The following is a 142,711-nucleotide window of genomic DNA, read 5'->3' as shown; positions in this document are numbered from 1 at the left end:
ACTGTTGCTGGTAGCTGCTCTTTGCTTTCATGGTGATTTGGTTAACACAGTAACTAGCCTTGATGATGGAGACACTTCAGCCACAGCTGTTGTTGCACAAAGGATGAGAAGACGGGCTTACATGCTCCAGTTTTCAGCAGGGTCCATAGCTGATGGTCTACATCACCTCTAACACATCTATGTTAGGAGTGAAATAAAAATCAGAGAGAGAAAAGGGAAGGGGAAAACCCTCCAGAGGCCAGCCAGGAAAAGCTGCAGTGGGATCCCAGATACTCAAAGAAGGTGCAAGGCCACAAGAGAAACAGTACAAGTATAACAGCATGAGAACAACGAGGGGAAAAAGTACGACAATAACAGCGTGGGAATGGTATGGAAAAATACTGCCTCTGATGCTCTGGGAAAGCACAGCCTCGATGGCTTAAGTGAAGGGTTATGGAGCTGTAGATAGCAGGCCTTTGGCATTACTAAGGCTAAAGCAATAATGCATCTCAGACCCTCTGTAGCACTGTAGGTGCTCTGCTTTGTTTCCCCTTCCTCTTGCCACCTAGTCTATAATCCATTTATTTTGATTTCTTGGTTGGGAATCACCAGATAAGAAGAGCGAGGTGCAGCATTCCTGTAAATCTGATGTCTGGGCAGCTTCAGTCTTCTGGTAAGGGCTTCAGTTTAGCTGTATCAAAATAATTGGTTGCCTTGGTTTTAAGATGGTGCATCCCAGATTTATCCAAGTCAGGTAGCTATCTGCATTTCTAAAGTACCAAGTGTGTCATGCTGCATCGTTAATAATCACTGCTGGGTAATGGAACCTGGTCAGCTATTCATTTCCTTTATTACGTTTCAATGGGTTAGTCCTTCTGCTGGCATTCACAGTGAAAATGTCCCTATTATACATTACATGCAGATGTGGGGGAGTGAAGATTTGTAGCCAGAATTTTCAAAGGGAACTAAGGGGATTAGGTACTCAAATACCCTTGAATTTCAGTGGCTTAGGCACTTTTTAAAACTCCAGACAAAGCTATTGAGGAACAACTGGTGGATTCATGAGATAATCATATTTAACATGACTCATTGTCGTTATGTTCTTGTCTCTGAGTCTACCAGTCCCCAGAACTGGTTTCTCTGTTTGTATCTCCTTCCATATAGCTTACTGCAGCAGCCTTGTGTCTGGTCACATTTGTCTCCCTGTACCTGATGTAGTCTCTCCAGAGACTGATTTTCTCTCCCAGGCTCTCCCCCTGCACCCTCACCTTTATGTAGGAAGGCCAGAAATGTTTATCTGCACATGGCATCCACAGTGCATGCACTGGGTTTGTCCTTTGCATTGTGGTATCTTTGTTTCCCCATCAAGAGGCATAATATACTTCTTGCGTTCAGTTGAGGAAGAAAAGCAAAACCAGTAAACAGGCACGGTAATTAGATCTGATGCCTGGGCTCTGGAGAGGAAATTGGTAGATAAATTAAAATTTGGTCCCATTGGAAGATTCCCCAATGGATATTGATCAGGCTCAGGTGAACTAGAAACAGTCCACTGAGAATTTATTAATTAGAAGCTGGCAACCAATTGCCTCTTCCTCTTTCTGTTTTGAGGTTGTAGTTTTTGTTTGCCTGCTTCCCTGACAGAGGCAGCAGGTAAATTCCTTTAACCGTGCTCCTTTGTCTATGTCCAAGGGGCAGCGGAGTGGAAGCACAAAGGCTGGCAAAGCTCGTTAAAGTCCAGAGATCAGAAATGGAATGCAGGTCTTGCCATCGCTTTCCCCAGAGATGCTGAGGATTGCTCTGTGTTCCTTTCTGAGACAGCGACCTCTTGTCCTTCAGATTACACAGCTGGTTAGCTAAAACCTCTCTGGCAGAGGCAGCATTCCTAAGGAATACACACATATCTTTGCTGGGGAAAAGAGGGAGGCAAAGAGGCACAGATAGCCCTTTGGAGGCTTTTATCTGCCTCGTCAGCAGATCTGACTAGGAATCCAGAAGGAGCAGGTATTTTTCCCTGGTTGCAGAAGCAAACTGTGATTGTTTAATAGGTTGTTTCTGTTAGTAGGTTCCAATATAGCAGAAATCTAAAGGAATTCTGGACCCAGTTCTGACTATAATCCTGCTCAGGGTAACAAAGAAACTCTCCTGCACATAGCCACATGCTCTTCTATGGATCTTTTAAAAACTGCAAAGGAAGCTTCAAAACTTAGGAAATGTCAAATGCAAAGTTAGGAAACCCAAGCTTGAGTCTTCTCTTGGGTGAACAGTGAAATCTTTAAATTCGTCTCCTCGTACTGCTTTTTACTCAGCAGCTCTGTCTCGGGACAGTGCACAGAATAGACAGAGCTTTATGAATAAACAGCTAGTCAATATTTTATTTCCTTCTCATTGTTCGGCATATGGCTGCAGGCTTTATTTGCTGGACACAATTCAAACCCTACTCTGGAGAGAAAATTACTAATTTTCTCACGGACTTTTTTGTGGCACACATCATTATAACAGCTAGCTGCTGTTCAAACAGTAACTAACTCAGTCCCACGGCATCTCTGGATGGTGAAGACATACAATTGCTTGGGGTTTCTGTTTGGGAAGCTTTTACTGGGTTTGTGGTACTCATGTCTAATTTTTAGCTATAATTTAATGCTGCCTTAGCATTATGAAGCATTGCCCACGTTTAAATGACAGCCCCCATTATCTTCAGTAGTGGGCAGGTATCCTCAGGATGTCTGTGAGTAAGCAGTCCAGGCCTCCAGTCAGGAATCAAGACAACAGGGCATACTCACTTGGTGAGTGACCTCCCATGGTACTTGGTTTAAGTGTTTTCCTTAGCACTGGGACATTTGTTTTAGCAGGCAGGAGAAAGTCCATCCCTCTAGACATCTGACTACATTAATCTTGAGACCCTCTTCTTCTTTCCTGCCAGTTCTTGCCTCATTTACTGTACACCTTCCATCTCTGCAATAAATGTGTGGAGATCCTATATACACCCTCTTTCAGTCTAACCTCGGGTTCTTCTGAAGAACAGGGCTGCCTTGTGCAACGTGTGAATCAGGCTTCTATGGACAAATAGTATGTGATAGGATAAGAAAGGTCCAGAGAACTAGAAATATGTTCAAAGGAGCTGGATTTGCTAGGTCTTCATGTTAAATTTGCACCTGCTATTTTCCATCTTCTAAATACATGACATTTCAGTATCAGCATTTTTTTCAATGCCTTTCTTCTCATATATGTTTCTGCATGTGCATGTGTATAAATTCATAGCTTAAAAAAAAAAAAAAAAAAAGGCAAACTGAAACTTCAGTAATTCCATCATGTGAGTTCAGATTCATCCCTAGGTGATTCATCAGTAACGAGGGAACATTTATGTGTGCTGTATAGAGCTCTACTGCCCGGGCTGCAGGAGTACCAGAGAGCAGAAGTGCAGTTATCTTCCTTGTAAGTCAGCATACAGGTGAGAAGGGGGCAGACATTTTGCATCTGGATTTTACAAATGCTCGCTACCAACAAGAGATGGTGAGAGTCTTGAATCCTGGATTATGCCCTGGGTTCTGAAAGGGAATTTAAGCTCCTGGGCACAGACTTTGTCTGCCTTTTCTCCCCAGAGTGGTCCTGGGTGCCCTCATCTCTACAGCTTATCTGCATACTCTAGCTTCTCTGACTTTGCTAAGCTCAAACCCTAAGGATGTGTGAATGCAAACCCAGACAATATGAGGTTGCTATTGAAATGTCAAAATTCTGAAACAGCTTTACAGTTTAATGTAAGGGATATGATAATTTATTTGTGTTTTATTGATGTAGGGGAAGGTGTATTGTATAGATAGCAAAATACTGATTATGATGTTTGCTGCAGAATTCGAAAAAACACCCTGCACATAAGCGGCTTTCCCCTCTTTCTTCTCTCTTAAAATAAAATCTGCAAAACTCCAGGAAAGTTTTTCCTAGATTTATCTCCAATGGGTTAGTAGCCGCCAGGCCAAGATGTTTCCCTATGTGATTTATATGTCTTTTCACTGGGACTGGGATTTAATGTTCCCCCCTAGGTGTTGGCCATTTGTAGCACAGCTTGGAAGAATGAAATAGCCTTTTAAACTCTCGTTTCCATCTCAAAGTTGGGTTTTCAACTTTAAAAATGGATTGACTTTTGGTGAAAGGTCCTGGCTTGAAGGGTTCTGGGGAATGAGGTTCTTTATTTAGAGACAGAGCTGGTGCATCACGAACAGAAACAGCAGACATCTCCGATCGGCATCCCTCCTCCCATTGTGACTTGCTCCTGAGCTAAGGGTATCTGCTGTGGGGGTGAACGGAGCGGTATGAAGGTTTTAAAGGTCTGGCCAGCCTCCCTGACTGCCAGTTGGTAAGAGTTCTGATGGGGCTTTCTGTGGAATTGGTCCTTGTCTAGGAAGAGCTAGGTGGGGATTGCTGCCTCATTGTCCGTCAACCATTCTGCCTCTGTGACATGTGATGAAGTTGAGCTGAGGTCACAGGGATGAACAGACCCAGGATGAAATGGGCTTGTACCCCATCACCAGCTCTTTGGCAGACGACTTCTCTTAGGAATTTGTTTTGCAGCATGACAAAACATAAAGCTTGATGAAATGCAATTTTGAAATATATGTATTTGGTAAATTAATGAACTAACACTGACTAAATGAAATTATCAAGAGCAATCAAAACTCAGAAGAGAATTTTTTCAGGTGATTATAATGAGCTTCTCTCTTCACACCGACCGAAATTTCTATGTGAAATCAGTGTTTCATGGTAGAAAGGCTCACTTTTAGCATCTGCAATAAGAGAACAAAACATATATATAAACGTAAATAAGAAACTCCTAAGTGTTCACTTCCATTTCACTTGTTTCAAGCTTGTTGTCTTCAGGTTAATATTAGAAGAACAGGATCAGAACAGAATAGCTTTATTGATGTTCCCACACTCCTTTTGCAGAAAGAAAGGACTGCTCCTATGGGTTCAACTTATCTGCAGCAACTTTCTATTCCGTAAAAAGCTTCCCACCCCATGCACCTTGACAGCAAGAAACAGTGGGGAACAGAAATCATGTGGGATGCATGAAATCCTGGCATAATTGCAACCAGTAACAAAGCTTCCACCGGCTTCAGTAGAGAGAAAGTTTCTCTCTGGGAGTTTAGCATAAGCCAGTGTGTATTGGCAAGAATCACTATGATAAAGGAGTTCATCCCACTGGTGACTGCCCTGGGTGGGTGTTGAGCATGTGCTGAGTTTCAGTAAGCTGGGCTCTGACTTGTGGAAACCAGGCCTCTGCTCATGGGAAACGGTGAGCTGGGGTGTCTTCGGCTTGTAGGCTGTTAATCTTGTGTTTCTCAAATTTCTGGTGCAAGCTTAGATGCCCTGCCTTACAGCGAGGAAGGTGTCTTCATCCTTTACTGCAGACGATTCTTCATGTTCTGTTTTCTCTTGAATTGGGCATAGTAAGGGCATATCAGACAGACAGGCTGACCCAAAATACATGGTCATGAAAGGGTGGCAGGTGTTTGACTTCACTCTGCTCATGGCCTTATGTTCTCACCATGAAAACACACCTGAGAGTGTGTCTGAGTTCCTGCTGTAAAGCTCAGTAAAATGAGAGTGCCAAATTCATCTCTGATATAAGCCCTGTTTGACTTCAGCAAACTTACTCTGGGGAGAGATTTGGTCCTGTGTACTTGATGTGTACTAAATGGCAAAGTGAGGTTTGCTGTTAATGTGGTCGTGCTCTGCTGTGGTTAGGCTTGGAAAGATGCTGTAGCACTGCTTATCCAATGCAACAAGAATACATGCTTATGCATCTATATCTCTACAGCTGTCCCTATCTCTATTTATTTGTAAAATTAAATTATTACATATTGAAAGTGGTGCTAGATCCTCAGGCAATTAGTACGCTGGGTTTTTACTTCTGTTGTTTACGTTCAGTGTGAAGGCAGAAGGCTCGCAGAAGCAGGGCGGGGGTCTGCAGCCTGGGAGCAGAGGAGCAGCCGTGGGCTGCTGGGGGTCTGGGCTGGCCCAGGGCGCGATGCTGCAGCCCAGGTCTGAGGAGCATGGGCGGGAGTTGCAGGTGCCTGCCTGTGTGGAGCTGTTCTGGGCAAAGTCATCAGGTCCTTCTTTTCAGAGGCAGCAAAGCTAACCTAAGGGAGCAATTTCAATGCTGAAGGGGAAACTATTCATGATTTTAAAAAGAGCTGGAGGAATTGAAATGGAAGCTGACACCCAGCTTCGTTTTCTTTCTCTGTGACTTCTCTCCTCAGGAAGACCTCAGGAGCAGAGGGAGGGCTGCCAGCCTCACCCAGCGCAGTTTGCCCCATGGGACATGAATTATGAGGGTGGCCCCCAGCACCATCCTGCATATGTTCAGCTCTCAGAGCCTGCAGAGCAGTGAGACAGCCCAAGCCATCCCCTCCCCAGGGAAGACGAGAGCAAAGATGGATATCTTTGCTTGTATCTCTCTCGTTTGAGTTAGTGTGTCCCTACCCCAGTGGAACAGCAGTAGACCAACAAGGGCTTTAATCACTCACACCAGGGTTCACAAGGAGTGACAGCATTATGGCTCTCCTGGGCTGCTTCTCCGCAAAGCCAGCCACCAAGAAAAAGGGAAGAAAGGAAGGAACATGGACAAGTTCACTCTCCTCTGTGTAGCATCCTGCTAGTCTGTATAATGATGTTTACTAATGCTTCCCACATATTTATGTCTCAAAGGAGTCTGGAATAGAGGTTAGACTATGTAGGTCACCATTAAAGAAAAAAAAAAGAAAGTCCTGTTCCAGAGCTTTCCACTGACTGTTTGTGATGGTGGGCAGAAAACTTTCTACCCCTCTGGGTCTCATTCTGCCCTGGTGATGCCAGCTCCTCTCCAGGAGGGTTTGGAGGGCTGAGAGCCATTACGTTCCTGTGGGATAAGGGCATCTTGGGTTTGCTGAGTGGCTGCTCTGAGTCAGTCCAGAATATCATGGATGAAACTAGGCTGAGCTCTTACTCTAAAATCCTCTATGCCCATCACTAACGATCTCCCTCGTGCTTGTGTGCTTCCTGGTAAAAACACAAGGTGGCACTGAGTCAGCAGGACCTTGGCTGACTGTTGCCTCTGCATTTCTTTCTATTTATACACAATCATGGCAATTTGCAAGACCTCCTCTGCGTAGGCTGAGATCTCCCAGTTCTCCCATCTTCTTGTGAGGACAGTGCCGGTGACCATCCTGACTCATTTCCTACGGGAGTTATTGTATAGTCCCTTCAAGTAATGTACTGACCATTTTACTAGGAAATACAGTGCCAAAGTAACCCAGCAAATTGACAAGTCTCAAGGACTAAATTCTTACATCACAGTCTCTGTGAGAAAAAAATAACGGTATGAGAAAACCAAAGGAAACAGGAAGCTGGCTCAAGGAACCCAGGGAAACTTGAATGGTGATCTAACCTCAGGCTCCTCATCCCTGAAGATATTTCTGCTGGAGAGGGAGCCCTAAATTGCAAGGCTCCATCTCAGCTCCCTGCAGGATGTATGTGCCTTATAAGTTCTACTCTTTCCTAGGAGCAAGCAGCAAGTAATTATCAAATGAGAAATAGCAGTTGCATGATTATGGGCTATATGAAAATACAGCCTTGCCCAGTCCTGTACAACAGGAGTGTCAAAGAGCCTGCTACGCGGTGCCCTGTTCATCTTTACTGCCCAGCTGAAGGTACCTGGTTGATAACATGGTTAAAACTGGGTTTTGCTTTCCTATAGGATCTGGGCCTGTTGAGCAGAGATAAGTGTAGTGTTTACAATGGAAGAACATCTCTGATGCTTAGAGGTGGGAACTGGGCAGCAAACCCTAAGGTCCGTTCCCAGATTCTTTATAGCAGGCCACAGCAACACGCTTACTCCCTCAGGAGTTTCCTTATGTGAGGACGATAAGCGCTCCTTGCTGCGGACAGTGCGGAGGTGACACAGTACTGGATGATAAAAAGTTCTAGTAGATGTGGCATGCAAATAGGTAAAATATGTAATTCCATTTTTATTTGGACTGTGTGATTGAAAGGGTTTGTTTGCCTGCCTGCAGGGTGAATGTCATTTTGTGTGACAGAGCTTGTGCAATATGTTACAGAGAAGACATCCCCTCATACTGAAATTTCACTCTTTTTCTTTTCTTGGCATCTCCCATAATTTACAGGGAGATCACTGAGATGACAGAACTAAAGCACAAAAAAAGTTTTCTGACTGGAAGATGCTATAAAAGTGTAAAAATATTTTTTATCATCGGCATTATTTAATTTACATTTCACTTATTTTAATACTGCCCAGCCAGCAATCTTTTTCTGTTTTCCCGTATACAGAGAACAACAGCAAGCACGAAAATAGTATGGTATTTGTTCGCAGTGGCCTCAAAAAAATCTTGGTGGGTTCAGGGAGGTGTTTGTATAGAGCCCCTTCCCCACTGCCTGCACTTCTCCACCTCACCCCTTGGCTCTCCACAGATCCTTTCCCAAGCCTCTGCCCACAGAGTGGTTTGTTTAACCTTGAAGTCCTCTTATCAGCTGCATCACCCTGCTGTAGCTTCGTGACCTAAATTGTTTTCCATTGTCCGTGAGCTGAATGGGGCCAGGCCTTCAGAGAGCACAGGCTTGGAAGCATTTAAATTAGGCAATCTGAGATGGAAATGCTGCAGGTAAGGGAAAAGAAGACAAGCCCTATCCTTATCCCAAGGTCTTCTGCTCCTTAATTGCCCAGTGGCCATCCAGGAGCCCTGGCCCAGCTCTCAGGGGAGCTGTATGCTGCGCACCACTCTTAATTAAATCCACATCTGTGTGCAATTTGTAGTGGGAGGAGGAGGCCGTGACCAGTGCAGACCAGCAAGTGTCTCATCTGTGACATGGAGTGCCCATGTTCTCTCCCCACTGGCAGGCCATTACTCTGAAGCATCCCTTCCTCTTAAACTCCTGTGTCCCAGGCGTGGAACCGCATGTGTGACATGGGCAGAGTCCCACAGCACCCCCAGGTCTTGCAGGTTTCCCCTGGTCAGGGCTTGCTGGGGATCAGCCCTTCCCAGCTCCTGCTGGGACCACGCGTGCTGCCAGCAATGGGCTGCGGTGGGAGGGCAGGGGATGGGCTGAAGGAGGAGCGCACTGACTCCTCGAAAGAGCACAAAACGGAAGGGGTTGCCACGGGTCCTGGCAATTTCCCTGAACTTTCTGGGCTCTGCTCCCACAGGAGCATGTACCTGCACCTTCAAGAGGAGCTGCATGCCTTTACTCACACGTTGTGTTGTATTTGACTGGCTGGGATCCCCTGGGATTGCAGATTGACTGCAAAGAGAGATTATGTCCTTGATTATCTTTCTGGCATTTGCATTTCAAGTTTGTGTTCATTTGCAAGTGGCTTTTGTGCACAAGTGTGCTCACGGTGTCATTTAGCACTGAGTTCGGTGTGTTCACTAAGAAACCAGGATGAATTAGGTGAGAAAGTATTAATTTACCTGGCTGCACAATTATTGTGGGACACCAGGAGCTGCCCTCCATCTTCACACCTGCCCCAACAGGTTCATTCAATGTGTGAGTTGCAAATGAAAATTGGTTGCTTAACATTGGAAAATATTAATTTTCCTGTCCTTACAGCACAGGAGGCCCAAGAAAAAGCTGGTGGCAGAACTGTGCACCTGGAGAATGGTCCAAGTGCAGCGGTGTCACTTGGGATACAGCATACGACAAGATGCAGAGCTGATAACGCCGGTCTCTGATGGAGAGCACGTGGCTTAAAATGGTCAGGAGAGCCAGGAAAAAGATGAATTTGTCGGTTCTGTGGCTCAAATGAAAAACCCTGAAATTGAGATTTTGGATTTGTGGGAGCCAAATAATATTTTTCTTTAGTTTCCAGGTTACTTGTCAATCCCTTCTGTTTTTCTTTTTCTCTTTCTTTTCTACTTTAAGTCAATTTCTTAAGCAAAAAAAAATATATTTTAAAGCAATGAGGAAACGTTTTGTAGAAAAAGATATAAAAATGAACTGTTTTGACATTTTCAACTCTCCCCTGATTTTCTGCAAATACTGCTCAACAAATTCAGTGCAGTCTCATCAACAGCTTTATTCTCTTAATCTGCTGCTAAAATGTTATTATGTGCAAATTTACTGCCTGACTGGAAGAATAGTGACATATTTCTTTTGGGAAAGCAGAAATGGGGTGTATTAAGGAGGACTTTGGACCCCTTGGCCCCTTCCTCTGTCTGGCATGCTGTGTGGCCCTACAAGATCACTGCACTACTCGGCTTCTTTCCTCTTTCTCTGGATGGCAAGCTCTTAGTCAAGTAATGTTGCTCAGCATGCATCTATCCCATCAGATTAGGGAGGGGAACTGGTGCTGTTTGTGACTCTGGGTGTTATTTTGATAACAATTCCTATTACAACTTCTGTTCATGCAGTGTACAGGTTGTGGCGTGTGGTTCCGGGTCGAGGAAATGGATTTCACTTTACAAAATGTAATGGGAACTTCATCTGCATGAAATCCTAATTGCATCCTTTGGCTTTAAGCAAGCGAAGCAAATTGCAAGCAAAGCAAATGCTGTATATATTTAGAAATTGCAAATACCTTTCCATTTTAAGCCAAACACTGGGAAGTGTTTATTAATCTTTTATTACTGTGTCTCATAAGACATAAAGATACTGTATTTGACCTCGCACCTTCAGACCAACCCAGCTTTCCTCTTCAGACTGGTTGAGGGTAGGTGGGCAGTTTGAGCTCCAGGTTTGGCACAAGTGCAGCAGTCTTTTCTGAGGATCTGTAAGCACTGGATAATGAAGGGCAATACCATCAGCCCTATTGCACACACAGTGTCTTGACTCCAGAGGTGAGTGGTTTGTGGAAGGTCACGCTGTGATTCAGAGGCAAAACGAGACTCCTGGACTCAGTCCGCTGTAGCACAGCTGCCCTTCATTGACAGCACCATGAGTCAGAAAGTGCCTGTGCATATGGTTCCTAAAATAACCAGTAATCAGCAAAATTCACAGCCCTTTTACTCAGTCACTTCTCTTGAAAGACTCTCATTAGGCCAAATTCCCTTTTTTCCCTCCACTATACAAGTGCTGCTCCATTGAAGCTAATGGCTTTGTTTGGGTGTAAGAGAGAACAAGACAAGCATTTTTGTGTTCAGGTGGTATTTTATCAGTGTAAGAATTTGTCCAATTACTATTATTTATTTACAGGAATGTCGGTGTTTTGCAAACCATAAAGTAAATCTTTTTCATTCAACTTAGACCTAATCAATGCAACAAATTAGTTTAAAAGACCTACAAGAAGAGAACCAGTTTCAAGCTGAAAGTGCAGTGTGGGAACCTTTGGATATTTATTCCTGGAGCTACAGCATGCCAAGGAACGAGCTCTGAGCTGGCTTGGAGCAAGCCATCTTACAGAGCACAAACAGGGCACCTATGATAACTCTGCAGAGACTCACGGCCCTGCTGAGATGCTGTGTTTGGCACAAGGAGCCCATAAGCTTCCAGTATTAACAGAGATTTCTGTTCTTTGTAACACCTCAACAAAACCAAATACAATTCTGTTATTTTCATCTTTTTCCTCCTACTGCTCACTATTTGTAACAAGTTACAGGTTTTGTTGATGCAGTTTGAAAAGAATGGTCAAATAGGCAAACTGAATTTGTGAAGGAAGTAGTAAAATTTGATGGTTTTAAAACATTTTTTTTTAAGGTTCATAAAAACTTTCTTCATTATGGAAGGAAACCAAATCAAGAACACAAGTTGTACCACAAGGTTCAAAAACCTGAAGCCTCCTGGCATCAGCCAAGGCTGTCTTGGGCCATTCCTTTACCCTGTACAGAATGTTGATTTGTGAAGTCGCTGCTTTGGTCTTTGTCACGCTGTGTTGACCTCTTGATTTCACGTGGGAGTTGTGTAGGGAGCTTTCTACCTAGCGTCCTCAAAACATGGCAAGGGAAGTCCACCTTCTATCTAGCATTTGTGCAGCTCTGAGCAAGCTGCTCCTGCTCCAGCACTTCTCCTGGGTTACCAGTTTGCTCTGAGTATTGTGTGCATCATCTATTACCTTGACTTGCTGCATCGTGACTGACTGCTGCTGTGGCGGCACAGGAGATTTACAGCTCCGTGCTGACACAGAGGTACCAGACACCCCAGGAGCACAAATTGTGGCACCCTAGTTCAGTTTCTGACCTCAGCAAAGATGCTGCTTCCCTGAGGTCGACTTATTGACAGGCCTCCATCTTCCGTTTCTGGAGACATCACTATATGCCCTTCATAGCCTTTGCTTTTGATTTATTAGTAAAATACTATTTGTTTGCCTTTTTTTTTTATTATTTGTTATTATATATCAGTCTTTAGCCACTCTACCTTTAGTAAAAGTGTCAGAGAAAATGCTGAAGAAAAGATCCTCTGTGAAGTTTACTGTTAAAAAGGAGGTATTTCTTACTTTAATTTCATTAAGATGCTGTTCTATGCTAGGCATGACAGACATTCTTTTAATCTATTTTTTCCATCTGGTGGTCAGCCAGAACGCAGAGCCACTTGATGCATATGGCTAGCCCCGTGGCCAGGAAGTGGTGGTGTTTGTCATGGCAGGAACTAAAACCCAGAAGTGTCTCGCCTGTGCCCTCCATGTAACAGACAGAACTTGTGTGGGGAGATTTGCCCGCAGTGGAGGGATCCTGGTGCTGTTGGAAGTGCCATTTCCCCAGAGATCGCCAGGCTCACGAGCATGGCATGGTTGAGAGAGGCAGTCGGCAATGACAGCTTCTGCCAGAGCACCCGCCAGTATCTGCAGGAGACCAGCCTCCTTTCTCTCTAGTTACACTTTCAGACTGCCATCTCCCTGTTTTCTCCTCTGCTGCTCATCACATCCATCAAGCCTTCCTGTAAGCTCCCAGAAAGCCCCATTATTATCATCCTCCATTCCCCACCTTACAATTCTCTTTCATCTCTTGCAAGAAATGCTGGTGATACCACGGGTGATGCAGCTGACACTTTTGCCTGCCTTGCTGACCAGTGTTTTATCCCATCACTGTATGTCATTGGCCAGCTTTTGTCTTTCACCTTTAGACTAAAAGTTCTTTGGGGCAGGGAATGGTGTCTTGCTTGGTAGGGGATAGTGGGATCTATGGTTAAAGTTCCTATATAGTGTATATGATATTACAGTAAACAATGCTAAATGTTTTTAGCACCTATTGGTCTGCTCCACCTGAGTAATAAAAGCTATGAGCTGCCTTACAAAACAAGCAGAATACCTAATGTTTGAGTAATGCAAACCACATGCTCATCACCCAGGGAGCATGGGCATTGTTAGCAGGGAAGGGGTTAATCCAGTCCTTTTTCTTCCTGCAGTCCCTGCCGGGTGGATGAAAATGAATCACATTTCATTCTGCTCTCAGTCAGCCGAGATTGCTCTATAATTTTGTTTTTAGTCATTCGTGACTGAGACCTTCTCTGGCAAATTTAGTCACCGAATGTTTTTGCTGTTTAGCCCCAGTCGTTTGAAATCTCAGGGGAGAGTGGGTTTCATATTGCGACAGCTGAGAGATGAGCAAGGGGAAAGCTGATGGATGTTGATAGTTCAGGCTGATGATATTCAGTATCGTTTCCATATCCCACATGGCCGGGCAGTGATACTCAATTCATTTATTCATGATCATATACAAAGGATTTTAGTCTTCAACATCATAATAGCTTGTGACCTTAAAGGGACACAGTCAAGTACTTTTTGGGACAGGATTTAACCTACTCTAGAAATCGCTATCTGCTGAGAGTGATATATAATAATACCTGTGCCCATTACAATTCATCCTGCCGCCTCCACATACTACACACACATTACTAGTGAAATGAATTTCATGACCATTAAGAGGGATGAAGCATCACTTTCCCTGTTTGCAAAAGGAGAAACTGAGGCACAAAGGGGTTAAGCCACACACCATATACAGAGTAAGGGACAATTATGTGTAGGATCAAGGTCTTCTGTTCCTGTAATGAATACGCAAGCAATGTTTTACACCTGCTAAACAGTTCATTAATTTCATTAATCCAGACTTAGCTCTTGAAGGAAAGTTTCAGAAGGAACTCTGAAGAAAGAATAAAAAAGAATTTCCTAAAATGCAAAAGCTCCCTTTGTTGGCTGTGCTTTAGCAACAGTTAGCAAAGAACTATTTCCACTGCTTCCTGTGTTTTCTCAATGGCATTGACAATGCTTCTGGTGCAGGAACAGGAAACCAAATAAAGCTGAGACATACTAATATTTCTACTTCACTCAAGGAAAGATGGATGGGACAAGATTCAGCTGGGATGAACCTGGAAGGCAGGGGGCAGGCAGAGGCATGTGCTGCTGCCCTTGGGCTGGTGAGTGCAGGACACAATGGCAATCAGTCTGATGAGAGATATTTTTTTCTCCATTCTCCAAGGGGAAGGTACGAGCACCGGAGAGCCATGCAGCCTCTCTAAATGGGGTCCCAGTTCCCTCGTTGTGATCAGGAAATAAGCCTGTAGCAGGACTGCAAAGGGCTGGGGCACAGCTGAGACATCCAGTAGTGTTAGTGTGGTGAGACCCTATGGTTTCTGTGGAATGGTGCTGACTGTTGACAATAGGGGCTGATGGAGAAGGCATTTCCATGAAGTTAATGGCTGGCTGGTGGAGCCTAGGGCCTGAGGCCATTATTACCATTGTAAGTTCTGGAAATATAAAAATGCAGAGAGAAAAAAAATAAAGAAAATTGCCTTTTTATATATCAGAGAGTTTAAAGTTGAGCTGCCTGTTGCCATGGCTACAATATTCAGTTTGCAGTCTTTAGTTATTTAAGACCAAGGACCTGATCTTGCTGAATCAGGGAACTCAACGGAAACACGTGCCCCGGCCTCAGCGGGGGAAGACCAACACCGGAGCCAAGCAGGAGGAGAGGCGAGCCCATCACTGTCCCTTGGAAGCCCAGGAGACTCTCCCAGGAGCTGCCAGGATGGGCAGCGAGTGCTGGTGGCTGCTGCCGAGGGGTGTCACAGGCCAGGACGCTCGGTGCCCGTTGTGCTCCCCGCAGCTCAGCACCTTGCCTCAGTAACACAGGCGGCTGGGAGCGAGACTGATTGTCCACAGCACCTCGTGTTGGGGAGCCCTGTCTTACAAAAGAGTGGGCCCTGGCTGCATGCCTTGAAGCCTTTGTTCCACCTCTCCATTTGCCAAAGAAGAACCAGAAAGATTTCACAGCCTCTGGAGAAGGATGCTACAAAAGAAAGCATAAAATCAGGTTCTGCAGGCCGGAGGCAGCGGTGTGTACATCCTCCGTATACGACTGCCCCACCTCTGCCTCACAAAAAAAGCTGCCTTTCTCTATAGACAGCAGCATGCTATAGGTTTAGAAGCAACATTGAGAAGCACAAATACCTTATAGTTGCAGAACTGACTTCAGCACATCAGAATCTGAGGTGAAAATGTTTGGATATGATTTTCCGAGTTGTGCCTGTCTCCTGAAGTATATCTATCTCTCCGTCTGTCTGTCTCTGTCAACACATTATCTTTTAAATGAACACAGTAACATAGTATTTCCTATAATGCTGGCATGTCCCCAAGCTGCACTGCATTGCCCAGGATTTGTCTGTGGATCTCTGTCCCGAGAATTCATCTTGCAGGCTGATCCTAGGGATATTCAAACAGTTCCCTACAGCTGTATGTTGGCTGGTTCCCTGGCTTTCTGATATATTATGTGCATTCCTTATTGCCTCAAGAATAATGATGGTCGTATGTACCCTTTGAGAAATCTCCTTTTTATGTGCTGTGGTCGCTGGCTTTTCCTCCTCAGCAGAGGGGAGCAGAGCCCTCCCCAGCTTGGCCTCAGAGCTTCTGCTGCCCCCGAGTGAGACTAGATAAGGGTGCCCCATATTGAGACACAGACAGGAGGGTTTTATCAGGGAGGAACATGAACCAAATGAAAGCTTTGGGATTTCACTTCAAAAGCAAGATGCCATTAGCAGCCCTCTTTGTGTTTGGTTGCATGGGTGGCCAGGCATTTTATCAATGTCCTGAGCAAGCAACGGGGAATGGCTGCCTGCATGTGGTTAGTAAACGGCACAGGGAGACTACATCAGTGTGAGGTTAAAGGATGCAGGAGGGAAAATGGAGGTTTCCAGGAAAGCTAAACACAGCCAGATGACCAGGAGAGAGGTCTTGTCTCCTTAGGAAAAGCTACTCTGGTGCCCTCAAAAACTCTGGAAGATGAAGATGAAGAGGCCTCTCCGAGGGCTGGCCCCGTCCTGTTCATCACCAGCATCACCCCATGCTTCCCCCACTCCTCGCCCAGCCACCGAGCCCTCACACACCTCGAGGTCCAGCTCTGACCCAATTCAAACCGTGTGGAGTCTCCCCTTGGGTGATAACATGAAACATCACCAAACATCAGTTCAGAACTGAAAGGCAGGCTCAGACTGCAAGCAGAGGGCCCCACACCCTGTGCAATGACAAGGGGCTCCTCCCAATTCCTCTCTGTTGCCCCGACTCTGCCTTGCCAGCTGCATTAGCAGCAATTCCCAGCATTTCTGATAATGCTTCTCTGCTTTTCAGTGGCTCAAGATCCATTTGAACAAATAAGTTTGCTAGGAAGTAGGGAAGGGATGATTTCCCCATTCATTAAATCAGAACAACTTCTATTGAGAAATATTGAATTTTTACTGAAGATGGATGATGCAATTGAATTTCCTTTTATAAATGAGTTATTTTTTGTTGACTGCTGCTGCCATTGTGTATGAATCTTAAGACTCACAAACTGCAAAATAATATTGTTTAGACCCACATCTAGTGCTGACAGAGGTTGTCCAGGGTCTCTGTGAGAGGTCTTTTTCCTAATTCAGCTCTGTCCCTCTCCTAGAGGCTGAGAGGGAAGCCAAGCATCAGTACAGATCACTGTGCTGTGTGCTGTGTGGACTGATGTTTGCTGGAGGCCTCTCAACTGTTTTCTGAGTCACAAGCACAGGCACAGCCATCCTTTCATCACCACTGTCTGCACTGTGTAAAATTGGATCTGCTATACCAAGGTCACCTCCAAAGTCACCACTGAGCAGAGCGAGGCCCAGGGCGTCGGCTGAAGCCGACGATTTTCAGCCACAGGGAATATAGAAGCAGACTGTGCTCCCCATGGACACCCACCTGTGTGGTTCCTTCTGGTGGATACAGAGGGGTAAGCCCTCACACTTGTCAAGAGTGTGGTACATGTCAGCAAGAGGATGGCTAGCCCATTCAAGAGCTCAAAAGCTTCTGGTGAACCAGCTCTGCACAAACAACTGTCAGATGCATTAGGACATGAGCGAGGTTCTCCAAAGGCTGATGGAGCAGCAGCAGCCAAGGTTCCTGCAGGAGGTCCTGAAGCAGGACAGTTGAAGGGAGATGGAAAAGTGCAGCACAGGGTGATCAAAGGAGATGTTCTGGGGGACATGCCCAGTGGATCCTAAGGAAATAAGATGCTCCCTGCAAACTTACCTCTGCTTCCCTTAAATTAGCCTACTGTCACAGGCCAGCTGCATGGCCTTGGCCAGGCATTTATTGCCCCAGGACTGTGTTCCTTTGCACTCCTTGTTTGTACTGTAAGTCTTTTTGAAAGAAAGCTGCCCATTCCTAGCTAGAGAACACCTAAGACACAGAGACATTATGTCATTTGAGCTTCTAAGATCCACTATAACACAATGAATAATTAAATAATGATAGTCAGTGATAGTTCAGGAGGTTTAGGGGACTTCCTGTCAATCTTTGGAGCGTAATATTTTGGCCTCTCCCTCCTGATGCAGGCAACAAATATGTTATTACCCCAAACAAACATTATTCCCTGTCCCTAATGTGTAACTTAATACACTGCATTAGTATAGCTCATCTCATCTGTACAGGAATTTTATACAATTTACATATTGATAGGTAATCTCTTTTCTCCTCATGTCCCAATCCCAAATTTCCTTTTCCTCCCTCTCTCCCTTCTTCCCTCCTTTCTTCTTTTTCCCTGAGCTGTCAGTACTGATGAACACAGAAACATCTTTATCTAACCTCTCATGACATCTTCTGCATCTGAACTCCCTGCTAATGGCTTATGGGAACCTTCCATTGATTGGGTTAATAGAGAATAAAATTGCCTCGTAACTGTGTCTCACTTTGATTTTTAAATTATGCCCCCTGTCCCCATCTCTGGGGAGGAGTTGTTAACTCTTGCATTGTTCCAGTCCTGATGTGGCTACTATTGTCTTGTCTAGTTGCTACCCAGTTTGGAGATGGGGAGAGAGGAGTAGAAATTAATCAAATCCCCAAAGAAATTATGTGGTATTTTTGTGAAGATAGTGAAAATCAAGTGAATAGAAGAAATATCATGAAGGGAATTATGCATACATTGTAAATGTTACTGAGAGTGAGAGCATGCATTACTGGGTTGCTGTATTCAACTGCTCATATTAAGAACTCATCCATTTTTCCATCAGACACATATTCTTCATGTCTTAAAGCAAATGAAGACCATCATCTTCATATGACTTCTCTATTATCTCATTTTTGTCAAAATGTTCGAGAAATGTAAAATGTTGCCTGGCTCTGCTGCCACCCATTGGAGTTATGCTTTTCTGTCTGCATGGTTTAGGCAGCATTTGTGTGGATATATATCTTGGTCTGAACTTTTTTCAAGGTCTTTTTAATGTCCACAGGGAGCATTTCCTTCCTTATCTGTACTGCCAGTGGCCATTGCAACAGTGGCTGAATATGGACTTATTCTTATCACCAAAACAAACTGTCGGAGAGCGTCCAGCTGGCAAAAATAGTCTTTAGCACATGTGTAAGGTTTTAGATATCTTTGAAGTCTGTTTGCTCTACCTGACTTCATTGCTGCCCTCACATCTGGTCTTTAGTAGCTTTTCATGATGGTGGATGATAACAATACCATCATTTCTTTTAGTAAACATTTGTTCTTTCACTCCAAAGGGTCCAAGGATGCTTTGCCAATGTGTGTGCCAACGACCAGTACTCCTTGGCTGTGGGACACCTATTTGGAAGGATGGGGAGGGAAAGGTGCAAGTATGAAGACAGGAACAGCAATGTGTTGTATAGATGAGGCAAAGGAGGGATATTTTGTAGTGGTGGGAAGTAATTCTCAAATGCAAATTTGATCAGGCAAACAGGAAAAATACCCCATCATGGCACCAGGGTCTTCAGTGGCAGCAGTAATTAAGGATATCGGCATTTTAATTTCTCTTGAAGCATTGCTAGAAGCACAGCTCCCTTTAATTTTGTTGAGGCACTGGTTCAGCACCAATGCGGGGGGAAGAGATCTCCCCTGGAATAATAAAAACTATTTTCTGAGGCTTTGCCTCTTCTGCTGTTCCCTCTTCCACAGACCAGCAAGGCCTGCTTCTAATTAGGAGATGAGATTTGACAAGATCTCAACACAGAGGGATATGGCTGCAGGTTTCAATTATTATTTATCTGAGCAAAACAGCTCCTCTGCTACATTGTAGCTGTTCACAGGATAATTTTTCAAACGGGCATCTTAGCTAATATGCCATAATGGTCCAGATATGCAGACTGAACCTCCCAAAAGATTTAGATGTTTATGGTAGTTACCTGTAGCAGCTCCAGCTCTTGGACGCATTCCACAGCAATGCCTCTTTCCAGGCTGGTTCGGGGCGGACTGTGACAACCACCACAACACCCACTCTTTCTTTCTCAGGAGCGGGTTCCCACAGTCAATACAGATGCTTCGCCTGTGCTATTGACTTGCTGCAGGTGGAGACCCTTCCTAGACAGCAGAGAGCCTGCCCTACTGACAGCATTCATACCCTGAGCAGCACAGTGCCATTGTGAAAACAAGCTGTGACATCTTTTGTCATTATTGATTGTACCCAGACTCTCCCAAAAGCACATCTCAAAAGCATCTCAAGCCTTTTCCCTGCAGGTGAGCATCCTGCAGCCTGGGACATCCACACCTCCTGCTGTGAGGGAGAACAGAGGCTGGGATCAGATGACTGCTTTCCCGTGTAAGCTTGGCATAGATGTCAATACAAACACTAAAGAATATACCATTACAGTCCCGATTTGGGCTATACCGCTCCTGATTTTCTCACACATGTCATTTACACTCTTTGTATCCGTTGCTGGCGCTGATGGGGGTATGAATCACGTTACTGCAGCAAGTAATTTTAGAAACTCTGCCTTGGAATGGCGCTAAATATAGAGGGGTGTGTAAAAGGCCTTCTTATCAGGCATCAGTATAGGTTCTCGGCATCTCACAGATACGGGTTGCATCATTCCTGATTTCAGGCACTGGAGAACCTTTGATGAAGACATGTCTGTCCATCAGGGAGCAGAAAGCTGCCCAGAGCCAGCAACAGGTTAAACAGAATGAGAGGTTTCCCATGGCCAGGCAGCACACTGGCAGTTTGTCAGGTAGGACTCTGCCGATGAGCACCACCACTGAAGATTTGAGACCTGCTCCAAGTTATTTACAGGGGGTCTTGAGGCTAAGCAGGGAGGAAGAAATACTTGTGTATTGTATCCACATGCTGAGGGGTAAAAAACACAAGCTGCAGTGGGTGGAGAGGGGGAGAAGAAGTAGAGACAGTGCAGACCTCTAGGCAGAAAGCAGGAGTACAAGCCTCCCTGGAAGGAAGAATTAAAAAAGCCATTCAAGGCCATGCAAATAAGATGACCCTGTAGTTTATGCATGACAGCTCACCTATGAGGCCTTTGGTCGCCATATAAGAGATGCTGGTGCAAAGATCCTTTAGGATGTCAGCAGTGAGTGAAGACACCGGGACTCTCTCCTTTACTGAGATGGCCCATGTGAAGAGTTTCCTGCCTGGTTAGCAAACTGAGATGCCTTGCTGAGCAGCCAGCTGTGCACCAACGCCAGCATGAAGGTAAAGGCAGGAGCTTGCAGTTAGTAGGGCTGAACTGAGTAGGAGTGGGAGTACGAATAAATTTCCAAGCATTCCTGCAGTGCCGAAGTAATGCAGCTTTACTGGTGTGAAGCCACAGCCCACTCTTGCTGGCAATGGGAGAGATTATGAAGTTTCCCTGTTTACAAGATTTGGGTTCTTCCAGGATCAAGAACTCACCCTGGAGTATGTTCCTGCAAGTGTTTCATCTGTCTAGAAGTGAAGCTGGTTGGGGAATTATTGTATCCCCACAATCTGTGGTTTTCCCTAGACTTTTTATTTTCATTTTTCCCCTTTTTTCTCACTAATACCCAAAATACATTACTTTGCCAAGAACAACTAAGCAAGTGCCAGCGTTTTACATTAAAAGTACAAAGAAATTTTACAAAACATCAATTTTCCTAAAAGATGGCCATTCCCAAAATGGCTTTCTGCCCCCAGAGTGTCAGTGGGAATATTTCAACCAGTTCCATTCATGCTGGCAGAAAAAAACCACACACAAACCCCAAGATTCCAATATACACCTCCATGCAAATGACATCTTGAAGCCCTGTGATAACCAAGGCTTGGAACCTTCTTGTACATGGAAAAGGAAAAGAAATGGTGTGTGTTTTTGTATATGGTGGGTGACAGAAAGGAGAGCCGGTACAGAAAAGACCTTGCAAGCCAGAGCAGAAGAGAGCTTTCATTATCTTCCAAATTGAAAAGAGTTTGCATATCAACTGTAGAACAGAGGTTCAATTTCCATGCCAATACCATAGGAATCCTTCATGCCAATGCATGAGGAAATTTACAGGTCAATACAAGAGAGCTTTTCTATGAATCACACTACAAAAAAAAAGGTGCTCGTACTGACCTAAAAGCAAGCTCTTTTTTTTTTGCCCAAATTAACCTAGAAGAGATCTTGCCTGCCAATGGAAAAGCACCTGCTCAAAAATTCTTTGTAGCTGCCCTAGGAGAAAAAGAATGACAGAACCAGTCTTTTCAATCCTAGACCAATTAGTAAAGTAAAAAAAAAATCCTATGATAATTAAAAATTAAAACCAACAGGACAACAGTGTAAAAAATGAAAGAAATGAATGAAAACAATTAGCAGAGATGAAAAAAACAGGGATGGGAATGATACAAATTGAACCTATTATAAGGCAGTAATGACATTCAAAAAACTAATTTTTACATTGTCAAACCATTTTGATTAAGTGTTAAATGCTGCTCTTATGAACTTGGCATATACTGTGCAAGAGCAGTAATTTCTGCCTTTATCTTTTTCGCTTTCTCTGAAAAGGTGCTTGTGTGCTGAAAGAAACAGCAAGCACTCATGAGTTATCAGTACTCTCTTCCCTCCCCCTGTATGTGCCAGGAACCCCAGCCCTGCCTAATAATGGCAATTTTCATGTTCACAGGGAGTGGGACCTGAGTAGGGTTGGGGCAATGAGCAGAGATGAGAAATGATGAGGACATTGGGTGCTGATGAGAAAAACAGACGTCTTTATAACTAGGAAACTTTTCTCCTTTTTTTCTTTTTTTTTTTTTCCCCACTTTTTTTTTTCGAAAATGGAATAAGCAAAATAATTGAAAGAGAGAAAATTGACTTTTTATTGCTTTTTAAGTGCTTAACATGAAGTTTCATCTAGTAAAATTATTGTTATTTTTATCTTTAGCTGCGTCGTTCATGCTTCTCCTTAAAGAAGATATTTCTCCAGTTCAGGATGCCAGCTGCAAGGAGTCGCGCAGAGAATGACAATGGCCTATGCAAACACAATGCATCAGCTATAAAGCCTGTTCCAGAGCACCCGCCCCTGCTGAAGCAGAGCCTTGTGGCACAGACTGCGGCAGGCAGGGAGGTGCACCAAGGCTCTGAGTCTCCATTTGCTGCATCTGCGAGGTGCGAGTGCGCGGAGCCTGTCTGGAGGTGGTCAGAGTCAGCAGCACCACGCAGCGGGGGAAGAGAGGGCTGGAGCCACTTATGCAGTGTCAGGAATACTCATGGTGGCCAGTTGTCATTATCAATAAGGGAATTTGTGCCTCCAAATCACCGTGATCGTGGTTTTCTGTACTTTGAAAGAGTCACCCCACTACCCTAATCTCCCATCTCTTCAGCCGTCGGGAAGCTGAATGTCTGTATAGCTGCCAGCTGCATTATTTCAGAGCACGGGGTTGTCTTTTCTGCCCAAGTCTCCTCTGCAAACTATCACTGATCGAGATTCAGCAAGATAACATACCAGGCCAAGGTAGGCCGGTGCAAGGGCTTGCCACTCTGTAACTGTTCAGAAAGTTGAGAATGAAGGAAGGCCATGGGCAGTAGGACTCTTGAGCAAGAATAGTAGTGAAAAAGAATTATTTTTCTTGAAAACTGAGAAATGGACTACTTTGTAGGCAGGAATAAGTATATGGCAATTTGAACTCTTCCTGGGTCCCGTGCACTCAGCTCCATCCACAAGATATTGACAGAGTTTTAAATGCTAGGTCTGGGCTACGTGGCCAACCACAAGAACCCTGATCCAGCATGATGGTCCACATGCAGCAGCAGGTAACAGCATGCACCTGTAGATCAGCAAGACACCATAACTAAGGTCAGGGACATATAGGTATTGAGACCAAGGGCAACAAACATGAAAGGTGATAACACAAAAACTAAGTTGGGCTCAAGAGGGTGGCACATCTGGAAATTATAGTGCAGAGAGAATCCCTCTGCTTTGGCAGGGCGCAAAGTCTTTTTACAGAAGCATTACATCCCTCAGGATAAAAGATTTGATCGCATCTCAGTTGGTGCCAACCTGACATAGAAGAGAAATTATACATTACAAAATGCTAAAAGACAGCTAAAGGGAAGGAATCAGAAGAGGGGACAGAGAAACAAAAATAAATCAGAATCACTGTACAGAAAAGAGATTGAAGGTGAAGTGAAAATATAGTAGAACTTTTGGAAGTTAAAGATTTTAGAAAGAAACAAATATTGAAGGAAAAAAAGTGGGGGAAATAAAAAGCCAGGACATAAAGCCAGGCAACATGGTCAGTGTCCTTTACATCAGTTTTTTACTGCCCCTTTTCAGCTGCCCTAGGAATACTTCATAAACCACAGCATTTATTATAGGGGTGGTGTGACACACTGCAAACCTATTTTGTGAATGCTACCACTGGGGGATCACATGTTGAATTGGCCTCCATTGCAGCTGACAGGTTCAATAAATTCAGAAAGATCAAGAAGAACGCAGGCGACAGAATGTATTTGGAATGTGCGTGTTCTTCTCTCACCCATCCACAAAGAAAGCAATGTGAATCCCCCATGCTACCAGCCACCACATTTTTACTGTAAGCCTTGTAAAGTTTGGTGCTAAAGCCCAAGCTCTTGGGTCATGCAATTACGAAAGTCTCTGCTTTCATTTTTTAAAATGTCAGTTTCAAGCCTGTCTAGCTGTGGAGAAAAAACTTGGGAGCACATATTTATGTGCTTATTTATCTGTACATATTTATGTACATAGTCAAAGCCAACCAATTATTGATTTTTTTAAATATGTTTTGAGCTGGGATTCCTAATTTTGAATTGCCAGAATACACACAATGGGCACAATGGCCTTCTTGCAGCCAGCACCAAGATAGATATAAAGTTCTTACCATAGAATCACAGAAACTTCTAGGTTGGAAAAGACCTTCAAGATCAAGTCCAACTGTCAACCTGACCAGCCGAGTCCCGTCACTAAACCAGGTCCCTTAGTGCCGCGTCCACACATCTCTTCAATACCTCCAGGGATGGGGATGCCACCACTGCCCTGGTCAGTCCATTCCAGTGCTTGACCACCCACTCCACAAACAAATTCTTCCTCATGTCTAATCTAAACCTCCCTAAACTTGAGACCCATTCCTTGTGTCCTATCACTTGTCACCTGATAAAAGAGACCAAAACCCGCCTTGCTACAACCTTCTTTCAGGTAGTTAGCGCGAGTGATGAGGTCTCCTCCAAGCCTCCCCTTCTGCAGACTAAACAGCCCCAGTTCCCTTAGCTGCTCCTCATATATTGTGTTTTCTAGTCCCTTCACCAGCTTTGTTGCTCTTCTCTGCACATTTTCGAGGAACTCAATATCCTCCTTGTGAGGGGCCCAAAACTGAACACAGTATTCGAGGTGCATTCTCACCAGTGCCGAGTACAGGGGCACAGTCACTTCCCTTGTCCTAGCCACACTCTTTCTGTCCAGGATACCATTGGCCTTCTGGGCCACCTGGGCACACTGACAGCTCATGTTCAGAGCCTTACTAGCCCCATTAGAAATCTGGTATCTCAGTGAACTACACTTTAAAAAATTTGTACATCTTGATGTGAGTTGTGTGGTCTTGACCAACCTTTAATTTGTAGTAAGTGCTCACAGAAGTGAGCTAATACAATTGAATTCTACAAAGCTTAGCCAGCTTTTATTTACATGTAAATATATTCTTCATGTTTAATATTTATCACATTTATCTGCTCCTGTTTTTTAATGTGGCAGATTGCTGGGAGAGAGCATCCATTAAATCCCTTCAAAACTGGATACAACTCCGCAGTGCTAAGAAGGACCATGATATCCAGGATTCTGGATTTAAAAACCAGGCTGGGGTTCCATTTGATAACTCATTTCATAACGCAAGTGAAAGAAGGAGCAGCAATTTAGTAAGTCAGAAGGAAGGAAGGCAGTCAGCTGGATCACATATTGTGGGAAAAATAGTAGCAAGATATTGTTAGTAGTGAAAGCAAAACCTTTGTGATATGTTTCCAGGTGCTGTAGCCACCCTTGATGGCAGTGTAGACATAGTAAAATGCACGATTTGAAACAAGAGGAGAACTTATATCAGGAGGAGTTGATGCTTTTGAACAAGGCTACTAAAGCATAGCTGGGCATGGCTCTGTTAGCCATCCTCTCTGCAGGTACCAGGTAGCCCTGTGGGTTCGTGGCAAAGAACGGTGGAAGCGGATTCACTGAGAGTTAGGAGGACTTCACCTCCCTTCTCTGGTTATCTCCTTCTCCTGTATTTCTGCCTTGCTTCAGAAGGTTGCTGTTTGTTTCTCCAGTGCTGTGCTACAGTTTGTCTCCAGCTATGCACTAGGAATACAAATCAAACCAGTGCTGCAGCAGGGCAGAAGACATGGGAGCATTTGGTGTGCTGAGGTTTTCCGGGTGCTGGTGCAGATTCTCCACTCCGGTGCTAGGAGAGGCTTTGCTCTTCCACCACAGCCGCTGACGCAGTGGTGCTGCTCCCTTCAGGGTTGTGCTAGGGACGGGGCTGGGACGCAGAGCTGTGGCAGCACAACCACTGCTCAGCCTGGTCTCCATGGAGCATGTGGCATTTAATCCATCTTTGGTTTCTGTTCACAAAGAAACCGGGAATAGAGCTTGCAGCTTCTTCTGCCAATGTGCCCTTTCACATTGAGAGTGTAAGTACTGTGGAAAATTTAGAAGGACAGACAAGCAGAGGCCGAAAGGCTGAGTTATTTACAGTGCCAAGCTTTGGGAAGAAGATTTCAGATAGTTATTCAGGTCTGTGTCAGCCACATAAGGTCTTAATTTGTTGCAGGATCTGGTAGCCAAAAAGCCCATAGTGAGGAGGGATGTAGAGTTAGCCATACAAACTGACAGAAGTGCAGATGCCCAGATTCAGCATGCTGGAGGACTGTGCGTACATTACGTGTGCACATGTGCCTCTGTGTGTGTGCTTGCAGCAGAGAGAGCAAGCCAACTGACCAGATGTTCCATCTTCTACCACTCTCCTGGCTCCTGTTAACTTAGTTTAAATTTTTCTGCTTCCCTCTTCAGCCTCCCAGTTGTGTGATTACGACCCTCCCCACTGTACTGCAGGATATCTAACTCCATTCAGTGCTTTAGCAATGGAGATCACTGGCCTGAGGCCAGAGAGCGTGAAGTGGCTGCTGGCTGCTATTCTCATCCTCCGTCCCTCCATGGCAGCTACCTGTGGACCCTGATAGTGCCAGTCACTGATGCCCCTCAGCTCCCAGATCTCCCATTACCTCCTCTTCAGAGTGCAGAGCATGGGCCTTGTGGCCTGGTACAGCTGAGGAACGACATTTGTCAGAAATGTGTTGGACTAAAATGATTTGTCATCAACTGAAGAGACAATGCAAGTTTTGGATGTGGGTTGTAAAAGGAAGAGGGAACAAGACTTAGGAAAGAGAAAAAGAAAACTAAATGAATATCATGATCAGATTCCACCTTGTAGGACAAACTTTTGCTAGACATTCTGAGACTCAGCAGCTTCATGCTTTTCATGGCAAGAGAAAAATCGAAGATGGTAGAAAAAAATTACTTCTAATATGCTGGCCTTAAGGTGTGCAGCAGTCAGGTGTAGGACTTCCCAGTCTGGTTGCCTATTGCCTAGTCATCCCTAGTGCTGGATTTAATGTTCTTGGCTCCTCTGCCTAAGCAAAAACTGGAAGATTAGCTCTTTGTAGCTTTACTTTTCAAAGTCTGTCAAGTGCCAGCTGAAGGGATCAGAAGAAAGGCGGTGTGGTCTACCTAATAAGAAGAAAAAGGCAGCAAGGAGTCTGGGTTTCTTCTCATTTCTGCCACTGACTCATTGCACGGTTTGGTATGGTTTTGTCTTTTGCTTCTTCACAGCACTCTTGTAAATACGGTGGGTGTATGTAAATAGCCTTGATTTGCTTGGATGGAAGCCATGCAAGAAAGGAATTTATAGGAGCATAGCATGATACTACAGTGCCTTAGCCAAAGAACTGGGGAGACATGGTTTCCCTAGAGTCACTGTGAGGTATATTCATTTGTCCTTTGGCACAGCAGCTTCAAGTCCTGACATTTAGATGTCCCTCCCATGGCTGGCTCCTGTAGTGCTGTAAGAGGAATGTGAGAAGCACACCCCTAGGGTAGGGGCAGAGTCCTGCAGAGCAGGCAGCTGCAGGGCTGGAAACAGGGAGGGAGATGTTTTCACCGTACCCAACTAAGGGAGGCATACTGCATGACCACTTTTTTGAAAGGGACTTGGATGGCATGAACGTCACACAGCCTCACACCTTTGTGTTGCTGCCTTTCAAACTTTCTCTGGGTTATAGTGTTCTTAAGACTCCCTCTCCCAAAGTCAGGTGACAATTGTGAAGTTCATCTTTCCTTTAAATATGGAATTATATTTGTAGTATCTCTGTTGCAGACAAAAATAAATAAATAAAAAATAAATAAATAAATAAATAAATAAATCCCAGATTCTCTTTCTAAAAAATGGAAAAATAAGAATAATCTGATTTTTTGAAAGAAAAGTCTCTCAGGATTTTGGTACTATATCAATGACACTTGAAGTCCTGAGCCTAGCATTACTAAGTGGGCTAGTACTACCAGTATCTCAGATTAATAAAGATAGAAACTGAAAACTAATTAGGAGTTCATGTTGATTTTTTTCCCTAATGTTCCACTCAGCTGGTCAGAGCGATACCAGCCTGTTTAATTTCCTTTCCTACTGCCTGTCAGTTCCACTGTCTGTTCTTCATATTGGTAGCAGAAAGCTCCTGGGTTCATGACATACTTCAGGGAGGGAGGTCCTCTGCCAACAGCCAATGGTTCTCCACCTTAGTTTAAATAAAATGAAAAGGATATTACAAATGTATTTTTTTGCTGATGGCTCCAACTTTATAAAACTTACATTTATGCAGGTATAAAAACATTTATATGGGACCCATTATAGTTGAGATCCAGGTAGCCAGTTGGGGTTATTCTCTACAGTTGCTGTATTTATTATCCCACTCTTTCTAGTCTTTTTTTTTCTCTCTGTCTTGCTCTTACCATCCCTTAGATATGCTCTCTTTTCCCTGCAGTGCTGTCTTTCTCATGCTGCCTATGCTTGCCATGTCCTTCCTCCCCTGAGTGTGTCCTCCCCCTCAGCTGTGGCTCTACACAATGTTGTGCATACCGCTTTCTGCCTGCTGTGTATCCATCTTTGCTCCTCTGCTCTTCTCCTTCTCTCCTGTACCTCCCATTTTTTTTCTCTGCCTTTGTCTCTTTCTGTCTTATTCTTTTATCTCCCAAGGGCTGCTTTCCCAGGAGAAGTTAAGTCGAATTGATCTGCCATTTAATTACCTGATGTGTTCATTGCCTGTGCTTGCTGTTTGCAAATAGGCCTGCCTGCAAATCCCTGGGGGAGGTGAGGTTGTGTGGCGATGGGGGAGGCGGGTAGATGGGCTGGCAGCAGCTCAGCCAGAAGGCAGCTTCCTCAGGAACAAAACACCTGCCAGTAACACCTGTGCTCGTAAATGTTTGCTGCCGTCCTTGGTCAGGCCCCAGCACTCAGAGAATGAACGTGTCTATTCCATGGCATCAAACCAAGGCAGCTTTCTGGCACTTGCGAAAGCCTCTAACTAGCACTTATACCCAGTACACCATGCTCAGTGGAGAAATGGAAGCCAGGAGGCACACACCTCTGTAATTAAGGACGGGGATGTGCTGTGAGCCTTCCTTTGGCCCTGTAGTTTCTGCTCCCATGGGCCATGTCATTGCACCACCCCACGGGATGGGTTGGTTGCACAGTGGTGTGGATGAAGGAGGATTGTGACTTTGTTTGTTCTGAAACCTTTCACTCCCAAATTTCAAAGCACTCGATCAGAAGCGGACCTGGCTCCAACCTGTATGGTCTCCCACGCAGGCAAGTAAGGTTTACTCTTCCCCATCTAACAGGCACCGAGAGGTCACCGACTCATCCAAGGTTACTGCTACAACTTCTAGGTGCATTCAAGATGAAGTTCATATCTTCTGCTTCTAGACTGCAAACTCAGTCTTCATTTCGCAAAGGGATTTAAAGAGGGACTACGACAGGAATAGATCCACTTAAGACCACTTAAGGGGTGGATGTCTTTGCAGAACTGCTCCTATAAATTCTGCTGATTTGGATTTGACAGCACTGAGTTGACAAAACAATATGAAAAGATCAAATATAAAGACAGTTGGTCTTGCCAAGGTGGCATAACTAAGGATTTTTGCACTGAGCACTGAAAAGATGTCCTTCTCTTTCCCCATATTTGTGTATGCTTACCTAACTTGTTTGTCACAGAAGGAAAATCGTGGGCTCCATCCCCCTACAAACACCCTGGAGGCTTTGCTTCACCTCAGTGTAACAGCTGGATGCAAGCTCTAGGCTCCAAAAGCTTTGCCAATTAATAGGCATTTTCTTCACGCTTTAAACACCCCATGTGACTTAAGCTTTGGGCAGCAAAGCATTTATGGAAAGAGCAGCCATTCACTAGCACCAGTCACACCGATTTTTGCTGCTTTCCTAACCACTGTCCACACTGACCCTTGCTGCTAGCAGACCGACACAAATTGTTGTTCAGGGAATAGAAACAGATTATAGCATGTGTATAAAAGAGAATATTATGTTGGCTTCATCTGATCAGACATAAGAAATAAAATAAATAATTTAAAACTGAATAATAATACATTAAAAACAACACAGAGGCAATCTGAATTAGCCATAGCAAGAGCTGGCCAGTTGTCTTCATTGCTTTTGTGAAGCAATTTCATTATTTTCTGTGCAGCATCTAGCTAATGGCATTGCAGACATACTCAATTAATATGGGTTTGGGCCCTTCTGGTGAGCAGGGCTGCACACACAAAATCGTATCTGTATTGTTTCTGCTGGGTTTTAGGTGTGTGTATCCAACAAAAGAAATACTATCTGTCTGTTTTTTACTATCTCCCTTTCTCAGACTCCATTTCTGTCCTTAAAGGCCTTGAGCTCTCTGCTTTATTCCTCTGTTCTCTTTCTCTCAGCATTCATTAAGTCAGCAAGCTCTTTGAGAAAGAAGCTAGTTTTTCATTCTGCATGTGAAATGTGGCCCTGGTTCTATTTGGATCCTAGAACTACTACTAATCCCCTCCAACTGTGCATGTGCTGCGCAGCAGGGAGCACACTGGGGCCGTGTGCTGATGTGTCTGCGAGCTGTGCCCATGCATGAAACAAGTCAGGGAGTGTTCGTGGTCCTTGGAAGCTCTGAGGATGCCTTTCCATTTTCCTCCGTGTGCTGAGGAGAAAAAAGGGCAGTGTGTGGCACAGACAAGTAGACAAAGGCTAACTTAGTAGATGCGTCTTAGGATTCTCAGGCCACAGATGAAACACAGAGACATGACTCCCTCTCCCTAGTGTCTGGGATAGTATGGTGATGGCATGTGCAGGGCTGGCCAGCCCTGTCCTCCCAGCCCTTCTTGCTTCTGACTTGGAGCTTTATGCACAGAACAATCTTCAGTTCAGTAAAGCACCTTTATTCAAAAGCGCATTGAAGCTTGTACCTCAGTCTCACTGAAATCAATGGGATTTAAACATACTCTTAACCTTAGTTCTCGAGTATTCTTCTGAACTGAGTCTTTTATAAGGATACCAGTCCCTTGGAACTTGCATGAGTTTTGCCTTCTTGCATGCTGCTCCTCATATACTATTGATGGAGCAATCTGCTACCCATTAATGCTGCAGATTAAGCCATTTTGCCTGAATCTGTGTTTTCAGTAGACATTTCAACTGCTCGTCTTATATGATCTATTTATTTGATTTCCAGTGCCTAGTTACAACATGACAGCAAATCTAGAGCAAATCTATTTATTCTGTCTCCTCAGGCACACATTTTCTGCAGGAGGTAGCATGACCTCAGTGTTGGCATTAAAGTACAGCAGTGATGGCCACCCTACAACACAAAACACAGAGACAGAGAATAAGAAATCTTAGGTCACATGGATGTGAAAGACATGGATCACCTCCACTGAAGTTTCAAGGATGGGACCACAGAAATCTGTCAGCCTTCAGCTAGTAAGTGGACTGTTCTTTATGTCTTTCTAGAGGAGAATGAGTACCACCTTGTGATTAAGGTAATTAGTTTATCACTGAGAACCACTGAATAGGGGCCCCAGCTGTAGAAGAGATTTACTCCAAGCAACTCGGGTGATGTCTGTATGCACACCATTACCCCAGAGTTACCAGCCTGCCAGCCCGGGCTGTGGCTGTGCATTGGACTGGCGGAAAGGATATTGAATCCTTTGTGGGCGATGTCTTAGGTGGAGGCTGTTTGTCCTTCCTCCCCGCTGCAGAGGATAGGGGTTTTCTGAGCATTACCACCAGATCAGTTCCTGTGGTGAGGCACTCCACATTTGTCACTCCACACCTGTCACTCCTTGTTTGTCACTCTGTCTGTCATGTTGTCATTCCTTTTCACCCCCTGGCAGGAAGCTGGGAGGTTTTCCTTTGGCAGCTGCTTTTCATACTGGCTCCCTGGAGAGCAGTGATCCTTTTGTGCATCTGCACACAGCTCAGCTCCTGTTGTCCAGAGCAGTCCTGTCCTCACAAAGGTTGGACTTCCATGTGCAACCAAGGACATCAATTGTACACTGGCGTACATGTCAAGTGCACTATGGAAAGTGCATATATTAGACCAAGGCCTGCAAAAGCAAGGGGTCAGAGAAAGATGTCTGATTAACAGAGAAAGATGTCTGTACAGGTGGTTCAGAGAAGCTCTAGTGCTGGACAAAGAGTAGTGGGACACTGGAAGGTTTTCAGAGGAAGTTAGCTGGGAGGTCACAAGGAAAACCAAACAGCATAAACAAATTCACCATCAGAGTACAGCTTTTACTCGGAGTGTCGTTTAGCAAATCAGTGTGAAAGTACATTCCCAGGTCCTTCCCACTGTTCTAGTGCATTCAGACCTTGGTGCCTGAGAGCTAGGGAGCTCTGACAGTCCCATGGCAATGCCTGCCCTTTCCAGAACATCTCTTGCAAGGTATTTAAAAGCAGCCATGCAACTATTAACCCACCTGTAAATCCCCTGTTGCACTGCATGCCAAGTGAGCCTCTTCCGAGGCAGTTGTCTTCCTGATTCTAATCAGCCAAGAGGAAACAGGTTTGGCTGAAAGTTAAAAGGAGATAACCTTTCCATCCAATCACAGATGGCAAGGACTGTCTTTCACCATTGTGGCTTAGGCAAAACCATCCCTCTGGATGCTCAGGAACAGTTATGGGAACAGCTATGGGAACAGCTGCCCTGGGCACTGGAATGAGATGAAGGCCCAGAGCTATTTCAAGTGTTTTATCATGCTCTTACCATGCCTGACTCCTCATGGAGTCAGAGCCCTGACAGTTTTGTATTTATTTTCTTGCAGAAAGAGGTTAACAACAGGAAGGTGGATGTTTGAAAAGGCTCAAGAATCAATTAGTGGCTTTTTTAGCACTGTTTAGATGCTGAAAGGAAATAAGTTTAGGGCAAGAGCTGCCTTGTGAAAGGACTGCCAGCTATTTCGTTAAGCAGTGACACTATATATTCTCAGTATTCTTTCTGTGTTGGTGAGCATTGGTAAGGTACAGGAGGGAATGAAGAATTCAAACAACATCAGCAATTTCTTGACTGTGCAGTAAGACACAAAACAGAGATGTAAAACTGCTCCATGGCAAGCTCATCTTCACTTTGCTTTAGTCATGGTGTTGATTTTGCTTCACCTAGCTCTGAGGCTAACTGGGAGACTGTTTCAGCACCAGGTGCTCCTGTCCTGGTGTATATGGTATGGAAAGTTTTAGGAGACAGGCACCATCAAACCTCATATTATTCTTCATCTGGATTGAAATTCTCGTAGCCACACATGCACACACACAAATCCAGTCACTTCTGATCCTGAATAAAGATGAGAAGAATTTAATCTGCCACTTTGCTCTGTGTCTTAAGATATCCACAATTCCAATGTTGTGAGCTCTCATTTGGATTTCTGGCAGCACAACACATGAATTAGATAACTTGTTCTTCTTCCTAATACAATTAGATAATTTTGTGCTGTTTCACCAACCTCTTCTTGTGTGACTTAGGTGACGAGTCTGTGTGTCTGGGACAGGTTTAATGCCTGCCCGCCCACAGGTTCCTCTTAAGCTGTCATTCTACACTGTCATTTTATCAGAGTTCCCACCTGAGACTGTGACTGCAGTGGTGTGCACTTAGTCTGACTTTCAGCTTGAACTGCTTCCAGCATTGCTGCTTTCCCTTGTTTTTTTTTTTTTTTTTTTTCTGATAACTTACAGGTGATCTCACAAAAGTTAAGGTAGACTAAAAAGAGGTTCAAAGAGCAGTTGGCCCTGACTGACTATGTTTAACCTTAAAGGAATCTGTCCATGATAAATGTGCTTGTACAGTGTGGGAGGGATGTTTTACCAAAGACAAGAGCTGTTCCTGTGCTGTCAGCTCCCGAACAACTCAAAATCTATGCTTAACACCACAGAGGGAAGAGGGAGGAAATTTCCTTTGGCCTAGTTGTGTCATTGTTTCAAAACACCCAAAAGTCATGTCCGCCAGTGACCCACCAAATTCTCAATATATACATTTTAGAAGCAGTAATTTGCTAAGCTCTGTTTTCCTGAAGGTCATGCGGTTATCAAAGCAGAAATATCACTGGGAGATACAGTTCTACTTGGACATGAAGGCGGTTTGATTAATTGAACTAAAAGGAGTTTTCCAGTCTAAAAAGTAATGGTAGTCACTCTTAAATGGACTGCATAATTTTGCATGTCCTGTAATGATTCTGTTGGATAATTGACACTTTCTCTGAGGATTAGCCTAGATGATTTGCAGGGCTTTACACTTGGGGCAGGAGGGGAATTACCTTAGCTTCAGAATGGAGCTGTGCCATAGTGCTCTTAGTTAGCTGTTTTTTCCATAAAGCACCAGTTTTGGAAGAGCATTTGCTACGATGCGATCTCTCACATTTTGCCACAGTGCTGAGCAGGCCTCCTCGTTTTATGAGGATGTCATGTTGTCTGGGAAGATGGGTTGTGCTGCACTTAATTTTGTGTCTGAGGCCGAAGTCCTAGGGAAAATTTTTCAAATGGGCTTAAAGTGATGTAGCCACATAAGCTCTGCTGCTGCACTGTGTTGTTTGCTGAGCAGCCACCTCTGTTCTCCCGGCAGGAGCTCTGGGGGTGTAAGTGGGCTGTAGCTCAGAGACAAGACAGCTAATGCTAGTTTCTTTGAGAAGTAACTGGAACATGTAGCATTGTTTCCATCCTTATTAACAAGGATAAAAATCTATTATTTCTTTTTGATCTTTTCCTGCACACATAGCTTGAAATGCTCTTTTCTGAGTACTTGCCAAGGAACTCAATCGTTTTCTCTCTGAAGAAGCTCTTACTCCTATTATCTGTTGTAATGGAGGCTCTGTATGGGACTGCCTTAAAAGACCACTCAACAGTGTCAGGTACTACAATTCTCCATAGATAGTATTAGCTGCTGGTTTCCTTTTGAGTGCAGTTCAAAGCAGCATATTTGGTGTAAACAGCAGCACCTGACCTGAGACCATGTTCTGTCGGAGACTGTCTTTCATGCCATGTATTTCCCTGATGCTTAGAGCTGACTGTGCAGCTCTGCTTCAGGCTGTTAGCAAAGCACCTTACTGGTGCCCTTATGATTCTGCTCCTCACTTTTACCATGAAATTTTGAGTTTTAACAATTACCCAGCTGTAGGCTTTATCTTAGAGGGGAGTCTGAACAAGATACGGTACAGTGGGATTGGCTATTGGAAGTTTGGGCTAGAAAGAAGCTGACTGTAGTCAAAGAGTAATGGTTTATAACCTTAGAAGTAATCCTCCATTTTTTCCTGTATCCAGGGAATTGATGATCTGACAAGAGAGTCCGATTTCTGTCCCAGTTTCCAGATCTAAGAGGTTCTGGACAAGTATCCAGGCCTACTCTGGGTATTCATGCAAGTAGCTCACATGAGGCTTATTAAAATTCCTTGTTTTATTCCAAACTGGAAGGGTTGATCACCAGTAATATTGCTGGAAACTTCCTATCTTGCAGCTCTCCTCACACATGAACTTACTTTTATTTGGATTTACTTTGAGTACAACCATTTGGTGATCTCTTTCATTTCTATCACCCATTTCAAGGGGGAAGGTGCAGTCCTACACAACTGCTTAAGTTGCAGTCACAGCCATACGTTGTTGTCCAAGTTAACAATGCTGTCCCAAGTTAACAACCCCTTCAATGCTAACCTTGTGCTAGTACAACCAGTAAATCCACCTGACTTCCCTCTGTTGCTGAAGTTGTTATCTAGGATATGACCTGCTGTGTCTGTTCCCCCAGTGACCTTTTGCTAACCTGGCTATTTAAAGAAACTGTTCCAGAGTTCTAACTTTTACAAATTTTTTTACAAAATTTTAGTACCTCGAAAATATGCCAGACTGACACATAGAACTGTGAGTCCTTTTTTTTTTATTTGGACAGGCACAACATAAACAACCTACCAAAAGCCCCTTTTCCTCTCTATACATTGCCAGTTTGCCTCAGTCTTGAACCAAAGAGGTCTGGGCAAGACACTTCAGCCCTCCATGTCAATTTAAAGTACTAGCCTGAATGCCCACAGGTTTGGAAAAATGAGCTGTTTCTTTAGTGGTGTAGGTGGCTATCCGGTAGGAGGTGGACTGAGACCATCAGCCAGTTTCCAGTAATAAACATCCATCAGAGCCATAGTCCACCACTCTGTCAGCTTAAAATCAGGAACAGACATGCAAGACTTTATATCACAGTCCTCTGAGACTTCAGTCACAGCCAGCCTTGGGGCTTTTACAGAGCTCCCTAATCGTCTTTTGCTGTCTTGGAAATCTGTATTTCTACTAATTAGCCAGTTATTGGAAAACATGGCTGGACACTGCTTTTGGCAGAATTAGGCTGGCTTTCACCAATTTGTCTCTGTCCTGCGTGGCTCTAGAGATGGCAATTTGCTCTTGCCTGCTTAAGTGGTAGCAAAATGCTGAGGAACTTACAGCTCATCTTTTATACACTTAGAAAGGACTGTCAAGATGATGCAGTGTTGTCTTTCACTCTCCCTTTTCTTGTTTTATGTAGAATTAGAGCCCACAAATGTGAGGAAAAACAGCCATGGCTGCAGTCAAGGCATTGTGCAAGTTTTCCTCCCACAACTCTGCTGGTGTTACTCAGTCAATTTTTTTTGGTGTGTGTGTATGTGTGTGTGGTTTTTCTTTTCTTTTTTTTTTTTTTTTTTCCTTTCCAAAAGTGGGCTCCCACACTGTGCTACAGCCCCTTTATCAAACCAGTTTTCAAACAGCTCCTTCTAGGTACTGACCTGTAACAGCACCACCTGAGATGTGTTCTCGCAGGCTCCCGCTGTGGCAGCCCTCTCACAGCAGCAATCCAGGTTAGTACCCATCCTTGTGAGTGCACCTCCATACCTTGTCGTCCCTAGACCTGGATCTTTCCTAAAAGACAGTTATAACCCTAACAAGGTGTGTAACAGCAACAGTGTGTAACAGCTTGGTTTATTGAACCAGAATGGCAGATTGAAGAAACCAGCCTAGTTTATAGCTGTACTGAAGGCTTAGCATAGAAAGGGCAGCCTTTGTTCTCCAACTATCTTACTAATGACTAACCTGCTATTGTCCTTTGGTGTTTTCTCCTGCCTGCTTGGGAAGTCATCCTGCAGACACATTACCTGCAGAGAGACCACAGAGAGGTAATCTTACTAAAGGCATATGGTGTGCTTCTGGAAGTGAGTCAGAAAGCAGCAACAGCAACAAGCATTTCAGAGCTCCTTATTAGAGTGACCTTGCTGCATGTTAAAATGTACATGTAAAATGGAGATGGACTAAAGAGATACCACAGTTATGGGTATCTCATCTGTCTTCGTCTAGCCAAGCCTTGTCAATCTTCTTTGTTAACTAGCTATAACCAGATAAAATACAAGGACCTCTGCGAAAAACAGTTACTGTAGCAGACAAGATGACTTATGGAGGGCCAGTTTCAGCTGTATAATTAAAGACATACTTTTTTGCATTGTTCTGATGTGAAAACACGGACACTACAACATAAATCCTTTGGTTTGCTGAAACTGCAGGCGTGGTGACATCTGTATGTAATAATGGTCATTTAACACCTTGTTAGTCCTAAGAGACCCAGGCAGGACTAAAGTTGTGTTTTAGGGGATACGTACAGAGTCAGTGGTGTTAACAACTTACAAGATAATGTTTGTACCACTAGTTCTGTCTTTAAATGCTAAGGGAATTGTGTATCTCTATTTAGGTGTATATTGAGTATCTATCACAGTGGCATTTCTGGAATTACAGTCTGTGTTAATCAGGAGGCCATTATTAAACTACAAATCACAGCACAAGTAAGCAACCTTTCACTCAGCTTTGCTTCCAGCTTAGTTTCCTGTATTTACCAAGGCTTATACTCTGTCTGAATGTGCATGAACAGAAGCATCTAGTGCAGAATCACAAGCAGAAGCTCAACATGTCATTTCAATATCTAAGGACTACCGCTTCCTAAACAGCAAGCTGAGAGATTGAGAGAACAAGCAGTAAAAGAGAGAGAGAGAGAGAGAGATGAAAGGATGGAAAAGAGAAAAAACTAAAGAGAGGTACCAGTTAAAAGAGAATAGATAATCACATAGAGGAAGAACCAAAACAGAAGCATGAATGTTTAAATAAGGCAGGGAGAGAAGGATGGATGAAGAAAGATTAGAAGGTGAAAAATGAGAATGAAAAATTTCCAGATGTAAAATTGAAATAGAAAAGCATACAACAAAAGGAGATTTTTATTAAAAAGAGACGAAGAAATTATTGCAAGGCAGGTATAGAAATGATTGTCTGCTGTAAAGAAAGCCCATGACTGGAATACTGCAAAAAGAACAATGACGTGACCCATGGCTAGCAATTTGCACTGTTTCTCATTAATGCTGAGATGCTAATGGCTACCTTCCCCAAATCCTCTCTTTCCTGGGGTACCCTTTCTTTTTGAAATGTTCAACATCGAATACAAAAGTCGACCAGTTTCACCAAGAGGGACTACATCCCTGCTGTGTTGAGCTTTCATGTTGAGTTGGCTGTTCCAGTCAAGTCTGAGTCTTTATCAGTCAACACCAGGCTTTGCCTTTAACGTATGCTACCTGCTTTCTTGTTATTGTTATTACTACCACCACTTTGTTCTATAAGTTCATTTAGACCTTGATCATGGTCAAATTCAACTGTGACAGTTAATCGTTGTCAGAAAAACCGTGAAGTAATAATAAGCAAATGAATGAATGTTATTCCTCATTCCACACCCATACACACACCAAAAAAAAAAAAAAAAAAAAGTTTGAAAAATGTAATTTTCATCAGGAAACTTCCATTTACTGAAACTTTTCCTGGAACTTTTAAAATCAGCCAAGAAGCAGAGATGGGCACATAGCAATTCCCTAAATCTGAGCATTATCTGGAAGACTGTTGTTGACATCGCCACAGTGTAAGCACGCAGTCTAATGGCTACAGGCAAAAAGTAATTTGTGTTTTTATCCATTTAGAAGGATCACCTCGGGTAGCACAGCGCTTTCTAATATATTGTTGAGCTGTTAAAGGAAGAGTGCCTCCTACGGACTTGCCACCTCCACAGCTGCAGGGGTTTTTTGAGCAACCATACTCAGAACCCATCTTGCAAAGGCTGATCTGCCCTGGCCCTACACTCATAAAATCACAGTTGGCATTACGTGGCTGCAGCCCAGGACCAGAACAGACAGCTGTTTGCATGCTAGCAGATGGAAAGCCCTGAACCCACAAAAATACGTGTGTACATATTTTAGAAGGGATGTGCTCTCTGGGAGTATGTGTTGTCTGCCTCTGACGTGAACTTTCTATTTCTGCTGTATTTTCTATTAGTCTTCATGATTGTTAGGCCTCTGCTCTCTTCTGTTTTTATTGTTGCGACTCTGACATAGCCAAACAAGGCCTCGGGTTCAGTACTTCCAAATCAGCCTCCACAAACATGACTAGCTAGATCTCCACAGGGAACAAAGTCACATAGATTTCTGTGACAATACCCATTGGTCTGACAGGGACTGAGATAAATGTGCCTCCAAAAGTTAAAGCAATAGAAATCCGGATTCGCAATGCAAGATTTCAGTGACAAAAACAGGGAGCTGACAGGGACTCAGACAAATCCATCCATGCCGAGTGACTGTGCATCCCTTCCACACACAACTGCCTGCTTAAAGAGATAGCGGTGAGAGATCCCCACACAGCATCTAGCACAGCATTGGCATTTGTTAGGAGATTAGTGTCGGGCGAGAGAAATACCCAATTAAAGAGGTATTACACAGCCATTGGGGGATTGAGAGTAAGTAGCAATAATCATGCCAGCCACTGCCACAATAGCAGTGCTGTGAAGGAAAAAAAAAATAAAAAATGCAAAAGAGGTTGAAAAAGAAAAAGAAAGAAAAAGCAGAGCATATTCTTGGGTTTGGGTTGGTGGCAATGAAATAGCTCAAAAGAAGATAACGAGCTCAGATGCCAATTAAAAAAATGCATAGGATCAGGACAGAAAGCAGCCTACACAACAAAAGAGCAACTGTACCATTTAAGGTCCACGAGTTCTCGTCCAGCTGGGATAGGAGCAGGAGAAGCAGTGACTGCAAAAAGTGATAGAAGCTGGAGCTTAAAGGAGGCTGTCGGTGCATTTACACTGCCACGTAGCACAGACTGCTTAAGACAAAAAAAACATCAGGGCATGAGGGATGCCTTTCTGGAGCAGACCAGTGGTCCATTTGGCCCAGTGTCCCGTCTCCCACAGCAACCAAAGAACACAGGGAACCTGTGAGCACTTCCTGCTGTTGTCACCCCACATTCACAAATGTTGGATCGGGGGTGCCAGAGGACACACCACTGCCTGGGTTTCAGTATCCATTTGTGAATCTCTTCGTGAGTTTGTCCAGTGCCTTTTGAACCTGGTGGCACCATCTACCTCCCTTGAAGACTGGCTAGAGAGGAAGGTGATTCCTATTAAAAAAAGGCAAGGATTAAGAAGGTGTCTGTGGCTCAAGTGGTAGCCTTATGCTCGGGAAACTCAGGCTCCATTCCCTGCTCTGTTGTAGACAAGGTGCTGAGAGTGAGGCTTTTAGGTACTTAAAGATGACAATTTTCAGAAACAGTGTCTAATTCCCATTGAAATCAATCAAAAGCAAATAGACTCCTCAGGGCTTTTCAATTCAATGATTTCAATTGCAGTTATGCGTTTCATGTTTTTGAAAAGTGTACCAGTCAACTCTGCATCCATAGGCTACCTAAGGACCTTTAAAAACTTGCCCTTGGTCTCTGTGCCCCAACTTCCAGTTGTAAGGGGAGGATTACAGCACTGCTTCCCTCATGGGGGCCGTGCAATGACAAGGAGAAACACGTTAGACTGTGAAGCGTTCACCTGCTAAGGCGAAGGAAGGACATGTAAGGGCCTGAACCATCTAACAAAGACAGAAAAGGGCTGTCAGAGGCTCACATTTGCCAGAGGCACCACTGAATACAAACCGGCAAAGTGGGCAACTGACCTTCCCACATGCACAGAGCAGCCCTGCACACGTGGCAGTGTAACCATGGTAGAGCTGGAGGAGAAAGGAGGTTTGGACGCGAACAGTAAAGAGCAGACCCAAGGATGCTGCAAACAGCGCTCTCTCTGTTTCTATGTCTTTGAGCCTGAAATGTACCAGCCATGCTGAATCCAATGAATGACAACCCCCTGAAGTGCGGTCATCTGTTTTGCCCCAAAATGCTCCCTAGCTAAACAGAGGGCCTGACTCCTCTGTGGTCCTGGCAAACTTCTGTATGACCTACATCAGCTTCTTTGCTCATGCTGGCTGATGTGGGATTGCTGGGGTTGAGCGGAGGCACCAGGCTGCCATGTTAGTCCAGGTGCTGACACCACATCCTCCAATGGTAAAGCACTGGCAGCTCTCCCAAGGTTGCAGGTGGCATTCCAGTTTCTAATGTCAGTCGTCACAAAACCTGTCAATGGCTAAAAAATCATTGCACGTGCTTGCTGTGGAGCATGTGAGGGCGATGCTGCCTGTGTGGCAGCAGGAGAATCTACTGCTGCATTTCCCTGTCCTTACCAGAGGCACAGGGATTTATCTTGCTTGCTTCCCCACTTTCTGCACTACCTGCTAACCATTCCAACCGCATGTCTGGTTTCAGGTTGCTTATCAGTTTTCTTTCCTAGGAACATGAAATAACAAAAGCCCTTCATGCACCGAGGTCAGTTTTCTGGAAGGGATAAAACACTGCTGCTGCCAGCCACTCTATTTACAGCTTAGAGCTCAGCGTCCTGTTGTTGTTACTGTGAGCACCAGTCTTCTCAGATGCACTGCACACGATGGCAAAATAGGAACTCTTCAATGTAGTGATTTGCCTTTTAGGGAGCATACGGTATTGGTTAAAGCAGCATAACCCACAGACCAGAATGCTCTTGTGGGATGAGCATTAACCTTTTGGCTTGCCAGATGCTGGCTGAGTCTGGGCCAACTTGCTGAATGAGCTGTAGTTTTTCACTTTTGTCTTCCTGACTGGTTTCAGTGCTAACTGCTTTAAGCAACTTGTTGACCTTAGATCTAATGACTGTACAGAAATACAATGGATGCACATGTAACTGAGAGGTAGTGCCATCACGTGCCAGGAAAGGACGTCCTGCTAATGCCAGCTACAGGTGATTCCCCCTTTGGCTTAGAGGGCCAGGGTCTGTCTTTTAATATGTACAGGAAGTGTGTGTGATTTACCTGTTAATAGCATCCATCTCTAGTACATTTCCTTGCAGTGCCATTTAATGCTTTAAAAAGAGCAGTCTCATCATGGAGTCATTCTGCTGCTCCAGCCCATCAACTAAAATGACTGTGGGTTCAGGCTGTTCGTGTACTGGGTGAGCAGCACTCAGGGAAGCTCCTGTGCTGCAAACAAGCTGTAAGACTTAGGGTGTGCTGCAGCTTGGTGATGCACTTCTTGGACACCACACTCAGGTGAGCAGTGCCTTCCCTAGGAAGACTGCCTTCCCTCTGCAGAGCCCTCCCGAGGACAGGCATGCTGCGTTACCCTGTACACCCCTCTGGGGCTGCCCCTTGGCATTTGGCTGAGCAAGGGAGCTGGAGGCCTGGGGTAGCCATCTAGCCACTGGATCCTGCATGCCGTGTGGCCTCTGCACTGCCAGTAAGTGATTTCAGCTGCATTGACACTCTCCTCAACATGCTCTGGTGCTTTTTGTTTTGTATGAGGGTTTGGGCTTGCATCAGAAATAGAACAGAACAAAAATAGGTTGCAGAGTGGAGCTTTGAATTTCCCCAGCCTAGAGGTTCCTGCCTTGTGGTGATGAGCAGGACAAAAGTGACAAGGGGGGAAAAGGGTGTGTGTGCTTTAACCCAATGTGTCTCCTGGGGTTATAGGGGTCTAATTAATGTTACAAGTGTTATTATGGCAATGTATCTTCCCCTTATGCAGTTTAAAGTGAAAAAACTCCCTAAAACCCTAGTACTTGCAACATTTATAATGCCCTTTATTAATGATGTTCTTCACAGTTGCATCACATTTGTCTTGTATCACCCAGTTTCTTAATCAGTGATAACAGCACCTCTATAATGAAAAGAAAACAAAAATGTTTCACAGATTTGGGCGCCCCAGCAGACAGAAGCTCTAAACTGGAGTCTTAGCTCTGCCACAAATGAGGCGTTTCATCTTCTGCTCCCTCTCTCTACAGTGGAAATGCCAGTACTACTTCAGCTATGAGACAGAGGTGTTAAGTGTCTTGAAAGGGCTGTGAGGTTCCAGAGGTGTGTAAAGCATCATTATTATTGCTATTTTTATAGATAAGAAAAAGCATGTTTGTGGCAAACAACAAAAAAGTGTTTCCCAGCTTTGAATGTGATGTACAGAAAGAGCTATATTGTTCAGCTATTATGGTACCTCGTAACAATGAAATATAGGGTGTTCCTCAAGTTGTGTTAGAGCTGCAAAATGTATCTCCTGAAATATTAGGTATGCCAGACAGCTGGGTTGTAAATAATAAGCATGTGCATAGTTAGCATTTTAGAGGCACAGCGAAGCCATTCATTCAAAGGCCATCTTGAGCCTTTGCTTCCTAGGAGTACTGTTGTCTCTCCAAATGCTCTGGAAACACTCATTATTTAATATACCTGTGAACAGGTTTCCTTCACCTGACTCAGGACTATTTTCTCAAGAGAGGTTAAGCTGTACTTCAGGTAGCAATGTGCCCTCAAACCAGAAAACAATTTAGTGAGGGTTTCATAGCAATATTAATCTGGAGTAGGTGTTTGCATCAAAACACTTTAAACTAGGTCTCTGACTTTAAAAATCTCTGATATTTATAAGTATACACATTTATAGAAACCACAGATGTATGTATATTAGGGGTTTGAGCATAATGGTCATACACATTCCATTTTTGTTTTTCATGATTTCCTGTTTAAGTGTTCTAGAAAATTTATTTTAAAATGAAATTCCCTTTTAATTATGTAATTCAGACAGTGGAGCTTTAGCTCCACTTTCATTTAGTGAAAGCCTTAGATATGGTTAGGTCCCTGATAAAATAGGTGAGAATTGACAGTGCCATTTTAGGAAATCTGCTTGGATTATTTTTGTATGCTCCTTTCCTCCCCACTGAACTTCTTGTAATTAAGAACCAATGCAATGGGTGCACAGCCTGTTAGACTGATGCCACTAGTTTAGCTGTACCCTAAAAATAAGCCCATGCAGAAGTGTATTATTCCGACTGGCAGGCTGTTTGGTCTGAGGGAGGGAGCAGACTTTGGGGGACAGCAGATGAGCTGTGTTATTTTAATGGGGCTGTGTTTTTGCTAAGGATCTGTAAGAGTCTGGAGGCCACTGTCATATGCAGTATCCTCTCCACTCCATTGTAAAGGGAGGGGTTTTTTTTACGCAGGAAACAGTGCCTTTTTCAGCAAGCAAAGGAGACACTTTTTCATTCCACACATGTGAGACCTGCAGCACTCAGGAACACGAGTTAATTGCACAGTGGTCAAGAAATAAGGCAAATATTGAAATGTATAGTACTGTGCAATCTGTAGTCTTCTCACTTCATCTACTCCCTTTCCTCAAGTCTGAGCACTGATCACAGCAAAGCACTGTTTTCTTTTCCTTTCTTTTTTTTTTTTTCCTCCTTTGTTTATCCTGTCAAACCTTCTGTATCCCAAATGCTGGGTGTGTAAAGCAACACCCTGCTGGAATCAGTGAAAAGCATCAGTGCACACAGCCACAAGAGACACTCAGCAACATCTCCTTTGTATGCTCCATTATGCGAGATGAAGAGACAAAAGTAAAAACTCAAGGGAGCAAAAAGCCTTGGATTCGTTTCTGTATCATGATGCTGGTGTGGCTGTCAGTGTTTCTTGGAATTTGTACACATTAGAAAATGTGATCTCTGTAAGCTTTTATTGATCTTGTCTCAGAGGCAGTGATTAATAGTACTTTCATCCCCAAAATGTCAGATCTGCTCACAAACCTGAATTTTCCCTCCCATGCTAGCATTCCTCCAATCACTGGAAGGATATGAGGGGAAACTGAAGCCGAGGGGCAATGGTCGCAAGGACCACACCACCACCATATGTGAATCCATTAACCCCCTCTTGTTCATTTATTACTTCTTATTACAGTGGCATTTTGCATCAGCTAAGTGATGGGCATTTGTAATAGATTTTGTACTGATGATATAAAGGGGTTTCTCATTTCAAAGAATTTAGTGCCTAATGAGCTGTACATGGCGATAGTATCAAACTATATACAAACACTATTAGGACTACACTGCCTGGAGACAAGAATATATGTAAATGGTGTGTTTATTTCAGTAGGACTCCACTGGATTTCGTTTCTTGGGCAGGGAGGCTATTACTTTCTAATCACTAATCAGACAAAAGGTGATGCGGCAGGAATCCATCAGCTGCACACCTAGTGCTGGTCCCTGCTAATTTGTGTGTTGAGGTTTTAGGTTTTAATCTTTGTAAGACTGTTCCTTAGTGCTGAAGCTGAGGGCAGCTACAGTTCATCGGTACTTTTTAACTCAAAGCCAGATGCTCATCAGAACTGGAAGAGTTGTTGTTTGCCAAAACTAGAAAAAAATATATCTTTTTTCTAAAGTTCAGGCTCAGAGATGTGTGATATTAAACTGACTACCTGATTTTGGGGCTCAAGGTATGCTGAAGTACCTAAATACCTGTGGAGCTGTCTTAAACACCCACTAGAGGGGAAAAACAAAGATAATGTGCATTGCTGCTCTGCTTGTGAGTCTGTGAGCAGTCAGAAGTGTTGCAGCTAAATTGCTGTTAAAGGTGAAGACTGCTAAGGGTCGAGCTGGTTTTGGAGTGAGTGATTTTTCCAAACACCAGGTGGGATGACAAGAAATTGAAACCAACTGTTACCAAAAGAAATTATTTCCCTCCAATTTTTTCTGTAAGGAAAAAAAATCCAGGAGCTTCTGAAGTTGAGAGACCTTCTGGGATAGAGGTTGAGGGAACCAATCAATAACTAAAAGGATTAAAAATGAAATTGAATGCTTTTCTCTGTTGTTCATCAGAAAATGGGAGTGGGCTATGGCTCAGTTTGCTTGCCACTGACACAGTTATTGCTGCCTACCAGCAGGTCAGTAGCATTGGATTATATATATGTATATATAATATGTTGACAGCGTTGACAGCGTCACAGCCAAGTCCCTCTCCCCACAGTCACACTCAGATGCACTCCTCTCGAGCACAGCCTGCTGCTTTATCACTGTGTTCTGCATATGGGTGTTAGCAAGTGATCCTGAGGTGCTGAGGCTGGAGCTAACAGCCTGCATCTAGGGCTATGTCTCTAGCAGAGATGTTAGCTTATTAACTGGTGATAAACTTATCTTTCCTAGTAGTTTTGCTAGTGTGCTTTCTCTGTAGATCCATTATGTGTGGATCCACAAAGGATGTACATGTGCTGCTGCAAAAACTATGCTTCCAATTTCCTACAAAATCATTCAGTTCGGATACATTTTGTGAGACTGAAGACACAATGCAGGAAATATTTGTGTAATAATTACTTGTGGAAGGCCAGTATCTGAACGAGTCAGAAATTAATTTGGAGGAATGTGTATGTGATTAGTCTGAGTGCTGATGCTATCTTGATGAGTACTTTCCTTCACTTGTACTGGTTCTTCCTCATACAGAATATAGAAAAGCAACTGTAAAGCTGAGTTAATGAAGACTTTTTTCTTCTTTTTTTTTTTTTTTTTGTGGAAGGCATATATATAATTGCAGGGAAATAAAACATCTGTGCAATGTATATTACATATCTGTATCTGTCCTTAATTGTTACATTTTTTCCCCTTGGATTCTAGAACTGCAGACTGTGGAGGGTTATTGAATCTTTATTGCTTCTAAGTTCCTGGATTGATATTTGGAAATAGCAGCTATGTAACATCACTGATCTGATTTTGCTTTCTGCGCACTACAGCTTTAAATTTCTAAAAAGTTGAAGCAGCATGTTAAAATAAGAAGCGGGTGCAGTCTCCACTTCCTGGAGATTTTGCTTTTGTTCTTTCTTGGTTTTAGTCTAAAATAAGTCATTCAGAATAAAGCCTATTTTTGTTCTTTGTGGGTGGAAAAAACTTACCTCCCTCAGTTCTCATACTGTGCACATCACCGTGATATATGTACACCGAGTGTTAGTATCTGGGAGATAGCAGATAAACCCTTCATGTACTTTGATCTACTAGGCAAGTGTTAGAAGTAGGAATAAAGTTTCCTCTTTAAAAATGGAGATGCTGAGGTATTTACAGCCCTGTGCTTTCCACCCCCCAGCATGTTGTAAACGTAGGAAACGTGTGACATGAAAACTTGCACCGCTGCATGAAGAAAGCCACCCTTAGTGTGGAATGGAGCTTTTGGAAGGCATGGACATGAAACACAAGGGCTTAGGAGAAGGTGTACTGTGGTCAGCCGAGAGGGCAAGCATTATTGCTAGAGCCCACATAGGAGGTCCTTAAATCGCAGAAGTAGAAAATAGAGTTTAAGAGGTCATTTATTCCTTTCCCTCTGCTCCCCAAGGCAGGATCTTTAATACCCAAACCATTTTTGACAGATGACTGTTTAGCCCGTTCAGAAAAATTCAAGTGATGGAGACTTCACAACTTCCCAAGGCAATCTGTTCCAGTGCTCAACTGTCCTAACCATTATTCACATTTAATTTGTGTAGGACACAAAGGCTGACACAGCTTCTGTACTAAAAGAAAGCGAATTTTAGAAAAAATCAGATCTTTACTTGCAGTGGGTTGGTTCTGTGATGTGAAAGGTGGTTCCTTCCCAGCACACAGTGCTTTCTGACCAAAGTTGGGTAGATGCAAAATCACCATTTCCAGAGCTGCTTTCCAGCCTGAGGACCCAGGAACTCACGTCTCCTTAGGATGTAAGACTGGAGCATGGCTGCCAGCACATTCCTTGTTCTCCAGAAAATTTTGTATGATTAGTACTTAAGAATTTCATATTTTTTCTGGGATTTCTGGACATGTGCAGTAGGTAAACAAAAATGAGATCTACAGAAGGGTGGGACAGCAGCATGTGAAGAGCAACTGTGGGGATATTTAGCACCCATCTGTGATGTATGCAGGGAGGGAAGGAAGAACAGAGGGGAGGGAATAGAATAATATGTGAGAAGGTCTGAGGGATATTAAAAACGTTCACATAAAGGAGAGGGGCAAAGACACATAGAAAGAGACTTAGAGTACTGGTAGCTGTATGCTGTTGTCAAAGTGAAAATGCAGGCACTCGTGTACAATTTGTGTCTGTGTCAGTTCCCCTCTGCAGAAGCGCTGCTACGTGGACTGGAAGTGCTGATGTGGTAAGCTGTCATGCAGGGCATGTTTCAACCATGAGTTGTAATTCATGTTACATTTGTGTAGGATTCTTAAAAAGTGGTCCAACACGGTTCTTCTGGACCAGCAGCTGATAGTTTGTTCTGCAGGGCAGGAGCTGTCTCTTACTTTGTGCCACACCAGATCAGCGCCCTACGCTGCCACTGAACAAACCCTAAGAAAAACACGTTTTTCTTCAGTGAAATCAGTTCAGAGAGAAAACCTGTGTGCTAGGAGGGTATCCTGCTAGCGACTGCACCCTCACAATTGCAGCTGAGGGGTGGTGAGAGTTACTGGCACAGCTTGGATGGAAAAAAAACACAGCACGGCCTTGCTCTTGTTATGATAGTTCGGTGTCTCAAAGAAGCGTCTCTGGTAGACAAAGGGCAGCTGGATTTATTCAGATTTTGGACTAGAGAAAATATCCAGTCTTGTTTAGCAAGCCCTTACTGGAGATTTGGAATCTCAAGGAGACAAAGCCACCGAAGACCCTGGTTGCGTGTGCACTGCTAATGATTTTTCTAGGTGCATGCAGGGTGGCTGAGGTGCTCCCCATATACCTGTTGTGCATAGCATATGTCCCAAAATATCCTTTCTTAGATGGCCTGAGAGCTCTCCCCAGCCCATACCTTTGTTTCTCTTGCTGGAGAACAGCGTATGTGGACATCCACACCTTCTGTCCCTCTCATAGGCTGTGCAAGGTGGATACTGCTTGGGGAACAGCTCAAAGCTGTGACAGCACCCTCTGTGACAGGTAGCTGGTTTTGTGTTGCTTTCCTGGCATCTTGGACTAACAAGCCATTCTCAGCCCTCAGAACTCTACTGTCAAAATTTTAACCAATGACTGTTAAATTTTACTGTTGCATTTGGTTTGGATCTGCCTCAAATTAAATCTGCCCTCAACAGCTCTTTGCAATGCCATCTGCCGGCAGGGATCCGGTGAGCCAGGAGCTCTACCTTAGCCGACCTCGGGATCGGGCAGCTTTCCCTGAGCTCTTTGTGGCTGAAGCAGATAAGATCTTCCCTCAGCTCTCATTCTGACAGGTATTTCAGTGCATCAGTAATATTTTAATTAAGGTGGCCAAGTGGAGTAAATCTAATAGATACCTCTAGGCTATACATATACTTTAGATCTGAGCACTTTTTTTGGTATGAAAGTGTTAACTGCACATGGTTTCATACTTGTGTGGAAAAAGAACGACACCCTTTTCTTTATCAGCCATTTCGGTACTGTCTTTTTTAATCATTTCAGGCTTTGAACTCCTGCTCTGAAAGAGAGTCTCTGTCTCTTCATCTTCAGCAGCTGCCAGGTCTGGAGGCCTAATCAATGCAGGTTATTGATAGCAAATCAATTAATGCATACAAAGGATCAAAATTAAGGAGCTTTCACTAAATTAATAAGCGATTCCAAGTCTTTTAACAGAGTGCCTCAGATAAGGGCAGCTTAGTCTTCTGGGACAGCAGCCTCCAGTACTGTGTTTCCAAAGACAATCAGCTGGAGAGAGAGCTCTGCTTTTACTTCTTTTGCCATTTAAATAACCTGGTTTTCTCAATAGAAAGTGCTTAAAATCTGAGTCTGGAAAGGCTGCCAGGAAGCAGGTCCAAACTGAAAAGAGCAGATTTATCTGCATAAGGATGTCATGGCCTTGCTCATCTGAGTCAGGGAGGGCTGGTTATTTCAAAAGCCAGATTTATATAAGATACCAGCCAATACCAGAGTCAAGGTTTGCTTCAATAGCAGATATATCTAAAATTGGACTAGAGATGTACTCGGAAGCAACTAGATGCTGGAGAGCCTGGAATAACTCAAAGCTCCTACCAGAGCCAGCCCTTCTGCCTTATGGTTTGCCCTCCTGGGGGAAGGTGCCCTGGGCTCAGTACTAACTTCTTGCAGTTAACTTCCCTGCCCTGGGCCCTGCCAGAAAGTGCCAGACAATGCTCCTAGTACAGCCAGCACCCCTTCCCTGCTGCCATCAGCCCTTCCTGAGGGGCTGGGTTACTGGGAGCTCCCAGGCAGCTACTGCAGCTTTTCCAGCTTCCCTCCTGCTTCGACCAAGGGAGAATCACCAACAGTGCCATGCAGGAAAAGAGAACATCTCTGGCAGTTTTTCTTCATGTAGTGCTGCCTGCCATCTCCTCCTATTTTTCTGCTTAGTAAGAAGGGCCATTCTTTGAAATGCCAGGAACTCTCCTGCTGTGACAGTAATTAACAGGGATGGAGATGCAGCTGGGAAGTAGATTACAGGAGTACAAATACAGTGTGTAGCCCATTGAAGATGAAGAATGGTTTGGGTCACTCCATGAGTCCCTCTGGCAGAGCTGTGGAGATGCTGTCTCCCTCTTTGTGCCTAACTGTGTGGTGTCAGGTCCAGGTCCCAACAGTGCTTGGTGCAGGCTGCACGGGTCTGGGCACTGTCCCTGAGTGCTGTGTGGGCAAGAACAGTGCACTGTGGGCTGAGCAGCAGAGGCAAGAGTGGTCTGCTGGCACCTCCCAAGGGACCACGAGAAGGGGTCCGGTGGCCTGGCCTTGTTGGCATGCTTGATCTCCTGATGCCAGGGTGAACTCTGAGCCAGATTCCGGTAAGTTTTTTGCTGTAAGCTTACTTGCAAGTCATTTTGTGCTAAATAATAATATTTTTATATGCTGTATGAATGATTCCTTGTGACTGAAATGGCTGCAGCTTCCAAAGCTAGAAAATTATGCCAGAGGTGCTAATATTCAGATGAATATACAGAGATTTACAAATGTAGCTCATGTCACTGCTGATAGCAGAATTGTATATGAATTCCAGGCTTACTGGGTCAAACTTCATGTAATCAAAGGATTGTCTTCTTTCTGCTATAGTTTCTACTGATCTCTGCCTGGCTCTCTATCGCAACCCATTGCCTGTTCTATTGCTGGCACTGAAATGCAGTCTGTTATCTTCATCTGCCTGCCTTTGGACTTGAAACGGCAACACAGCTGATGTTTGTTGATCTAATCCACTGGCAATGATCTGCTCTTGCCAAAGAGTTATGAAGCTGGACACATGGCATTGTGGCCAGTGGACGTTACAGATGGCATTGCAGGCCAAAGCATGGGTCGCATCTGAGAGAAGGACGAGGTGAATTCATCACCCCGGACTGGAGCAACGAGCTGTAACGCTGCAAGTTAGCAAAGTGGTTCTCTGAGGGTGCAGCGCTGCTGGTCTCTGTTTCTGTGCCCGTTGGGAATTGCTATACTGCATCTTGCTTACTTCAGGCAGGATTTGCATCCCTTAGATATGCTCTGCTTTGCCTTTCTTCCACCACTTTCAGTTCCCTCCTACAAATGCCTGCTCTGACTGCAGTTCTCTGTAGCCACGTCTCAGTAACTGCTTAACCTAGAAATCCATTGCTAAAAAGATCTGACACCATAACACCCTGGAAAAGACTCCTCTCTCCTCCCTCCCCCTACTCTGCTCCTTCTCTTTTCTTTTCCCAGGATATATGAAAAGCTGTAACTACCAAATCAAAATCTATTTGATTTTTGTACTCCCTTGATAACAGGGCAGCTGATCTCTATCACCTGGCTAAGGCTTATCTGCTGCCTCCAGCCTCCCTGCTGCAGCAATTGGTTCCTGCGGGGACAGTGCTGGGTTATAAAGTGAGACTGATATCATGGTCAGGGCCCTTTGCTTTCTGACTGTGACCATTGTTGCAGAGATGTTCCTGAGCAAGCAGCTTTTTCTGGGAAGACTAGAAGGAAGAACTGGGCCTTTGGGATTTAGAGGCTCAAAGGTATATTTTTAATCTTGATCTTTTTTTCCTATTTAAGCTATGAAGTGATGCTAGGGAACATACAGGGTCAACAGCATGAGCTAGAGCCAAGGTAATGGATTGGTGGTTTTGTGTTAGCTCTTAAACTTCCCAGGTGAGAGCCTGTTCTGAAAACAGTTTTTGTGGAAGGCAAAATGACAGCTGCTGTACTTAAGTATAATTCTGTCCATTTTTAACTCTAATTGTATTTTTTTCTGTAACTCAAGGATGAGGTTAGCAGGGTGGTGAAGAGGCTATAGATCCTTATCTGCACAGCTGGATTCAGGCAGCTCACCCCCAGCCATGTAAAACTAGTAGGATGTGGGAATGAGAGTGATCCCATCCCTTTTGGCTAAATCATGTCCTAACTGTAGTAATTCGGTTGTCTGGAGCCACTGGAAAGACTGGACCCAGGTAAGCACCTTTTAATACCCAAGATGGGAGATGAGGAAGCAGAGTCCACCACAACTGTGTTGGTCTTATGGTTCAGCTGTTGGGTGTAATTATATTGTCTTTAACAGAGCACTAGTTCAGGGTGAGAGGGATTAGAGTTAAAACAGATTGCCTTTCTTCCCTAGAACTGAGCAGTCTGGAGAGCACATGCAGCTTTTTGGCAGTTTGGTTGGCAGTACAGCTGCAAGAGCATTTTGCTGCCCCAAGGACAAGGGTGCTGCAGGGCAGCCCTTGCAATGTGTGGTACAAGAAACAAGCTGGGCTAGCTGAGGTGGGGCAGCTGATAAGCCTCAGCCAAGCCCCAGAGATGAGCTGCAAGGAGTGTGAAAATGAAAACATGAGGTAGTAATTATAGCTGCTTCAGAGAAGGGCCTTCCCTCCACGTGCTCCTTCCTAGGAGAAGCCACTCAGGGTTTATAGGGCTCCAAGAGAAACCAGAGTGGGTCTGCTGCCTGCCGGCTCTCCTGTATGGCTGCAGCTCTGCTGAAGCATTAAGCCATCCCTTCACCCCTTGTTCTGCAATGCTGTCTTTAACGCTAGCACAGCCAAGCTGGCAGTGTGTGCTAGTGTGGCTGTGTTCAGGGAGGAAGCTCAGGTGGAGGCTTAACTCCTCTCTTTTCAGCTTTGCCTTCTTTAGATCTGTTCTAGTTGCAATACTGTCACCCATTGCTACCAATACCCTGGCACAGCAATGGCCAGGCACTGGTTAGTTGGCTCCATTTAGTGGCATCTGCATTATGTGACTCCTTTCTTTGCTAGGTTGGCCTGCCACGGGCACACCCCTAAAAGTTTAGGTCACAAAGCAGCTCATTTTTGAAGCTATTTTGAATATGTCTAATAACTAATAGAAACAAAATGGTGTAAGAACTAGCACGTTGAGTATTCCCAGACTGGCTGCTTGGTGTATCAGGGTGTTCACCCTGATGTGAACGCACTCAGCTGAGTTATGAGCCCTTCAGCCAGGCTGAGAAATACTGCTTTGGCATTGCTCCCAAGCACTCACATTGACCACTGAGATAAATGTAGGATTTCTTTGCTTTCAAGTGAGCAAAACTGTTCTGGTTAGTGGTCTTCGTTTGCAACAGCCTAAAGCAAGCCAAAGTCCTAATGCACTGTAGGATGCTATAGCTTGGCTCCGACGCAGCACTCGGACACCTGACAGCATCAGCTGGATGCGCCTGAAATGCTGCCTGCTGCTGAGCGTGTTACCGCACCTCTTCTTTGCACCTGGCAGCTGGACACGGAGCCCTTGTGGCCATGGTTTGGTAAAGGCTGGCAGTTTTATGTGATGAAATGAATTCAGGCGTAGATGTTTGAAGCAGTGCTGTATTCAGGAAAAAAACAAACAAACAAAAACACTTCATAGGCAGTGGTTGTCCATAGTCTGGGTGGGTTATTTTATACTCAAAGGCTGTATAACTATGAGTGGTCAAGATACCAGAGCTCAGCTGCAGGCAGTGGATGGCCATGGGCAGTTATCCTCACTGAGCAGTGAAGTGCCATTGTTCGAACCACCAGAATGAAAAGCAACTACCTTCACAGTGAGTGAAGGTAAAATGTTCTGTTCTGCATTAGAGTTGAACTAAAAGAGTGTGTATAACGTGTTACCTCAGCCCAGCGGACATACGCTAGCTTGCTAGCCAAGGAAACTGCACTGTTTGCAACCACACAGCCATGCCCTGCTTCTCCCCTGCTTGAATTAAAGTGGTTTGAGCACAGCTGCGTAAAACTCAAGTCTAAAAAGGCTTTTAAAATGTGGATGCTTGTATTTATTTGCATATATCAGACCTTAACAATTAAAATAAATAAAAGTGGTGATAGAATCACTCTTCTGTGTGAATATTTCATATTGACTGAGAGGAGCAAGAGAACAAGCACTCTTATGGCTTTGACACAAGGAATTCCCCGTTATAAATCTTGCTTTTCTGTGCAGTAGTGCTTCTTAAAATATCACTTTCCTTCTCTTCCCACTCCTAGCAGAAACAATATTCCTTTATTCCTTGTAGAATACATGCACACAATTTTTCTTGTCCTTCCCCTTTCTCTCCTTCCCCTTACTAAATTGAAATTCAAAATTTCAGCCTGGCTTACCAGAAAAGGTGGTGATGCTCAGTATAAGACAGTTTATTCCATCTGATGGCTTATTATTATTCACGTCATTTTTTTCCTTTATATGAAAGCAGTTGTTAAAGGAACCAGTACACACTTATCACCAGTTAGCAAGAAAACTCGAGCCTCTTCTTGAGAGACCTCTTTGGCCACACAGGCTTTGCTAAGACTCATTCTGGGGCTGTGTTTAGAAGAACTGAACATGCCATTGGTTTTGGATACTAACCAAAATGTATTTAGATACAGCCTGAATGGATGCAAGAACTGCCAAGTGTGTGTGCTCAGAACAGCTGTGCAGGGACATCCAGGTGAAGAGGAAAAGACTGGGATGGCAATAAAAGATCTGTAGTGTGACCCAGTCAGTGGTGGGTGCAGAGTTGCAGCTCCTGACAGAAATAAAGGGGAGCTAAAGCCTGGGAAAGGTGACACCCTGCTTCTTGTCCAGATGAAAACATTCAGGACACTACTGTTTTCTTTTCATGCTGTGTGTTCTTTCCTGCCTCCTTCAGTAGGATGAAATGCTCAGATAGTTTCCTAGATAGAGGCTTACTCTGTGTGTCTGCGTGTGCATGTGTGTAAATGCATTATCAGTGCATGAACACTTCCAGTGTTCAAGAAATAAAATAAAATTTAAAAATGTTACTCAGGTAGCAATGATGGATTCTGGATTGCATGAATGAAGCTCAGTAGAGCCTGCTGCAGCATAACCTTCCCCTCAGCAGGGGGGAAAGCTGAGCAATGAAGATGAGGTGACTTGCCTGAGACAATGTGAGGCAGAGTTAGGAACAGAAATCAGGAGGTTTGTACTTAAGTCTGGCTTTCTGACAAGGTCACCCATCTTTCATCAATGAACTGGAAATGTGCGAGCTGTGCCTTTGTCTTTAGGAAGAAGAGATTTAATCCAAGTGGGTAATTTCAGTTTGGTCTGAAAGGCTCAGTGGCAGGTGAGAACTTTCTGCTTCCCATCATCCTGCTCTTAATTGCAGTTTTTTTTGTTGTTGTTGTTGGTTTGATGGTGTATTCTGAATCTCAATGGCATGGTGACAGCAAGACCATATAAACATTGCCCTGCTGCTGTCTGGTACCAAATTTGTTTTTCAGAATGGGTCCATCACAGTGTGAACTGCTGAGCCTGACAAAGTGTCAGGGCTTGACTGCAAGTGCTTGGGGACGTGGCATAGCCAGAGGTGTGTCATGCCAGGATTCTTGCTGCGTGCAAAATGGGTGGCTTTAGGCATGTGTGGCTACTGCCCTGTTTTTTCAAAGAGACAGGAGGTCACATCCCTTTTCCTTCCCTCCCCACAAGTGAAAGGAGGGTTGAAATACAGGTCCAGGTTTGCAGTACAGTCTGTCTTGCTGACCCAGGTCCTCTCTGACAGAAAGGTATAACGAGGAAGAGCAGAAGGCAAGAACACTTCATTGATGATTCGTGGAAAGGAGAAGTAAGGGAGAAGGAAACAAGCTGTTCTTACAGCTACAGGGTCTGTGCAGGTACCACCACTGCCTAATGTGAGCAGTTGCTTTGGATGCGTTTGCTGCCTTATACTCCCTGAGAAAACAGGAGTAATCCAAACAGCAGCAGTCTCTACGCCTAAGAAATACTGAATTCTCTTTGATCCTATAGCCTTTGTCTTCTCCATTCCTCATATGTTCTGTGTTGCTCAGTGGGACAACTTTTCTGGTTGGTAAAAAATGGGGTGCTCCTTGATAACGCTGCTTTTGAGGACAGGGCTGCTGAATTAGGTGCCCCACTGGTGGCTGTGTCCTTGCTGGCTGCTCAGGATCCCTCTGTGTTCCTAATCCAGAGCATCCCACAGTGAGACGGGGCTAATCTCCACATGAAACAGGTTTTAGGGTTGAGGCAGCTCGCTAAGGGAGCCTGAAGCAGCAGCAGGGGCCCTGACTCCCTGCCCTGCCCCAGCAGAAGCTGGTGAAATGTGCAGTGGCTTCAGGAGAGCTGGCCTGGCCCCAAGGACTGCCAGGACGCTGCTGTAGCCTGAGGCGTACAGCTACAAAGGAAGGGGGAGAAAAGCTGTGATAGAGTGAACGGGAGGAAAAAGGGTAGGAACAGGGGTTGAATCCAGCTCCTTCTTCTACAGGGGAAAAATTAACATTTCTTTTAAGCCAATGAGATGGCAGAGCCTGGCTGCACAGAGATAAGTGTGTACAGCAGCTGCCCAGTGGGATTGTACAGGCTGACAGTGTTTAGCATGCTGCACGGAACAGCCTCGGAGCCAACTCTTCTCAGTGAGATGTCCCGGGGCGCAAAACCCACAGCTGGCGGGGGGGGGGGGGGCAAGGGGGGGGTGTAGGTGCTGAGGCCTACAAGAAGTGGCTTCTCCACTCTGGCCTGATGAGTGCCTGAATGAAAGAAGAGGTGAAGCAAGTGTGTGTGAAGGACACGTAGGTCGTATCACTGCTGCCTGGTGAGGTGACAAGGAGTTTAATGAGGACACCCTGACCACCGAGTGTGGCTGTGCTGCCTGTGCAGGTGGGCCGGTGCTGTCGGGGTGGCTGCTGTGAGTATGATGGGGCCAGTCTCTGAGGAGGAGAAAGAAGCACATGGTGTGCAGTGGTGAAGTCAGCTTACGTATTCCTGCCTTACTCCTGGCCATGTCTCACATTGCCACACTGCAAGCTGGGATGCTGGTATGGTCTGGCTTAAAACAATGCTTTTCTTGGGGGGCTAAGAGCAGAGTTATTCTGTGTTCTCTGTAACATCTGGAAACTGGGCTTTTTGTCTTGGTGCACCTGAGGTGGTTCTTCAGCAAGGAGCTGGCACAGACCACTTTGAGCACATCTCCAGGAATGGCCAAGAATTTATAATGGAAGCTTTCAGGAGAAAGATGTTTATTACTGAGCTGTAGTTTAAACCTGTTTTATCGCTACTAGCTTGCTGTGTAAGGAAATTACCAGATGAGGAACTACCTGCTCAAAGTAAAATAAGAATATTTTGCACGTGCTTTTTTATACAGAACTGCAGGGCAATATTGACAATATGAAGTTAGTCTGGGCAGAGGAAATGAACCATCAAATCTCTGCAGAGAGGATGAGGACTGTAATGCTTGCTGCTGAGAGCAGTACAAAATCCCTCTTGAATATCAGTGGAAAATGATGAGATATTTTCACAGGGTGGATATGCAAGACAAAATAGACACATGGTTCACGGTGAAACACTGGCAGGACTACCTTGGAATGAGGAAATCATCTTCATATCTTCTGGGATTCTCCTGAATTAAATGGCTGATGTTTTAGAAAATTGACACAAGTTATTTCAGGGATGTATCCCCCAAGTTCTTATTACCATGCTGTTAGGAGCATGTCCTGATTTTCTGCAATTAAACAAAGATAGGTAACTGTTTAACATTCTGTGACTGCAGCCAGTAGCTGTATTAAATTACCGTGTGTGCAGAGACAGATAGCATCCGTAGGAATGGAGTTGGCCAAAATTAGATAACAAGGAGGAATGGAGTGGCTTACTACCTCTGCTAGATTAGCAGCCAAAATATTTGAGGAAGGAAAAGACCAAATGGCATTTTCTTGCTTTAACATTTATAATTGTAGTACTCTTTCTTAGCATCTATTCCATCTCAACTCTTTTGTGTCTTCTTTCAAATTCTCTTTATGTGTAAAAATGCCTTGTCTAGTCAATAACTACACTGCTCTTTAAAAACAGGTACCATGTAAAAGGGACTTGGTAGTCTGTTCTCCTGGTGCAGTTGTTAGTGCTGAAAATGTGGAACTGTGTTTCTGGAGGTAACAGGCAGTCTGGATATTTCCCTGAGCCAATTGCTCCCCCTGGGTCGATGTTCGTTGTCTCTCTGCATGGCTAAAAACAGATCTTAGCAGAACTTAGTAGTATTCTTCCAGTGTTGGTCTGCCTGCATACATGATCACCAATAATCAGCTGCACAGTAGCAGCTTGTTTTCTGCTATCTGGCTTGTTGGAGATGATATATGAAGTATAAAGAATACTGTGAGATGTTTTTCTTAAGCTACGTTAAGCCCACTGTGCTGACAGCAGCAAAACAGAACTTGTTTTGACAGGGAGTTGAGCTCATGTGACACATAAGCTAAATGCAGGAAAGATGAGGATCTCTATCAGACCCTGGTGATTTTTTCTTTTGTGGGTCATTTAAAAAAGCCTTTCCCCAGTGCTTTCCTAGCCTCCCAGCACTTATTTTCTGAGCTGTCACCTTCTCCACAATGTGAAAGACATTTTTTTTTCCCCCCGTTGGTCTTTATAGCTTGCAGCACAATTCAAAGGCTCAAGATTTGTTTTAAGATTTATGGATCATTACAATATTGGTAGTGTTGCATCTTTATGTGGTGGTGATATGTCACCATGAGTTGTTGCTTCCAAGGAAACTGATGCAGTTTGACAGCAGGAAGACAGTGTTGTGTCTCATGACATGGTTCTTCTGCACCAGGGGGCACTTATGAGGAGTTAGGACCCCAACACAGATGGCGTAAACCTGTAATCACTCTGTCTTCTCTGAGGCAAGCACGGGGAATTCAAATCATCTTCAGGGCATGGATCAGATGGATTTTTTTTCTGTAACCATCAAGGGGCAATTGCTACCCCAACAGGTCATCGAGCCAGCTCACTCTGCCACAGTCTGAAAGATAGATTGCTTTAGGTCTGGTGTTTATTCATGCTGAGATGGATATGAATAAATCCTGTGCTCCAGTATGTAAGCTGTTTGCATAGCAGGGGTCGGAAAGGTCCCATTCCTCTTTTCGCCTCTGTACAATGTTGTATTATGAGGGCTTTGCATTCTTCTGAAGGATGAAATATTTGAGCTTGCAAGAATCAGAATGCTGAAGGTTAATGGACCCTAAGAGTCTGATAAATATCATTAATGCTCTTCCATTAATCACCTAGACTGGGGGAACCTACTGGTCTGTGCTGGGTTTCCCCCTGGGCCTGCCCTAGTTCCCTTACTAAAGGAGGGGTGCATGTGCTCAAGGTCTCTTCCAAGCATGATGCCAGGAGGCAGCCATGGTCTGCACCCTGTAACCAGGATTACAAAGTTTATCTGTCTCATGGTTTAGATCTAGTGAGTTCATTCAACCAATAACTGGATTTCTTGTTTCAATGGGTATTTCCTGCTGGGTTGTCCTCTGGATAATGGGCTTGCTGCTGCTGTGAATATAGCAGAGAAACCACAATGGTACGTGGAGCTTGCCTTAACAATAAGCAACTGCTCAGATGTTTTCTGGTAGGTGAAAGTGACTTGAAAAACTGCTCACTCATAGAAGTGTGCTGCCAGAAGTCTTCCCCCTGTACTTGTTGTTCTGTGACCAGTCACCAACATGCAATAACTAAAAACCAACATTACCTGATAACTGCAGGGTCAGATGACAGTCCAATTTCCAGGGGCCCGGTAACAAGTGGGTGTTACATCAGGAACTGGAGCCCTTCTCCAGGGCTGCATGAGCCATGGAGGCCTTGTGGAGGCCATCCTGGCTGTATTGCAGTGAAGTGGGATGAGCTGGTAAAGTTCCTCCGTGTGCTGCATCTCTTCTCAAAGTGCTGGTCCAACAAAATACTGAGTAAAGTAAAGCGATGAGCATTGGTAAAGTACTCTGGGACTGGGAGTTGGGAGCAGCATTAGGGTCATCAGAAGAATTTAGAAAACTCTTTGACCTTCCTAATGCCAAGCCTCTGCTTTCATTGAAGTCAGCAGCAGAGCTTGCAGTGACCTCATCTGTGCAGGACAGAATCGAGAAACACAGTACTTGTCTTGCTGCCTTGCCCATGGCAATGTCAACAGCTATCACCAGCAGTGAACCTGGTCCTGGCAGGTAGATGAAGGATGAAGGAGTCCCTTAATATGTAGGAGAAATGATTAATAAGTTTTCTAATGTGTTGTTATAACAACCAGCTGTTTGCTTTTGCCTCTGCTTGTCTGTTTGCTAGTGTTGAGCAAGGGACAGAAGTGAACAGCACAGTGCATGCAGCCCACAAGGTGTTGGTGCAAACCCCTTTTGCTCACTGTCACCACCATAAGTAGGATCTAGGGAGAAGCTGAAGCCTTGGGGAGCCAGGAGTAGGGTGGCTGCAGAGAACTGAAGGGCTGTGGCAGTTGCACTGGGATGTGGCTTAAATGGTACAAGGAAATACAGCCAGCACTCTGCTCCTGCAAGTGGGGCCAGCTCTGTAGATCAGTGAAGTGCTAGCGATTTACTGTAAATTAGATATAATATGCTGCAGTGAGTGTGTAGCCTGAATGCTACCCATTATTCCCCTTGAGAACCTCAGAAGGCATCACAGTCTCAACTGAAGAGCTAAAACAGGGAGGAGTGTCAAATAGCCCTCAATGGTAAGTCTTGCTGCTGGTGGAAGAGCCAGTCTCTTGTGCAAAGCAATGTGTGTGTACTCCATTTGGCTGGAGTCGGTCTATTATTTTTCATTTTGTACCATTTACTCTGCAGTCGTACTTTGTAACACATCATTCCGGTACAGTTTTTATTACAGAGTATAGGAAGTGCAGAAAGTAGTTTATCTACTTCTCTCCATCTCTGGCAGTGATAGCATAAACAGAGATGTTTCTCACACACAGGAGCTCTGGGGACAGGGCTGTTCCCTCACGCAGGGGCAGGGCTCAGGGCCATGGCAATATTGCTTTAGGCTTTGCACAAGCACATGGATATGCCGTGTTTGGGTAAAAGAAAACATGTTCGATAAGATAGAGATCCTACTGGCCATCACTTCTGAATGCAGGAGAGCAGCTAATGTTGCCATAATGGCTCGAGTCGAGGTAACGTCTCTTCTCAAGCTGTGGATGTAATGGAGATGAGTGTCAGGCACTGACACCCATTGTTACAGGCGAGGGACCTGCATCATTTGAGGCGGCTGACTTTGAACGTCCTCTGTATGTGTCTGAGGAACTAGATCTGCTCTGTAGACTTCTAAAGGACTGCTGCACCCATCTGGTGTTGCCCTGCATGGCACGTAGCTTACATGAGTGGCCGAGGCTTATCTCTACCCCTTGCTTCCCAGTGTGGTAAGGGAGTGCATGAGATTCAGGGCACTGGATCTTCCTGTCAGATCCTTGTGTGTTGCTCTGTGAAGGATCTCAAGCCCAGGCTAGAGATGGATTATTCCTCCTTTGTGGTTATCTTAAACCCATCAATGGCCAGCATAGTCTTATGTTTGATAGTTGCTGCAGTATCGCGCCCAGGCTCAGTGCTCCAGCCAGCCAAAAGCCAGGTGATAAGATAGGATGCTCTTCGCCTCTCTTTCAAAGAGTCTTCTGCCCCTGTCAGAATCACTTCAATCTCCCAAGGCACTTTCAAACAGCACCTGTGTGCATGAACACAGGTGCTGAGCCACATCTCCAGTCTTGCTGAGGGCTACTAGCTACACACTGGAGTTTGACACTGTAATAATAAATTTCTATTGTCAGATGAAATTAATCTTGGATTATCTGCTTCAGCAATCCAAATACAGGCTTCTACATTAGCATCCACTTTCCTTAGGCTTGAATCTTTCAGGAAATAGATGCAAATTGGAAAGCCTACGTAAGTTAACCAAGGTTGTAAATCCAGCCACATCACATGTGAGCCCGGGAGGTAGAGAACAGCTTTCAAACCACTTCCCACAAATTGGGAGTGAGTGCTGCACTCTCATACATCTTATTAATGCTGTGGTGAGAAACAGGCTGGCTAATACAGTGACCCTGTGCTTGAAGCAACCACTGCCATCTAAGGAACAAAAAATACTGTCACCTACCTCCAGCCAATGCAATCCAGATTAATTTCTGCCCCCTGAATTAGCACACCAAAACCTTGCAATGAGCCCCTCAGGGCTGTGCTCAATAGATCTGCCCCAAGCCTGCTGTGTGAAGAGCTCTGTGGTAAATCAGAGGAGCCCTCTGCCATCACCTGCCTCATTTGGGTCCCTGCATGCATCACCTTCACTTGTGACATTTGGGTGTCAGATTTGGCTTGTAGGTTACTCCCAGGGAAAAGGTGAGAGAGGGTGCACAGTGGCAGCAGCAGCGCTGTGCAGTGAGGAGGTGTCTGAGCTGGCAAAGACCCATTTGCTTTAGGCCTGGAAGAAGGATTGCCAAGGGGAGATAATTACGTCAGAGCATCCTACATCTGAGGGGCTCAAGCACAAAACTTTCTGGACCAAGCCAATATATGGAGCTGTCCTTTGCTGTGCTGTGTGGATGTTAACCCCTTTGTCTTTACCCCAGTTGTTTGACATTTCATTTCAGGAAACACTTCTGTTTTCTTGTTTGTTTTGTTTCAGGGTTTTTAGGTATTTTGATTATTTTTTTTTCTTCCCAGAGTACATGCCTGCAACTGAAGTATTAGAAACCTCAGAATTGTAGTCAAAGCATAATTTAAAAACATTCTAGGAGTGGAAATGCAATTAAGGTGCCTTAACCGCCTTTACTCTGCCCTGCAGCAATGCAAAGGAAAACAATTTGTTTTTAAAGGTTATTGTAATCTAGAGCTTTAAAACCTAACGTGCCTTAATCATTACTAAATGGTTATTGGAGAAGTTTACCTTCTTCAGCCATAAACAACTGCTAAGTAAAATGTACCTTTTACGTCTTTACTAGGGAAATAGCACAAGAACAATTGTCACTGTGGCCATTTCATAAAAGACTGAGCCAAGTATCAGCAAATGAAGCCATGTCAGGTCTCAGCTGACTATTGAATAGCAAGGGTCATACCAAGCACAGGTGTGGGCCTCCCTACCTTTTTTGGCTTCATGTGAAGAAGAAAAAGCTATTTATCAAAGCCATATTTCCATACAAACGGCATGTTTCAGTCTGGTCCTGCAATCACCCACTCTGGTGCTTAGCTTGATATTCCTGAGGACTACTCACACATTTCACGTCAAGATTGACATTTGGTTTTCTAGCATGAGGGTTGGTTCTGTCTTCTCAAAGCTTCAGTTTCCTTGCATCTTGAAGCACCAAGATGAGGGGCAAAAGAATGACCTTTGTCAGGCGTGCAGCGCAAATGACTTGCTCTGACCAGCAGGACTGTGCTCTGGGTAACTGCTACCAGCCTGTCCTCACCTGCTCTTCCACCATTTTGCCCTTATGATTTGGTAGGTCATAGGGGACCACAAAAGAGAAGTAATCTGCTCCTTAGGCTGATTTATCTTAAGGTGATGGAGAGCTTGGAGTACTTGTTTTTCTTTCAAGATCTTTCAAGATGAAAAATCTGCTGCCTTTCTCAAAGGACACTTGCAATTTTTGGTTGAGCAAAGTAAAATTCTTCATACTGTATGAAGGTTTTTAACTCTTTGTGCATCTTTGCCATTATATATCCTCCTGTAAGCCATAGGACGAGGATTTCAAAAGCTGTAACTTTTGTCTTTTCCTCACATCAGAAACTACAGTAAGGTTGAACCTATCAGGTATTTTGAAATTTTCCACTTTCCTGGGAAGGGATTGGCAGGATCCTATGTAGACATGCATAGTAGCAAACCCTTCTGGCTGTGCTTGAGATGGACTTGTACATCTGCAGCTCAGCTGTGCTGGGCAAGGGGGTTCATTACACACTGCCTGGCTTATCAGGTGCAGTTTTGAGTTGCCATAATCTGACATTACATTTGGAAAGCTTTCACTGTCCGCTCCTGACAGCAGTCTGTGATCCATATTTTTTTACGGCTGGTATAATCTGAAAATCAAGTACTTCTGGCAGTTTTTGTAGCTCCATGTAGTACACTACATTCATCTGAACAACTGTCATTTGCCTTTAATCTGTCCAGATCCAATTATTTTAAGTATTCACAGGTGAAGCATTAGAGACCACATGTCCCTTTTTAAATAATAATGGTAATTTTTTTTTTTAAAAAAAAAGGAACTTTGTTTTCTCTGCTATGGCTGAAGGTGGGAACTCTGTACCTGGTTTGAAGTCTACAATGTGTTTAACGTGAGCAGGAGAGACTTGCTCTTCTGAACCCTGTCACTTGTTCAGTCCAGTTTCATTGGAGAACAAGCATTTACTCAGTATTATCTTCCTCTTGAAAGTAAAAGCAGTGATACTGGAGTCTTCTGTAGCAGGAATGGTCTGAGCTGGGACAATGTATGAAAGTGGGGAAAACAACAGGAAAAAAATGGTTGTGTTTGTTAGCTCGGTGTTTCTCAAATGTTTCATGTTTCCAACACTATCTGAAGTGATAATAAAGTCTAAGTTTTCCCCCCTTACGCTTGCTGTGCAAGTGCACAAAGGTACTAGTGGTAACAGTGTTATGCCAGCGTAATTACTTTATGTTGTGTTTTAAGAGGCTGGCAAAGAGCTCTTGGCTGTAAAGGGTTAGGGTGTGCAAGGAATGCAAGAGCAAGATTTCTTTAGCCTGAGATCATAGCTGCATGTTCAGCATGCCACTAATCCTCTTTTCCTCCCTGGACTGTGTTTCTTGAGCTCCTTTGGGGATTTTGATCCATCAGTAGAAACCCCCAATCTATTACTGAGCCATAACTGCCTGTGGAAATACACCAAACCCAAACTTGATTGCCAGCACCTCTAAAACGTTAGGGCAGTCAGGATTTGAGAGAAGGTGGGTTGGTATGTGCTGGGGCTCAGTGGGATGGGGATGCGGTGCTCACGGCGCAGAGGAGGCATCAGGCTCACTGTCAGGCAGGGAAGCAGCTCCCTGCTGTGCTCTGGGACAGCTCTGCAGTGGTGCTGGGGCAGTGATGCCCCTTAGAAAACACTGGCGCTTCTCTGTGAAAGTGGAGCGAGGTCTGGAGAGTGACACCCAAGCAATGGACTTCTTGGCATGGGCCTCCTCACCAAGAGTCACTGCCTACTCTTGGCTGGTAAAGGATTCCTCTCTGTAATGCCTGAGCTAGTAGCAGTTAATTGTCTCTTTGAGGAATATTTGGTGATATTTAGCAAAAAGGTTTGTGTTCTCAGATCAAGCCAAATAGGCCATTTACCCCATCGCAGTACTGCTACCACAGCTTCTGGCACCAGCAGAGCTCTCAGCCAGCACCTCTCCCCTGCCCTGGCTGCTTTCTAGCAGCAAGGAGCCGCCTGCAGGAGCTGGAGGATGGCGAGGCAGCTGCTGGACACGTTGCTGCCTCCCTGGCTGCCCATGGGTGGGCCCAGCAAGTCCCCAGTGTGGGCTCTGGGCTGGCTGAGGGCAGCACCCTCCTGCCCGGAACAGACAAGGCCCATTAAGAGTTAATGCCTGCAATTAGAAATGAGCTGCGCAAGTTGGAGGTTTCAGAAAGATGACAGTGGGTGTGAAACGCTGTAACGTTCCCATTAATTTGAAATGTCTCCTTTCTGGCCAGAAAGAAATGCCCAGATTTTTTAGTCAATATTAATTTTACACTTGGCACCACAGGAGAGTGTGAACTGCTGAGTTCACAAAGGGTCCATCTAATAAACAGACAATAGAAAATCAGAAAAGCGAAGATTGAGTTCGCTTGCCCAGGCGATGAGAGTATAATAACCATGAGGGCTTCAGAGGGCAATGGAAAATTCTGAGCAGTAATGAGGAGCCGCAGCGAGCGCCTGCGCCTTGGGTCAGTGGCGGACACAGGTGGGAACAGCGGGAGAAGGTGGGATGGCGTGGTGCTGTGTGGGAGGGAGGGGGCCTCGGATCGGCAATGGGAGACAGAGGAGGAGGATATCGCATCACTGGGGTGCTGGAGGTATGGAAGGGCCAGAGAAGGAATGCCAGTTGTTCCCCTGCAAATGGATCCCATGCCTGATCTCCACGTGATTTCCTTTAGAAGAGTTTGAAATTTTCGGTGGGCTCCCACATGCACACCTGCAGCCTGTCAGGTCGGCTCTGCCCCTCCCTGTTTTGATCGCCTCTCCTGCTAGATTACTTCGTTAAGCAAGCCATCCCATCTCCTGGCAGCCTGCAGAATGTGAGGCATCAGGCTCTGGAAGGTGTGGTGACTAGCCAAGTCAGTACTGCAGGAGTAAGAGATGAACTTGGTTCCAAAGAGGCAGATGCTACCGGCTTCCTAATAAACCCAGAGGAAACTCCGTGAACAGGAGATAAATATCAGAAAAACAGATTGCTTTGAGGGATATGTTTGCCTGCTTTCTTCGGCTTTCAAGCGGTCTGATAAGCAGGTTTCTTTTATTGTCTTGATACCAGCACAGGACTTTCCAAAGCCAGAATTGCTTAATTTCACTCATTCATAGGCACTTGGAGCTTACAGACATCCTTGTGCTTCATGCCTTGACCTCTGCTTTCTTCATGAGACAGCAGGGTCCAGACCTGGTTAACATCCTGAAGACTCCATTCCCTGCTTTAGCTGAGATGATGTTTCAAAATAGAGTGATTTTTATTCAGGATTGTTCTTTTAGTCCCCTTCCCTTTTCTTCTTAATGAACACTTTTGATATATGTGGAACCTGAATTCTACCTTGATTGAAACTGTACCCCAGTATCAAAATTCAAAGTTGAGGTGAGCCTCGGTATCACCCCAAGCACTGAAATCACTCAGAAGCCTGGCACTTAGTTAATGCAAACATCTCGGGGAGCCCAAATACTTTATTTTAATTCCTGTAACGCTGTTAGCATTTTTGATCTGGCCATTAAAGAAGCAAGGTGAAAGAGTAAGGAAGCACCTGCCTCTGCATTATCTGTCTGTGACAAGCCAGCAGTGGATGCTGCATCTGATTATCTGTAATGCTCAGGACTGGTTTCTGGACAGAAAACTACGGATTTTGTTGAAGAGGGAAAAGAGGTTCAGCCTTCTCAGCGTAGGATGCAGGTGTAATCCAGGCACTGAGATTTAAAAAATAAATAAATAATGGCTGGACATATCAATTCCTTGTCAAGGGTGTAACTTCAAAGTCCAGGTGAGAAACTGCAGAGAACAAAGTGCACTTGGACTAAGTGTAGTAAGGGGAATATGTGTGAAGTGTGAAGTGCATGTGTTGAGAGAGGAGAGAAATGGGGCAAATAGAGTCCTTTGGGGGAATGAAGAATTCCCAGACCCCCTGGTGTGAAAAAGGGACAGGAAGGTTTGCAGAGAATCCCTAAAATACAAGGAGGCTAGGGATGGAAGATGAAGAAGGCCTGTGGGGGTGTGGGAGTAGAGTAGCTGAATGCAGAGACCACCTGCAGAATGAGAGGTTGCCTTCTCTCAGGGGTGGCACAGCACCAGGCACAGGAGAGGAGGCCTGCAGGTGGGCAGCGCCAGCAGCCTGTGCGAATACCACGGGCAGATGGCAGAGTAAACCATCAGGCCCAGGTATATGGGCTTAGCTGACACTGCAGCTCCTCAAATCTGTTTGTTTTCAAGGCCATGGGTGTCTTGCTGAAGTTTTCTAGCCTACAAATCAGAGGTGAAAAAATCTCATGCAATCCAGAGGTATTATTGGGGTTTTGCTCAAGCTGTAAATATTTTAATCACATCTTATAAGCCTTTAACATTAAGCTCAGTGTTTTCTGTTCCTTTGGCACCCAAACCTGCAACACCGGATACAAGCAAAATGCAACATCTGTTCTGAGGTATGCATGAGTTTATGCATCCCTCTGCAGGTGTCCTGCAGTGGGTGTGTGCCCTTCCCCTGCTTTCTGCAACCCAGGAAACTCATCCTGGAGCCCTTGGGGTGTGACGAGGGCTTGGACCTACAGCACTGTGATCAGGAGAACTGGGGGTGCAAGCCATTTTGCCATTGGTGTACCAGTAGGGAATCCCAGTGTCAGGAGCAGAGTGCAGCACAGTGAGACTATATTTTACCTTCTTTCATTTCCTGTTAATAAAATATCTGCATAAAGGTGACTATTTTGTACCATTTGACTGTGGTGCTAGCTGTGCTGATAGCACCCATATCAGGGGGTGATGGAGGGGTAAGGAAGGCCAGCAGAGCTCAGTCATTGCAACTCCTGTCCCAGCCTTCTTGATATCTAAGTGGAAAAGGTCTTCCCATCCATGTTCCTGCAGTGAAGTACCTCCTCCTCTTTCAGCCCTTCATAATGTGAATGCCTCATAAACACAACCTCTGTTATCTTCTCTTTTTTTGGAACATGCTCCTTTATTCATTCAGCCAAGCACCCCAGTTTAGTGGTTAGCAAAGACCCCACCAGGGCTCTGCTCTCTGATGGTCAGTTGTCTTTGATCAGGCTAAATGGGTTAACCTGAGTGATATGCATCCGTTCCAAGATAACCACCCAATTAGTAAAATGCTGTTTGGTCAAATGGATGGACAATGAAACTACTTGAAAACATATTCATTTCCTGATTCATGAGTATGTAGCAGTTACTAGTGCAAGACAGTCAGAACAGGAGCTCTTGGTATGGATTGGTACTGGAGAAATGTAATTTAGCTTCACAGTTACTTCTTGAGTACAGTGATCATTGGTACGTTTGTAACGAGGCCACCCTCCCATGTAGGTTTGTGAGAGGGGTTGGTGTGGGAGGATGTGCATGTGGCTCTATATCCAGCTCTCATAAGCCTCCTTTCCTTGAGCTCTTTCCCCTGGCTGCTTGGTGAGGGTGTTGATAGCTCCTTCTTGCTCCCCTACTCTGTCATAGAACATAAAATCTTGGCAAAACAGATTTGTGATTTGGATCCAGAATTGAACATTTAAGCAGTCCTGAACGCTAATGAATTGCCAGGACTGGAAGGTTTCACCTGAGGTCTGAGGAACTCAAGGATGAAATAGCTGAATTGCCAAAGGCAGTGTGTAACATTTCTCTTAAAATTTCTTGGCACCTGAAGCATGGAGGGTAAGTAAATATAACATCAATCTTTAAGAAATTGTTTGGGGAGGATCCAGGAAACTGAAGGCTTGTAAGCTTGGCATATATAGTATATAAACTATTAAAAGGTATAATAGAAAAAATAGTCAACAAAAGGATAAATAAAATCAGTTTGGGGAAAGTCAACATCCCTTCTGTAGAGGCAAGAGGTTTGACTTGCAAACCTCTTGGAGTTCTTTGAGAAGTATGTAGATAAGGTCGATCCAGATGATATTGGATTTCTGTAAGAACAATTTGCCAGAAGCCTTAACAAATCAAGAACTTGAGCAGGCATTGCCTAGGAGAGACAGTTCTAAGATGTATAAGTAATTGGCAAAGAGTCTGGAAGCAGAGGGTAGGAGAAAATGCGAGAAAAGTTACCTGAGTTCTGAGTGGAAGGATGTTTCCAGGGGAGTTTCAGGCATCTGTGCTCAGATCTGTGCTGTAGAACATGTTCAAAAATGAACAGTGGGCTTCAAATTTTGCTGACAAAACTGTTATTCAACACTGCAAAGATAATGGTCAACAGTGAAAAACTGTTGAAAAACTTTGAGATTGAATGACCAGGCAATAAAATGGCAGATGAAATTTCATGTGAATAACTCAAGTGAGGCATGCAGAGAAAAACAGTCCTTGTGCATATAAAGTGATGGGCTTTGAGTTTCTGGAATGGCTTCTGTATAGGACTGAATGAGAAGTCATTTTCAGCTTGGAAGAGACATGACTGAGAGACTATGCTAAGGATGGAAGAGTATGGGTAGGGGTTGACTGTCCACTGTGTCTCTCAATAAAAATGAAAAGTTTTCCAAAGAAAACCACAGCCTGAGCTAACATGAATGTGCTTCTCTCATATGTCCTGGAGTGATTCTTCTCATATAGAATGGAATTGCCTCTCCTAAGGAATGTTGCTCTCCTACCCAAGCTTCTTTCCTGAAAAGGGTAGGCAAAGTCACCTGAGGTAAAATCCTATGTGATAACTGTTGGAGTCACTACTCCAACCCAGCCTCCAAACAGAGATTTGGCTCTGGAGAGAGCTTCCTCACCCAGCTGAATCACTGTCACTGGTGTTTATAGAGTATATGCATGATAATCTTTTTGATCTCTGTAGGCATCTGGAATTCTTCTGCTTGGGTAACTGGCAGCTAGCCTAGCTCATCTGAACTGGCAGCTGCAAAGGTGGAGACTGATCAGAAATAGCTGGAAATTGATAGGACCCTTTCTGAAGACCCCTCTTCCCTCTGCACCTTGAAGGTACTGCATGCTTTACTGCCACAATTCACTGTCACTTACAGACTCACCTTTGGCATTGCTGTCATCAGAGCACGAGGCCTTTCATAAGGGCTGGGTAAATGGGGGAGTGAGGGTGGAAGCGGGAAAGGGCAGGGCTCAAGGCTAACTTCAGGGCATTGCTTGGGCTACAGGTATTCAGCTGTTGTCAACCTTACTGGAGGATAAATACACCTGAGTTGCTATCTGCAGCCACCCAAAAATACAATCTATGACTTAAAGAGTTGGGGTAGAGTGTTGGGTAGACAGCTTTCATCATGAGCAGGCAGGTTCCCACCTGTCGTAGCACATGGCCCCATCCTGAGATCAAGTAGGAGGGCAGAACAAGATTTTTCACATCATGCAGGACTCATCTCATTTGTGTGCATCAATACAAATACCAGCCTTGACACCTTGTCTCTGTGCAGTGGTTAGGTCATAAAGATCAAAGCCTGTGTTTGTCCCTGGACTTCCACCAATTAAGAAGAAAAAACCAATGCCAATCAGGAAAGCCAGGGTGAAGGGCACTTTTCCAACTCATCCCTGCTTCTCCCTCACTCCGCCTTGCCCAGTGCAGTTTTCTGCCACAGTCCTATCCACGCGCCATTCTCACCTTGAATAAATCCATGTGTGAAGTGTGTCTAGCAGCGGTGATTGATCTGATGGATGTGTATTTGCTTGGGAGTCTCTGGGGCTCTTCCTTGGGGGAGGGCAGGGCGAATAAATGATTTGCCAGAGTTTATTGTGGTGCTGCCACAGTTGCAGAGGACAGAAGTGGCATGAAGTGCCTGAGATCTTGAAATGGTGAAGCCAGACAATTGAAATGCAAGGGAAGGGTGTGTAGAGAAGAGGATGGGAGGAGAGAAAATATATATATAAAAAAAAATAATCCCAAAAGCAGATTTACCAGCAATTTTTAAATCCAATTTTCCTAGTATTTGGTTTCTAACAGCTTGTAATCAGCTAATATTTGTTTTGTCAATGCAGGTGTTTGACCATCTCCGCTGATTCCGAGCTGCATGTATTTCTGTTACTAGTGCTTTCTGAAACCCCTGTCTGCTCAGTGGCATTTACAGTCACAGATACGTTGTTAATGGGGGGGGGGGGGGGGGGGGAAATGCAGTTTACCTCTGGGAAATGTATGGGGAGAGTGCCACTCTGTGGTAACACAGAGAATTTCACCTGCCCTTCTCGGTGTAAAGAGCATCTCTGAGGTTAATAGCATTCCTGATTTCTCCCCAGGACATGGGTTGTTCCTCATAAAGGAACGGGAGCAACCCTTCAGGCACTTCCATTTTGCTGTCTTTTTCCTCCCCTTCTCTCTCGCAGTAGCTTTTTGACATCGGTAAGACAAAATGTGTTCTTCTGTCATATGTTAACATGCCTTTCCTTGAGAGAGAGTGAAATAATGGGTAAAAACAGGACATACGTGGAAAATACGCAGTGCCCTGCAATTCTTTCTAAACAATCTTCTGCAAGCTGTGTCTCAGCCATGGACAACATAAGTTGCTTTCTCCATCTGTTCAAGGACTTAGGGCTGTGCTGTCTTGCACCCATTACGACGATGGGGCCGCACTGTAATCATCCTTCAAACACAGAATGCATTCTGCACCCAATAGTTGTAATACTGAGACTAAAGCCTTAGTCCCCTGCCCTGGCATCCTCTTAATCTGGTCATTTGGCTTTACTCAGTAGGTCTCACACTTTAGTGATTGCTTCTCAATGCCTTTTAGCTCTAGGTCCTTACATATTACACCCGTGGCTAGCAAATTTGCTTTGGTTCTGTTCTGGGGAAGGGAATGCTTCCTTCTGAAGCTCAGTTCTTTGTCGTAAGACTGAATGGAAAAAAACAACAGCAAGGACCTTGCCAGGGGCATAGCCTGCAGGCTGTACCTGTGCTGTGTGCCTGGCACTGGCTCAGCAGCCAATCCATCAGTATGCTCGTTGGTTCTTTGCACACCTTTTCAAAGGAGCCTGACTTCATGAACACTTCAGCCTGATCATAAGAAAGGTGGTGGCATTCAGAAGTGTATGTGAGCTTTAACTTCTTTCAGTCATTTAAGACCTAGAAGGATTCCAGTAAATGTCTTGGAGCAGCACACAGGATACACGCTGCAAAGGGAAGGGAGCGTGGTGCACACTGTTGTTCTCCTTTGGCATGAATGTGCTTGACATAGTGTCTGGGACACACATCTGCTTCTCTTGCTGGGACATGCAAGAGAACTTTCTGATAATTTTCTACAGAAACCTTGGAAGAAGGATGCAATCACTCCGGGAGTCCTCCTGAGATGCATGTTGCAATCTTCTGGCTGGCCCTTATTCAGTCATGGAGGAGATGGGACTTGTCCATATTACACCCCATCTCTCTTAGAGGAACCCAGCCCTTTAAACTGGAAAACTAGTAAAATCCCATTGCCAGCAAAGCACCTCTGGATACCCATAGGTATCCATTCGTGAGGATACTTTCCTCGTTTCTTTCAAACATTCTGTGTTGCTCCTTAGGATGGGCACCAAGGGGATAATCTTGGGCCTGAGCTGTCTCCCACACAAACATGCGTCTCCCGCCATATGTACGCCTGCCCCCCAGTATTTGGGACACTGCTTGCTATGCCTGCCAGTCTGCTCCTCAGCCATAGCCTTTCTACTCTACCTCTTAGCCAGGGCGTGGTCCTCTGATACAGACAGCTTGCTGTGGAGCCCTCTGGTGATGCTCTTGGTTCCCTTTGGTCACAAACGAGAATTATATAGCCTGTACTTCCTCATTGTGGTCTGGTCTTCATTCATACTCAGCTATCTATATTCTATGATTCTGGGATCTACTGGTAGAAGGTTGATTTTTACAGAGGTCCTTTGAGGCCATCTCCAGGCCATCCTTCACACTGTCTCCACGTGGCTGTACAGAGCAAGGTGGGAGCTCTTTCTAATTCCAGCTGTACCTTTCTTGCCTGTGGCAAAGCTGCTCTCTCTTCACTTCTCATGCTCACCTCTCATTTCTAGGCCTCTGTTTTTTGGAGGCTTTCCAGCAAGTCCACAATTTTCTCAAAGTCAGATTTTGCAACCCTGCATCATCCAGAGAGTTGGAATTGCTGTTGAACATAATATAAAAGAATTATGAAATATAGCATTATGAGGCATACTTCCATTACAATGATAAAATAGGGCATAGCAAATCTATCTATTATCTTGTGGAAATCACAGCTCAGCCTAATCTCCAGTTAAAATATTCATTAATACAACCTGAATAATAAGCATATATAGAACAATTACCATGAAACTAGTTTTCATTATGTTTATAAGATGCAGGTTTGTGCACATGAGAGGTTCTGACAAGATCAGGACAGCAGTGAATGAAACTCTTTATGTACACCTGTCTAACAGAAGAGGATTATACACAAATGAATCTACAGCTGGTGTTAGTCTACGTATATCGTGCTATACCATGGTGACCAGTCTGGTTTCTGGAAGAGTGAAGATAAGGAATAGGAAGGCAGGCAGAGACTTGCACTGCATTGTGGTGAAATCTGGATGGTTCCTAGAGGAAACTGGGAGCTATCTCACAGACACAAGCTAGCCCTCATGTAGGGCAAGCGTCACTGCAAATGCACAAATCCATTTCAGGACATACATATCTTAGCAAGTCACTCAAGAGTAGAAACCTTGCTAATTTTGTTTTGTTTCATTTTACCTCCGCGGAGAGGGAATTTGAAGGATTCTTGTCCTCTGGATTTGGCGGCTGCTGTTTTTCTGCTGATTGGTTCAGCTCACATTTGTTCCTCCTTCATGGGGCCTCCACAAGAGAAATTTCCTCAGAAGGTGCTGTTGTGACCATGCCTCAGCCCTCGGCCAGAAGTTGCACCACTCTGTAGCAGCTCCTACAAGGAGTTCCAGGTGAAGCAGGGTGGACAATGCCCCAGCAGTTCTGTGCTGCGTCTGGCGACCAGGATCCAGGACTCTGTTTTAGCTGCGGAGGTTGGACTCGATGTTGTTTTAGCTCTCGGAGGTTGTTTTAGCTCTCGGAGGTTGGACTCGATGATCTTGAGGTCTCTTCCAACCTAGAAATCTGTGTCTGTGTCTGCTTGTTTGATGTACACTGAAGATAGGGAGCGCCAGTTTTGTGTTTCAGAGCTCACCTCCTGGCACTGAGGCTGCTCAGGGGAAGATATCCTGGGATTTGAAGGCAGGGGTAGAGGGAACAGGGACGTGATCTGCCAGTCTTCCTGGTGGAAGCTTTGATGGGATCCTCACGTACCTAGCTGGATGGAATCAGCACGTGGTAAAACTGTTTTACTGGCAACTTCTTACTTAGCTACTGATACCTAAAATACTGATCTTAATTCCCCTGCCCCTAAAATATACGACTACTATCATATCATACGGCAGTGATGAACACAGCAGTTAATTGTTTAGAAAGCAGTTAAATGGTGGGATAAGGATTGCCACTAAAAAGTCCAGGTCAAAACAGATAATTCTGCCTTCTGAAAAAGGGTTGCACAGTGTAATAATGAACTGGCCAACAAGGGCAGAAAGAAACAGCAACGTTAACTGGGTGGAAGGGACAACTTGTGAAATGGATGGAAATGCTGCAGAAAAAAATCATGCTTTATGTTGCTTAAAGGGCTTGTATGATCGTTGGCTGTTAAACCACAGGAGTGGTAAAGGGAAATTAATTTTACCACTGGTTTAATGGGGGTCAAGACAGCTACCGAAGCAGAGCATTCTGCTTTCGAAGTTGAGGTAAGGGACACAAAAATGATTTTAGGAAAAAAAAAAAAGAGAGAGAGAGAGAAAGCTTTACAACGTGACACTTGAGAAGCTCATTCTATTTAATTTTTTTTTTTGGAAGAATAGAGAGTGGACTTGATAACAGTGTAGGAGTATCGCTGAGCAGGGGAGGTAGGGAATAGGTAGGCTGGGTGCTTATCTGAGAAAAGTATGATAAGAACCAGCACCTGCAATCTGAAAGCACAGGAATCGAATTGTAAATTAGGCATCCTTTTTAAAGGGGATTAACCACTGGAACACATGTCCAAGAGTAGTGGCACATTCTTCATCCCATGCTGTCTTTAAATCAAGAAGACATAATTTTCTGAGAGAGATGTTTCAGTCAAATACAAAAGTTTTGGACTCAGGCCAAGGTAATGATGAAATGACAGTCATTTATATACAGAATGATCTAATTGTTTCTCTTGGCCTTAAGTGCTAATGAAATTATGAAGTGTGGATATGAAATTAAAGATGCTATCATCCAATATATGCTCAATAAGGATGAAGTAGAACTGCATGTGCCAATTTAGTTACCTGACACTTTCTAACTAGAAATTTAATCGCTACAATATTAACGTTCTTTAGCACTGTTTAAAGTGGATGGTCAACTGTCTCTGGTTTAGTGCTGTAGGATCAAGTTCTATATTTCCTTGCCACATAAAGATTTCTTCATTTCATACAAGGATAACAATTCAGGTTCTGGCCTAGTCCTTGTGGTTGCACTACGTTCATGCAGTAGGCATACAACTTTGTCTCTAGTGATATATATATATTTAAATAAATAATATTAAAATTAAAAAATAAAATAATATGTATATTTCAATAACAATACAGTAGTGTGTATGCAGTAAGATTTTTGGTAGATTTAAGCATATAAAATAAATAATAATTTTCAGGTACATGAGTATGTATACTAGTTTGATTTTTGGATTTCACATTGTTGCAAGGGGGTGATCAAAGGCTTTTCTTAACATCTGTGTTGACGTGGTTTTATGAGTGGCTAGGAGCTACGACTGAAGTCTTGAGCCACTTTTCCTAAGACCTGTGTAACTGCATGTCTTCCCAAACAAAATGTTGAGCAAAATGCTACTTGGTTTGTGTATTATCCCTGCTTTGTGTGGAAAATTGAGTACAAAAAGAAGGTGACTTTGCTGAGGTCACGTAGGAAGTATGGGGTAGCCCCAAGAACTGGACACATTTCCATGGCCTCTGTGTCCGTCGTTAACCAGGACATGAGCATTCCCATGTCAGTAAGGTCGAGACGGATATTTTCCAGACTACAATAAGTGATATAGGTGCCTTACGTTTTCAGAAGTTACTTAGGAACTCAAGTCATTGTATTTTTTTTATATGGGTGGCTCTGAGAGGAAAAAAAAAAAAAAACTCTTCAGTTTATTTAATTTTACTGTCAGTATAAGCAATTTACTCTTTGACATGAAGAATCTCAGACTTTTGTCTCTAAGATACTGTAATGGATTTTACACAGGTAGAGACTGAGATATTTTAATTCTTTGTTTTTGCTAATAACAATATGCTGAAACCCCCCATATGTGCATCTGAAAGATATTGAGTCAGTCATATGAAAAGTCTGTGTTCTCCTCTGCAAAATAGTTTTGGGGACTTTTGCCAGCTCTAATGGTTGTTCATGTAATTAGTATAGAATACCTAACTCGGAGCCATGCAGCATCTCCTTTCTAAATGTGCTTAATCTCAGCTGAAGTCAGCTTCCATTTTCATTTGTGGCTTATAGTAAATGCCCCAAGCATACTTTGCACTCACATTAATAACCACTTTGTCATCACAAGCCTTCCTGATGCTACCTGTTTCTGTGGGTTTTGTTCATGCAATTGTTTTCACAAAACAGAGCCAAGCATGATTCTTGCTAGCCTCTGTAAATAGGGAAAGCTGTGAAATGATCTGTCTCCTTCATTCAGATCATTCATTTCACATTCGGAAACCGGTTTTATTTTTAGTAAGCAGGGCAGTGGTACAGCCTGCCTGTTATAAGTGGTCTGGTTTGGGACTTTTCTTTTTGTTCTTGCCAGTTCAGTGTGAGATTCCAGGCAGGCTGAAGTGTGCTGGGTTTCACTTGCTGTCACTACTCAGGACTGCCATCAGAAGGAGAGCGCTGGCAGTGCTCACGCTGCTTTCCATATCACTAACTGGGAGCGCAATAAATAGCGTTCGGCTCGTTGTACGGCTCCTGAAATGAATGCGTGCAGAGGCTTCGGTTAGCTGCTTCTCTCCCGTGCAGAAGGGGTGTCACTGCTGGATACCTCTGTCTTTCTCTCCTGTCTTCATTGCTAGGTCTGCTGGGGCCGGGTCAAGTGGCGCTGCCCAACTTCTCACCAGGTAATCGCGTTCCTTTCCTACTGCATCAGCAAGCCTGTGTTTCAAACGTGTATGCAGAGCTCCTCTGCAAGACACTGGGGTTTGTTCAGCCACGGGGATTAATAATCTTGCTAATTGAGACCTTGTTTGAAAGTAGGTTAAGGCACGACACTTGCTTGCCTCATGTATCCCTGTTTTGGGTTGCCGAAACGCCTGTCCTTGCCAGGAAACGCAGAGGGCTATTTCCTGGTTTTGTGCATGCGGACAGTGTTTTTTGGCTGTCAGTAGCTGAACTGAACATGATAGTAATTCTGCAGACTAGTGAGGCTTGATGCTATCTCAAATAAGACATGACTGTGATTTGATTTTTATTTCAGGAACCACGCTTTTCTCCTTACCCTCCTACTTCCCTGTAAATACTGCTGTTTTTCTCCACTGTTTTGACCCTGAATTTCTTGGGGAGCTTTTTGTTTGTTTGTTTTGGTGCTAGGGTCTGGACAGAGACTTTAAGAGACAGAAGAGTGCTTTAGTGAACATTTGGGGCTTTGGACAAATTCTCTAAGGCAGCATCTTTACGTGTTCCTAGTGTGTCATGTTAGGGGGTCTACAATCACGCAGTCAGTAAGTGTCACTGTAGCTTGATAGCTTTGGGAGAAGTGCTGGAGGTGCATATAAGACTTTAGGCCTGGCCTCAAGACTTAGGGTCTTGATTTTTGTACGTTTCCTTCAATGGAGACAGCAAGCTGAGTCCTGTACACTCCTATCTGCCTGGTTTGGGACTGGGTGAGAGCAGAGTGCAGCACCTCTGCAGAGCCCCAGCTCACGCTCAGGTGCTGCTCTGTGCCAGGGTCCTGGGGCAGGGAACTGCAGCTTGGGGCCAGATCAGTCCCACGAGCTTCAGCTTCCTGGGGGAAGAGGGTGGAGGTCTGTTTTGGTGCTCAGCAGGATGTGGCTAATCCTGGGCTGTATTTCTTCAGTTGTGACACCTTCTCCCTTGTGCTCCTGAACACCACGACATTAGGGAGTCAATAGTGCCATGCTCTGCTCTCTCCTGCTGGAGGTTCTTAGTGTTGTTCTACAAATGGGAAGGTCCTCAGTCCTTCCATCTCAGGCTGAGGGCAAGCACTAATACTTCACATTTTCTGTCTGTAAGATTATGGAATCACACTGGAAGTATGGGAAGATGACATGACTCGCTCAGGATCAGAGGCAGGACTAGGTTCCAGGCCACTCGTTCTTGTCTGCTCTTGGTATCCAGCTGTGCTTTCTGTGTCCTCTCTGGGCCGGTTTATCTGCCTCCTTGCTCTGCCTGCCATGCCCATGGGAAGCCTGTTTCTTGCCAGGGCTTTGAGGCCGATGGCACTGAGGCAGGGCTGATGCCAGGCCCTCCACTATGGAGCTGTGAGGCAACCCTCAGGGAAAGTCCTGCGCTTACTGAGTGGACGGGCCTGCAGTGCAGCTAGGGTTTCACATGTGGCCTGACTCATTCCACAGGCCTCACTTTTCAGAGGAAGGAATGGGATTTTTTAGGCTAGCTATGACAGAGCTTGGTGATATTTCTGTGATCTGTTGTGGTATGGATTAGGGCAATCGAGGTGCCTCTCAGGGTAGTATCTGGCTCAAGTTATCTGGACAGAGAAGACAGGCACTGCAGCAAGCACAGGTTCTTTACGAACACCCTCTTGCAATGTGCTGACACTGTGATGGATACTTCGGATCTGGGAAGTGGGGAACAGAGACTGTTCACGTCTGCATCATTGCTTGAACCTCGGTTATCAACAACCCTCTTCTCATGTGGCTATGCATGCCTTTAATATGAAAAAAGCTTCTGATATTGTCTCATAGTACATAGGTCTTAAGCCCATAAGCTTTTATTCCAGCTGGAAGCACCTGCCTCGCTTGCTGGCTGTCCCAGAAGAACAGGCACCGGGTGGACTCTTCCTGCGTTGCTCAGGTTTTTCCCTTCATCCTCATTGCCAGCATATCTAGCAGGCAGGGAACTACGCACCATTTTGTGGGTGCGGAACTGAAACACATGAAGGCACTTTCATTAGGGTTGCACAGAGAAATCTGTAATGAAGTCGGAAATGTAACTTTAGACAGAAATACAGAAGTTCCCGTTCATGCCTTGAGCTGGTCTCTAGCACTGATGTGAAGCATGGAAGCCTGTATGGTTCCTATATTTGTTGTCCTCTGTAAGCTTAAATACTTTCTGTCTTCTGAGCTGGATATTTTAGCAGTCAAGATATGCTGGAGGTGGTGGAATGGCTTGCTGGTCAAATCAGTTTGGAAATTCATACTAATAACATTACACAGGAACTGATTTTTCTTTTCCTTCCACTGAACTGTCCTGCCTGTGCTTCTCAGATAGGTGAGTGGTTAAGTTAGTCAGGCTGTCCTCAGTGGAAATATTTTTGAGTAAAAATCTTTTCATATTCAGAAGTGTTGAGCTCAGGTTGGAAAAGATGTAAATGACAACCAAAATTATCAGGAGAAACAATCACATGCACAGAAACTGGAAGATTTTACTTGTTCAGCCTCACAAGATGGAGGAGATCTGGTTCATCTGTGAAAATACATCTGGTCGAGTGGGCTTAAAAATGGAGGAGAGAGAAATACTGCTGCTGAAGGACTGTTGATGCAAGAACAAATGACACTAAATTGGCCATTAAAATGGAAAATAGGGGGCTTTAAAGCATAAGACCAAAGAAGGCTTAGACCAGCCACCCAAAACAGTTAGGGAAATCACCTAGAGAGGTTATTTGTGTTTTAGATGTGATTTATGTGACTATGACAGTTACCTGCTGTTGCCACAAGCTTGATTTAGTAGCTCAGAAGTTCCTCATTTCCACAGAAAAATCTGCCAGATAAGGTTTGCTTGCCAGCGCGTTATTGCCACTGCCCTTTCCCCAGGGAGATGCTGCAGCACTTGGCTGTCCTGCCTGCCTGGTAGAAAAGTCCATGGGGAAACATGACAAGCTGTGGTATTTCTTGATCTGCTGTGAGATCTGAAAAGATGTGAGCATTTGATTTCTCGGAAGGTGAAAGTAATTTCTCATAATGTGAGTACAGATCGTTACTGCTACGGTTATTGGAATGAAAGGTTTCTCTCCGCCCTGCCTTCTTAGTCCCCTTCTTCAGATGTCTTTGCTAACAGTCTGTTATCCTCCTCTGCTTGATGTGGGGCTCAGGCCAAATTCTTCCCTCCCTCCTGCACCAGAGGGACCAAAGAGTGGCCACGCTGCTGTCAGTGAAGTTACCCTGGCTTCGCTTTGTCACATGTGACAGCAGAACAATAGCCCTGTGCCACTAAGTGGGAGCCATGCTTTGTGGATGTTTTTTCTTATTATTTTAGAGACAGCAGCAGTGTTAAGCTACAGTGAAGGGTCTCATAATCACACTCCCATTATGCTTTGAAAAAGGCTTTAAGCTTTGTATTTTGTATGTGGGCACTGCAGCTAGATGCTCATTCGCTGGCAGCATTTGCTGTGAATCATGCGCACAGCTTGAGGCATCGCACTAAAACCCCAAGCATCCCCGTGTCATATGGCATTTCTCCCAAGGACATAGCCAACAGTTTATCATCCCCAAGGAATCAAGAGGAAGGGGATCTGCCATTTAATTTTCCTGTCGAAGTCAGCAAGCCAGCTCCCTAAGCTCCCTCTGTAGTCTGTAGAAAGGGAAAAGACCCTCAGGAACGTTGCTCAGTACTCTGTGTTAGTCTACAACTGCATTGCCATCAGGAGGAGCTTTTCTCTCCTGAGAACGTGGGTATGGTAGAAAAAATGGATTCCTACAACTTAGCACATAAGTCGGGTGCAAAGCATTAGGCCATCAGAATCCCCAGTCCTCTGCCAGGTGCTGGGGAATGCTTCTGGGCCATGAGGTGCTTCGTTTCAGGAGAGGGCTCCACAGCTTATGGGTCTGAATACTGCCAACATCGTGTTTTCACATATCTGCATCATTTTCAAAGCTGCATACACAGCTGACATGAAGGAAACCTAAGGCGCACAGACACTTGGATGGCTTCCTTTTAGTTTTTTTTTAGATTTTTTTTTTTGATTTATACATCATCCCTCATGGATGGTGTATAGGATGGATTTCAGCCTTGCTGGCTGCACTCTAGTAGTGAGCACAGTGACCCTAGAAACATGCTTGGTTTTTGGTCAATGGGAGTCAATATTGATTTGTTTACACACACACACATATATATATATGTCAAGCTATCGTTGAAAAGTTTGAAGTAGAACTTCAGTGTGTGCTTTTCCTTTGTGTGTTCCTCTACATTGAGTCACGTAAAGCATACAAAAGCTAAAAGGACTGATACTAGTATAGTCTTGCTTGCATTTTTCTCCTTCTGCACCAGGCTCCAAGAAGTGTGTACCTGGTGAGTGATAGAAGGGCGACCTATGCAAAGACACTGATATTTCCCAGCAGCCTCTATATGCTTGTGTCCAGTCTGTGGAAGGCTTGCCACGTATAGGAAAAGCACTGCAGAGTTCATCAGTCTCGTATGGTTTAGAAAATGATCATCATGCAAGAACTGACTTTCTTTGCACCTGGGGAACAAATAATTCTGTACACAGTGGTTGCTCCCACTTGAATATTGTTACGTAAAACTTTGATTTAATGCAGGCTTCAGTTAGAGCAAACTCTGGAGAGAGGCTGTGTCACTAAGAGCAATGGCTTCAGTGTCTGTCATGACCACATATGTTTTGTTAGAACATAGCACAAAGGATGGAAGTTTTTCTTGCTGCCTCTGCCAGTGATGTTTCCAGATTCTGTAGTGTGAAGTGACCAAGCAGACAGTGCAGAAAAATAAATAACCAAAACACTTAAGTGTCCTATCAGCACAGCGCAGTTAGATCATCCAGATGCAACTCCATGTGTTATCTTTGACAATACCTGCCATACCCCATCATTCATCCTGCCCCTTATGCTTTGGCAATATCTGAATAAACGGGGGCAAAAATGCACATATGATATTTCTCAAGGATGTGTTTGTTTCCTGCATAACTTTTCCACACATTAGCATTACAACCTGAATTCAAAGAGGCACTGAGCCTGCTTTCAAATGACTATGATCCGGAGGTAGAAGCCCTGTCAGAGCAGCCTAATCCCCTCTCAGAGCACTGGCAAGGACGGCACTTCCACGCTTGTCTGTTCTCACGGCAGTGTCTGCTCCCTTTCTGCAGAAAGCAGGGGAAGACGGGCTCAGGAGGCATCAAACCACCCATGCAGCACCCTGGGCTGCTCCAGCAGCAGGTGTGTGCAGCACCAGCCAGGGCCACCTCTGAGCTGCCCTTGGGAGGAGGTGCTGAGGGTCCTCAGCTCCTCGGGCAGTCCGGGGTCCCTGTACCGCTGCGACTCCCTCCCAGGTGCCAGCACCAGCACAAGGCCGTTTGAGGCCTAGGTCTGACTAGCACAAGCTGGCAAAGCAGAAAACAGTAGGACCAGAGCACAGAATGTTTGCTGTACCTTTGTAACGTGAACATCTGATCAAACTACAAAGCTCCAGTAGCGGTTTCTAAAAGCACAGCTCCTCTCTGAAAGAGACTGCAGAAGTGTTTCATGTTTGTCTCAGAGACTTGATGGTAACTGTGCATGGCTTGCAAGTACAAAGAAATGTTTTTTTCCTAACTGTCTACCCTCCAGATGCAGCCTGAACTCAGAACTGAGCTACGGTCTTTCCATCACCCTCTGATTAGAGGTTTTGATAGGAAAGCTGAGTGCAGCAGCCTCTATAAGCTGGGTCCCAGCAGCATACCTGAAAGGACTTCCAGGGGTTCACTAGCTCGTGTGTGAACTGGAACTGAAGGCAGCTCCTGCCCTCCACCATTAATTTTGAAATAGCCACACTCTTCTACATGGGGTTGCTGTGCCCGTACTTGCCATGCTGCCTTTACTGCCTCAGGCGGAGCCTGCTGGAGGGACTTGGGCACCCAGTAGTACTCAAGGCCAATGGGACAAAGCCCCATGCATCATTACAGAGCTATTTAAGGATGTTGTTAAAGTGAGGAAGGAGAAATGAACCAGGTGGAAGAAACAGCTGCAAAAATGGTTCTCAGGTGGGAGTAGAAGAGCTTCTACAGGCAAGTCAGATCAGACTTGCAACCTTTAGATGAGAGGAGAAGACACGTGCTTCACACAGAAGGTAGAAATGCATTGTTCATGTTTATATCCCTGCTTTCCTAAGCAGGCAATGATGTTGCTTTCCCAACCGCACTGTCCTCAGATACTTGTTTTGTGGTAAGAATTACAGACAAAAGAGAATTCAGCCAGCACTGCCAAGCCCTGTCTAGCCAGGCTCAGTTCCCTCAGTGCCTCACACCTTCTTGAGCCCTCCCTCCTGTACAAGAAGGAAGGGAAGTCCAAAGTCTGGTGGAGGTCGTACATGCATTTTTCCAAGCAGATCAGCAAAATGGGAGCTGTACACAGATCGCTGGCTAGGGTTTACTTCAAATGCAAGGAAGACAAATGACCCCACATCCTGTAATGTGCCAGCTGAGCTTTTGGTCAAGATCTCTTCCCTCCTGTTCCTGCTCTGGGATGTGAGGCTGTAAAGTCTTACAGTCAGACTGCCACCTTCTCTGGCAGCAACACCAGAGGAACTTGCAACCTCAAGCAGAAGCAAGGAAAGCCATTGGTTTCCTATGTACCCTCAACAGCTCATGATCTTGGTTATTTCTTAAAGCAAACAAGCCAGATCAGGGCTTGTTCCAACCACAGCAGGCACTAAATAGAGCATGGGGACTGGTGATCCTGCTGATACGGAACTTGTGTTAGACAAACCAGTGCTCAGGACCAAGCAAAATCCATGTCTGGGTGACTTCTTCCACCCTATAGGAAATAGTGAGTCTTGTGCAGGACCAGAGGCTGTGTGCTGAAATAGGGTCAGGCCATCACTCCTGTGGTCCAGACGGTGCCTGTTCAATTGGTGATGGGGAACAAACTCTAGAGGGATGGCTCCAGGGCCAAATTCACCTATATGTACTCTCAGGTATTCTGGTATAAGGCTCTCTTTGCTGTGGATTTGGGTCTCAGGATTAGCTTTTGTATCTTATGATATAGGAGCTCTAACTGAAGCTTTACCCTTGACTGTGGCGTTTATAACTCTCTACCACCATTTTGTCTCCCACCTCCTTCCTCCTCAGACAAGGAAAGCCTCTAAAGAGAGGATTTCAGGGAGCTGAAGACATCATCTTTGTCAGCTTGGATAAAGCTGGCTAATGAGAGAAAGGTGGATGCAGATATCAACATGCTTATGCACCTGGAGCAATCAGCTCCTTCAGCCAAGAACCTCAGAAAGCTGAGGAATGGGCTGTGTAAGAGAATGGTCCATTAATGTTTATAAAACATAATTATGCTTCTGGATGTCTGCTGGGTCCCAGACTCTCCCAGCTGATAAAAACAATAGCAAGCTGTCACACCTGATTCTTTCTCATCATTCCAGCCTTGCAGGTGGAAGTGAATCTGTAACAAGATTGGGAAAGAAAGAGGAGAAAAACTTTCTTTTCCATTCCATGGGAAAATAACGTGTTGAATTATCATCTGGAAACTGTGGGAAGAGCCAACATGAGCAACGAGAGGCCGGTGAACCCTGGTTCATCTCCACTGACTGAAGGCCTGAAGAGAAAGAGAGGAAGACCAAAGAAGCAGACACAGGTAAGTGTGCATCATCCAAAGAGCCTGCCTGAGGATGCTGTGATATTAGCCTGATGGGATTTGCAGGCAGTAAAGAGCAAGGGAAGGGAAGGCATGCTGTGGTAAATACTAAAGCTATTCAGGAAAGCAGCAGCATGTGCACCCCGGGGCATATCAGCCCCCGCCTTCAAAGGTGCCTTGAGTGTGGCATGCTGCACTTGTTCAGGCTGGGAAGTGGCATGAGAGGAGCTACCCAGATATCTGTGGCAGTCTGAAGAATTTCAGGTGCCACAGCCCTCTGCTTCTGCACCAGTAGCTGGATAGATGGAAGATGCCCAAGGCCTTTTCTCTCCCCATTCCAGGCACTATGATCAGAGCTCTTGGAAGTCACTCATTTTTCCCAGGCCAAAATGTAAACGTGATAAAGGGGTAGTGCTGCCCATCTTCTAGTTTGTTTCAGCATCTGGAAAAGCAGACACAACCTAATAAGTTGTTCAAGGGATCATCCTGCTAAATTTTCTTTTTTTTTTTTTTTTTTTCAGGAGGAGGCTGGGGGACAATTGCTGGTGAAGAAACCACGAGGAAGGCCAAAAGGAAGCAAGAAAGTGAGCACTGTAATTGGACAAATGGTAAGAGTAAATGGCTTATATGCTTTTATGAGGGGGAAGAGAGAAGCTGGCTGTCCTTTCTACAAGCATTACTAGAGGGACAAGCAGGGAGGGTTCTCTTAGATTAAGGATAGGCAATGAAATTTGCCCCTCATTCAGTTCAGTTTTAGTTGCCACTGTTGTTTAGTTGCCACAGTTATCATGGTCTTAGTCCTAATTCACTTTCTGGCCTTCCTGTGCTGTCGTTGCCTGTTCAGCAGCTTCCTTCTGGAGTTTCTCCTCTGCCATTGCAACATAATCACAACCAACACAGTCTGGCAGGCGTTTCCTCCTCAACTGTCTTCCATCCCCAGCTTTAGTCACCTTCTGCTATTTGGCTCACAAAAACTTTATGCAGAGGTCACTTTGGCCAGGTTCAGTGTATTTAGTCACAGTGCGCAGCAGATATGAGAATTGAAAATACTTTTTTTGTATCGCTTTCAATATAGGTAGGACCTCCTGCTGGAAAAAGGCCAAGAGGGAGGCCCCGCAAGTGGGTGAGTACAGTGTTCAGTCCTTTTCCTCTTCTCAAGCCACAGAGCCCAGGCTGGGAGGGAGGCTTCTTTTGCATTTGTTCTTCTCAGGCTCTGTCGGCAATGACATTCAGCCTAGCTGACCCAGGAATCCAACACATTAGGAAAGCTCTGACTGCCCTTCCAGTACCTCATTCCCAAGATTCAGTTCCTGAAACCTCCTGGGAGCGTAGGAGAGCTGCTATACTTAATTTAAGACATACTAGTCTTCTACAGTCCTTCCCATACTGGGAGGTCAGACCAGAGATCCTATCCATTCTCAAGCAGAGAGGTTGTCTTCCCAAGAATCCCAACAAACTGGAGTGAGTGCTTAGCATGTCAGTTTGCCTCAAAAGAAGTAACTTAGAATTTAAAAAAAAATAAATTAGTGAATGACAAAACTTTGAATCCTGCCAGCAGGAGGCTCTTATATGCAGCAAACAAAGGATTAGTAAGAATCAGTAGTTAGAACATGAAGATAGAATATTTCAGACTTGAAAAAAAAAAGTTTTAAATCAATAAGGACATTCACTCCTGCAAGTAATTAATGGCATGTTATATATCATTAGGGGCGATTAAAAACAAGCAAACAACCAAAACAAACAAACTAACAAAAACACAAAACAGACAAACCACAAACTGTTATTTAGTGTGTATTTGTTGACACACAGAATTCTAGACCAAACCTAAGCTGTGCACTTGCTGCAGGAATACAAAGGTTTGTTCTACAGCTGCAGTGCTGCAGGAACACTTGGGATGGAGCTGGATCAGCAGAAACAGAGGGATAGTGCAGTCTGTGAGGGCTACAGAGGAGGCTTGGAAGGAAATCTTCACTAGGGAGGGAGTACCAGCATGTGAGAGAGATGAAAAGACTTTTCTGACATGGTAATGACCTTGACAGACAAACCTTTCTTGGACATAAATGGAGGGAAACTGCAAACCCTCTGCAGAACTGAATCTCCCCAAACCATTTTGGGGTGGTGGGAGAAATATATCAGGGCTGAAAAGGAGAAAAAAAAGTGTTGTTGTTTTTTGCAGCATTTGTCTTTGTTTTTTAGGGAGAGGGGGAAATGAAATGAGGGAAAAATGTGAACCAGCAGCAAATTAAGAGAAGATTCTTCTATATAAATTGATTAGATACAAACAAGAAAGAAAAATGTCTGTATGTGGCTCAGAGAGCTATACAGCTCAGATAGATATGTACTAGAATAATATCTCTCCATGGACAACGGAGCGATACCAGAAAGTGATGACAAAGAGAGACAGCCAGTCCCAGGACTTGGTTCTCTTTCAAGGGCAGAGTGGGTCAGGATCTCAGATTCTGTGGGGAAGATGTTATTTTCCTGCCTGAAGACTGTAAGACTCATAGATTGCCCACTGGACCAGCTGAGGAGCACAGTGCTGTTGAAGTAGGGCATCCAGGACAAAAGCGACTGGGAGAAGGGAGGCGTCTTACCTGCTGCTAGAGAACAGAGCTGAACGTTGCTGAGCTGAAATGGAAATGCAAGGGTGAGCTGGAGACACACCATCAAGCCTGAACTAGAGCTAGGGACAGGGAGGGAGCTGTACAGCCATGTGACAGTGCCAGTAGAGTCCGAAATCATGCCTCTTATTCCCCAGGTAACGCAGACTGAAAATCTCTTTATAAAAATAAAGTAAGCGGTAGTAAAGGTGTTCCTGGAAGTCTTGTGATTGCAGGGTTCTCCCCAGTCTGAGGATTTGTCCTGGATCAGAGGGTTTCTTACTCCGTCATGGAAGGACTGGGCACTGGCAGTGTACTCTTATCAGAGTTCAAGCAATCTCCAGCACATCTGAAGTTATTAATTGCTTTACAACAGAATTTCATACTCCTTTGGCAAACAGATGGAGATCTCAGGGAGTGCAAAAGCTGACCGTTAGTAGGTGCTCCAAAGTTGCAACTCACCTAGAAGGAAATAGCTAGCAAACAAATGAATATTAGTGCTAAAAAGAGGGACTGAGGAGAACAGAGCAACTTCAGGCAGTGTACTCACCATGTAAAAGCAAGGTCAGGGACTGGCATCCAGGTGGTTGCATGCAGGCTAGCAGACAGAGTGGTGTTAGTTGTCCCTGGGGACCAATGAAAGTCAGGGTTTGGCAAGCAGCTTGGAAACAGTCTGGATATTGCTGAACTTGAGACTAGTATGAGGGATATTCATCTGCAGGTATGGTTTGACCTGGCCAGGTGCTTGAGGGGAGGCAGAAACTCAGAGAGGAGGAAGGAGGCCTCAGCTGATCCAGGATTGAGCCTTAGTGGAAAGTGCCTGGTCACCAGGAGAAGGCAGAGTGAATCTATGCATGTGACTACACAGGGCTCTGAATTTCCAAGGGGATGCAAGATAGAGTAATTTAAATAATTTATTTCTTAAACTGGTGGAGCCTACAGCTAGCGCCTTTTCTTGGACAACGGTACAAACTGATGTGTCTTGTATGTGTAGCTGTGAACTCCAGTGGGTGAATGCAAATGCAGAGGCCAAAGGACTCCAACTGTCATGGAGTTTCTGGTATTGATTTATGCATTCTTCATACAATCTGAAACAGGCAAGTTTAACCTTCAGGAGTGCTACAGTGCCTTTCAGCTGCCAGCCAGGTAAGGGAAAGCAGGCAAGGAAGTTCTGGGGGAGGAATAAATTCAGTCACAGCTTCTGCTGTTACCGTGATGGTCTGAACCGTGGCAGGGAAGCCTTGGCTGTGAAGCGCTGTTATTGTAGGGTTTACAGTGGAGGAGAAAGCAGGAGCAGCCAGGCAGCATTATGCACGTGCTGCCCAACATCTTTCAGGGCACAAAGACCCGCGTGTGCATTGTCAGAACCTAATACCTGAAATAAAGCTAGCTGGAGTAGGTTTCCTCTCCAAGCTTCCCTTCTTTTGTTGAAAGAAGATTCATTTAAAAAAAAATCTTTTTTTTTCCATGGAAATTTTTATTTTTCAATAATAATAGTCTAAGTGAAACATTTCCTTATAAGTTCAGTTGGCAGTTTATTCTTCCTTGAGACCTTTTTGATGCACAGAAGCAAGCCAACAGATTGGAGCATCCTGATGGTTCTCAGGATATACTAATAGTCGTGTCGGATGTCCAGTATTCCTCGGTGTCGTGTGCGCCTATGCTCCTTTCCATTTTTAGAACCACAGAATAATTCTGGTCGGAAGGGACCACCAGAGGTCCTTTAGTGCAAACCACTGCTCGAAGCAGGTCTAATTAGATCAGAGTGCTCAGTGATTTGTCCAGCCTGTAAACATCTATAGCATTTTAGAAATCATTTACAGTTATCTGTGATCTCTGACAGGGTACAAATCAGGTCAGGAAAGACTCTTCCGGCCATTCTCTGCTGGTACAGATTGCAGTAGCTGCCATTCTAAGGTTAGGATAGGGGCTTTGTGGTTAAATTAATTGAGTTGTGTGCCAGAGCTGTAACTTAGGTGTTTATTGTTATAAACAAAAGAGATATGTAGCAATTTGTAAGAAAAATCTTTCTGCTTTGTTACTGCCAGTTTACTGAAGCTAAAACTTTTTGCACGCTGACTTTTTTGTTTTAGTGATTCAAAATATTTCGTCCTCACTTTGGTTAATGAAGCATTGTGATGCTTCAGTTCAAAATTCATTTAACATCTGAAGAGTTTCTGGGGGGCAAAGACAAAACAGAAGAAACAGAGCAGACACTGGGATTTGAATTTTCAATGGACAAAACGTTTTGCTTTTCAGGACAGGAAACTGTTCTCAAGGATGAAAAAAATTCTCTGTAGCTGCATAATGGGGAGGTTTTTCAAGGTGTGGGGCTCGTGTCTCATAAAAGACTGAAAATGGGGGGGCTTATTATGTACTCTGACAGCCATTCAGAAACTCTTGTGAATACACATAGGCACTATATGCACTGGCACATGCTCTTGAATGCAGTAGGACACAGGAAGTGGTGGCAAGTCGGCACACTTTCAGCACTGCATGGTCTCATGTAAATAACATAGATGCCAAGCCAAAAGCTTTTAATCAACTTTGCACATTTGCAATTTTGTCTCCTGATACTGATTCCATGTGGGGGATTTTATTTGTTTCTGGTGTTTCTTTTCATAGCCCCAGCTAGCAATCCAAGAAGGAACGTCTGAGGAAGGAAGTCCTCAGGGAAGCAGTGACTTGAATTTGAACTCAGCGCCTGCCACACAAGGTTAGAAATTAGATAATTGTAATTACACAGGGCTAAAATGTGGAACCATGCTCCTAGCAAACCATGCATGTATCCCCAAGGCTGTAGCACTGGCTGCAATCTTTCTGGTAAACCCTACAAACAGAGGAGTGTTTGGAATGCTTCCAGAAACACAAGGAGGGGTAGCACATTGCTTCCATCTAATTTGGTGGTGGCTACTTGAGCAGAAGCAGAGGCAGAAAAGAGGGGATGGGAGAAGAGTCTATATATTTATCTTTATAAGATGTCTTTTATCGGAGGTGATAGTTGCTGTTACAGTATGAGTGAAACTCATACAGTATGAGTGAAACTGCCTGGCTGTGTTATGATAGTGTATATTCACTTTCTGCGTATAGGTCTTACTTAAAACTGTGAAGAGCCCCTAACGTTTGGAACATGCTAGTGCTGATTCCAGCCTGCCTCCGTGATAGCCTTGCTCTCTCCTCCCTGGTCACACCCGACGGCAGCACTCCTTGTTAGCGGCTCGCACCCTAGCAGAGTGAATGACGACACTGGGAAGTTTCTATATAGGGCTGCAAAGCTATCTAAGCTTCTCTGAGATGAGATAACAAATAGCAGTTATCACTCATGAGAGCATGCAGATGCACCACCCACAGCTCCAGTCACACTGCAGATGTGGGAAAGTGCAAGTTCTATGCCACGTAGGGCTGTTCCTGAGGTAGATGCCAGCCAAACTTGTGTGCAGTCGAGCCCGACCTTCAGTGAGTGTTGTAGGAAGCAATTCATTACAAAGATTCCCTTGAGTGGGAGGTAGAAGGGGGCCAGCAGCCCCAGAGAGGCAGATGTTGCCTTGTTTTGCCATGTGGTCAGCACAGCTGCTCCCTCGTCCCGCTGCCGTTAGCGCTGTGGAGCGTGGTGTGCGAAGCGACCTAACTGACGCCGGGCAGCCGAACCCAACCTCAGGTTCTTAGAAAGTCCCTGGAAATGCCACATGATAAAACGCCGGAGCAGTTAACCTCAGCTGCTCGATTCAGTTTCCTCTCGGGCCCCTGCTCCCGTATCACTTCCTGCCACCAAGCTGCGCGATCATCTCAGCAGAGCCGCAGGCCCGCGGGTGACGAGCTCACCTCCAGCCCCCCGCTGCCTCCAGCAGTGCTCACGAGCATCGCCCAAACCACAGCCCACGTGGGTACTTTCTTCTTCCTTTCGCTCTGAGTGGGACCCGGGGCAGTGACATGAGGAATGTTTCCCTCGTGTCGCAATGAGGTAGACCCAGATGTGACAGGAACAGCGGATGCTGTGGCTGGCAGGAGACAGCTGTGCGGCACACGATAGTGTGGCATCAACCGCCCTGCTCCTGCACCAAGCAGTGCCAGGACAGAGAGGGCAGTTTTATCTGTGGGGAAGGTGTGTACTGCTGTAAAGGAGAAAAGCAGCTGAAAATCAGTAGGGATAGCAAGCACGGTATGAAACCTGGCAATCCTCTGGAAAACTTCATAGCAGTTGTTATTCACTCAGGTGCTTGAGACTGGGTGGTGATCTCGTCTTAGAAACTGTTGGCTGAAAAGGGGAAACCTATTATTCTGAGTTCCTGGAAACAAGAGGTCCTGTGGCTTGTTTGGAAGTGAGATGCAGCTGTGGCAGCTTTCAGACGGGAAGTTTGTGGATGAACCCGTTCTATGGGTCTGGGTTTAATTTATATATTATGGCTTTTGTGCTACTCATGTAGGAGGCTACTGCTCTGAGATTTGGTAGCAGGAGTCTGCAGTCACATAATGATCTTCTGCTATGGGCACAGCCAGAGCTTTTGATTATTGTGAGTTTGGTTAGTTTGCTTTTTCCTTTCAGGTGAGGATTTTTGAGATGCTGTGCTAGTGGGAGGGCATAGGAGGATGCATGTGCTTGCTCATGCTGCAGGTTGTATCCTCTACAGCTCTGAGTGGGAAAGGCGTCTGCACTGGACTTCGTGTCTGCAACATTAAGAAAACTGCTGAAACAGACAGTGACTGATTCCTTGCTTTTCTGTCAGTCCTCTTTGGGGGTAATAAAGAACCAGCAAGAACTGAAGGAGAAATGTGCCAGACTTGCAAGCCTGCCATGGTGCAGAGAAGAGAGGAGAGCTTCTTGAAAGCTACCTGTATATTTTTCCCATGGCCTTTGTAGCTGGGGATCCAGCTCTGATTTTCCCATGTATGTCTGCATTAGCAGAAGCCAGAAAAATTCACACAGACTATAGCTTCTGGGCCCTCAATAGCCTCATTCTGAGGCATACTGCCAGGGGAAGCCGTTCGTGTTGGCTTTAGTCTGGAAGCCAGTACAAGAACAACAGGAATGTTGCTGTGAAGATCTTTGAGTGTCTGGGAATGGACCTATGCCGCCTTTTAACCTTGCACTGACTGTGTAACAGGGCATTTGGGCAGCAAGGCTCCTGGACGCAGAGCTCTAACTCTGTCTCCCATGATCTCTCCCTTTAGGCATCACTGGAAAAGACGGTTCCAGGCCCAGCAAAACTACTGGTCTTAGGAAGTCTCTGAGTAACATCCCTGCCACAGCTCAGTAGTATGCCACCTGCTCATGTCTTGCTGAAGCCAGAGGACTGGAAAGCAAATAGCATTCTTATTGTTATATTTTGAATTCTCCTTTTGTGATAATCTTGCCCAATCTTTCTCTCCTGCTGTCTGCTGGCTTACCCCAGCCATCCAAGCAGGGACTTAAAGGACAAAAAGAAAAATGCTTTCTCAGGGAGATGCCTTTCACAGTTTGTAGTAGATTTTTTGGTAAGGATATTATCTTTTGTAATGATACTTTGATAACACGGTGCCTCGTGCTGCCACAGATAGCAATAGTTCAATAGAAAGACAGTGTTGACTCAGTAATACAGATACAGGAAAGGAAATCTATTTACATAGCTAAATTCTGAATTTATGTCATACCACCTCTAGTAGATGACGGAGTGGTCCCAAGAGTTAAATTTTGCTCATTTGCTCACAGGGACTGTATCTGAAAGACACTTTGAGTCCTTCCCTCCCTGTATCGGAAAAAAAAAAAAAAAAACCTTCATGGCATTTCCAGCTTACATAATGTTGCTCCAGCGGTCAGTAATTTGGATGCTTCAGAGGAAAGCTCACACCCTGGCATCTTGAGGACTGACTCTGAAATTTTTATCCTAGCGCTATCAGCTCAGGCCATCTTCCATTAACTAGCTTTTGGCCTGATGGCACTCCCCATGAATTTGATAGCAACTCTGAGTGAACAATCTTTACAAGCTTAGTCACAACCACTGGATTTCATCACTTCCAAGGAGTGTCTCTAAAGAACCAAAGCAACCAAAGGTTGCTTCCTTGCAGAGCTGCAGGATTCAACTTAAATCACTGTTGTACCTTCATCCATAATGTGCGTTTGTGGGGTCCTCTAGTGTTGCAGCTATGCAAATAAAAGCTTGCTGATACAGTTTAGTTTTGGGAGACAGCAGTATCCTGTTGCTCTGAGACAGGGACTGAGAGCAGCACATTGTATGTCAACTCTGCTTTCAGTGTCGGAGCTGATCTTGCTAAATTCTGAGGAATGAGGATATTTCCATTACCCACTTACAAACAATGAAATCTTGTGGTTATTTTCCATCTGGTGGATGCTCTGCCTGCCTATTAAAGGGACAAAGTGGGTATTTCAATTATCTTTGACAAGATGTAAAATTGGCTAGCTTTACAGTGTTAAATATTTAAACAGAACATAATTGGCTTTAAATTTATGGCAGTGCATACCAGAAACCCGTGAAATGTCAGTATATATTGAGCTCATTTATTATCCTTTCATCAGAGGTCTGTTTCCTTAGCAGGTATGTATTTAACACAAGAAAATGTCTGCAGGATTAAGAGGAAGGACTGACTGGAGAAAGAAAATAGAAAAACTGTTTTTTTCTCCTCTAGATCATTTTGTCCAGTCTGCCGTGTAGTAGTGACCAGGGTTCTGATTATGTTAATTCTGTGTTGTCAGGTTTGCCCTAACGGTAGTTTCTTGTATATGGACTTCGGTGGTCTCAGCAGAAAAACTGCATCACGGTAACCTTTCTTGCCTCCTCTACCACGTACCGGAGAAATCAAGGATTAAATGGATTGGATCACAGGGTCTGACCTAAACCTTATGTGAGGCATGCTGCTGTATGTGGGAAGTCTGACCTCCTCCTGCTGCATGGATAAATCCAGGTGGGACACCATGCATTCAAGTCTGTAACTATCAATAGTTACATGAGAAGATCCAGCTGGTGTTCCTCCAAGTTCAGGTTAGGGCAAGACGCAAGATTTCCTCTGCATCATTTTTTTAGATGCAAAATTTCATCTGCAGTTCACGTCTGCATTCAAAGGGCACCCCAGTGATACACTAAGATATTTCACCAACTTCTATACCTGATTTGTGAGTGGATTGGCAAATTTAACATTTTCCTTCAAGACTGTACTGTGTATTTAATTGAGCCCTATTGCCTGAGAGTAATAGCTGTTACCATGTGAAACTGGAATTTCAGCTTCTCCTAAACGGATTAGGCATGGCATCTGTAAGAGACTTGAGCATTTCTTATGACACTAGTCAGTCCTTTCTCAGCTGGTAACATGCAGTAGGGATGGAAACTGCCTCAGTTAAATAGTAAATCCATTTGATTCAGGTCAGCAGTGGTCTTCTGGGCTATGCACTCAAAGTACTCCTCTTAGGGGAAAAAAACTAGTCTTTGCTACCTCTTAATATTCTATTAAGAAACCACAGCAGAAAACAGATTTCTCTAAAAAATGTAACTGCTTGGGAACAACCATAATTCCACACTATTAGGAGCCACTCTTCATGTAGTTGAAATCCCAGTCCATAACTTCAGCTTCCACTTTTATGCAGAGACTTAGAATGAAAGTCAATGTCTATTAAAAGCAGGCAAAATTCCAGTTGTCTTCAGAGAGCTAGGCTGGCTCGCATGCTAGTTTTTTCTTATTTGAAAGATAAACACTTTTTATTCCCCTGTGTAGCCAAATCCTACCTCTAAACAAATGCATTTCAAATGTTTCCAAGCTTAGACAGTGGGTCTGAGTCAAAAAACAGGTCACTGCAGTGGGATCAGAACAGTGGAGATGACAAGGTGTGTTTTCTAGCAGTTTGGAAGCCTCTCATAAATGGTTCTCATTTTGGTGTAGGCATAAAGAGTTTTGACTATTTGAAATTAGCCTCAGAGTTTGTTTTTAATAAAGGTATAAAATGTAGCACCTCAGGCTTCTGCTTTGCCTCCTCCATGTGCAACAACCTCAGCTCACACACATCTCTAGGCAAACATGTTTCTCTTTCTTTACTGGAGTTAAAAAAAAAAAAAAAGTTTTGGACATTCTAACACACAATTTTGTCACTCAGGAGCACCTGCAGACCTATGTGAAAACAAGGAATAACGAGCATGAGGAATCATGAGGAAAAAAACCCCAGTGTTGGTACCTAATTCTAGCCTCTTGTGTATCTTACAGTACCTTGGAATTGGCTTGACTACAACACAGGCTAATTCTGTTTCATGTCTATATCCAGAGGTCTCCACAGCGAAGTCTGTATATGCCACATAGTGTATATGCCACAGCTTTTTGTACAATTAATTCTGTTCCTCTGTATAGCCTCTTCAGGTCATCTGACAGCTTTCCTAACCAGTCCCAAGTTATGGGTTTGTGGGCCAAAAAGTGAGGTAGAAAGCAAATTTGTTCTCTGAAACACACAAAAAATATCACCATGGAGCTGCCAATGGTGCTGCCCACAATGTTCACCCAATGTGGGTGAAGCTGTCCTGGACAGAACTGCAGGTAACCCAATAAATCCAGAGTTTGTCTCAGAATTCAGCTGGTTTAAGGAAAATATGGCCAACAGACAAGTTGGAATTTGTCCTTCTGCACTGTGGGTGCCTGGGATGTGCTAGGCTGGAAGCGCCTGCCTTCCTGACTTCTCCACTAAGCCTTCCCATAGGGGTCTGAGTTTCCACACAGAGGAATACTAAACTTTTAACTCTGCAGAGCTTGTCATTTGAAGTTTTTGATGCTTGCTTCAGACTTTGAAAGATTAGGGGAATTCACTGTGTACAAAGTTACCAACAGGTACCAAGGGTATACTCCAGTTTTCCCTGGAAAATGTAAATAGTAGGGAAAAAAGAAAATCACACAACATTTCATGTAAATACTTTAATTATATTTAAATGCTTAAGACACAGAAACACTTGAATTAAATTACATCATAATGCTTCTGCTAAGTTGTACATATACGTCCAAGAACTGTGAGTGAAGGCGCTATTGAACTAAAAGAATACTCCAGTGCAAGCCCAGCAAATACCCATAATATTCTTTTAGTCTTGTTTTCTGTACTTCTTTAATCTAAGGGCAGTCATCACAGGACAAAGCCTACCATTGCAGGAAGAATGGTTAAAGAGAATTCCTCTGCAGGTGTGTTTGTTATATGAGATATCTCAGCATTAACGTGGAACAAGGTGCCTGTTTTTGTACCCGAGCTGGCAGATGCACTGTTTGGCAGCTGCCTGTGCAATACGTGGAGTGGTCTGAGGCAACAGCCAGCTTATGGTTGCCTTTTATAGAGTGTAAAATGACAACAACAAAGTTCCAGTCCTATGAGTTCTAGGGGCTGAACGCTTGCAGGTTAGGGCATGCACCATTGCCACCGCTTGCGTCCCCATCCTGCTGCAAAGCACAGGAGTGTGACGGGCAATGATGTGCCAGCTGCTGAAGGGAAAAATCTGACATCTCTGTGGCTGGCTGTCCTCAGGGAGCACTCGGAGGAGATAAAGAGATGGTAAGTTGAGGCAGGGGTGGGGTGGGGGTTGCTTTTTTTGGCTGGTCATGTAAGCATAACCTTGGGGAAGACCCACAGATGGTGGCCTCTAAATTCTAAGGACCTACACCAGATTACACCAAGTATTTGTACCCACACCCCCTTCCAGCAGTCTCCCTGGCGCGCAAACCTCGGCAAGCTGGGAATGCCTCCTGCCATATCTACCAGTTATAAAGGCTGGGCCATTTTCTACACGTGCTGACACTCCTAGACTTACTACACTTTCAGAACTCTTTGGTTTTAAAAAGGAAGGGGGATACTGAAAAAATAAAGCAACTCAGTCCTGCAAAAATGCTATGAGGGAAGCTGTGTAGTGAAGAAGGTAGAGCTGGTGAGAAACTGTTCACTGCGGCAGGGGTCAGTGGCATGTGCACAGGAAAGTGTTTGCATCTGTGAATAGCAAAAGAAAATCACAGTGGGAAGCAAAAAAACAGGATCTGGGAGAACAAAAACTAGCTAGCAGGCCCAAACTTGCAACAAAGCACATGATACCTGAATTGCCACTCAGTGAAACACCTCCTTGCATAAAGCTCACCTTTAGATCTGCATTCAGATTTTGACTGGCGCTGTGGATGGAATAGGATCTGACAAACACATGTGCTGCAGAAAAATCAGTAGGCGAGTAGTATATGGCCAGGGACTGATGCTTGTGCACCACTAACACAGCAGTGAGACAGTTTGATTTGTGCGTTCACCTCCAGGGATCTAAAGCCACCACCCAACCAGGAGTGAGGGTCAATCTCTGGCAGCAAAAAGGAGCACCCCTTCCCCCAGATCATGATGTCCGAACGGGGTGGACAGACGCACATCCCTTCTTTTGATTTTCCCTGCAGTTTCAAGACTGAGCAACTGGGCAGGGAGGATGGGGCATGTGCCTGGTGCTCTGGTTGTACTGGACCTTCCTCTTGTCCTTTCTGCCATGCTCTTTGTTTGCAGTGTGAGAGCCCAGCCTGGACCCTGCTGCCAGCCCCTGGCCACTGTGCTGGCCAGCAGCACTCTAGGCTGGTGGCCACCAGAGGCTCTGAGGAGGACAGCCCTCATGCTGCACTGCAGCATGCCAAGGTGGCCAGTGACCCCTTCACACTCTCTCTCCTGCAGCCCTGAAGGACATGCAGGCAGCGGGGTGCTTCAGGGTTACAGGGGAACTGCTGTCTTACCTGCCCGGACCCACCTTCTGCACTAGCAGGTAACACGAGCAAAGGCTAACACAAAACTCTGTTTCCTTCAGCAGGGAGAAGACTGACTGCAGGTCCTAGCAAGTAAGGAAGCAACCAGATGTTCGGCCACCTCTAGGCACACCTGTTGTAATGTGGAGCCAATACCTGTTAATTCTCATTCAAAAGAAGAAAAATCAAGGCTTAATCTTCTCTCTGCACTGTAAAAAATTCCCTGAGCTGAAGCCCCGGGGATACGTGGTATCAGGGCCCCAGTTCTCTTCAGTGTTCAATTCCTCTCTCTGGCTCAGGCACTGGCGTTCCCAGGTCAGTGGCAGGGAGTCATGTAGCTAGATGTGACAGCCCCTGCCTCTAGCTGTGTGAAATCCCCTCTCTACATATGGCAGCCCTGATTTGGGATATTCACAGATCATCTCCTCAGTTAAGAAGTTATCAGCCAAACGTTCACCATTTCACTTTTTAGAGCTAGTGAATTCCCCATGCTGCAACATCAGCCCAGGCTCACATTTATCAGCATCACACATGCCACAATGGGATAAGCCCATGGTATGTGTTTTCCCTTGTGTGCCCCAGATTACCGCTCAGCTAGGAGAGTCAGCTTTCCCAGCTCAAAGAGGCTTTGCCACCGGTCAGCCCTCCAGGGTCTAACAAAGCTGCACAGGGAGGCTCATTCATCACTTTCCCGGGGATCTGGTGGCACAAAGCCAACAGGGAAGCTGTGGGAAACATGCACCTCTCCTCTCTCCCTGACCCAGAGCGCTCACACGTGTGCTCCGATAAGTTACGCTACAACAAAGTGGGCACTGTTCCTAAGCATGCGGCCTGGTAGATGGTGTCTGTCAGCACCAGCCCAGAACCCAGAGCATGGCAGCTCAGAACCCTTTAGTAGTAACGGACACATCAAAAAATGCTACTGCCATCACAAAGGGTTTTCTTCCCAAAGTGACGACTGTTCCCAGTGTTTGTGCCCATCTGTACCACAAACCAGCAGAGTGACCAGCTGGGCTCCGGGACTCAGCCATGCTCGTGAGAAGTCAATGGTTTGTTGGCTCCATCCTCCCCAGTCTCGGCACAATCCCAGAGCAGGGGCAGGTATTGTTCATGCATTGATGGCATTGGCAACGTCTGTGAACACAAGACGGCTGGGTCTTTGGAGGGCTCCTTGATTCGTCAGCAGAATCTGCATTGAAGCAGTGAAAGATGAGACCCAGCAAGTCTGCTTTTTCTCGTGTGCATGACCCTGGGCACAGACTGCACAGTATCATAACTACATTCAGCCTCTTACTAAGGGCAGCAAAGCTGGTAGAAGGGCTGGAGGGCATGTCCTGTGAGGACACTTGACTTGTCTGGTTTGGGGAAAAGGAGGCCAGGGGGCGACCTCATGGCTCTCTGCAGCTCCCTGAGGAGGGGAAATGCAGAGGCAGGCGCCGGTCTCTTCCCCCCAGTAACGGATGTCAGGACGCATGGGAACAGCACAAAGCTGCAGCAGGGGAGGCTCAGACTGGTTGTTAAGAAACATTTCTTTATGGTGAGGGTGGCCAAACACTGGGACAGGCTTCCTGGAGAGATGCTGGATGCCCCATGGCTGTCGGTGCTCAAGAGGAATTTGGATAATGCCCTCATTAATATGCTTTAATTTTTGGTTAGATCTGAAGCGCTCAGGAAATTGGACTTGATGATCTTTGTAGGTCTCATCCAAGTGAACTATTCTATTCTGCTCTATTCTATTCTACTCAAGGTGGGGCTGATAGACTAACATGATACTGCCAAGGCTGCAACAGAAAAATACAACAAGCCACAGAGCAAGTCAGCACAACCATGCCAATTTAAAATCCCCACATCATTGGATTACAGGGTGTAGCTTATCCAGGACTCCACAGATTTGCCATGAACTCACTGTTTTATACACTCAAGGCAGCATAAAAAGACTTGAAACCTCAAGAAGGCTGGAAACACGCCACAAACTGATCCTTGGCTGCTGGTTTAGACTCCCTCTCATGTTCCATAAAATCTTTAAACTCGCATACTTTCCAAGCAGAGGTGTCTGTGCATTAGCAAGCTCTGGAGGGATCTAAGGTATCCTGCTGGCCAGTCACTATATAGAAAGCATGCACTTTTACTGTGCTAAGTTTAACTCTGGCCTTGTCATTTCCCCTCTTTATTACCTGTAAGGGAAGTACTCTGTGTGCACTGATAGAGGGCTCTGATGTATGTGCTGCTCAGAGAACAAGATCCTTTGCTTTTATACAGCATTATTTTTCTACTTTCCCAAACCAGTGTATAGAATATGCTGATTATCATCCATATTGCAACACACCTGCTGTGTGCTCTTTGTCAGGCTGGGAAGCATCCTTCAAGGTAAATATTTTATAATTGCAGTTGTATTTATTTTCTTCTTTCTTCCTTTCTGCCCACACCAAGCTTGCTACAGATTATCTGAAGGTATAAAGCGTGTGGAAACCAAGACATGTTTGGGAGAATTCATGCTCCTAGAACTGGAAAAGCAAGGGCGATATGGAACAGCTGGAGAGGAATTCAGGAAAGGAGAGATGTCTACTCTAAGGGGAGGTTGCATCACTAGCTAAGAGACATACCTGTTCCAACCATCCTTGCTGGCTCTGTATTACAGAAAGGCTTTTTGTGTGCGATAGTGGTGACAAAGGAAACAAAGAACACTATGAAACTGGCTGCAATGGTGAGAAGCCCTTCTTCCCTATTTCTCCTTCCTCTTGGTACAATGGGGAAGGAGACAGCCTCTTGACAAAGACCCATCTGGACCATTAACCAAGAACACCTGGCATCAAGCTCTCTCCTAACTCACAAATGTAGGAAGCCAGTGGTCTCTGATGACCTTATCATTTCTCAGTACACTCCATGCCTTTGAACACTCAGAAGTGGTCAAAGCAAAGCCTTCCTCCCTTTTCCCCAAATTCAAATAGAAAACTCTCCTCCCTTTTCTCTTTTTGAGCCATGCCTGCTCTGTGCCCAGCCAGGTTGGCCTGGAGGTGCTGACAAGATCAGACGTGCCAAGCCACAGCAATGCACAGGCTTTCTGCCTGCCTTCCTCAGGGCTTGCAACACAGTTCAGTGTTAACAACTACAGGCTTTCCCTTCACAAGACCTTGTTTCACACTCATAGCGTTAGGCAAAACAAAGATACCTTAAAACTGGGTGGAAATGTTTTTATTTTCAGGGGCAGGACAAGGGAGCCTCAGTACCTTGTGAGCATTGAAGCCCCTTCTCCCAGAAAATGGCATTGATCCTACTGTTCCCCTGTGGTGCCCTAAGTGGTAAACTGTAATAAACTCACCCTTAATTGCTGGAATTGCCCTGTTCTCTCTCATAGCTGAGTAGTGACAGCACTTACCCTCCCCAGGCTCTTTGTCCTAGTTGCCTTACTCTTCAAATCATCCTAAGCACTCCAAAATGCTCAAGGTGCCTGTTTCCAGGGCTGGCTGAGATGGGGAAAGCCCTCACGGAGTCTCGTATGGTTTCCTTACAGTACAACCCTACAAAAACTCCTTAGCCCTGTAACAAAAGCAGTGCAGGTGCCAGTGGCTGTGATAACAGACTGGCTGGCTGCTGCTGCCTACCTTGCTCTGTGATGCCTGGGAAGATGCTGCATCTCGCCCATGTTCAAGCAGCTCCTGCTCCAGTTCATCCTGCTCTTCGGTGGGATCAAAGTTGTACATTGGCATGAGCTGGTGCCGTAGCTTTTCCAACCTGCCGCAGGAGGGAAGGCAAAGGGTTGGTAAAAAGAAAATCAAAAGACAGAAGGACAGAAGCTCAGGCTGCCTTCCCCGCTCCACAGATAAAGCCTTCTGCATACTGTTTCTCATTCTGCATGAGGATTCAGCTCTTGTTGCAGCTTTCTGGATAATGGTCACATCCTCGTCCTGTGGGGAGGAGGATAAGAACCTACTACACGCAACTGGAAGATGCCCCAAGTGCAGCTCCAGGGATTAATTGCCTTCAGTAATCTATGTTGGCAGGCATTATGCACGGAGGAATCAAATGGGGATTTTAAGTATCTGCAGACCTAATAAAGCTCAGAACAAGCTTTATTTCATGGGAAAAACAAGAGGGTGGAATATACTGACTAGGCATTTTGCAACTCCTCTCCCTGCCCCTCTGCCATGACAGCCAGTCCTGCCACGTCACAGTATGCCTGCCAGCACAAGTCTGCTTTTAGCTCCAGTGGCCTAAGAGCAGTACTTCAACTATACTTGTCAAACTATATACTTGACTGGAAGTATATAATAATAAATAGAAAATAATAAACAGAAATATAATAAATAGAAAATAGGAAAGAGAGACTCGTGGGAGGCTGATGCATGTGGACAGGTTGTTCTTACTCTTGTATCATTACTTCAAGTGACAGAGCTATAAAGCATTACCGCAAAGGGTCTCCCTAAATAGCAGGCAGGTCAGTGATGGAGGATGGATGGATGGCCATGCTCCTGTGAAAACACTTAGGCTGTAGCTGAGTTTTGGGGGTTGGGGAAAGGAAACACCCAAGCTCTTACTGGCAGTGTCACCACAAATACCTATTTTGGCAAGTGTTAGGATGACACATTCCCTCCCTGCCTCTGTACAGGTTTGCCAACACAGCCATTATCTCCAGCAGCGCTGTTTACAGGCCAAGCATTAGCTTCTCTTGTGGCAGTACCCAGACCTGGGCTGCACGGGTAGACTTGGAAATTTCATAGTGGGCAGCAGCACTTCTAGAAGGTCTGTGGCCCTGCCACAAGGAATCAGACAGGGATTACCACAGCTAGGAGATCTTCACTGCCTCTGCTGTCAGAGATGGAAAAATCAAGAAGTGCGTCTCCCTGCATGCTGCTGTCTTCTCCACTTTCAGATGGGAGCTTAACAAGGAAATTAAGACACTAAGTCTCAGGCTAGAAAGCTGCATCTCTGCACCAAGCTGCTGGCATTGCTGTGACTGCAGCTAAAGAGGCACTTGCAAGGCCACTGTCATTGGCTTGGGCTGTTGGGAAGCACAGAGATCTGGGAACAGTTGAAATGTGAGACCCATGCCTCTCACATCAGAGTTTCCAGCTTCTTACACTCCTGATCCTTTCCTCTTTTTTAGTGCATTTCACAGATGAAGCATGAAGAGCTTACAGGATCCCCAGCCTCCTCCTGGTCAACGTTGTCCTTCCCAAAGCTGCAAAGGAGCCTTGGAAGCTCTGGTTTTAGAAGACGGAGTGCTGAGTCCCTGCTTCTGCCTCATTCACATGCAGCTGGCTGCCCGTATGCTTGCTCTCAGACAACCATTCCTTACGCTCTCCCCATCTCCTGCTCTACTTCCTAGCTCTGCCTGGATTTTGAAACACTGAGTTCCCTTCAGCTACCAAGAGATGTTACTCACCTCTTCCTCTTCCTGATATACAGAACCTGAAGGAGAAAGAAAACCATCATTACAACAGTCCCAGTAGGATGGAGATCAGCTGGGGCAAGAAAATTTCGGTACAGGACACACAGAAAGGAGGCGTAGCAAGTCCGATGTCACTGCGCACCAAAGCAGGGGGAAGGGAGAAGTGACAACTGAAACTGACATTTCACATACATCAGTGTAAGCTTGATAGCACATCCAGTCTGACACTGAGTGCTCGAGTGGCCTTTTATTAGGTGTGTTAGTAGTAGTCAGAGTATTAGGTGTGTATTAAGTGTAGCTTAGCACATTTCTGGTGGCTGCAGGCCATATGTTGCAATTTAAGAGTGAATGAAGAACCTTCCATTTGTGGTTTTCATCTGCAGAGTCCTACAGCATAGAAGCATCGTTACCCCCTCCCCAGTACAAAGGGAAGAAGCAAAGAGGGCATGCTCAGTGACTTGCCTCATGTCAGCCAGTAAGAGTGGCTGGGCTGGGAGGAAAGTGAGGCTTTTGGCCTCCAGAGCCTTGTTCTGAGAACTACGAACGCTGGCTGTTGCTCTCGGGAACTTATGACCGTTTCCAGGATAATGTTTCCAGGTTCTCTTTAGGGGCTTTTGGAGAAACTCCTCCTTGGGCCTGCAATGAAATTTTGCAGTAGTGCCTTTCCATAGGCTCCTCTGCTGGTTGTATTAGTGAAGCTCTTCCTCATACGAGGAATGGGAGCTTGCTGCTACCTTCGTTCTCTGTTGGCAGGTAAACGATCTGGTTATATATTGAAAGAAAACTGCAGCACTTGCATTGTCTCTGTCAGGCCCAGAACTAGTTTCTGAAAGCTTCTACCTAAAGCATTAATAGCAACATTAGTTACATGCAGCAAATCCTGAAGGACTCTGCTGATACCCAGCAAGTCGAACCTCAGAAATGCGGTCTAGAATGAGTCAAGGTAAAATGAATTTAGGCTGCCTTAATTTATAAAGCCATGCCCACAGAGGAGATTAACATGGTTCAACGGTCTGCTTTAAAAGTTAAGTTGGATGAACTTTCTTGTGGGCCCCTGGTGTTGACAAGGTTTAAATCAATGCAGCTGTTCCAGTTAACAAGTCAGAACAGACTGACTTGTTTGTCAGTCTGCTGCTGCTTTGTGTTCTTTTAATTGAACTTCCTCTTGCTATTAAAATAAATACCGATGCTATATATGGATTCCTCTAGGCCTGCTGAGCAGCCTGCTCGGACTAGACCCCAGGCAGACTGCAGACGTATTGGAGCACTGGATAAAGGCGTTAAAAAGAAAAGGATCTTAAAGGCCTTAAAAAGAAAAGTTCCCACCAGTTCTGGGTGAGCCTTTAATATAACACACAGAAGTTATTCAACCCAAATCAGTCCTAGAGCCCCTTTGATACCCCCCACCCTCGACAGACAGAGCAATATTTAGCAGGGTCTCTTACCATAGCTACAGCCAACCCAATCACAGTAATGATCCCAAAGGACAGCAGCATTGTGCTCATGCTGGGTCCACTGCTGGCCACATCTGGGATTTTGGTGCTGTTGAAACTAGTAGTCTCAGGGCTTACGGTAGCTGTTTCTGGTACAGTCACATCCAGAGTTGTTCCTGGGTCTGGCTTGGCCGTTGCGATGGGGCTGTGATACAAGTCATGTACAGAGGGTGAGCTGTAACTCATCCTGCCAGCTCCTGGTAGCTTCTTTTACCAAGCTGTTGTCTCCAGCCACTCAAGAGACAGGTTCCAGCTACAGTAATGGAGAGCTGCCCCTCATTTCAAGGACCCTCATGTGAGACCTATCTTGTAGCATCATCACTGATGGCTTTTCTTCATGGAACCACACTGGTTTCTGCCTTGGAAAGGAAGAGAGTAGACACATAGTGCAAATAGAGACAGGCACCTTTCCCAAAGCCTCCCAATTAACTAGCACAATTTTTGAGAGCAGCTCAGAGATGCCCACTCAAAATAAGGAAAAAAAAATCAATAAACAAACCATTTTTCCCCTGAAAGAGCCTCCAAAGTCCTGCCTGATTCAGCTGAAGTCAGTGATTTGCCCTCCCCTCACTACTTCAGCTCAGCTCCTTGCAGGCACTTGGCAGATCTGTGTGGGGCCAGCCTCAGAGCCCCTGCCTTTGTCTGCTCCAGGCTGAGCCAGGTGGCCTCCATCCATACCAGAAAAATAGCATCTTCCTGCTTCTCTTCTGTCTCTTGCTTTCAATTTACAGAAAGTTACAGAGATCCCCTCAAGTTTACCAGTGAGAACAGATCCAGTAAAACAGCAATCACCTCTGAGGCATCCATAATTCGAGGTGTTTTTCTATTGAATCCGAAGCAGGACTGCCCTCCAAAGCAGTCACTGCTCTGTCCATCCACCCACTGTCCCTCAGCCCACGCACTCTGGAAGGCAGCTTCCTTAAAGCAGCGGGTTGCACTGGTCCCCCATATGCTGCTAAAGATGGTATTTCTCAAGTCCCCCGTGAAAGCACCCACTCAGGCTTAGTCATGCACCGCTAATTATTGGTATTAATTTTAAAATGGGTCCCATTTTGGATTGCAGTTGTGAAATTTGACAGATCTATTCATGCTGAAAACATGAAAGGCTTTAATTGTTTTCATGCTTCTATTGTGGAAATGATCAGGAGTTGCAAAACACCATGGGATGATCCTATGGGAAGTATCTGCACAACTTTGTTTATAAAAATCACTGTATATAGCCTTAGTTCAGCAATTGCTTCAGTGAAAACACAGCTACCTCTGGAGCAGAGTAATACAGATCCCAAGAACTACAGTAGCAGTCCTCTGATAATTTCTCTGTACTTTAGCAGACGCTACATCTCTGAACTGGAATGCAACCAGGACACAGGGGTTAATGAGCTCTGAATAGAAAAAGATGTGCTTGCAAAGAGAAATGAGCCATCGTTCAGCTCTACTGTTCTATTCTGGGCAAGGTTATTGCGCAGTTCCCATTACTGCGATGCCTTACTGCCGTCCGTAACTGCGTTAAGCAGCATGATTAACATCTGTCACTAACAACTGAAGCAGAGAAATTACACCAGGCAAACAGCTCCAGGCCTCCCCGTGGCCGGTCAGCAGCCTGACTAGCCATCTCGACGTGCACAGCACTTGTCCTGCATCTCCCCGAGCATGCAGACCTCTCACCACACACGCAGACCCTGTCTCACAATTCCCAGTGAACAACTTTGTGAAGCAGGAGCTGCCGGGAGATTTCGAAGTGCCTGGGAGACTTGTGGAACATGTCAAACTCCCGTGAGTTTCTAGAGAAACGTGAAAGTAGATAGCACTTCTGGCCTGGTGCCACCTACCATCACACTGAGACACAGGTTCCTTGTGGCTGAATGGGAAAGCGTCCTTCACTGACCACCAAACCAGACAGCACCTGGATTCCACCACTGACTACAGTGGAGCTCAGCGGTGGTGGACACCCAGGCCCAGAGATGACAAATTTGAAAGCCGAGTGCCACGGCAGCAGCCATGGCCCAGCAGGGGAAGGGAGGGAACTGTTGCACAGGTATGGGGCAGGGCAGGCAGAGCGGCTGCTCAGAGAGAACCATCAATTTCTGCTATTCAGAGAAACCCTCCACGACGATACTTGATGCTTTATAAAAAGCCACAACCAAGGAAACAAAAATTGGAAAAGGAACCTCAGTGAAAGCAGTGAAGCAGGCCTCAGGACTGCTCAAAGCATAGCTCTAGATCCCAAAGAGCTGCTGAATTTTGGAAGGATAATGGATTAGCCTCCATCTCAATTCAATGTCAGTTTTGGAAAACCACTTGGATGCTGAAGCTGATTTCAAGCCTTTGGGTAAGGCCCCCTTACATATGGGCCAGATATTGTGCTGCTGTGCATTGCTCCTCTGAAAAAAAGTTAGGTTAAAATTAGCTGGCTGAAAATCTGGCCAACTGGGGATGGGGGGGGTGAAGAGGGGTTGTGCTCTTAGCATCCTGCCCATGCTGAAGGGTTCCCAAGCCCAGCTCTGTAAGCGGTCCTGGCTGAAAGGTTCCCAGCAGAGTTTAGACACCCAGTCCCTGGGCCAGCCGAGAGTATTTCTGCTCCCAAGCCCCTCCTGGCCCACACTGCAGGGGGCCAGCCTGGGAGGCCGAGCGCCCAGGGCCCACGGCTTACGAAGGGGGCGCGTGACCTTTCCCACCACCACCTTCCTTTCCCAGTTGTCATCCTGGCGCCGGAGCCTCGACCTGCGGGCTGGGCACTGCTCCGGGTCTCCGACGGCTGCTCCAGGGCCAGGCACGGCCGCCGCCCGGCCACGGGTCCGACGCGAGGCGCAGCGGGTCCGGGCGCTCGGCTGCGGCGAGCTGGCGGCGCTCCACCAGCCGCTCCTCGCGCGGCCACGACCTCGGCGCCGGGGCTGCGGAGAAGGAGAACACAAGGCGCTGGTCGCCGCCTCACACCGCCGCCTCCCCGCCGCTCCGTGAGGCCGCCGCGCCGGGCGCTGCCGGCACCCCCAGCCCCGGAGCGCGGCGGGGTCCCCCCGGGGAGCGGGCGCGGAGCCGCGGCTCGAGGGAGGCCAGAGCCGAGCGGCGCCTCCCCGCCGCTGCCGGCCCGGCTGAAGCGGCCCCGGGCGGGCGGGCGGCCGCGGCTCGCAGCGCCCCTCACGGCCCGGCCCGGCCCGTTCCACCCCCGCGGGGCCGCCACTTACTGAGCGCTGCCCGCGGGGCGCCGCCGCTGGGGCCGTGCCGGGGCCGCGCTGCCCGCAGCGGGGGGGGGGCCGCGCCGCGCCCGGTAAGCCCCGCCCCTCCGCTCCCAGTCCCAACGCGATTGGCCGGCGGTCTCAGGGCTCGGCTCGCGGTTGGACGGCGCTCCGTCAATCAGACGCGCGGCGGCTGAGGCGGCCGGTCTCCCATACGGCAGCCCCCCGGGAGGCCGCGCTCGCCTCTGAGGGGCCGCTGAGGTAACGGCGGGGGGGGGCCGCGGCGAATCGCAGCCTGCCCCGGTGCGGACCCTTCGTCCTCTCCTGCTCCCGCGGCGGAGCCCCGCAAAGAAAGGGGCCGGGGAGCCGCGGGCTGCCGGCGGTGCGAGGGCGTGCGGGGGGAGCAGGCGAGGGGAGCTGCGGGGGCCCCCCCGCTGCCGCCCCGGGCTCCGCTCCCTTTGGGTTCCCCGCAGGAGCGCGGCTCCGCCCCGCAGCACGGGCAGGGCAGGCCCCGGGCTGCGCCCCGTGGAGCTCGGTGTTGGCGGCGGCCCGGCTGGGAGCTGACCCAGCCCAGCACCGCTGCGTGCGGTGACCGGGAGGCGTCTCGGGGTCGGCGCGGTGCTCGGCCGGGGGAAGCGGAGGAGGGGAGGCTGAGGGCTCGCTGAGGCAGGAGCGGGTGCTGAGGGGAACCCGCGGGGCTGTGAGTCAGGGGGCGAGGGGCCTCGTTCCTCGTGGGTCGCAGCGGGAAGATGGGCTGGCTGCGCTGCTCTCCATTAAAAGGCAGCTTTAAGTGTGATGTTCAGCAGCTGTTTTATAAAGTTTGGTCTCCTAGCGTCTCAGTGGTTGTCGTCTTTTTGTGTGTGTGTTTTTTCCTCTCTGGCAATGCTTGTTTTCTCTAAGAGACTGACTGCCCTTAGGCTGGGTTTGCCCTCGTGTCTTTCAAGTGTTTCTCTTCCCTCTGATTGCATCTTGTGAGCTTTTTCTCCTTCCCTTGCTCTGTAGCCTCCTTGGATGGAAACAACGTGGAAAAAACACAACCCGTGAGCTCAAAGTCTTCTGTGTGAAGCTTGGGACTTGGGGGCTTTGAATAGGAGAGGAAGAAAAGAGCTAGGAGAGACTGGAGGCCTTTGTGCAGGAAAGCTGGGTGACCTGTCCTGGGGATGGAGCTGAGGGAGGGCGTGCCTGTGGCTTGCTGTAGGCACGCTTGCTGCTGCCTTGCCATGGGCACAGACTGGCCTCCTCATAGCTCTGGCCTGTGGAGATAGTCAGATCTGCTAGGAAATGGGTTCCAGTGGCAGAGCTGTTCAGCTGCCACCTGAGGTTGTTTGGGGGTAATCCTTTGCTTTTCTTAGGGTGTGAGTAGCTGCTTTTGTACCTGTTGGTGGGAGTCGGGCGAGCAGTCTGCATCCTGTCAGAAGGGAACTTGTGACTTCTTACTACCCTGGGGATTCAGGCCAGACTTTCCTGTCCTCTTTTCTGTCCACTTTCTAGGCAAGCAAATCTGCAAGCCAGTGCCCTTTTCACTGTGCCCTGAGGAGAATCCATGGACTGTGACCAGCAGATGCTTAGCCATGGGGGCTTGTGCAACACCAGGTGTCCTGTGAGTCTCATCAGTGATTAGATCAGCAGACAGAAAGGAGGAACCCAGGTGGAAGACAGGAGCTGACTTTGCAAGAATGAGATGCCTCACCCAGCCACTGTTCAGGAGGTTCTTGGGTCTTTTGCCTCAGTGTGTGCCAGTGGGATTGAGTCAAAGTCCTGTCCATGGCCCCAAGCAGTCATCTTTGAGGCAGAGCTGTAGTGCAAGACCTGGGCTGGTGACTGCCATTGATACAGTCGGCTACTGGCAAAAGGTGTTTGAGACAAATGGGATCCCTGAGGCACGAGAATCCAGTGAATACATCGTGTCATTTGTCCTGGGAGCAAAAACAGTTAAGTAATGGAAAAGGGGTAAGGTCTGTGTGGGCTCTTGCCTTGTTATTTTGATCAAATCCCTTGCCCTTCTTTTTATCTCACAAATAGGAGGTGGAACAACTTTTTCCTCCTTCAGATGGCAGTGCAGAGTATAGTTTATTAATGCCAATAAAGTACTTGGGGTCTCTTAAATGCTTTCTTTGTAGGGAATGAAATGTAACCCATTACATATACACTAGCACTGTGCTCTGACTTCTTTGGTGGAATGAATCTTGATTTTGCCTATACTTCTGACCCCAAAAAGTAGCAGAACAGTTGTACAGGTTTGTTTTTAAATATACAGGTAGGCTCTCCTTAGTCGTTCAGGGTTTCCAAGAGTCCCAGCCATGTGTGCTTGTCAGTGTGCTGGGTCTGCCTGGAAGATGCCATTGCATCAATGTAGATAATGCCTAAGCTGCACAGATGGGCTGGTTTTAAAGTGATGTCTTCAGTTTCAGAGCTTGAACTCCGAAAAACTCCATACTCTGCTTACAGCAGTGCAACAGGAGCAGATCCAGCAGCTGTGTCACAGGCGACTAGAAAGGTAGGGGAATCCTCTTGCAGTCATTCCTTTGGAGAGTTTCCCTCAGGCTTAATGCAGCCAGAAGAATGGTAGCAGAGGGAAGGCTGAAGACCATCAGTAGCTGACAGGTCATGTTAAAGCTAGTGCTGCATCAGTTTCTCATGGTAACTCAAGTGATAGGCATTTGCTGTTGCTGTCAGGTAGCAAGTCATCTGTCTGTCCTGTGTGGGAGCACAGAGGGTTTAAGAGATGTTACAGAGGAGCAGGAAACTGGCAATACTGACGCTGATGCCGGTATGTTTTCATTAAGCCCTTCTGTGCTTACAGAATTTAACCATGGCTTTCTCAGTCTCTCCTTGTATGTCAGATGCTCCAATCCCTTAATCATCTTAATGGCTCTTTGCTGGACTTGCTCCAGTGCATCCATGTCTATCCTCTGCTGGGAGCCCAGCACTGGACACAGACAGGGCTCCAGTTGGCCAGGAGTGACTTTCCCTTTGTAAATCCATGTTGTCCTTAATATGTTTGGAAACGATCTCCAGGATTATTTGCTCCATGAGCTTCCCCATCATCGAGGTGAGGCTAACTAGCCTGTAGTTCCCCAGGTCTGCTGCTTGATGGCAAACTGATCTGTGGAAATGGAGCTCCTACAGCTCCCTTAGAGAGAGGGCATGTACATGTTGTACGTGCAGTTGAGAGCCTCAGGGCTGTCTAGATAGCCACTCTCACAGGGGTTACTAATGAGGTAAGCACAGTACTGAACTGTTACTAATGAGGTAAGCACAGAACTTTTCTGTGTTACAGAGCATAGTCGTAAAGTGTTTATTTGCTTTTGCCTGCCACAGAATGCCAGTGCAGTATGTGCTTGGTGAGTGGGACTTCCAGGACCTGACTCTGAAGATGAGACCCCCAGTATTTATTCCTCGGCCTGAGACAGAGGTATGAAGGTAGGGGACATAGGGGGGACTTGAATCTGGGCTCCTTGTTGCTACAGATGTGCTTGGTGGGGTTACATTGTGATAAAGAGGTCAGATCACTCCTAAGACAGGGGCATCCTAAGCTCGTGACCTAGAACTTTTGCCATCTGGCTCAGAGCCAGAGATGTTGCAAGCTAGCATATCCCTTGATTACATCCATTGATGGAAGGACTTGGCTTGCTTTCCTTATTTCTGCTATGGGAATGACTCCTAGAAATTCAAGAACTTTCCTACTATATCCCAGTGGCTTAGTACTTCGATCTGACGTCAAGAATCTCAGAGTTGTCCAAAGTTTGTTAACAAAACCCTGCAGAAGTAGAGGGGTACTACTGGAAAAAGATATTGGGCTCCAGAGAGCTTCCTTGTCCACATGCAGATTAAGATGGTGCAGGCTGGTAGGAAATGGCACCTGCTGCTTGTCTGATGACTCCCCAGTGGTTTCTGGACAAGCACTGGACATTGAGCTGTAGTTTCCTTTCGTAGGCTGGCACACAGTAAGTTCTGACCTGGAAGTTCTGGGCTGGAGTTAAATGTGAATGTCAATTGTAAAAACACAAAGGACAGCCATATATGATCAAGCTAAAACTTCGTTTTACCCGGTGTCCTTGCTGATAGGGAAAAGCATAGGAAGTACATGGTGACATATTCCCTGATATTGGCCTAGCTTTCAGCTCATGAACATCCTAGTGACAAAGTCTTTGTTTACTACTCCTCAAGAATTGTTGTTGTTTTTTTTTGTTGTTGTTGTTTGGTGTTTTTTTTTGGTTTTGTTCTGAGAACTGGTTTTATTTTTGCAGTGCACATTAACTTTTGGATGGAGTAATTTCCACTGTCTGTCCAATAAGGAGTCCCAGAAGCTTAAGGCTGTGTCAGTCTAATTGTCATTTCTCTGATCATTTGACTGCTGTTTGATGACTGTTGCAATGTACTGGTAGCCTTTTGCTTAGGGGACAGTGCAGTAAAAAGAATGCTGTGTTGGGTGTGTTAAACGCAGAACAACCAGGTGGTCAAAGGAGGTGATTCTCCCACTGTATTTAGGGTTGGTGCGGCCTCACCTTGCATATGGTTCTGGGCTCCGTGATCTAAAAGGGATGTTAAGGTACATGAGAGCATCCAGAGGAGGCAGCAAAGCTGGTAGAAGGGCTGGAGGGCATGTCCTGTGAGGAGATGCTGAGGACACTCCGGTTGTCTGGTTTGGGGAAAAGGAGGCCGGGGGCGACCTCATGGCTCTCTGCAGCTCCCTGAGGAGGGGAAATGCAGAGGCAGGCGCCGGTCTCTTCCCCCAGTAACGGATGTCAGGACGCATGGGAACAGCACAAAGCTGCAGCAGGGGAGGCTCAAACTGGATGGTAGGAAAAATTCTTTACCATGAGGGTGGCCGAACACTGGGACAGGCTTCCTGGAGAGGTGCTGGATGCCCCGTGGCTGTCAGTGCTCAAGAGGCATTTGGATAATGCCCTCAGTAATGTGCTTTCACTTTGGGTTAGCCCTGAAGTGCTCACACATGTGGACTTGATGATCCATGTAGGTCCCTTCCAACTGAACTATTGTATTCTTAAATTAAAAACAGTAAGGGATCATTCAGACAGAATGTCCTCTACTGACAATGTCAGAGGAGATGCCAAGGACTGAGTGGACTTCGGAGACACGAGGGCCCCACTCTGCTTTTTCTGGGGAAGCAGAAAAAAGTATTGAGGAAGCTCAAAGAAAGGAGCAGCTCAGTAGAGAGATGATGCAGTCTGCAGGGTCCTTCAACTGGCACCTCTAGTTATATAAAAGTAAAAGGCAAAGAAAACCAGTGCTTCTGTTATGCTCTTTGAGGAAGAGGTTGCTGTTGAAATCTGTGAGTGGGTTCCAGACAAAACCACTGAAATTCGGAACCCGAGTCTTGATTTGGTGTGGGGTATCAGCAGCATCTCACTGAGAGGCTGCTGGGCCCTGAATCGTGGTAGTGACACCTTGTGCCCAGAGGAGGTGTGAGCGCTCTGGGGCTGTGTTTGGTCACTGTGCTGATGACATTTGGAGCTAGGGCTCTGAGGAACACTTTTGCTGGTCGGAGCCCAAGATGGTTAGTTGTGTTCTTACTGACGGTATTTCTGCTCCGGTTGATTCAAGAGTGCGTTTCCAACCTCTAGCTCCCCATTAATTCCTGAATGCAATATGAGCACTAAAAGCAAAGAGAACTTGCATGTTGTGCAAGTCGAACCATCTGCTGACAAGGCTTCCCCTGGTGCTGTGCTCTAATTCTCGCAGCACAGTGCCAGGCTTCAAACAAAGGCTTATTGTGTACCGTGGAAGCCAGGGTTACTAATGCCTGTGAACATGGCTAATGGTGCCCACATGTGGGATTTTGGTAGAAGCATCTCTGCTGGCACAAACTGAAATGCAGTTCTGCAACACGCTGCGTTTGAAACCACTTAACGTACCCTGGGGCAAACATCCAGCGTAAACAGCTTAACCCAAACCTTGTGTTTGTGGGAAAACTTTATTTGATGTGTCATGATACTTACCATGAAGGCACATTTTTAGCTCATGTATTATGAAAGGCCAGAAGCGTATGATGATAGCTCAGGAATGAAGCTTCACTGTCCATTGACTTGACAAACAGAGTAGTTCTGCCTCAGCAAACAGTCTCAGCAGGCAAGACACTGGAAGCAGGAGGTTAGCAGATGTAGTACACCTTGGCCTTTTTCATGGTGAGCAGAGGAGGGCTGCTTGGTCGGGAAGAAATTAGCCATGTAGCAGGAGAGAAGGAACGGGGAAAAAAAGCCAGGTGAAAGAAGAGCTCGTCTAGAGTAAAAGAGATGAAAGGGGTGAGGGCTAGGAAGGGCTGGAACAAGCAGCCCTGCAGAATGGCTGCAGGTCCTGCATCTGGTGGCTTCTCTTCTGCTGAACTCTCAGCCAATTCCTGCTCCTGTCTTCCCTTGAGATTGTATAGCGCGTCAGGAAAGAGTCACCTGGTCTTGAGACCTGTGAAGTAGAGAAGGTATTCTGCATTAGGATTCCAGCAGGCTTTTGAGCAAATGGCTAAATGTGCTTGGGCTCCTGCATCGCTGAAGTGCTTTTGCTTTGGCTACTTGTGCCCTTCTTCTGGTGTCCGAGGACCTTTTCATGGAAGCACAGGTGGTTGAGGCTGGCAGCAGTCTCTGGAGATCCTCCAGTCCTTTGTATGTGTAAAGCAATGGGTCAGCTGGAGTGTAAAAAGTGGGGCAGGGTCTTAGGTTCCACTGGGATGTTTTAAACTTTCCAGGTGATACAGATGTAACTAAAATCAGCTGCTCTTAAACTAAGCTACAAACTTTTCTGAGAGGATGGCGTGAAGTAATGGAGATGTGAATTCAAGCGATGACCACTCTCACACTGGCTGCCTGCAGTTCCTAGTGCTTTTATCAGGGTTAGGGAAACTAACTGTGCAAGTTCACAGCCAGGATGATTCCCTGATGTAGCACCATGCAGGTGAACAAAGTCTTATTCCAACAGAACTGTTAAATGCAGACTTCTAGGTAACATTAAGAACATTTTATATGCCGCTAGTGCCCCAGATGCTTTGGCACATGCCTTCTCAGCAGCCCAAACTTGGCTGCATTCCTTCTTACACTGATGAAAAATACATCCCACCTAACCTTTTCCTAGGGCCGCTTTTCTACTGACACAGTTCATCAAGTTTCTGAAGCTTTTGTTGCATTTCCTGCGAACATCAGTGAATTCCTCTGTGGAGAGATGTGTTGTGCACTGGTGCCAAAAAAACTGATCTCAATTTCCCAGACTTACGTGGAAGGCACAAGCAGTCACTGGCATTTGTCAGAGCTGGAGGTGAGGGATGTAGAAAGCTCTGTTGTTGGTTTGAGAGAGGGCTGCAGAGTTGTTTGGTTGTTTGTTTGTTTTTTCCACTGCGTTGTTTAATCTGAAAGTAGATGTGGCTGCAGCTGATGAAGCCTGCTTATGATCATACTAGGGAAAGGAGTAGAAGAAGGATCAGACTTTTGCTTTTTTCTGGACTTAATCATCGTGGAGGCACAGTGAAGAATTCTGTGCTCTGCTCCATATTTCATGGGTGTGTTTTGCTTTAGGGACATACCTGTGATGTCTTCAACAGCATTAGGTAATGTCTGCAGCTGGCTATCGCAAAGCTGTTACGCTGATCTTCATTCTATTTAGGAAAAAATATTCACAGCACAGTAAACCCTGGGGCTTGGGATGAGTCGTTGTCACCACACAGGGAGCGTTTGTGTGATCTGGTGTTGGGGAGTTTTCTTGGACAGGAGGAGCGTGGGGACAAGATCAACAGCACCTGGCGGGACACTGCTTTAGGCACGTGGTGCTTCCAGGAACCGTGTACTATGCATAACCAGTTGCACAAAACCGAGCTGGTGTCCAGATCCTTTCCCTCTGCTGCTATTGGTCATCTCTGACTCAGAGCGTTTTGTGATTCTTTGGGTTGGGGTTTGCTTGTGCTTTGTTTAGTAAGAGTAATTTTTCCAGATTTCCCTGGACTTTAAAACTGTAATAGAAATATCTCCTCTGCAAAATAATGAAGTAAGTTTCATTTGTTGCTTTCTTTCTATTTAAGATTTGTTTGCAGCATTCTTAGGGCCACTAGCGCTGAAACTCTTAATCAAATAGTAACTGTAAGTAATCCATGTTCTTCAGGAAACAGTTCATTACCGACATTGATATCTCAGGTTCAAGTTGCTTATCTGTGACTGCACACACAAGCCACATGGCACATCTTGTCCTTGGCTGAGTAAATGTAGCTCCCTGCGTTGACTTTTCTAGTGCAGGTACGCAAGCAGCTGCAACATTTGCCTTCTAGTTATATTTTTGTAGCTTCGACAAATGCTCCTGTCTGCTAATTCAAAGACTAGAAGGATGAGGAGGCATCTTTATCACACGTTTTTTATTCTGCGGTTACAACAGAGGGGTTCTGGCTCTTGCTATGAGCTCCTAGGCATATGGGTAATGCTATGAAGGCAAACGCAGTATGGCACAAACCACCACCATTGTTTCTCTGGACAAAGAGACAAGCAAAGAGAGAAGCTCGGTTGACTGCTTTAGTTTTGCCCTGTGTGGAATTTGCCCCTTTGCAGTCTGTTTAGCTCTCTCTCTCTGGCAGTGGAGCCCTCTGCCATTTGCTCCCTCTGGGGATATCTTTTTCAGCACATGTGGCTCTGTTCTTCTGTTCCGTGGGAATCGGGGTGGGGATGGGACAGGGAGCCCAGGGTGCGAAACTAGCAGGTCTGTTTAGGAGCGGGATGACAAAGCTGTGCAGCCCTGGAGGAGAGTTGTTGCACTGTCCCCAGGCTCGCCTTCCTCCAGTTACCTGGCCCTCTGTGAGCAGAGCTTTGGGCTCGCTGCTGCAGGCGCTGGGGGTTTGCAGGGATGTGTGGAGCCCAGTGTGTGCTGTCCCCCAAGGCCATCAGTGACGACTGCGGGGTACTCTTGGGGGTAACTTCTGTGATGCACCCAGAGTCGCCGGAGCCAGGCTTTTGCTGTGTGTGTGCGTGTGTTCAGGACAAAGTTTTTGGTTGTGCTCCATCTCGTGAGTTATCTTGGTTATGCGCTTATTGTTGTAATGTCAAGGGATCCATGTCTCAATGCTGTTCAGTCACTATTAATGCGGAAGAAAGCCCTTTTTCCAAAGCAACACCACCTAAAATCCAGGCCAAATTACTGTCACAGCAGCCTTGTGGATCAGAGAAAAATAGGACAAAGAAGAGAACTCAGCCAACCGTGGGTAAATAATTCCTTTTTTTAAATCCAAGTAAATAACAGCTAAATCAATCCTCACCATGACTTCATTAAGGAAAGGTTTATTTTGGTCCAGGATTTCTCCCAAGGAAGTAGTTTGGGTTATGCGGCTTATCTGCTTTATTACCCCTAGAGGGCACTCCAGGCTCAGTCTCACAGCATTCCTGTCGGTTCTATGTCCTGTACCTTATTACAGTGTGATTTCTGGTGTCTCCTGATCCCCTCCTCTCTCAGATGTTGTTTTTTTTAAAGCAAATGAAAGCTTATTCATTCAGTGGAAACAGAAATGGTCTCCTTTTATCCCCTGCCGCTGCTGTGTGGGTAGAGTCAGGTTCTTGAACGTTGTGGTGTTTTATTTGCTGGGAGGAGAGCTCCCATTGTGCTTGCGAGGCTTGTCACAGCCCCGCCGCCCCTTCTGCCCCTCAGGCCACCCGGGAGTCCCCTGGTGACACCTCCTTGACCCGGTGTGACCTCAGCACGAGCTCAGACTGCGCAGATTTTTCCATCCAGGTTTTGTTGTGGTGACTGCCGTGAGAACAGAGTGTTGCCCTGCAAAGGGAAGGGGGAAGGCATACTGTAGGGTGAAGAGGTGTGTTTAGCCTGGTTGACGTCCTAGGGACAGAAACGCCGACTCTGTTCCATGCTGAACACTTTTCTTACTAATCATGCGAAACAGACTGTGGCTTCAGCCTCCTGTGAGATCACGGAAGGTCGTATTAAAAACATGAAAAAAAGGCTTACTGGGTCAGATTATACTGGTCTGTGTAATTGAATATACTGTGTCGTACTGGGGGTTGTAGCAGATGGTAGGAACAAAATTATAAGGAAAAAAAAACAGACAGAGAAAGATTCCCCCTTCTTTTGACAGGCAGCAGTGAAGGGCTGTTCTTAGCCAAAGCTGGATTTGGGGCCATTCTGCTTCATAATCACTAATGGATCTGTCCTCCATTAATTTGTTTAATCCTCTTTTGAGTCTGTCTGTCTCTGTAGCCTCCATGACATCGTTTGACAGTGAATCTTTCGAATTTTGTACTGTAAATGGGAAAAGTATTTTCCTTGTTTCAGACGCTGCCTGCTCTTTTAACAGGAAAGAGCTTTGAACTACGTAACACGTGCAATGACCATTCAAGCTCTCCATAACACTTGTAATTTTTAGTCTTGTCTTAATCCTTTTTCCACCTGCAATTTTTAAATTTTTAACTTGCTTCTCAAGATGGTTTCCTTTCTATGCCAACGTGCTCGGCGCACTGAAACCTCTGGTGTTTACCTGCCTCGGTCAGCTGAATGGCAGGCGTTGTGCTGGGGTGTTCTCTGAAAGCACGTGAAGCAAAGGTTTGCTCAGAGAAACCTTTCATGAAGTTGAACCTGACTTCTAGCTAAGCATAATCATTAACCTTTCAAGAAGGTCAAGCATATGGAGAAGGGAGGATTTTTGCTTCCTGACATGTATCTACAAATACACCGATCCCCAAGGGGGGGCTTCCGCCAGTCCTACGTGTCAAAGCAGTGCGCACGTCAGCTGGTTTAATCAGTGCTAAAGGAAGCTTCTGATGCAGAATCACCTTTCATTTCCCTAATTTCAGTGCCACAGATGTTTCTGTTTCAGAAAGTTCAAAAGGTCACAGGGTCTTGTGAGTACAGCCATGGATCAGGAGTCAGGAGGTTGGGGGGAGTTCTGGGGGGGTTTTTTGTTTTCATGGTTTTGCCTCTGACCAGCGTTCTCTTCAAAGGAAAGCCACTTCTCTCTGTATCTCTGGCTTTCCAGTTTGGGAAATGAGAGGGATGATAGTGCTCTCATACATGATTTAGGGTCCTTTCCTGAAATATCGTTAGACTCCTATAAGGTGTATTAAACAGAAATGCAATAGAGCATTATTTAATGGGTCAAAAATTAAATGCCATCTGTCAAAACATAGCTATAAACAAACGTGCTGAAGTTGTAGCATTTCTCTTGTGGCCTCCTGGAGAGCAGATTTTGCCCACAGGTAATATTTTATCAGTATGTTTGAGGGAAAACAATATTTTCTGAAAAAGTGGACTGTGGCCCAGAGGCCGAGGAATGGGAATTACAAAGGCAGCCTGTTATTGTTGTAAAGTAATCAGAACTGCCCTTTGAGCTATCATCGTAGCAGCTTATATACAAAGAGAGAAATAATGCAGCCTGTGCCTTGTGGCAGGGGGGCTTCATCTGGCAGAAGAGCGTGGAGAAAGATGTGGGGAGGTGCTGGGGAACGGCTCACCATAAGCATCCGTTCTCAGTGGGCTGCCCAGCAGGCTAATGTGATCCTCGCGTGTGTTACTGGGGGGCTGCCATGTACAAGTAACAGGGTTAAATAATCTCTGTGAACTGCAATAAAGGAATAGTTGATGAAATAATATGTCCAGTTATCTTACTGACTGGTTGAGAAAGAAATGGAAAACTAGGTCAGGAGAAGAAACAGAAGGTGGATCGGCAACTGAAAAAAATCTGCCTTGTTGTGAAAGACTGTTTAGCTCATCAAAGACAAGCTCAAGGGTTAATTACTTGGCAAAGAGAGCAGAAATTTGTTAGCAGAAGTCTCATTGGTTTCACGGACAAGTGTATAAGCACTATAAATGCCAAGAAAAGAAAAGGTGTATGTCATTAACAGAGAGTATAATTAACTCCTAAGACAGCATAGCAGGTGCCTCTCTTGCTGGCTTCTTTAAAATCAGGACAGGGTGTTTTGCCACAGCAGATTTCTTCTCGTTCAAACGGAAGTGTAGAAAGAAACAGTTGTTCCTGGCTTAACTGGCTAAGACGGACTATGGTGGTAGCTTCTCCTGGGTTCCTATGCAAGAAAAAAAGGCTGTGACAGTGCAGAGTATTGCTTCTAAGCTAGTGAGTTCCACAACAGACTCAGAAATGTAAATGTAATGCTAAAATCCATGGGGAAAAGCAACAGCTTTTTTTTCTTTCCCCCTCTAACTTATGCACAAACCTGTTCCTCAGGCTAACTCATACAGGCTTTCCTACCACGTTCTCACAGATGTGTGCTGTTAAGGCCTTTATTGCCCTCAAAGAACCCCACAAAGTCTTCAGCTTTCTGATCTACCTGTTCTGACTGAAAAAGGGCCTCAGTTCCCGAGGGTTTCAGCTGAGTAGCTCATCAGTGGTTAGAGCAAGATCTAGGACTAGAACCGGGAAAACAAACTCTGGGATGGCTGGAACAGGATGGCTGGGACTCGGGAGGTTTCCCACATGGACAAGGAAAAAAAATCCGTTTGGCTCCCCCCTAGCCCCTGCCATGCCTTTCTGACACCCACATAAATGGGATTTCAAAGCTAGGGACAGCAAGCTGGACCTGAACATCCGTCCAGATGCCGCGTCTGTCGGCAGTCAATGCCAGTAGCTGCAGGGAAAGAAAACATCTCAGTTCTGCAGGGCTGCGCCTGGTTAGAGAGGCTTGTGGTGGAGGCGTTTGGCAGCGCCCCTGACCCTCTCCTTGCCCCTGTGGGGCATGGCTGAGTTTAGACGTGGCAGCTGCAGCAATTTCAGTTGGGTGCTAGCACAAATGGATTGCAAAGGCTGGTGCCTTTCGGTGAACTCGTTCCTAGGTGCTGTCCCAGCCTCTCCTCCAACAGGCAGAAGAGTGCTCGGCACGTGCCCTGGCACATCAGGAGCTTTTTCTGTTGCGTGGCAGAAGCCAGCCCCCTTCCTCAGTATGAGATGTGCGTTTAGCTGTTTGCCATCGCTTCCGCCTAAAGCCGCCTTTTCTTTCAGGATCGATGACTTCTTCACGAGTTATTGCAGCGTTTCACTTCCTATACATGTACCTGTCTCAGCGGAGTTCTGCAGCGTCCCGAGGGGAGTTGACAGGCTTTGTGCCATGTTTTCTTTTTACTGCTGCAGTGCCAGGCAGAAGAGCCCAGGACATGCACGCTGTAGCCACAAGCCTGCCCCTGAATCCCTGGGCTGGCTTGGTGGCCTGGTTTTGGAAAGAGGGTGTGTGGCAGTGATCTTCTGTGGCCATTGCCATGGAGGTACGTTTTCAGCTTGGCTTCCTGGTGTTTTGTCATGTGCTGGTTGGCAGCCAAGTGGACAAACAGGAGGGGAGGGGTGATTTGGTTAATATCAGATCAGGCTCTATGGAAAGTCCTGAATTCTGAGAACAGAAGTTTCTGGAAAGCACACAAATAAGGAAAACATTCCCAGGAAGTGTGCGAGAGCAGAGAGAAGGTTAGCCAGGTTTTCATGGGTCTCTTGCTTTCCTTGTGCCGCCTGCCAACCTTGCAAGTCAGAGCCTCTCACCCCGCCCAGGCTCCCACCCATGGGACCTTGTCTTCCCCGCTTTCCCCAGTGTGCGGGGCAGGAAAAAAGGGTGCCGGTAGGGAACACAGTGTGAATTTGTGAGCCCCATCCTTGCCTTTTCCCCTCCCTCCCATCCTCTTGCTTTTGTTAGCCCTGTACTTCTAATCACAGAAACATCAGATGTCTCATTTGCTGAAGCTGGACCCCAGCACGTGATTGCCTCGCCTCGGGACCTCCACGCAGCTCTGTAGCCACTGCTGTGCAGTGAGAATCTCTGCTGTTTCCTCCTGACTGCCTCGGTGCTGAAAGCTGCCTGACCCTGTGCTGTCTGCTGGTTGGAGCTGTGCAGCTGTGGAGCTTGTGGTTTGGGTGCTGGCAGACGCTGTCCTCACGCTGTCTTTGTGCAGCTGCAGTTCCAAGAAATACAGCGAGCTAGAGACCTGGCCGCAGGGAGGGGGAGGCAATACCAAGAACCTGTCAGAACAGGAGTGTGTGCTGGGGGGGTGGGCAGGAATGGGAGCTGTGGGTGGAGGGGTGAGGCAGAGGCTCATGGGAAGCTGGAGGTGTTTGCAAAGTTTTGCATTTATTTCACTCATCAGAAAAAATGGGGGGGGGGGGGGGACAACAAATAAATGACGGTGTGAACTTAGGGCAAATCTGGCAGTGAAGCAAGGCTTCCTGGAACAGCAAGGTGAGAGCAGGCTGTGAGTGGCTTGGCTGAGAGACAAAAGCTTGAGAATCTCTGAGGGCTGGAAATCAAGTAGTATGGGAAGCAAATATTTGTGTCCCCTGAGTGGAACTGCAGGTAATGGGTCTCTTCTAGTCTTTGCAAGCTCCTCTTCTGCTCTTCAGGAGCAGAAATGCCCTCTCACTCACAAGGGTGCCCTGCCTTTCCCCCTCCCCCCCATAGATTTTTAAATACTCTTCTGGGAAAGGTACAGAAGGCCTAAATAGCTGCCACCTTGTCCCCACTCTGTTAGTGCTAAGCAACAGTATTTATGTCCCTGGAAAACAAATCATTTGATGTCTGCATCACCTCCAGCTCAGTGCAATGTAAAAACCCTTCCAGATATTTTGCTTTGCACCTAGCTTACCACGCTTGTGCGTGCACAGTTTTGAAGGTAGCTGGTGCTCTTGATGTCCTCCTGAATATTTGTGTAAAATCCTATAAAATGGGGGAGAAGGGGAAGTTCTTTTTGCTGTATGAGGAAATTTGCAGCATGCAGATTGGGATTTATTCACACCAGTCATTACAGAGCTGTGAGCTGGCCCCGTTCCTGAGCCTAGCCTGTTGCTCAGGCTGTCTTGATGTCTACCTGTGGCAGATGACAAACGGGCCCTGGAGCACACCAAGACTTGCTGGTGTACCCTGGAAAGGTTTGTGGCAGCCCTGCAAGCTGTAGGGGAGAGGACAGCTGTGGGGCAGTTCTAGCTATGGCTAAGCTTCGCTGCAAGGGAAAGCAGTGGCTCCTGAGCTCACCTTTCCTCGTGACTTTTGGCTTCTCCTCTCTGCTACTTGAGCATCTGTATGCAGCCATCTATTGAATAAGATGTGCAGTCTGCCCCTGCAAGCAGGTGCCAACACTCTGAGGCTTTTGGGGGCTGTCCCAACCACGTCCAGTCCACTCCTTCCCTTCTACCTTCTTGCCATTGCTAGTAAAAAGAGAGGATTTTAATTTCTCTGGTTTTGTCTGGCTGGCATTCAGTCCCTTCAATCCGTCCAAAGCTAGCTAGTTGAGGAAGGAGCTTATTGCACAGACTGGGGAAGGAGATCTTCAAAATCTTCCATTTCCCCACTCTAACACATGTATCACGTTTATACCCTCGTTCGTATGCACCAGGCTCCAGGGCAGAAGTAGTTCTGCCAGTACCTGTAGCACTGGTTAGCAAAACTTTCAGTGTGGGCTGTTGTTACTGACAATAATGACACATACTGTAAGCAGCAATCTGAATTTTAATAACCCCACAGTTGAACATTCATCCTATCCAGTGGTTAGCGTGCTGTGGGTAAACGTGAAATCAGGTCACGTTTCTGAAATAATTTCTTATTTTATAATTTTACTTGTTCCTCAAAATGGCACTTTGTTGGTGTTTTAATTATTTTTTACTGTCTTTATATACAACATTAAGAACAAAAAGGCAATTCAAGAGCAGCCAAGCACTGATTGTTTAGGTGATGTAGGAATCTGGTTCTGATTTTTCTGACTTCTGCTTTTAAGCAGAAGGTGAGCTGCCCTCACACTGGACATGCCAACTGTAGATCTGTCTGCCCCTATCTGGAGCCTGGGGGACCCACTTCCATCATCTAAAGCAGTGTCAGTGGCAAAGGTGCAGATGAGGCTTCATTGCTCCACTCTGCCATAGTCCTCCTTTGGGAATTTGGGATGGTCGCTGTTCTCTGCAAAATGGGAGTTGTGAGGATGAATGTTAGAGGTACTGAGGTGCTCAGCATGTTTCAGGGATGAGGCACCTCAGCAACCAACTCATTTTTCTGTTTTTTGGACACTATAAAGCCTCAATGATCGTCAAGTCTTTGTTTTATCAAAAATAGCATTTTTCTGTAGCGAAGGCCATTTCTTTCTGGTGTATCAAATCCTGTAAATGGTGTCTGAAAGTAAGCCCTTTTGAAAGGCCTGCCATTTCAGTTTAGAGTGACATGTTGTGGAGAATTTACCCAGGGTATTCCAAAGATTAATTATCTAGGCTGTCAAAATGTTTTCTCTTATTTCCCATTAGAATTTCTTTAATTTCATCTTAATCTTTAGGGCTGGTAGCTAAACTGAGGGTTAAGATTGCTTTAAGCAATGATGGCGTTCTGTTAGCAGATGCTTGCTGTCTGAAACTCATCAGTCTGAGATGAGGTAGGGTGTCCTGCACAATAAAGACCGCAGCCTTTGGACATCTGCTGTTGTCCCAGTTTCTCTGTGTCTGGGACTGGCATCTCTTTCTAGCACCTTCTGCCCCTGTTGCTCTTTGCTAGCTGTGGTGCCGGTCAGATTCGTCTACAGAGGTGGGGACTGCCTGTCTTACAGGGTGTTCTGTGCTCTGTGTATGAGCGCTGTAATGCATGGCCAGAAATACTTCATCTCGCAAGATGAGGTTTGAAAGTGGTTCTGCTGTGTTCTGCAGAGTGCTGTAATTTGCCAGTTTGCAGTGGTGACATCTTCAGAGAACTGGGGAAGCACAATTTGTCACTGGATTGCTTCAGAAAAGATGGAAAAATACCAAGACTATCTGAAGAACACTTTCAAAACAACTTTGGGTATCTCAGTCACTCCTGACTTCTGGAAAGGAAAACTCGTGGCCATGGCAGTGGGCTTACGGGACCCACTCTGCGTTGTGGCTGCTGGTTTCCCAGTTCTTTTACAGATGTCGGGGAAGTTTGGTGTTCATGGGAAAGCTGTAAATGAAGGAAAGGACAGCTAATATCACAGCCAGTTAATGCAGATTTATAAAATGTCTTATTCCTGTGCATTGTTTTGTGTTTTCTTCTTGTTTTTAATACACACATAGTTACAAATTTAATTAAATGTCCGATTTATACCAGTAATTTCTCTTTTCCTAATCTGCTGGTTAGGATATACATTCTATTTTGCTTGTCAACGAAATTTACTTCCAAAAGAACTTAGTTTCATAATTATAGATCTCTCTGGTTGTAGAGAGATACTAACATCTGGAAGAGGAATTAAGTTTCTCCAGGTCATCACATTATTTTTAATGCTATCTTTTAATCTTGAACTGTTACGATAAACGTGCTTATTACAAGAGAAATAGTCTTTGCCTCCAAAAGAGGTATATGAAGTAACCAAGGCAATGTGGCAAGGGAGTCAGGAAGTAGGATATAAAGCTGAAGTAATATCAATGTCTCTTATTTAATATACCTGTGGCAAAAACTGAAATCAGTTGTACTTAAACAAGAGCTTTAGCAAGCACTCTCAAAACACTTTCACTGTGGAGCGTATAAAGTAGAACTTCTCTAATAACTCCAAGCTTGAAATTGCTGGTGATAAACGTTAATGAAGTTAATAAATGCTGACAGTAGTTCTGCTTTAGGGAAATTGCACGTGGACGTTTGTAATCAGTAACTTGTGTCCCTCTGTGACCAGCCCTGGAGATGGATGGTTCTTCTGAGCTAGCACAGAGATTTCCTGGAAATATTTATACGTGACCAGAAATGGCCAGCATGTAAGAGAGCAATTTAATGTCCAAGCAGAATTTTTTGGGTGGTTCTTCTCCTGTGGTCTTGGAATCATCAGCACCTGTTGTGGTTGCAGTTTCTCTCTGTCTTTGTTGCAGAAGTATTTTCAAACTGAGTCATCATTTGAAATTCAAAAGCCACTTTCACGCGAGCAGGTAGATGCGGTGTTTATTTTTCCATGTTGTTATCTGAATGCTGGTGGTCCTCTAATGGTTTCCCACAGTCTTGTTTGGGAGCCCATGAGAATGTTTTCCTCCATGGTCCTCTAGGAAAGGAATCCCACAGCAGCAGCACAGAGGAGGTGATTTTTGTTAACAAAACGCCCTTGCGAGTGCCGTGCCACTAACGGCATGGTACCCAGGGCAGGCCAGGGCACTGCAGCGCAGCCCTTCGTACCTGGCTGAGGCCAGCATCAGTCCCCAGACTGAACCTCGCAGTGGAGAATAGTGTCCTCCAGCCTGTGGGCTGCTTCTCCTTTGCTTTTGGCAGGAGCCCAGTGAGTGCTGCAGTCATTGCTGAGGAGCATGGAGAGCTATGGGAGGCAGAGGGCATGGGCTGGAGAAGAACAAAGGCTGTTTTTAAGTGTCTGATGAGCAAAGACCTGGGTGGTTCTGGCTTGTTCCAGCTCAACAACTGCAGGAGATTTGAGAGAAAGCAGTGCAAACAGCTGAAGGAGCTTGTTGCTAAAAAGCCCCTGCAGGCCCCAGAAGGCTGCAGCTGTGAAAAGGAGCCCAAAGAAGGTCAAGGAGCCAGTGTCTCCCCAAAGTTGGCATGATGGCAGAGCCATGCTACTGGTAAAGCAGCAAAGCCAAAGGCAGCTGAGTTGAAAATAGCAAAGGCTCGGAAAAGCTGATCTAAACAAGAATTAATGTTACCAGGAGAAATATGGAGTGTCTACACATTCAAATAAACCAAATCTTTCCTTTCTGCATGTGCTTTCAGGCTCTTTCAGCTGGAGAAATCAACAGGCAAAGGGTTCTACTAAAATGAAGCAGCTGAAAGCTGCTTGGCTTTCTTAGGGCAGGCCAGCGTTGAAATATGCCTGTTTCCTCATTTAGGACTGAAGTAGCACAAGCTTTGCTTCTGTGAAGAGGCACAGTGTTTTATTATATTGAAGAGCAATTCACGTCTTGCGTGCAACAAAAATGCTGTCTGACAAATCAGCCCATGTCTCTCAGGGACTCTGGGGATGTTTCCACAGAAGCTCCTCTAACCCAGCTCTTCATTTTTACACCTGTTTGCAGCCTCTCTTCCTACTTCCTGCAGATGCAAATCAGCCTAGCATGAAGGAAGACCAACAGCGACAAATATCTTCATAAAAACTCCACAGCTTTGCACAAACCATCTGTTACTTTGTACCCCAGTTTGGTTGATATATCCAAGGAAGGGTTTATGCCCTTATGTGTAAGCATGCCTGGTTTTAGGCTCCTGGAAAAGGCCATTACTTTACTAAAGAGAACCCTGACCTGCCTGCCAGGTTGCATTGCTTTTAGATATTCCTGCTTATGCCAAGAACGTGCAAAATGTCCTGTAAAAATTGGAAGACCGGTAATTTTCCTGGTAATGTCTTTCATTTGCACCTGTTGGTAAAATCAAGCCAATTCTTCTTTGTGAATTTTGTTAAGCTTTTTAGATTTACAGGAGAGATTCAAGAGCAGATCTCTCAAGTGAAATAACCTAGCCACTGTGGGAGCGCCTTGGGCAGTAAGGCCTTGTTTCTGTACAGTTGTGCCATGAAAAGAACAGGGGTCTCAGGGAGTTGTGAGCACCTGCTGAAGCAAGGTGTCTAATAAGGATTTTCTCTGGTGAATAGCAAGGGAAGTTCACACTGCAGTCTGAGGGAGTCATATGTGTGTGTTCTGTAGCAACTAATCTCTCATATTCACAAACCTTGGAACTGTGTATCTTTAAGACCTCTCCTGCTGTGTTGGATTTTAAATGAAATTGCCAAGGGATTTCAAAACTAGATTGATGGGAGGGAGGAAGCAGTAGCAGCAGAGATGCATACGGCTCAAGAAGCATGGATGAAAGCCTTTCCCACGTGACTTTATACCAACAAAGCACAGTAGGAGTCCACAATCTGAAAGCCATGCAGGGACATTTGGGTCATTTAGTAATTCACTGCTTTTGCTTTTCATCTGCAGGTTGGATTATTGGTTTAGTTGTTGTTCAGAGCCATATGGCTGTCTCCAGATTATTTAAAAGTTTAGAATTCTTAAGTTTTGTAGCGCACAAATGCTAAAGGCTAGAATTTTGGGGTAAATAATATGGAGTTACAGAAGTTAATGTGCTCCAGCTGTTTGGTTATTGTTTTTGTCAGCGCTAGAAGACCTCAGAGGATCCCTGGGAAACTGCATCCTGAGGATTTGGTTACTAGTCATAGCACCCTGTGGGGGAGATGGAGCTGAAATGACTTCTTGTGTGTCAGCTCCATTGCTGTCATTTATGTTTTAAAAATAAACAACAGAAATGCATTTCACTGGGCTACAAACCCAATAAATTAAAATTCTTTCAGTCCTCAGAACACAAAGGTGAGAATCAAAACAGCTTAGAAAAATGTTGATATGATTTCTTTTGTTTTGGTAGGATCTCATCTCCTTAGTTCTGGAGGAAGAATCTCGGAAACGTGAGAAGAATTCAGGCCTCTGCTTCTCAGCTGCTGTCCCACATCCTGTTATCCTGGAGATTGGCTGTGGCTCTGGAGCAATTGCTCTGAGTCTCCTGTGCAAACTGCCTCAGGTGAGCTTTTTTTAGTGCCCGTGGTACAAGAGATGTCTGTATTACAGGACGGTCCCACTACACTAGACTTCATTGAGACTTCCCAGGCAAACTTCTTTGACTTGATGGGACTTAGCTGCTGCTTTAGCAGCTAAGGTCTTTGACAATCAGACTCTGTAAGTTCATGCTGGGTAGAGGGAGGGTATTTAGGAATTGCTCTCCCTAACTGACTGAAGGAGTAACAAAGGTAGTCAGAATGAAAGAAGCAAATGTGCTCATTCTTCAGCTGCCACAGCTCACTATTAATCACCTTATCTTGAAGCTATGGTGTTAAACTAATATCCTGGGTTGTGGACAAGATTGACTGAGGCGTGAGCATACACTCTATTAGTAAAATGTGTGAGACAGTCATATTTAAAATCACCTTGCTGTGAATCGATAGACCTCATCTCTAAGAGTCCGAAGAGACCAAATGAATATAGGAGAGGGATTCCCACGGAAGTATCAGTAGTTAGGATCAATATGACAAGCAGATGTCACACTGCCACAACTGCCAAACCACTTTTTAAAAGCCTTGTGTTCCCTCATAACAACCCCCACCTTTTGGACAGAATGGAAAGAGTGGGAAGGGAACTGAGATCTGGCTGACCAAAGCCCTTCTTGCCCCTGATCATTACGGCGTGAGACAAGGTTAGTGAGATACTGTTGGTAAATGAGAAAAAAAAAAAAGAAAGAAGAGAAATGAAGCCAAGATCTCATCACACACAGATTTCGGCAAGTCCCTTCTCGTGAGCAAGAAGCGCTGTGGCCAGCTCTTCCTCTCAGAGAGAAGAGTGTGAGGCGTGGTGTGTTAGAGTTATGGAGGTCAATGCCTGTGTTCCTCCTCCCATTGACCTGATAAGGTTAATACTTGGGCTTCATGACTTCCAAGTTTAGTTACTCTGATTTCCTGAGCTGTGCTTCATGCCCTTTTCCTTTCCTGTCAAGTTAAACAACTGTGCCAGTCTGTAACTGATAATAGTCCTTTCCCTGCTGGCTAACACAAACTGCTGTGCCCAGAGACGTACAGAGCCTTGACTGAAGAGAGTGAACAGTAGCCACACTGACACCTAACTTGAGTTTACATTGTGTGTGATCTCTTTCAGTGCTTGAGGCAGAATTTGGCAGTAGGGTATCAAGGAAAAACACCAGCAGCTTTTCATTTATGGTTTCAGGTGTGTCCTTTACCTTAAGGGTCTGCTTTGTGTGTGGGGGTGCCGGTCTCAGGCTGTGAAATGAATCCCCCTAGGAACGATGGTTGATCGCACCACATACCGCCGTCATCTCCAGATGCAAAGTAATTTCTTTGAGCATGTTTCCTCTGTGTAAATACTTAGCCACATCTATGTTTAAAAAACAAAGCAAAGCAAAAACAGGTCAGGCCTTTGCCTGCACTTTTCCTAAGGCGGGATGGAAGGACAAACATATCTCTAACCATCCTACCACAGGCTGTTATACCGGAGGACTCACAAATACTTGACACGCTGTCAAGTACAAGCAGTCAATACATATGGTGAATTTAGTGTAAGCACTGTAAGGACTGCAGTGGTGTAAGTAGGCAAAAAGTGTCTGCCCAACATATGGAAAATGCCAGAACCTCTATCCAAGCTGTTGTGTTAATGTTGAGAGGGATTCCATCCACATTAGAGTAGAGAAGCCTAGGATGTGATCTTCTTTTAACCTGTGCCCACCTCAGCCTTTGGCTTGCTGAAGCGTTGAGTCTCACACTGTGTAGGAGCTATGAACCTATCAAGAGATGTGAGTCAGCGTGACTCCATTCTTGTGAGCTGAGTTGGTTTGGTCAGAAGCCTGTCGGTTTTGGTAGAATGCTGGCAGTGTTGCAGATTGCCTTCTGTCATGTTAGTTGCCTTACTAGAAGTGAATTGTGATTCCATCGGTGCCCTGAGAGGCATTCATCATGAGCTGTTCCTTTTAGGAGCTGAGAGGGAAGAGTCAATTGGCAGGTTTTATCTTGCATGTCTTTTCTGGCAGAGCTTGTCTGTTCAGGAACCTTGATGTTGTAATACTTTTGTTTGTTGTTGTTTTTCTGTCCTAGAGCTGGGTGATAGCTGTGGATAAAGAGGAGGCTGCTGTGGATCTCACCAAGGAGAATGTGCATAGGTACGAGCGCACGTGTTACACATTTTTTGTAAATCATTGCTTGAGGAAGACCAGGAGTCATCAATATTTGGATGTATTTATCACCACTAGAAACCAGGGAATTTTTAATTGTTTGAGCTCCCAAAGTGTGTAAGAATTTGGAGAAAAAAAAAAGTTTATATTTACCAGGATTTTTTTTTCCTTTCACTTGTGAATGCGCTTTGCATAGACAGCAGCCTGAATGCTGTCTTCCAAGGGTTTTCAAAGTGTTTCATGGTCACTACTCTTGTTCTTTTCTATAGACTTCATAAACTTAGGCAGCAGGTAGTAAGGATGTATATGTCACTTAACAGGTTAAGGACAGGTATAGCCTGAATCTTACTCTGTCTGGCTACCTCATCATTACTGCCGTGCTTGCTCCTCTCATTGCCCCTCTGGATATAAGCTTTCACACTTCATTTTGGTTTGGTGTCCCTCAGTGTCCTCCTTGCAGTCTGGGGTTTGCGGAGGACAGAGCTGCTGAGTCCTTGTGCCTGAAGGCAGAGCAGCTCTCAGGAAAACCTTGTCCTTCCTAGCAGCTCTGCTTCCTCAGCTGGTTCTGCTCGACCCTGGCTATTCTGGATTGTCATGAGCATAGTGAGCACCAGAGGTAAATCTCAGGATAATTTTGAGTCTAGGAACCCAGTCTTTGTAGACATTATGAAGCATACAGAGCTCTAGTATGTATTCATATCCTCTGAAACCTCTGGGCCCTGGGCATGAGTTAGAGCAGTCTTGGGAGGGATTCCTGTTGCTACCTCTTGTGGGGTCTCTTACAGCCACGAGTTGTAAAAATGATGCTTGTTAACTGACATGACTGTTCTCAGGGCCCACATACCCTTTCTTCCAAAGCTGCTGCCAGCACAGGGGTTACAGAGACAGGCTACTCCTGTTTCTGGCTGCGCTGAGTGGCATCTCTCCACTTCTTGCAACCCGGTCCCAGATCTTATGTGAGTCTGAAGTGATGGGTAGAAGCACAAACCCTTCCTGCACTTTTACCTCATCAGTAGCCTATGCCTCCTATTCCAGCTATGGGGAACAGGCAGCAGAGATTTCTTCCTGATGTGTGAGTATCAAACCAAGTTCTCTTGCAGTTTTACAGAAACATAATAAAAGCAAGCAAGATCTTTGCCTCCTTGGTAGAGTAGCGCTGTGGCATGTGGGAAAAATTGTCATGTTATCCTTACCGGTTGGCTCAAGAATGGCTATGGGGAGTGTAAATGCATTGCCAGAGAACCTCATGTTTCTTCATGGATATTTTCATTAAGGGATCTTGTCCATGGTGCCCTGTAGCTCTTGGGAGAGAAGCCAGTAGGATAAGCTGTATTACTGCTTGACCGAAGCCAGCTTGGTTCTTGCCTTCTTTTCAGAGCTCCCTTATCACAGCTCTGTTCCCTGGGGGGAGGATGCCTAGGTGAGTCTTGGCTGCACCAAATCAATAGCAGTGCCAGATTACCCATCCGTGCACACTGCAGATAGATGCAGGAATCCCTCTTTTTCTTGATGCCTGTGTATGGTGACCAGGCAGTACCATAGGCCCTCAGCAAAGGCAAACAGTATTTGAGTATAAGGGCTTTCCTGCAGCATGCTCTATGAACCCCATCAGGTAGCCCCTAGAGCATTATACTAAAGAGCTGGAAATAAAAATCTGCCTTTGTGGTGGGTCTCTCCTAGGAGGAGAGAGCATACTGGGAAGAGCTTCGGTTTTGTCAGAGGTTTCTCTAGACACCTGCTGTAGCAGGGGACAGGGCAGATCATATCTGCCACAGTGTGCTGTTGGTGGTCAGGGAATGGCACCTCCTGTAGGAGGCTTGGAGTCTTTCTCCATCAGCAGTTCTTGACCAACCTTGTCTCTCTGGCTGTGCAAAGTACCTTCTCTGTTGTTGCTCAAATGTCTTCTCAAAAGCCAGAGGCAAAGCTCGTGCAAAGAGGTATTGTGATGGGTGGATCATATAGCTAGGAATTAGGGCTTATGTTCCTCCCTTGCTGTCTCACGCTCTCTGCTTCTGTGCCCTCTCCTGTAATATTAGGCTGTAACCAAGTACCAAGGCAGCTTTTAAACTGGCATATCTTTACTGCCCCAGGAGCATCAAGGGAGCTTTTCCTAGGATCCCAAAGGTTTAGGGGGATCTCTGTCTACTTCCCCCTAGCAGGGAGTGTAATCTGGAGTGAGCTGGGAGGTAGGGATGGATTGCGCCAGGTTGAGCCAGCCTGGAGTATAATGCAATGGCAGCCTGGCTGTCTCAGGCTTGGGATTGAGTCAGCAAATAAGAGAGATCAGAATCTTGGCCAAGATTTCTCCTGAAGAAATACCAAGATGTTTAAAGACACGTTTCTTAAAAATAACAAACCACTCTGCTTACTTGTCACAGGTAAAGGGAGAGGTATTTGTGTATTCCTGTGTCCTTTGGGGACTCTGCTGGTGTGAGTACCCTGGGGAGGTCTGGTTACAGATGAAAGGCACTGAGCAAAACATTTCCTGATTAATGTGCACAGACGTGTCAGGGATGAGAAGGATCATGAGTTAGAGAGTCACGTCTGAGAAACCCTAGTGTGCTTTAAATACATTTTACTGAACAGTCTGTGCATGTCCCTAAAGGGGACAGCTCCCCTCTCTACAACTACCTCAAAGAAGGCTGTAGTGGGGTAAGGGTTTGTCTCTTTTCCCAAGCAACAAGTGATAGGACTATAGGGAATGGCCTCAAGTTGTGCCAGGGGAGGTTTACGTTGGATATGAGGAGAAATTTCTTCTTCACTAAAAGGGTTGCGAGGCATTGGAACAAGCTGCCTAGGGAAGTGGTTGAGTCAACATCCCTGGAGGTATTTCAAAGACGTGTGGATGTGGTGCTTAAGGACATGGTTTAGTGGTAGATAACGGCAGTGATAGGTTAATGGGTGGACTTGATGATCTTAGAGGACTTTTCCAACCTAAATGGTTCTATTGAGTCTATAAAGGAGTCCCTTCTCCTGGTCTACATCTGGCACAGGGGTTCTGCTGCACTGCATGTGCTGGCTTCTTGGTGCAGCATGCAGTAAAATCTCGTCACCTTAACACACTCATGTGAGATGAAACGTGACTCTATAAAGATGCCTAAAAAAATACACTCAGATGACAGAACACTGTTAAGATCCCAACTGTAAAAAAAAAATATATATATATATATATATAAAAAAAAATGGCTGGAGAAAGAATGTGACAAACATGAGCCTGTTGACTTCACTTACAATATCAAGTTTATATATTTGATGCTTTTAATTGTGTTTTTCAGTGGGGTAGTATATACACGCATATGACAAAAGGCGTGATTATTCAATGGTCTGTTTATTAAATATGCTCTTCGTGAATCCACACAGATGAGCTTTCTAATCTTCTTTCTATTTCGCATCTGAAATTTTCTCTACAGGCTGAAACTCCAGGACAGGATCCACATCCTCCACCACAATGTTTCATACGGTAATTCTTTTCGCTGTTATAATTTTTTGTCCTTCTCCCTTTTTACTTTACTGTTGGGCATTGGGCATGAGAGACATCGGAGGGCCACCCCACTGGGACACGGGTGAGGAGGGTGTTGAAGTAATAGAGAAAAAGGTCAGTAGGAAGTGAGTCTGTGAAGCTTTTCCCATTAGAGATTTTCAGGCCAGATTATCAGCCAAGGGAAATCTATGACTTAATCAGAAGACGAATTTTTCCTGATTTTAGGTGTCTAACGGTTGATTCTGAGCTGGTAGTCCAGGTGCTGTCTGCTGTTAGTGGGGAGAGGCATATATACAGAGAGTAATTCATTCCATGCTGACATGGGTGCTCTAGATGAACAGGTATGTGCCTGTCCTTCCACTGATGTTAGAGGGAGCCCAGACATTTAACTTACATTAAGTGCCCAGCCTTTATTCATCTGAAATGAGGTGAACCGAAGCAGAGGATACCTGCTGTTGTTACCCTGGCCTTGGCTGAAACCTCTTAAAACTGCCATTTGATGAGGTTTATCTATTTAGGTAGTTACATGCTCAGCTGTGCTTAGCTAGGAGCTCCAGAGCCAGGAGCTCCAGTGTTGCAGATTCATTAATGCACCTTTCTGACGGCTGTTGGCTTTGATACTGTTACCTCTTGGGAATATGTCTGCACAGTCTTCTACCTGCAAATCTGAGCTCGTGCTGGCTGTACTCCAGCAGTAAGCCAGCTAGCTGCAGTCCTAAAGCCGCGTGGCCAGTGCCTGGCACCAGCAGGGGTAAGCTCCGTTCTGGGAGCCCGGCCTGAGGACAGAGCAACACTCCCAGGGTTGTGGTGTCTGGTCCAGAGCTGGTACATATCAGTCCAGACAGCAGCACGAGCATAAGCTGAACCTTGTTGGCAGAAAGGCCACCCTTTAGAAGGTTGATACAGATGAGGGCTTAGCTATTTTGCTTATTAGAGGTCCTTCTGCAGCTTTGATAAGATGAGGGATATACATCCTGACAGCTAGCCCAAGCTCTCACTTAGGTCTGCGTGGACTATCAAGTTCCAGTTGTTGCTTTAGATTTAGTTGGGCGCAGATCTCTCCGGAGCATCTAGGTCCTGTGTACAGTAAGATATTCCACTAAGCGGGGCTGTGGGTATTAAAAAAAAAAAAAAAAAAAAAAAGAGATACTTTGCCTGTTCTTAGCTTTGTGTCATTCTTGTGTTCAGGGTGGGAGAGTGACCAGGCCTAGGCTATCCCAAAAAGATACGGGATAAAAGTTCTACCAGAGAAGCAGAACCAAACACATATGCAGTTGTCTGGAAAGACAGTTTTCTGGATAGGATTTTGGTATTGAGCTTAGAGGAAAGGTTGCTGTGGTTGAGAGATGGTTGTGATTCTTTTTCTTTCCTAGGTTCTGCCAAACAGCTGCTACTCTGGGGCCCCATGGACTTCATAGTCAGTAACCCCCCATATGTTTTCCATGAAGACATGGCTTCCCTGGATGCAGAGATCCTCTGGTAATCAGATAAATAGATTTTCCTTCTCCCATTCCCTGCTGCAAGGTTTTCTGGCTGCCTCCTTATGTTACACACACACACTTGCACAGAAAGTAGGGAAATGTAGTATACACATACATTCTTACTTGTAGGTGTGTTTATATGTAGTGTACAACAGTACAGCATTACTTTGATAATGCTTACAGGTCTGAACCAATATCAAAGTATTTTAAATATTTATGAAAATGGAAGAAGCACACATGTTGAAATTACTAAGTTTCCAATCCAAAACTCTTTTAGAACATTTTTCATGCTAGATTTCTTCATAAGTGGTGTGAGTGTATGAAAGAAAGTATAATTATTCTGGGTAGCCTTTTGTGATTAAAAAAAAAAAAGGTGGAAATACTGTGGCCCATTCTTTTCAGAAGTCGGCTTTTAAGCAAACAAACCCACACAAACATGAAAAGGCTCTTCTGGAATGCGAAACTGGTTTGTGTGTGCTGGTCTTCCTCCGAATTGATGGTCATGCATGTCAGGACAGAGTCCTATACACACCCCTGTGCAAAATGTGCACAGGAGCAGATTCTGTCCTTGAAAGTGGCAAAGTTCTCTGCATCCTAATTTGCTCTGCTAGGTTAGAAGGCAGTCCAACCTGGCTATTGGCACAGCTGAAATAAAGCAAGTGCTCCATCACTGTACAACCCACTCTTTCCCTGTCCAGCTAGCACAGAGAGAACATACCGTGTGTTGGAACTGTGTAACCCTGGCTGCAGTTGTCTCAAAATTTTCAGGAAAAGCTCAAGGAACGTATTCTGCTTGTGTTCAATTTGGAGTTTCTCAGCCTAGAGGTGGCAGCCTTCTTACTTCCAGTATTTCTCCTAAAAGCTATGAAAGTGCTCTCACTTGCTGTAGCCAGGCTGGAGTTCAGATGTATTAGTTGCACCTTTCTCCATGGTGTCAGGCAGTGGCTTAATGGCATGGCTCGTGCCACATGAATTGCTGGTAGTGTTGTCTTGTTCCCAATCCCTAGCTATGAGGACCTTGGTGCACTGGATGGAGGAGCTGATGGGATGAGAGTTATCAAAACGATTCTGGCTCTGGCTCCTTCTCTTCTGAAGGATTCTGGGTAAGTACAGTTCTCTTTTTGAGTTTCATGTCTTCTGTCCATTTCTGTAACTACCATTTTTGTTTCGTACAGGAAGATACAGAGGGAAAATAGTTGTGAAAATGCTATCTAGTAATAGCAGTTAAAAAAAAAAAAAAAGTACATAAGCAAAATCAGCTTAAAATCAGCCGTGTTAATACAGGATTATGGGCCTTCCTTGACTAGTGATGATGTTTCATAGTCATTAGTGAAGTGAGAATCTTTAAAGGTTAAAGCACTAACAGAAGGAAAATGAAAGAGAGCAACGGAGTAAGAAGGAGCACAAAAAAGGAAGCTTACTTAAGCAGAATAATTGATGGAGGGAGAAGCAATACAGAGCTCTGTAAGGATGGATATAGATCTCTATTTCCCTCACACCCTTTATTTAGGGGAAACTTATATGTTGTGCCAGTATGCAGTGCTGAATATCCTGGGAGAATGATGGTAATCAGCCAGGGATAACTTCTTAAATGTTAGATTTCTTCACTGTGAATTCTTAAGACTGGTTGTTTCTATTTGTTATGTGGGATCCATTTTGTGCCTTAACATGGACAGGCTGATACCCAAATGTCTTCTGTTGGCACGTTCCTATATCCTGTTGAAAATTCCTCACCTTTTGGTTAGCATAGGAGAGGACATTGAAAATCTGCTGTTTGGAGAAGAGGAACAGGAGTATCGAGAGGCATACTGAGAATAATTCATTGCTTATGGTTTTTATGACCACAAGAGCAGAAGATGCTCCCCAGGACTTCTCAGCAACAGATGGGAACCCCATTTCCTGTGGGGATGGTTGTTAGAATTTTTTTCCTACTTCCTTTTTGCTTGTTTTATAAGGTGGAGCTCCTAGTTTGAGGGGTCCAAGTTTTTTAAGGTCAGGAATGAGAACCACATCCAGCTGGTAATTAGTTTGGTGAATTTATAGGGAGTGTTCAGTGTGGGACGTTTCAGGAATTCCCGGGAGAGTGTCTGGTTGGGGCTTGGCCTCTGTACTTTGCCTGTTAAACTTGGATACTGCTGCACTGTCAGAGGCTGGAACCCATTTCCACGGGCCTATAAGCTAGGGTGATTCTGCCTTGTTGTGGGAGCAAAGACTCATAAATGGCAGTGTCACAAAGCCCAGCTGCAGCAAAAGTGGAAGTAGCCCTTCAATGTGAAGCCATGTCCTGGTGCATTATCTGAGGCTGTCTGACAAGTTCCCTCATTCCTGTTGCACTCTCCTTTGTACTGTCCTGTGTGTAGGGCTGTATGGCCTGAATCCTTGTGGTGTTTTCATAACTGATCTATGGAGATATTTACTATGGGGAAAATGGGTATACTGACTTGTGTTTCGACTCTCACTACAGGGACCTAATGTCACCCCGTTCATACAACGAGGTGCTAGTCCAGTATTGAGTGTTCATGCATTTGCATCATAAAACTTGGTTCTGGCTCTTCCTCAGCAGCCTGCTCCACTTTAAATCTTTGTGGGCCTCAAAAAGACAGAGCTGGTGGTATTCCCACATAGGGTTCAAAAGGGATCCTTAGGTCTTAGTACCAGGGTTTAACTGCTCACATAGAGGAGTACCATGAAAGTTTCCCTTAAGATCAACATTTTGTCCCCCTGAAGGAGGCAGTTGGAATCTGCACCTTATATGGACCGCTTCAATCTGGTCTAAGATTGTTGGTTTGCAGTGTTTTGACCTTCTCATTTCCTGCACTCATAGGAGTCTTCCAGGAAAGAAGACCTTAATTTTTTATCATCTTAGCAACCTGAATATGTGCATCTCCCCACTTTCTACTCCTATGTGTGTCCTTTCAGAAGCGTGTTTCTAGAAGTTGATCCCAGACACCCAGATATGGTGGTAGAACTGGCTACAGGCACACCCAGACTTACTACTCACCCTTTGTGCTGTTCACAAGGACTTCTGTGGCAAGTGAGTTTGTTTTACCTTCAAAGTTTTGATTCAAGTGTTGATCTGTGTCCTGAGTAGATTGGATTCCTGTACCCTGATATGTTGAGTGGAACACAGCAAGAGAGAGCATCTGAAGCCAGCCTTTAATAAAATCACAAAATCATTAAGGTTGGAAAAGACCTCCAAGATCATCTGATCCAACCCCTACTACCAATGTCCCCTACTAACCAATGTCACCCACTAAACCATGTCCAACCTTTCCTTAAACACCCCCAGGGACGGTGACTCCACCACCTCCCTGGGCAACCCGTCCCAATGCCTGACCACTCTTTCTGAGAAGAAATGTCTCCTCATCTCCAACCTGAACCTCCCCTGGCACAACTTGAGGCCATTCCCTCTAGTCCTATCACTAGTTACCTGTGAGAAGAGGCCGACCCCCAGCTCCCCACACCTTCCTTTCAGGTAGCTGCAGAGAGCAATAAGGTCTCCCCTGAGCCTCCTCTTCTCCAGACTAAACACTCCCAGTGCCCTCAGCCACTCCCCATGGGACTTGTGTCCCAGGCCCTTCACCAGCTTCGTAGCCCTTCTCTGGACACGCTCCAGGGCCTCGATGTCCTCCTTGTAGCGAGAGGCCCAAAGCTGAACACAGCACTCGAGGTGCGGCCTCACCAGAGCAGAGTAGAGGGGGATGATCACCTCCCTGGCCCTGCTGGCTGCACTATTCCTGACACTAACCAGGATGCCATTGGCCTTCTTGGCCCCCTGGGCACACTGCTGGCTCATGTCCAGGTGAGCATCAACCAGCACCCCCAGATCCTTTTCCTCTGCACAGCCTTCCAGCCACTCTGCCCCCAGCCTGTAGCGCTGCATAGGGTTGTTGTGGCCAAAGTGCAGGACCCAGCACTTGGCCATGTTGAACCTCATCCCATTGGCCTCTGCCCATCGACCCATCCTGTCCAGGTCCCTCTGCAGGGCCTTCCTACCCTGCAGCAGATCAACACTTTCCCCAACTTGGTGTTGTCTGCAAGCTTACTGAGGGTGCACCCAATTCCATCATCCAAGTCTTCAATAAAGATATTAAAGAGGGTGGGCTCCAAGTGTCTCAATTTTATGTCCTGAGATAACCTGGCAAGTGTTTGAGTCAAATTCTGACACAGGTAAACATTTCTGATAAGGTGACTGGCTCTGGTGAAATTACCACCATTGGAATGCTTTTATATGATGGAATTGTAACCATATTCTCCCTAGCAAGACTTAAAGTTCTGCTCATTCTTTTCCCCACAGGCCTAGGTTCCTGCACATCCGAAAACAAAGCAGATGACAACAGTGCTGGAGATAACATTCCTTGCAGTGTGCTTTTTGCTGATGAGCCCTGCTGAATGGCTTGTTGAAAACAGCATGGCAAAAGGAATCTTCACTTCGTTTTCCAGTGCATTGATCTCTCCATGCAGTGACAGGCCCCTCATTTCCTAATACAGGCTTCATCTTGCAATCCAGAGGTTCAACAGAGCATTTAAAAGTGTTTCATCTTCTTCAGGGATCTACATGTGACTCTTTAGTTTACTCTGCTGAAGTGACTTGCTAATCTCAGGACCAATATGGAAGAGTTCACAGTTCCAGATATTTCATTGCAAATTTCAAAGAAATACATTAAAAATACAGTTTCTCAACATGTCAGATCACCCATTTAACGTAGAAGGATTTTTTTTCCTTATTTAACCTTGAGGTAAACTTTGAAAGAATATGACCAGATTGGTTGATCGGTCCAACTATGGCTTTAGCAGCTCATGAATTTGCAGGTATAATGGACCGTGACTAAACTGCAGGTTTGAAATTCAGCTCTCTTTCAGGTTCCTGATGCTCTGGAGTAGCTTTCCAACAGCAAAGCAGCTTTCATTTCTAAGTCCTGCTGAGTGACATAGTGACATGTCATTTGAAGTATCAGTGCACATATTACACCGTGACTGCTTAGGAGAGACAAAGTTCTGCAGCTCAGATAAAGTGATTTTGATCGCGCCTGGGTTGTGATGGATTTGGTGAAGAGATTAAACAGGAATCTATGGATCAGTCTGCCCCTTCCTTTGGAATATGCTTGTTTGGAGTAGAAGGGAAAAGCCTTGTATTTGGACAGTTGTGGGCCACAGCTGATAAAGCATCTCTTCCTATCATACATATTTTCACTCTGTATTTGTGGCTACGTAGGTCACTGGCTCTAGAGGAAGGAGCTCTGTTGGTGTTGGCTAAAACCATCTGAATCTACAGCACCTGACACTTCATGGATGCTGCCAGAAAGAATCAAACCATTGTATTAAAGATAGTGCTGTGTGTACGTTAAACTTAGTCTTACAAGAAATGCTGTGCAATCGTGCTTTCAAACGTGCTGGTGGGTCTGAATAAACATCTGGGATCTGCATATTGCTTCTGATAGTAAAGCTTAAATTCCATGTAACGTTTTTAAATGTGAGGCTACAGAGAAGGCCAGAATCACTACTCCAGTTTCAGAGATGAAGTCAAAAAAAAGTGAGGTGAAAAGACTTACAAAATCTGACAACAGGCTAAGTTTGGAGTAGGACCCAGTCTCTTGACAGCCATGGGAATAACTGAGGTCTGTTTCTTTGTCTGGGAAGAATGACTCAGAGTAGGGCTGCCTGCAACAACACTGAGAGAAGTCCCTGAAATGAACAGTCAAGATCATGACATTATAAATGCTGAAAGGATTAAATCCAAGCTGCTGCCTGTTGCTATTGTTTCTAGTGTTGCAAGTTCCCTTCTTGACCATAGCTAGCCAGAGAAAGAAGGAAAGAAACCAGATCAAAAGACCTGGATCAGTCTGAATGGAAGCACTTGCTGGACCAGTGGAGGTGAGCATGTGGTAGGGAATAGAAATGTCCAGACAGTGACTTTTGCAGTCTGGGTGTGCCAGGGATGTGCTATCAGGCCATCTGTGCATGCTGAACTGGGAGTGCATAGCCAGAAAGGGTAGATACTGCATCAACAAACTTGGCATCTGTTTGGAAGGTGGCAGCAGATTCAGAGGGCTTTGCAAGTCTCTTTCCCTCCTACCTCTGCTGCACTCACTGTCTCCACTCTTTCATTCACTGTAGAATGCTGGAGCCTTCACTCTGCATTTTCACAGGTACATCTTTCTGATGTACCAATGCCTGGGTTTCTACTTAGATCCTCTCCTTGCCCTGTGGATTTTTACTGTTCAGCTCACAGACTGACCTTTCACCCCATCCCACCACTCTGCTCA

The 142,711-nt window shown here is 45.4% G+C and overlaps 3 protein-coding genes across 6 annotated transcripts; 2 read left to right on the top strand and 1 right to left on the bottom strand.

Annotated features, from left to right (window-relative positions):
• Nucleotides 1-85,472: 85,472 nt before the first annotated feature.
• LOC126913426 (high mobility group protein HMGI-C-like) lies at nt 85,473-93,694 on the top strand. Its single transcript, XM_050712808.1, has 5 exons — nt 85,473-85,562; nt 86,084-86,170; nt 86,638-86,685; nt 90,788-90,878; nt 93,332-93,694. Exons 1-5 carry the CDS (start codon nt 85,473-85,475, stop codon nt 93,415-93,417), a joined length of 402 nt encoding a protein of 133 aa, XP_050568765.1. The 3' UTR covers nt 93,418-93,694.
• A 2,932-nt stretch (nt 93,695-96,626) lies between these two features.
• C10H3orf18 (chromosome 10 C3orf18 homolog) lies at nt 96,627-108,983 on the bottom strand. 4 transcript variants are annotated; one of them, XM_050712671.1, is made up of 5 exons: nt 108,934-108,983; nt 105,704-108,642; nt 104,253-104,278; nt 102,472-102,601; nt 96,627-100,058 (listed from the first exon to the last, which is right to left on the bottom strand). In XM_050712671.1, the coding sequence occupies exons 2-5, from the start codon at nt 105,935-105,937 to the stop codon at nt 99,978-99,980; spliced, it is 471 nt and encodes a 156-aa protein (XP_050568628.1). In that variant the 5' UTR covers nt 105,938-108,642; nt 108,934-108,983; the 3' UTR covers nt 96,627-99,977. The 4 variants fall into 4 exon arrangements, with proteins under 4 accessions (XP_050568628.1, XP_050568629.1, XP_035402802.1 ...); XM_050712672.1 differs by lacking the exon at nt 108,934-108,983 and having other exon boundaries at nt 105,704-106,110; nt 106,251-108,642; XM_035546909.2 differs by lacking the exon at nt 108,934-108,983 and having other exon boundaries at nt 96,627-100,003; nt 105,704-106,106; nt 108,473-108,600.
• A 54-nt stretch (nt 108,984-109,037) lies between these two features.
• Nucleotides 109,038-141,871, top strand: HEMK1 (HemK methyltransferase family member 1). The gene is given in 12 exon segments (XM_035547061.2): nt 109,038-109,185; nt 110,416-110,855; nt 111,330-111,421; nt 112,246-112,339; nt 129,180-129,332; nt 131,407-131,471; nt 134,894-134,943; nt 136,338-136,443; nt 137,453-137,548; nt 139,365-139,410; nt 139,412-139,479; nt 140,743-141,871. Coding segments are annotated over 11 exon segments (1,062 nt in total). The 5' UTR covers nt 109,038-109,185; nt 110,416-110,600; the 3' UTR covers nt 140,780-141,871.
• Nucleotides 141,872-142,711: the final 840 nt, after the last annotated feature.

The sequence above is a fragment of the Cygnus atratus genome, chromosome 10 (genome assembly GCF_013377495.2).
Source record: "Cygnus atratus isolate AKBS03 ecotype Queensland, Australia chromosome 10, CAtr_DNAZoo_HiC_assembly, whole genome shotgun sequence".
Classification (NCBI taxonomy): Eukaryota; Metazoa; Chordata; class Aves; order Anseriformes; family Anatidae; genus Cygnus; species Cygnus atratus.
The sequence above is the reverse complement of the archived record's forward strand: the minus strand, read 5'-3'. Positions and strand labels throughout refer to the sequence as shown.

Coding starts and splice junctions, on each gene's coding strand:
- LOC126913426 (XM_050712808.1), top strand. CDS start 85,473: ATGAGCAACGAGAGGCCGGTGAACCCTGGTTCATCTCCACTGACTGAA. Junction 86,686..90,787: donor GAGGGAGGCCCCGCAAGTGG/GTGAGTACAGTG, acceptor TTCTTTTCATAG/CCCCAGCTAGCAATCCAAGA. Junction 90,879..93,331: donor CTCAGCGCCTGCCACACAAG/GTTAGAAATTAG, acceptor CTCTCCCTTTAG/GCATCACTGGAAAAGACGGT.
- C10H3orf18 (XM_035546909.2), bottom strand. CDS start 105,937: ATGAGTTACAGCTCACCCTCTGTACATGACTTGTATCACAGCCCCATC. Junction 104,279..105,703: donor TTGGGTTGGCTGTAGCTATG/GTAAGAGACCCT, acceptor TTTCTCCTTCAG/GTTCTGTATATCAGGAAGAG. Junction 100,004..102,471: donor CCCAGGCATCACAGAGCAAG/GTAGGCAGCAGC, acceptor TTGTGTTCACAG/ACGTTGCCAATGCCATCAAT.